This window comes from Megalobrama amblycephala, linkage group LG24 (assembly GCF_018812025.1).
Source record: "Megalobrama amblycephala isolate DHTTF-2021 linkage group LG24, ASM1881202v1, whole genome shotgun sequence".
NCBI classification, from domain to species: Eukaryota; Metazoa; Chordata; class Actinopteri; order Cypriniformes; family Xenocyprididae; genus Megalobrama; species Megalobrama amblycephala.
The window spans coordinates 10,396,783-10,539,567 of record NC_063067.1 but is presented as its reverse complement, the minus strand read 5'-3'; the positions used below and the strand labels follow the sequence as shown (position 1 = coordinate 10,539,567).

Here is a 142,785-nt window from a genome sequence, read left to right as displayed (position 1 = left end):
AAATTAAAAATAATTAAATAAATAAATAAATAGGCTTAATTAAATATTTACTGTAAAAGGCCATTTTGAGATTAATGCTTATAATGACTCCATACACAATACAATATAAAACAATATAATGTGTACTCACATCTAGAAGAGATACAACCAGTGCATACTGTTGCCCCTTGTAAAACTGATGAAGTAGGACCTCTAGTGGTGGGATGGACCTAAAAAAACAACACTTAAAAGTACAGAGCAAAAAAGCAATGACGGTCAGAAAATGACATTTTAAGGGACAGCAATGTGGTTACTTAATTTCCGCAGAGATTTCATAAGGACAAAGGATATATGCAGGATAGCATACTAACATCCTATCCTTACTTAGTACTGGTAGATTACTACAAAACTACCACAACTACCACAGTAGTCAGATACTGATTCCAAATTACATTAAAAAAAATTTTAGTAATGTAATCTCATTACTCATTTTAGGTAATGTATTCTGACTGCTTGAATGTTATTTGCCGCTCTTTTCTTCCTTCAGGGTCTACTGTACAGATATACCAAGGAGTTTGTTGGGTCTGTTCACCGCCTCCTACTGTATTTTACCGCTGAGTTTGTTTTTTGTTTGTGCTTCATGTTAAATATTTACTGTCACTGCATGCCAGGATGTGTACAAGTGTCCCACTGCCTTTGCACAAGTTAGACACTCTTGCCCTCATGATTCCTTCTCATTGACCTCTGACCTTTTCCTAAGGTCATGTAATGTGGAGCCAGTGTGTTCAAACCTGCAAGCTCAGATCCTGAAGTGCTGTAGACAGAACCACGAGCAGATGCTTCAGTGTTCAGACATGGCCAAAGAGTACATGCAGCGCATCAGTGCAGCTAAGAAGGTAAGAAACCATAAAGATTTAGCTGAACTCTTTGGTAAAGTTTTTGTTTATAAGCATTTGTGACCTCAATTAAACACTCAAGCGCACAGTTGAAGTTCATTTATTTACTGTAAAAATATCACAGTCCAAGCATATACTTTTCAAGGAGGCATTGAAAAACTAAATTCAATTAATAAATATAAAACAATCTTATAAATATACAGATAAAACTAAATATAAATATATTGCTAACACTATATGCATATACAGGTGCTGGTCATATAATTAGAATATCATCAAAAAGTTGATTTATTTCACTAATTCCATTCAAAAAGTGAAACGTGTATATTATATTCATTCATTACACACAGACTGATATAATTCAAATGTTTATTTCTTTTAATTTTGATGATTATAACTGACAACTAAGGAAAATCCCAAATTCAGTATCTCAGAAAATTAGAATATTGTGAAAAGGTTCAATATTGAAGACACCTGGTGCCACACTCTAATCAGCTAATTAACTCAAAACACCTGCAAAGGCCTTTAAATGGTCTCTCAGTCTAGTTCTGTAGGCTACACCATCATGGGGAAGACTGCTGACTTGACAGTTGTCCAAAAGATGACCATTGACACCTTGCACAAGGAGGGCAAGACACAAAAGGTCATTGCAAAAGAGGCTGGCTGTTCACAGAGCTCTGTGTCCAAGCACATTAATAGAGAGGTGAAGGGAAGGAAAAGATGTGGTAGAAAAAAAGTGTACAAGCAATAGGGATAACCGCATCCTGGAGAGGATTGTGAAACAAAACCCATTCAAAAATGTGGGGGAGATTCACAAAGAGTGGACTGCAGCTGGAGTCAGTGCTTCAAGAACCACTACGCACAGACGTATGCAAGACATGGGTTTCAGCTGTCGCATTCCTTGTGTCAAGCCACTCTTGAACAACAGACAGCGTCAGAAGTGTCTCGTCTGGGCTAAAGATAAAAAGGACTGGACTGCTGCTGAGTGGTCCAAAGTTATGTTCTCTGATGAAAGTAAATTTTGCATTTCCTTTAGAAATTAGGGTCCCAGAGTCTGGAGGAAGAGAGGAGAGGCACACAATCCACGTTGCTTGAGCTCCAGTGTAAAGTTTCCACAGTCAGTGATGGTTTGGGGTGCATGTCATCTTCTGGTGTTGGTCCACTGTGTTTTCTGAGGTCCAAGGTCAACGTAGCCGTATACCAGGAAGTTTTAGAGCACTTCATGCTTCCTGCTGCTGACCAACTTTATGATTTCATTTTCCAACAGGACTTAGCACCTGCACACAGTGCCAAAGCTACCAGTACCTGGTTTAAGGACCATGGTATCCCTGTTCTTAATTGGCCAGCAAACTCGCATGATCTTAACTCCATAAAAAAATCTATGGGGTATTGTGAAGAGGAAGATGCAATATGCCAGACCCAACAATGCAGAAGAGCTGAAGGCCACTATCAGAGCAACCTGGGCTCTCATAACACCTGAGCAGTGCCACAGACTGATCGACTCCATGCCACGCCACATTGCTGCAGTAATTCAGGCAAAAGGAGCCCCAACTAAGTATTGAGTGCTGTACATGCTCATACTTTTCATTTTCATACTTTTCAGTTGGCCTAGATTTCTAAAAATCCTTTCTTTGTATTGGTTTTAAGTAATATTCTAATTTTCTGAGATACTGAATTTGGGATTTTCCTTAGTTGTCAGTTATAATCATCAAAATTAAAAGAAATAAACATTTGAAATATATCAGTCTGTGTGTAATGAATGAATAAAATATACATGTTTCACTTTTTGAATGGAATTAGTGAAATAAATCAACTTTTTGATGATATTCTAATTATATGACCAGCACCTGTAATGCTAGGGATGTGCGCAATGACTAATTTCTAAATTTTGCAACCGACTAGTCGACTAGTCTAACTCCAGCCTGTGTGCGATACATTTGAAAGAACACTTAAACTATAAACAATCAAATCCCATACTGAATGCTGCTAAAATAGGTCCAGTGCTTGTCTTGTATTAAAAAGACTGCAATGGACTGTTAGGACAGCTGAAAGGATAATTAGTGTGCACCTGCCCAACCTTCAGGACTTGTACAACTTTAAAGTGAAGAAACAGGCAGGTAACATAATCGCAGACCCCTCTCACCCCAGACACAACCTGTCTGCACTTCTGCCATCAGATAGATGTTACACTAGAACATCTCTAGACATAAAAACAGTCCCCCCCCCCCATGCTATCTCCAGCTTAAACAGCTAACACAGCAATACCCCTGGTTTTAGCATTCATTCTTATTACTTGAGAGAGAGGAAATAATTAATGAATAAATACATATATATATTTTATTAATCCAGCTATGTTTACAATACATAATGCACAAATCTGTACATAAGTCTTCTGTTCCAGATGTATATCACATTATTATTATTTATTTATTTGGTTTTCTTAGTTTTACTTATTTAATTCAATATATAATACACATACACACAAACACACACCGATCAGGCTTAACATTATGACCACCTTCCTAATATTGTGTTGGTCCCCCCATTTGCTGCCAAAACATCCCTGACCTGTCGTGGCATGGACTCCACTAGACCCCTGAAGGTGTGCTGTGGTTTCTGACACCAAGATGTTAGCAGCAGATCCTTCAAGTCCTGTAAGTTGTGAGGTGGAGCCTCCATGAATCGGATTGTTTGTTCAGCACATCCCGCAGATGCTCGATTGGATTGAGATTTTGGAGGCCAAGTCAACAACTCAAACTCATTGTTGTGCTCCGCAAACCATTCCTGAACCATTTTTTTCTTTGTGGCAGGATGCATTATCCTACTGAAAGAGGCCACAGCCCCCAGGGAATACCGTTTCCATGAAAGGGTGTACCTGGTCTGCAACAATGCTTAGGTAGGTGGTTCGTGTCAAAGTAACATCCACATGGATGGCAGGACCCAAGGTTTCCCAGCAGAGCATTGCCCAAAGCATCACGCTGCCTCCGCTGGCTTGCCTTCTTCCCACAGTGCATCCTGGTGCCACGTGTTCCCCAGGTAAGCGACACACAAGCACCCAGACATCCACGTGATGTAAAAGAAAATGTGATTTATCAGACCAGGCCACCTTCTTCCATTGCTCCGTGGTCCAGTTCTGATGCTCACGTGTCCACTGTTGGCTCTTTTGGCGGTGGACAGGGGTCAGCATGGGCACCCTGACTGGTCTGCGGCTATGCAGCTCCATACACAACAAACTGTGATGCACTGTGTATTCTGACACCTTTCTATCAGAACCAGCATTAACTTCTTGAGCAGTTTGAGCTACAGAAGCTCGTCTGTTGGATCGGACCACATGGGCCAGCCTTTACTCCCCACGTGCATCAATGAGTCTTGGCCGTCCATGACCCTGTCGCCGGTTCACCACTGTTCCTTCCTTGAACCACTTTTGACAGATACTGACCACTGCAGACCGGGAACATCCCAGAAGAGCTGCAGTTTTGGAGATGCTCTGACCCAGTCGTCTAGCCATCACGATTTGGCCCTTGTCAAACTCGCTCAAATCCTTACGCTTGCCCATTTTTCCTGCTTCTAACACATCAACTTTGAGGACAAAATGTTCACTTGCTGCCTAATATATCCACCCACTAACAGGTGCCGTGATGAAGAGATAATCTGTGTTATTCATTTCACCTGTCAGTGCTCATAATGTTATGCCTGATACATGTAACAAGGGGTCCTGGAAAAAACACAACAAATTCCTTGTGATCATTCTTATTCTGATCATTTTATTAAACTTCAGCGTTCACTTAAGCAACGTTAGCCATTGCAGACATATTCAAATCAAGCAGTGCAGAACCAATAAGTTTCTAACAAACAGATTTCCTAAAATAAAAGTTTGTCCACATAAGTCAGCACAGTATTGTTTTTCGTGACCGCGGCAACCACTTGAGTGTCCAGGTTTGAACGCGCTTCTCATGTTTGAAAGTATTCTGTAGCTACACATGCCAACAATACATTCTTTAACCGTATTTTCTTATCGTTGTGTTTCCTTCAATCACATATAGAGTTTCATACTGTAGGCTATTGTCCCATAGTATAACAAGCCTAAACAAGCTTAATTGTTATACACTAGTTTGAGGCATCAAGTTTTGAATAGATAGAGGGTATGCGTAGACGTCACTTTCCCGCCGAAACGCGCTCCCTCAGCTGAGCTGGACTGATGGCGGATTTAACTATGGAAACTATGAAAACGCGAGTAAAACAAACGATTACACTAAAGGTTGGGCTCGAAAGTGTTCCTTATAACATGTCAAAGAAACCTAATGTATGGATATTGACATGCAGGAAGGAATCGTGTTTCCTGACATTTATAGCTATGTCAAAAATTGACATTCAAAATCCTCCCTCAACCTTCTCATCTTCCGAGTGGACGTTTCTCTGAACAAGTCGCGAGCGCCACAGAGAAAACCAACACAATCTGAGGTAAAATTAAATGATTTTGTTTTGCTGCAGATATACAGTTTTTAAAATAATATAATCATTTCAAATTGTATTAACATGTATTAACATATAGCTTTGTAAAATTATAAAGCAAAACATTAAATGTGAAAAACAAAAATTGTAAACGACTAACGTTAGTAGCCTATTTTCCAGTTCGACTCTATCATTTAATCGACTAGTCTGTTAGTTTCGCACATCTATATACAATTCTTAACAGATCAACAGAATGTTCATGACATTTTGGGTGCTCGAGCCCCTGCCCTTTTTCAAAATGAATCAAAAGTGCCCAGACAAATAGCAATTATATAATATTGTGGCCAATAAAACAAAATGCATTTGAATTTTAATTAACATGACAATGTGTATAAAACAGTTAGGCCTACGAATCGCTCAAAAGTCGAAAAATTTCTGTTTACTTTTTCACACCCGTCAGTCTGATGATGCGTTGCCATAACGCGTTGCAATGGGTTTTGATTGACAATCAGCTCCCTATTTCAGTAGTCAAGGCACTTATAAGGGAGTCGATATCGAGTCACGACCTAGAAAGCTTTAGGGAGCTGATGCAGGGTGATTTTCCATGTCGATATGGTTCTTTCAGTGAGTGCCATACACTGTAAAAAAAATCCCGTTGTTTCTACGGAAAAATACCGGCAGCTGTGGTTACCAGAACAATACTGTAAAAATGACATCAAACCGTAAACATACTTACGGAGTTACATGTGAATTTTACATTTTAAATATGTATATTTAACATTGGATTTCAGTACACTGTAAAAAAAATCCCAGTAAAATTTACGGTAAAATAACATATTTCATTAACTGATATAATGTTAATTTACCAACCTAATGAAGTACTAATATCTGTTTTGTATCTTTATAATACACTGACAGTCACCAAACCCAGTGGTGATAAGAGTCACATGATGAATCAAAGTTCATCACAAGCAGCTTTTCCACAAGCTGAGAAGGACAATACTAATATATAGAAGGAGCACACAGTGTCATTCACACACACACTAAACACCATCATGGTAACATGCATGAAATTTTAAAAATGCAATAAACATTAATTTAACAACATTAGATGTAACATAAAACCCTAATGTACACAACTGATTAGAAAAAAAATGAGAAAAACTAAGAAGAAACAGAGTTATTTCAACAAAAATATATCAAATGTGAAGTGTCACGCAGGGAATTGTGGGAATGTCAATTTACGGTTTTTCACTGTAAATTTTACAATGAATTGTTATTTTTCACTTCCAAAAACTGTGAATTTAACAGTATTTTACCGTAAAATTACATTAAATGTACCGTTAGATCTATTACAGTTTTTCACCGTATATAGTACAGAAACTTTCTGTAAACCAATTGACAGTTTTTCACCGCAGCATTTTTACAGTCTTTTACTGTTAAAATCACAGTAATTTTTTACAGTGTACGTCTCGATGGTAGAAAAAAAATAAACCTCTTCTAATCAAAAATCGGTTGAAAATTGCATGGACAGACGAACATTTGTGGAGCGGTTTGGATCTCATTTTATAAATCAAATTGCATCGTTGACAAATTAGTGGGGGAAATGGATAACTGACTACAAAGCACTGCACAAAACCATGCAGCACCAAAAGTCGCATTATAAGGTAAGTAGCTATAGTGTTCAACTTCAATTCACCTTTTTCGTACACCGTTTACTATTTGATGAAACTATCATAGTTAATGAAGCCCAAGTGCAACCTACAAGCTTATTAAGTGTAGTGTAGGCTGGCAAAATGGTGACATGAAAGGACTTTATTATATTACCTACTATTTTCGATAATTATGCAGCATTATGAAAGACGTCTCCTATGCTCATCAAGCGTGCATTTATTTGGTATATCAAGTCACTAATATTCAATAGCTCATGTTGCCTCAAATCACATAGTCAAACCTCACTGAAAGAGTCACTTTCTAGTCAATTTGTTGATATAATTTGCTTGTAAATTACCCTTAAAGATTAGAGAGAGGGGTGGAAATGGTAATGTAAAACACAATTTTGATTGTTATTGGTGCAAGAAACCTGGGGAGCCAGCAAAAGTTCACTGTTATGTGTACTAAATCAAGCCTTAATACGTTTTAGTGTAGAGTAGACTATGTGTGTGTGGTGTATGGGTCTGGATCTGAATCTGAATGGAAGAAAAAGGATAATATTATAGTGGTGGATCCAAAATGGTCAATATTCATATTCATGCATTTTATTCATATTTCATGTTAATAATTTATGGCTTATGATTTATCAATATTACTTTTGATTTCATATATTCACATACTCGTACTCCATATATTAATCCTCATCCTATTTTTAAGTATTTACTCTTTCTTGTACTCTTTTATGGTTATTCTTCTTTTATCTTTAAGAGTATGTATATTCTTAGAGTTTCAATGTGACAGGTCATGTTGACACGTTTGTGGTTAGATATTGGACACCTGCCAAGTTTCACCAAAGCGAAGATATTCTCAGAATTGATGTTCTTGTGCACATGATGTACCTTTTCCTGCAATAATTGGTATTCCAATGAAAGGGGATATTTGAAATGTGTTGATGTTACTATTCTGACAATTTTATATGACCATAAAATTACCCAATGGATGTTTTGATAGCAGGGAACCATAAAATGTCATAATTTCTTTAAATTCTCCAAAACAACACCTTTTGTATCAATTTTCATCTATCTTTGACATTTGACCAGTCACTCTGACCTAGCCGTTACCCCAACCATGACATAATGGATAAGTCCATTTGACCTTTTCTTATTAGACTAAAACAAAAGTTTGAGTGGGATGTAAGTTTTCCTATGCTTATGGTATAAAATGGATTGGGTCTTTGATAGTTTAGCTTTCCTTTGCTTTTTCTCTGCTTTTTCTTTGCTCTTTTTGCTTTTCGCATCTCTTCTGCATCTTCTGCTTCTTCTTCTGCTGTGGAGATGGGTTGAACATCAGGGTTGAAATGGGGGGAGATGATTTTAAAAGATTGCTGGGAATACAAAAATAATGGGGGAAATAGTTTTGGATAAAAGTGTGAACAGTGGCTTAAGGATTGTGGTCTGGAGAATGAAGTGATCTGACATAATATGCCATCACGTGGTGTGTTAGTATGGAACTTTCCTGAACCTATTGTTGAAATTACATTATCAGAGGCCCGGGAAAACGCAGAAGAAGGGTATAGTAATAGTAATGAAATCAATGTTTTTTGAGAGGAAAATTTTACTCTTTTATACAGATACAAATAGATCTAAAAATCCATTTAGTCATAAGATTGGTATAGGAGTGTATATTCTGAGAGTCTAAAATTAACAGATAAATTGTCTGTATACTCCACAGAGTTAATTGCTGTAATAGTAGGGATACAATGGATTGAACAGACTAAGCCAATTTGGACTGTAATTTGTTTGGATTCATCGTCAGCTCTCAAAAGTATAATGTCTAAGAACTGGCAGAGAAGATCTACTGGTGGAAATCTATTGCTATCAATAAGCAAAAAATCATTAAAGAATTGTGGATATTAAATTAGATCAAATCAGTGATTAAAAGGAAGAAACTAATAAATTTATGGCAACAAAGGTGGAAAAATAGCAACACAGGGAGATTATAATATTGTAAAATTAGAAGGAAAAGAACAATTTTATGGAAGATATAGAAAGGAAGAAGTAATGATCTCTCGATTAAGATTGGGACACAGGGCTAAATTCAACACTTGCAATAGTGGAGAAGCATGAAAATGTCAGTTTACTGGTTTGCATGTAAACGGGGAAAACTGGTTGTTTCAATAAGCTGATATTTGTGAGTTACCAGCTTACTGGTTGGCATGTAAACGTGCTCAATGGCATGTGTGATGAATGTCATGTTTTAGAATCAGTACATGTCTTTTTTAAATTTAACAAATATGATGATCAATGTACTAGTCTTCTTTAATAATATAAAGGATATATTATAAATAAGTAATAATAATAATAATACAGATGCATCACCCATGTAAGCTATACAGTACAGTAGGTGGCAGTAATACTCCCTGTGCGGCCATTTACAAAGACAACCTATTTCATTGGCGGGAAACAGACACTCGGCGGTCCGTTGAAGCGAATCCAAGCATAACACTGAAGTGGTTCAATGAAAATTCCTTTGATCAGGGTGTGTGGGTTGTTGGTGTTGATGGCTATACTTGCCGTAGGTAAGACCCGATTTATGTAGTTTTCATTGTTTCGATGTTCAAGTTGAAACTTGTCCGTACTGTACAAACCGGCGCTCTTTCGAAAGCTACGGAGCACACACGTGTCGACACAAAAACCTTTCATAACATCATAAGTGACTGATGTGATATGCTTCCAGCAATTTTGTTAACAGAAGTGCCAAACAAATAGAATCTTGAAGTTAAGAGACTGATTGATTCTGTCATTAACAAACAGCGGTGGCGGTTCTTGCCCACGTGATGACCGCCATGTGTGCTGCTATGCTACAATGTAGATAATATACAACGTTTCAACTAAGATTAAAATTCCATCAAATTTAATTGAATAATCTTTATATATTATTCATATTATGAATTAAAAATACTAAATTAGTAAAAAAAAAAAAACAGAGCTTAATAAAACATTCTGTATAAATATTAATGGAACAAGGGAATGGACTATTTAGTTTATGTGATTTGTATTCAGAAAAAAAGAAAATATATTTAAATTTAAATTTATACAAAATGTTTTATTAAGTTCTAGTTTTGTTTTTACTCATTTAAAATTCTTAATTCATGAATAATATGTAAGGATTATTCAATTCAATTTGATGGAATTTTACTATTAATTGAAATGCGTACATCTTAAAAAAGGCTTACAATTTTTTTTTTTGAGTGTAAATAGAACTTAGCACACATATATTTTGGATGAAATTACATGTTTATTGAATTGATACTTATTCCTTTCAACACATTTCAGTGCTGAATTAAATGTACCCATATAGTATTTTAGAGCTCCTTTATCTCTCTTACTTCCTATTTGTTCTTGAGTTGTTGTTTTTTTTTTTTTGCTTTTTTGATGCTCACTAGATTTTGAGACAGACCCTATATTTCGTCATAATCTGCCACTTATTAATGAGCAAAAAATAATGGCAACTTTTTAGCTTTTTTTTTTTTTTAAAGGAAAAAGACCATCATAAAATTATCTCAGTAACTTATTATATTACTAATATCTGAAAAAGCTGGTGGTTGAATGATGGCTGTTTTTTGGATCGATATTTGTCATTTTGAGGAGATCCAAATCAGCCGATAACTGTGCCTTGCTGGCAAACTAACAGATTTTTGTCTCATTTCTGCTAATAGTCTTGTTCAGAGTACAATTTTATTCAAAATATTTATGTTAGCCAAGTAAATATTTAGTAAAATTAATGTTTTTTGTGAATATTTTATTGAATCCTTGAGCACAGTTCTGAATGCTTTACTGCAAATCTGTGTTATTTACACATTGAGCATTCACAGCGAATGATTGTAAAATCTAAATGTGAATCGAAGTATGAATCTGTGCTGTTAACTAACAGTTCAATTTTTTCTTTCTTTTTTTCAGGTTTTTGTATGGAATTCGAGCAGGTGGTTGTAACTGAGGGTAGAAATGCTACGCTACAGTTCCCAACTTCTGGATTGACTACTTTCTATGAAATAAATTGTACAACAAAGTCTAAGATCACTTGGATCGGTCAATACTGTGGCACTAATGAGAACTGCACCACCAGATCGGTTGAGCTGAATGTTTTAATAGAGTCTGGCGGTCTAATTCTAACTAATGTCACCTCCAACAAATGCTACAGTGCAAAACCCATACCAGGAAAGAGGAAATATTATAATGTTACTACAAAGAGTGAGTATGTTACTATATGACTAAAGTTTTTAAAGACCATTTGATACTTTCCATTTTATGTTTGTTTTGGGGTTCATATGGGCGGTAGAGAATTTTGATTAGCCAAAATGCTTTGTTCTTGTGACCCTTACAGAACCACCACACTCGACTATCAGCCCAAAGAAAAGCAACTCAAACTTCAGTACTGCAACACCCTTCCATACTTCAACTTCAGACACATCCAGTGAATCCAGTGCTGGTGTTATTGTTGGTGGAGTTGTCGGTGGTGTTGTTCCTCGCTTACCTTGGTTACAAATTTAAAGTAAGTATTAACAAAGTGATTCAGCTGTTTTTATTTTACATCTCATCAACAGCTACAATAAGGTAAAGACCATGTGTATTATTGTGCATTCTAGCCAAGACCAGAGAAGATCCTTGAGATTTGACAAAGAATCAATTTTAACAATGTTTAATATGATCATACAGAACATCGACAAACAATAATCTAAAAAATGTGTTTTAAAATAGTCCCCAAAATCATAGTTTTAGTAGCTCTGTTGTTATTAATGGTTAGGACTTTATACTTCACAATTTATTTGACAACAACAAAAACGTTTGACATATTTACACTTATAAATATGAAATGTAACTAATATAATGACAGGATTAATGACATGACTTTTTAAAACTCTAATTTAAAACAAAAAAACAAATTTGTTCACAACGGCGACATTCACACTGTAGTTAAATGTAGCCTTAATCTGATTTTCTACTAAAATCTGTTGCTGAGGCCATTTAATGTGTATGACCTTTTAATTGTGGCCCATACCAGACACTCTTCTAAACAGGTGAGGCTCCTAAACTGACCCTTGTGTTCATCTCTTTACACTTTGCCTTATGTTCTGTAGGCCTAATTGTTGTTAATAAACAAAAGTGCAAAAGTTTTTCCTTTAGGGGTACAACAACTGTCACTTGCAGCCCTTTACAAAAATTAACCATGGTTTTACTACAGTAACCAAAGTTCAACTATAGTATTTGTAGTTAAACTGCAAAAACCACAAATTTACCATGGTTACAGGAACCATAGCCTATTTTACCCAAAATATTTGTAGTAAAACCATGGTAACAATTAAAAAACATGGTTACTGCAATTTTACATATGTAACACCTTTTACTTATATACCATTATCAAACCTTATGGTGCATACTTGGTATTAATATGCACCCTTTTAGGGGTAGAGAAGTTGCACCTTTGAGGTTACCCCAGTGAGAAGATAAAAATACAATTTTAGTACATTTTATTTCTGACAGTGTAAAATTGGAATAATTCACAGTTAAGACCTATTGAATGTTAAAAAACATGACTTTCATATAAAATGTTAAGTGGGTATAATTACATTAACATTTCATAATTTCTCCAAAGCGACTTACAAATGAGAACAACAGAAGCAGTCAATCAACATGAGGGCAACAGTGTCCAAATGCCATGTCAAGTCCCGGTTATTCCAGCAAAGTGCACGTAGCAAGGATTTTTTTTTTTTTTTTTTGATTACCCATTTTAATTAAAAAGATCAGTTTAATTTAAAGATATTATTGGCATCAATATCGGCGATAACTGGTCTTGAAAGTATCGGTATTGGATCGAAAATTAACATAGGTGCTATCGCCCATCCCTAACCTGGAATGTGCACTTCAGAATCTCTTCAGGTGAATTACAGTATTACAACATAGCATAATTTTTTTTTGTGCGCACAGAAATCCCGGCAGAAGTATAGACAAGTGAATATGAATGCTCCAGTGTGATGCTGGCAAGATCAGGGGTGAGTATACTGTAGGTGACTGAGTCTTTGGCCCTCTTTTATACCCTACATTCATATAGTATCTGAATTCTGCATATTATTAGCTGGATTGAATTTACTTTTGCATTTCAATGCATCTGCAGTGGGAAATGTACAATTTCATACCATACATGATAGCTGATAATGGTGTAAAGGTTTGTAAGTAGGTCAGCTACAGTAGACTATGATTGTTATTTTTAATAATTGAGAATGTTAATACAGTGAATATCAAGAAATTTACATAGAATTTACACACTCTTGCTTATATATATATATATATATAAGCGAGAGTGTGTAAATTCTATGTAAATTTCTATGTAAATATGATTCTGAATAGTTTAATAATTAGAAATATACAGTCAGTTCAGATACAAATTGATAACAAATTGTTCTAATTGTTCTAGGTTAAATAAAACTCAAATGCTATGGACAGTACTGCAAAGTTTGAAAAGATTTTGTTGCAAAGAAAATGAAGGAATGAGACTCGAAGAGGATGGCATTCATTGACTTGGTGGTTTCGCAGGAAAACCGGAAGGAGCCAGTTCACTTTTAACATCTGTGAACGAAACTCAACTTTAGGTTGCTGCACTGCCTACAATGAATTCCAACTAAAGCCACTTTATTGACAAATTTCATGTCTACAATGAAGGACTGAGATGTTAGAATGTCACTTTTACACTTTTTACACTATTACACTTTTTTTTCTTCTTTATTTTCATGTATTTTGCTGCACTAAATAAATGCATATATTTATGGGCCTCCTTGTGTAATTATTAAATATGTAGTTTCTTACAGTCAGCCAATCGGATTAGATCTTGACAGATGAAGAACGGACTGTGGGAGTGTGAACTGAGGCTGCGTTTAACTCCACTTTTACACATACACTTGCGAACTTCCGTAAGTACTCCCTTCGAGAGAATCACTGCCATTTTGAAATGCGTTCGTCAAGTCAACGAGGGAAGTTCATTTGTATAGACCCTTGTCTACTCATATGCACACATCAGGCAGATCCATAGACCACAATGCAACATGACTGACATCACAACAGCAAATCGCAGAGCTCACACTTAATTTACCCACAAGTGATCAAGAGCTCAGCCTGTTCCATTTAAACCCATTACAAGGTTTCCAGCAGTAGTGGGCACTTGAGCAACCTAAGCAATGACGTGTCCAAGTGAACGCGACAGAGGGAAGTTAGTGAGGGAAGGGCATAATAAAGTGGACAAATGCAGCCTATTAATTGAGAGACATGGTGTCTCACAACATGTCTACACTAGACGCTCCGCAACAGCTAAAAGCACTGAACGCGACAAGCCGACCGCTGAAAAGCACTTGGACTACGCCAGAAATAGAACGGGGAATCCGTTTACTGTCGGGAAATTGTCGCGTTATGCTGCATCCAGTGTAGACATTATCACTGATTATAATGGGTTGTCTTTTGACGTGTTGCGTTGCTCACATCCGGTGTAGACACAGTGTCAGGCTTAATTTACAATATATTAGGCTATATAGGCTAGACAAAGTGGTTTCATAAAGCTCATACCTCACTGGAGAAAACATGCCACTAGAATCCACTGTTCCACTGAATGTCATATAAACAACATTTCATTTTTACTGAAAACTGAAGATGTGTTCTGGGGCACTAGGTGGAAAGGCTGAACAATAGAATCATATTTTCCTTAAAATATGACCTCTTCTGAACAGGAAACCAAAGCACAACAGAAGTACAAACTTGTTTCTGGGTTTTAGCCAACAAAATACATCATTCCTGCAGCACTCTATAGATTTACAGTATAGTTTGGAGTTTTTGGAAACCATCTTCATTTTTGAAATTTCACTCGGTGCTGCCTGTAAGCTTAGAAACTATCATGGCAGTATCTTTAGCACACAGATGGAGCTCTTCTCTGAGCTGCGCAGAACATCAAATGCTCAACAAGAAAGAAAACAGTGCAAATTCCCACCAAACCAGTCGGATCAGAACCTCAGTGACGCCACAATGCTCCGGACAATCTGATTGAGAAGAGAAAGAAAGAGACTTTTGTATTGTCTATTAAGAGACACACAAACTGTACAGAGGTCATTGTGGCAGGAAGAGACTTCATGACATTTTGCACCTTCATGTTGTGGGCAGATCTCTTTCGTGTGAAGATGGACGGTTTTATTGCTCACTGGATTGGCAGCCGTGCAGCTGTAGATCTCTGGATCATTATAATGGAGCTCTAATGGTAAACTCAAGTTAATGCTGAGATCAGGATTGCTGGTCTGGTTCACCATTTCACCCCCTTTATACCAGGAGATGGACACGTCTCGTTCATTTTTTACAGAACAGATCACAGAACAGAGTTCTTGGTTTGGATCATCCATCACTTGTGTTTGTGTCAATGCACCTGGTATACATCAGATCAAAAGGTTACTCTTGAACATTTTAAAGTTGTCTTTTTGACACACTTTTAAAATCAAACTGTTGCTTCATGAGCCCAGGTATTGTAGCTGTCACTCAGAGGTCTGGGATACTAGAGTCCATACAGGACAAGACATATTTAGGTGTCTTTTGCTACAAATGTAAACATTTTTAGCTTTGGCAAGCTGCACCCAGACAGCAACAAAATGTGGCCCAGATCCGGCCCACATCTGGTACATGTGGACACTAGTCAGGGCAGTGACGCAATGACTTTATCAATCAGTGATTGGCTTTTCACGTTAAAGGTGGGATTCTGCCATAGTGCATGTTGCAGTTTTTCCCATTCATAACTAATAGGAGTGAACAGTCTTTCTATATCTTTAGCCTATGGTAAGAGAAAGAAACTCACCTTGTGGTTGGTTTGCACTCATCAGTGAGCCAATCCTGATGGCAGGTACAGAAACTGGTTCTTTACACACACACACACACACACACACACACAGAGAGAGAGAGAGAGATCATTATAAATAATTATCATCACAAGAATAATTTTGGCTGCAACGAAACCTTACCATAAACATCAACTTTGAACATCTTCCAGGACATTGCGTTATTGATTGTGACTTCATAAAATCCAGATTCACTGGTGCTGATGTTCCAGATAGTCAGTGATCCGGTTTCTCTATCCAGCTGGAGTCTGTTGGTGAGTCTCGGTTCATAATGAGTGAAAACTTTTTCTTGAAACAGCTGTGCTATACGGGTAGTTTGGTTGCCACTTTCAAACAGCCACATTACTTCAGCATCTCTCTGTAGCTGAGTAGCTCCTGTTTGCAGAGTGACTTTTCCCTTCTAAAACACCACTATGTCCAACCGCGTTCAGCACTCGCTTAGTGAGGTCTGATCGCGCTCTGACAATGGCAGTGATGTCTAGCACTAGTTGAAGTATGCGCGAGACATCACTTCCGCTGTCAGAACGCGATCAGACCTTACTAACGAGTGCTGAATGCGATTGGACATAGTGGTGTATTAGAGTTAAAAAATGATATAAATACTGTTCGGTTTCTCACACAAACTGATCGTTTCGTGTCTTAGGACATTAATGTGTCATCACGAGCCGCAGGGTTTAATTTGGACTTGTCTAAGCAAGTTTTATTTATTTACTCTTATAGTAGAAGTTCCAATGGTTGGAGTTAAAAATCATCATTTGTGTTCTACTGAAGAAACAAAGTCACTTACATCTTGGATGCGCTGGGGGTAAGCAGATAAACATCACATTTTCATTTTTGAGTGAACTATCCCTTTAACATCTGTTCTGAACTCAATAAGTCTGGGCAAACTACTGAGTAAGCACCAATCAGAGACCATGTCATCATGTAGACTTCTTACAAAGTATTTTACAGTATTTTAAAACTACAAAAATGCAAAACACTAAAGTATTTTGATACAAAATACAAAGCCATTTTCATCAACCCTATCAAATACAAATTACAAAATACTATTTTGTATTTGAAATACGTGTATCATAAATACTGCCCATCCCTGACGGTAATGAGGGATTATCCACGGTGGGTTGTCATGGATATATTTTATTATATATGTCCATGTCCATCTCTGCAATAACCTGGGGTTATAAATGCCATGTGACTATAATCACCCTATATTAGAACCGAGAAATAAAAAGCATTCAGCATCCTGGACGAGTTGTTCGCTGGACCTGGTGTTAATAAAAGCTTTTATTGGACTAAAAAGGAAGTTTTCAGTTCTGAAACTTACAGGATATTCTTATGACATCTTTATATATCAAAAGCTCAAGGAAAAGTTAATTTCTCAATTCATGACCCCTTTCAGCTGTTAAGCTTTAATAAATCAATTCAGTAACACTTTACAATATTTTTTCATTTAGTACGATTAGTTCACTATTAAGCACGAACGGATTAATAGTACTTCTACAGCATTTGTTAAATTTACAAAATGCACAAACACGCAATGCAAGAGTGGATGTCTCTTTATCATCGCTGACAAGACGCAAAATAATGTTTTGCGAAAAATCAAGAGATGACAAACAAACGAGAAGGAAGAACAAAATATGAACATACAGTACAATGTGTTTGAGCAAGTTTGTTGTGTCGTCAGCAGCACACCAGCTGTCCTGTTACTATATCTAACATTACAACAACAGCATATCTTGATTCTGTGAAACGTATCAAAACATATACATATATATATATATATATATATATTAAATATTTACTGTAGAAAAAGGGCATTTTGTGATTAACATTTATAGTGACTTCAAAAACAATACAATGTGTACTGTTTAATGTGTACTCACATCAATCTAGAATAGATACAACCAAAATCAAACCTTGTCATGATTTTTGTGTATCCTGTTATTCCTTGTAGAAAAGATGGAGGAGGCCCTCTGGTGGTGGGACAGCAAAACAACAATGACAGAAAATGTAATTTTACGTGACAGGAATGTGGTTACTTATCAATTTCTGCAGAGATTTCATAAGGACTTATTAGCAGACAAACAATATGTGCAAAATAGCATACTAACAGTGTAGTATGTACACTGTATACTATATGAACATATCAAGGTCATGTGAAAACAATGTAGCATACGTCTGTCTGAAACATGATTTAATGTGACAGAATGCTGCCAGAGTACTGTAAGTACATACTGTTTCACATACTAATGAAAAAAGCCAGAAGAATAACACGTCCGTGTAAAAGCAGCCATGACGTCAATGCTCAAAATCTGTTTCTGATGTAAATCAAGAAATCAAGGCCGTTTGCACAGCACCGAAACCCAACCGAGAAGAAAAACATGAAGTGCTAGATATTTTATTAGCATATGAAGTGAATTACTGTCCCCATAGAAAAGAAACCACTGGTGTGTATGTGAAAGAAATACAGGGAACAAAAGCAAACAGCAAAAATTACAGCACTGTTCCCAAAACACTACCACAAAATTCCTCTCCGACAGGAATTAATGCCACTAATTATTCTCAGAGCCTCAAAAATGAAAACCGATTTATCAAACACATAAATGTTTCATGGGAATTTGATACAGCGAAGGAACAAACAGACTTTGTGCTTCCCTAAAACAAGTATTACAGTATATACTGTGTAAATACTTCCAAATAATGATACGCAAATATACATAATTAGAAATATATAAATGGAAACCGGGCCAGGCAGATGTTCCCCTGAGAGTCAAAACCATGATCATGCAGAAAATATCAAAACAATATAATAATAATAATAATAATAATGTGAAGTTAAAAATGTGTGAAGAGAAATACAATCACTTACAAGGAAAAAAAACAAAAAACAATACACTGCACAAAAGCCCATCGTGATATTCAATCTCTTAATGTTGCAAAGCCGTAATATGTTCATAATAATACAATGCAAGTGCTGTTTAAGACATGATATTGGCATTGGTTTACGACATCATAAATGTGTAAATATCTTTTATATAATATCTCTTGATATTTAGAACATACGTGACCTTGATAGACTTTCATAAAAGTGCGAGATGCAATATAATCGTACGTGTGCGCGCAAACATCTGACCCAGCAAAATCTATAGTCGTGTGAGTTTGTAGCGTGACCGCCATTGGTCTCGGGAAAGGCCGTGTCCGGGCAGTGAAGGCTGGGACGGATGTGCACTTCCACAACATTTGGTACAGTCTTCAGAGTTTCTCTATCTGTATGAAAGCACATTTATGTTGGAGCGAGACCGGAGCGGCTGGCACTAGTTTCTCAGGATTTTACGCCAAATCTTGAGCTGTGTGTGCGCAGATGTGTTTAACTCTTTGGTTTTCAAGAGCAGAGTCTCTGCACAAAGTTGTGCAATGTTGATGTTTGTGCCTGCAAGTCACTGGGTTTCTTTATAATATGTAAAATCAGTGAATCACTAGAGACAGTAAATATTCTGGCATCATTTATTCACCCTCATGTCGATGATTTTCTTTCTTCCGCCGAACACGCAAGAGATGTTCGCACCGCTATTTTTCATGTGTAAATAGTGAGCAGGAGCTGTCAAGCCCCAAAAATGACAAAAAGCACCATACTGTAGTCTAAATAGGGCTGCACAATGATTAATTGCGATTAATCGTTTGCAAAATAAAAGTCTGTGTTACGTAATATATGTGTGTGTTCTGTGTATAATAATTATGTATATATAAATACATGCACATACATGTATATATTTAAGAAAAAAATTATATTTACATATAAAATATCTATATTTATATGTAATATAAAATATATATAAATATGTATATTTATTTATAGATGTATATATTTCTTAAATTTATACATGTATGTGCATGTATTTATATATACATAATTATTATGCACAGAACACACACATATATTACGTAACACAGACTTTTATTTTGCAAACGATTAATCGCGATTAATCGTTGTGCAGCCCTAAGTCTAAACGAGTAGATCTGTGTGGAAACACTGAAATGAAAGTCTTCCTCTCCACTGTAGTGCTCATATGTGCAATCTGAAGATATTCAATATTTTCATTGTTATATTTCAAATTTTGAGCACTGAAATGCTTATGAGGCACATGAGAAGCATTAACGTTTGGCATCACTGACATTAAACATGATATCTGAAAGCTGAAATTTTCTCTTTAAATATCCAAACTTAAAAAACTGGATTTAAAGGGTTAGTTCACCCCAAAAAATTCAATTCTGTCATCATTTACTCACCCTCATGTCGTTCCAAACCTGTAAGACTTTCGTTCATCTTCAGAACACAAACGAAGATATTTTTAATGAAACTTGAGCGATTTCTGTCCCTCCATTGACAGTCTACGCAACTACCATTTTGACGCTTCAAAAAGATCATAAAACTAATCCATGTGAATTGAGCGGTTTAATCCAACTTTTCTGAAGAGGCTCAATCGCTTTATATGTTGAACAGATTGAATTTAGGCTTTTATTCACATATAAACATTCATCAACACACACATCAGTTGTGGTAAACAGAAGCTCAAGCATGTTTTCTTGATGTGCGAGAAACAATGAAGCTCATTCTCACACGTCACGTTCAGTTAAGCTTCTGTTTATGTTCACTGATCAATGTTTTTTAGCCTAAATTCAATCTGTTCATCATATAATACAATCGTATATATTCAGAAAATTTGGACTAAACCACTTAATTCATACGGATTCGTTTTACAATCTCTTAACTTTTTGAAGCATTAAAGTGTCGGTTGTGTAGACTATCAATGGAGGGACAGAAATCTCTCAGATTTTATCAAAAATATCTTAATTTGTGTTCTGAAGATGAACAAAAGTCTTACTGGTCTGGAATGTCATGAGGGTGAATAATTAATGAAAGAATTTTATTTTTTGGGCGAACTATCCCTTTAAAGACTTGTAACTACTTTTATGATCATTTTATGGTGTTTTGTATTTTTTGGAGCTTGAAAGCCCCTGAGTATGGAAGCTTGTTTCCGCCACATAATAAAAAAAAATTCTTGCAATTGCGAGGTTTAAACTCGCAATTGTGAGTTAGTCAAAATTGCATGATATAAAATCAGAAATGCATTGGGATATGCAATCAGAATTGCAATATATAAACTCACAATTCTGAGAAAAAACGTCAGTGTTTTTTCCCCTCACAACTGGACATTATAACTTTATAACTCACAATTCTGACCTTATAACTTGAAATTCTGACTTTATATCTCGCAATTCTGACTTTATCACACAATTCTGAGAAAAAAAGTCTGAATTTTGAGATAAAAAGTCGCAATTACCTTTTTTATTTTAATTTCTTTAGTGGCAGAAACAAGCTTCCATACCAGATGACCATTTAATTTCATTGTATGGAAAAGAGAGGACAATTTTTCCTTTAGTTTTTTTTTCCACAGAAGGCAGAAAATCCAGCATGAGGATGAGTAAATGGACTGAATGGTGAACTACTCCATTAGGGCGCTGTGGCACGTGTTTTGAGCCGGTAAACGTGTGTATTTGTGGCGTTTTAGTCTCAGAGCAGCTGGGCTGCCTACAGTACTACAGTTCATCATTGACTTCCTTCAACCTCTTCTCCTCCAGGAAGGCCACCAGTGAATCCCTCATGTCCACCACGTCCAGCATCTCCTGCAGGATCCGCTCCTCCTCTTCTCGCTGCTCAGGGGTCTTCTCGGTGTCTACAAGAACAAAGCAACATGTTAATGCAGGTGTGCATACGTTTACATAAAAACAAATTAAAGATAACAATAACTATATTAGCGTCCACACCAGCGGACGATATCGTTCTGTTTATTATAAGTGCGCTGCAGTTTTGACATCTGTCACTTTAAATGTTGGAGCTCGTTAAAGCAGGACGGATTCTGATTGGCTGTCAATGTTTTTATCGTTCATCAGCTGAAAAAAAAAAAAAAAAGTGAAAGTGATTCCAATGATATCGTTTCTCTGTGCTGTTACTGTTAAAGTTGTGATGTGGACTCTGCTATTCTTTTATATTTAGAACAATTTTTAGAACTGTATCTTTATCGTTGTCGTTATAGTTATCGTCTTTGGTGTGAACGGACCTTTAGAATTAAGAATTTAACAACAAATTAATACTTAGAAATGTTAGTATTTAAATAATAATAATAATAATAATAATAATAATAGTTTAATATTAAATTAAATATTAAAATATATATTTTTAAATATTTAGAAATATAATATATTTAAATATAAACATTTTATATTATATATTTAAATATATTTTAAATATGTATATATTATTTTTAAATATTTAATATGATTTAATTATAATACAATACAAAAAAATATTTTTGGCTTTTTTTGCTCATTGTGTTGGAGCATGTGCACTAAGAGCTAGACTATAAAAAGAACAACAACAAAAACAATAATTAATTATAATAATAATAATAATATTAATAATAATACTTTTATGACTTCAAATTAATTGACAGATGGATTATTTGTAATATTAAAGTGACTATTATATAAAGAGAATATAATGACAAAGTAACACTGTATTTCAATATTATCAATAATTTAATTGTAAGTTATTATTAAATTATAGAAATTAATTACAAATATACAATATTATAAAATTTAGTACAATATACAACAATTTTATTTTTGTTTTTTGCTCTGCATTGGAGCATGTGCACTAACAGCTAGATCATAATATAAAAATATAATAATATTTATTATATTTTAATAAAACAATTATTATTATTATTATTATTATTATTATTATACATGAAGCTTTTATGACTTCATATTAACTGACAGATGGACTTTTGTAATTAAATCCAAATTCATTTGTCAGAACACAGGACTATTTAAATGAAAATTATATAAGGAGAATATAATGATTATATAATTACATGTACACATGATATATTAGCAACTACTTACAGTCAAACCCAAAATTATTCAGGCACTAGATATAATTTTTTATATTTTTTTACTAGTGGGTGCAGGACACTATAGTTCATTTATGTTAGTGAGGATAGCAAAATAGAGTAAACTGTGACATATTATACCCAAAAATTCTTCATACAGTGACTACCAGTAAAATTGATAAAAATTTGGAACCAAAAATTATTCAGACACTTTGTCCTGAACAGTGTTATCTGACATAATTAAGATTATTTTTTTCTGACACAGTTTCTGAGATCTTGTCATATTTTATTACCATTTTTTTAAACTATAGTGAATAAACTGTATTAATGAATAAAATGTTCAAGGTGTCTGAATACAATTTGGTTTGACTGTACAAACAAATTTGAACAGAATTAGCTTTCATTTCCCACCATCCATTTCCATGTACCGCCGTAGCTCCATCTCTAACATGCTCTGTTTGTCTTCCAGCTCCAGCTGTCGAGACCTTTGAAACACAAAACCAGAATCACACAAATATATTACTGCTGCTGTTAGCACAGCCTGTAATTTAGTTTCCGAGGATCCAGTTGTGCACAGAGCCAATATATGCTAAATACGGTGGGTTAAATAAATGAGGCCACTCTAAGCATTCATCTTAAGCATTAGTGCTCATCAAAGACAAGCGGAAGAGAGGTTGCCAGGGGCAACAAGACTGTGAGCTGGCTTTCAGTGAGGTTTGAGGTTTGTCTTTACACATGCAAAAATAAATGATGCACTTTGAGCAATAACTGCTATTGAGTTCCTTAAATGTGAATTGTATTAATGCTGACTTGGTTAAGCAATCAAGATGTTCATTAATGTAACTCAACTTCTGCCCATTTTTTAGGGTAACGGTAATCAGACTTACGCCACCATGAGATCAGACTCCTCTGAGAGCAGATTGTTCTTCTCCTGGACCAGATCGATCCACTGGTCAATCGTTTCAGGGTCACCCGTACCTAAAACACACATACATCCACACAAGACGTTAAAACACCTACTAGATCTCCTTATGCTCAGTCGACACCACACTTTGTCACCCTTTGGCTTCTCTTAACCAGCTTGAAGTGCTTTTAAAACACTACTGAAGGAGTTTTATTAATATACACTACCGTTCAAAAGTTATAAATCGGTAAGATTTTTTAATGTTTTTATAAGAACTCTCTTCTGCTCACCAGAGCTGCATTTATTTGATCAAAAATACAGTAAAACAGGAATATTGACATTGTTACAATTTAAAATAACCGTTTTCTATTTTAATATATAGTAAAATGTAATTTATTCCGGTGATCAAAGATGGATTTTCAGCATCATTACTGCAGTCTTCAGTGTCACATGATCCTTCAGAAATCATTCTAATATGCTGATTTGCTGCTTAAGAAACATCTTTTTTTCAGGATTCTATGATGAATAGAAAGTTCTAAAGAACAGAATTTAACTGAAATTGAAAGCTTTTGCAAAATTACATACTACCATTCAATATTTTGGGGTCATTAAGAATTTTTTTAAAGAAATTAAAACTTTTATTCAGCAAGGGTGCATTAAATTGATCAATAAAGACATTTATAATGTTACAAAAGATTTCTATTTAAATAAATGTTCTTTTGAACTTTCTATTCATCAAAGAATCCTGATTTGTCAACATGTGATCGTCAACAAGTGGATCTCTGAGCTGGTGTGAGCGAGTGGGGGCGGGGCTAATTTGCATATTCATAGAACTGTGTATACTAAATGAGGCAAGGGTGTAGAGTTACATTCAAGCTATTTTAATGCATGAAGAAAAAACCTTTAAATATGCTATTTTAGTGAACAAAGATGAGTTTTAAGGGATAAAATTGTTGACTACAGGGGGACTTTAATAAAACATCTGCTGAATGTTATCCTAAAGTTAGACAGTAGGGCTGGGTTGAAAATATCGATTTCTCAATTTTAATCGACTCTGGTTTCGATAAATCCCAAGAATCCCAAATCCCAAGAATCAATATTTTACTCTAAGCTCTTTTTAGATGATGTGTGAACAAAATTTTGTGTAGAGCAAATAAAATCACAAAGATTTTTTTATATGAAACAAAGCCTTAAGCTTTCAAATTCTGTCAATTTTATAACAAACGTCTCGTAACATTTACCTCAGAAAAGCCATTCAAACACCAGTTAGCTAGAAATTTGAACACCAGAGAGGAGCATTTTGTTAAATATATATTTGCTATATTACATATTCATTATATTTTTTACTTAAGATGTTTGAATAAATCCATCATGAAAAGATTTTTATGTCAGCGTTTAAATATATTAAAAAAGTGGAGCAGAAACATAATTATGTCATTAAAAAGTTAATATTATAATGTTATTATTATATCGAATTGAATCGCACACTTGTGAATCGAAATGCATGGCCCTATTAGACAGGAAATGTAACTCTTATTGTAACTCTGAAAACAGAATGATCTAGATGTACACTTTTAATAGACGTCTCGATGACGTACAAGTGCTGTCAGGGTTAACAAGTTCACTGGGCTTCAGTGAGAATATTAGCGCCCGCACAGTCTGACTGCTGTATAATATGATGAAGTGAAATCATTAGCGGCGTATGTAGATGGATGAGATGTCATACCAGCCTCTCCTCTCAAAGCTCTCTCCAGCTCCACTCCTTTCTCCTCCAGTTCTTTAAAGGTCACTTCTATCTCATCCAGCCGTCTCTGAATCGTCTGTGTGGGCGTCAGAACCAGGACAGTATCAGACCAAATAAGAATGGAATTCAGATCACTGTATTTTTCATCTTGATATAAGCTGATTTCTTTTATTTAAGCTGCATGCATTTTTTTTTTTTTTTTTACCATTATGAGAAACAACCTACACAGCACAGACTGATCTTGCTCACCTGAGCTTTGTGGAAGCGCTGGATTTCGCTCATTCTTGCTTTCCGCTCCAGAGTTTTCATCCTCTTTAGGTCACGTTTCTCTGAGTCAGAAATCTCATAATCGCCCCCCTGAACACATACAACACAAACCAGAAACCACAAATCAGACTAACAGAAATGATTCAGATCATGATTCAGTGCTTTTCTGAAAAAATAAAAGCTTCATTGTTTTAAAATAAAGAAATGAAGACAGCCATAAATATTAGTAATTTTACAGCTGTACTGTAAAAATGATATTTGTATTTATTATATTATTTTTTAACAAATACTTCAGAGTGAAATAATATGCAATATGAGCTTATGTAAACAGGTCATGTGCTGCGTTTATCCAATCAATGACGATGGCACCGCAAATATGCAAATAAGAATGTTAACCCAGTGTTTAGGAATAAGCAGTGTGAAACGTCAGCTTATGAATACCCAGGATTAATTATTAACCCCAGGTAAATTATGAGCAGTGTGAAACATGAAGCAAAATAACCCAGGATTCCCTTAACCCGGGTTTTAGAATGACCCAGGGTTAACTATTTCAAGTAGTGGTTCAACGGATCACAAACTCGTGGTTCAGATAATTTTTCGGATCAGCATAAAAAAATCTTTGGGGGTGTGTGGGGCGACTACTAGCCTAACTAATAAAGTTAAAACATTATTACAGGCAAGTGAACAGACTGTAAAAAGAACAAATACTGTACACCAATTACAAGCATAGATAAATACAACTTAAAGTTACAAATACGGTCTAACTGTAGTATTAATTTCGGGTACAGAAATGTAATAATTAATGTAAAATGACACTATGTTCACTGTATAAATTTAATATAGATTAATCTTTGTTAAAGCTGTGTTTTGTTGTTTGAGTAACATGACAGACAACAGCAGTACGGTGTACATTTTAGGACATCCTCACACCTCAGTCATACAACGAAAAGGCTTCATGCCTCAGACTAAAAGGCTTCAGTCATCGAACAAAACAGCCTCAAAGGCATCAGACAAAATGGACTCAGATAAAAAGGCATCAGACGAAATGGACTTTTATTGAGATTATTTTGTAAATTTGTATTATTCACTAGTTTTATTTGCATGTATAAAAAGTTAGCAAAATAACACATTGCAACTAGCTTGCATTAATTGCAATCTATCGTGAACACATACGAAAATTAACCATGGTTAAAAGTGTTAACTATGTTTTTTTGATAGGCTGCTATTTGTATAACAATAATTTTACTACAAACACCATAAACTATAGTGTAGCAAAACCATGGTTAATTTGTGGTTCCCATGGTTAACAACAATAACCATTTTGTTTTATATGTAGTAAAACCATGGTTAATTTCTATAAGAGAGGTAAAAGTGCGTTGTTGTAATTGATATTCTTGTTGAATAACAAGAGTTCAGTACATGGAAAAGACATACAGTGAGTGTCAAACTCCATTGTTTCCTCCTTCTTATATAAATCTCACTTGTTTAAAAGACCTCCGAAGAACAGGCGAATCTCAACATAACACAGACTGTTACGTAACAGTCGGGATCATTAATATGTACGCCCCCAATATTTGCATATGCCAGCTCATGTTCAAGGCATTACACAAGGGCAGCCAGTATTAACGTCTGGATGTGCACAGCTGAATCATCAGACTAGGTAAGCAAGCAAGAACAATAGCGAAAAATGGCAGATGGAGCGATAATAACTGACATGATCCATGATTACATGATATTTTTAGTGATATTTGTAAATTGTCTTTCTAAATGTTTCATTAGCATGTTGCTAATGTACTGTTAAATGTGGTTAAAGTTACCATAGTTTCTTACTGTATTCACGGAGACAAGAGAGCCGTCGCTATTTTCATTTTTAAATACTTGCAGTCTGTATAATTCATAAACACAACTTCATTCTTTATAAATCTCTCTAACAGTGTAGCATTAGCCCGTTAGCCACGCAGCATAGCCTCAAACTCATTCATAAACAAATGTAAACATCCAAATAAATACTATACTCACAGGAATCGATGTATGCATGATGAACACTTTGTAAAGATCCATTTTGAGGGTTATATTAGCTGTGTGAACTTTGTGTTTGCTGTTTAAGGCAGTTGAGAGCTCGCGGGGGCGGGGGAGCGGGAGATTTAAAGGGGCCGCACGCTTAATCGGTGCATATGTAATAATGGCTCAAAATAGGCAGTTAAAAAAAATTTATTAAAAAAATCTATGGGGTATTTTGAGCTGAAACTTCACAGACACGTTCAGGGGACACCATAGACTTATATTACATTGTTTGAAAAGGCACCTCTAGGGCACCTTTAAACTAGCAAAAGTGGATTCGGACACGCCCTAAGGGCACTTGCGCCATGCGCTTTAGACCATGCGCTTCGATCGTTAAAATAGGGCCCTATGCAGTGGCGTGCACAGACCGGGCAATATTTGAACATATTCTCACCCTGCAATCCAAAAAATGGTCTTCTGCTTGAAGATCCTCTTCGTCCTCTTCTTCGTCATCGTCAACACCTTCTTCATTATCATCTTCTGATACATAATGATCTGGTTCAGCTTGTTCTGATGAGGGAATTCACACCAAAATCAGCTACCAAGTTTAACCTAAAAGATGTTTATAAAGAAGTACTAAAAAAAAATGAGCTTTTAACCTTTAGGTGCAACTCTGAGGACGCTGAAGCGCTGCTGTAGCCGTGGTGAAGACAGATTCCACGGGGAAAACTTGGAGCGCATCTTTCCGTGCTGCGACTGGGTGGTGGGCGGAGGTTCGCTCTTCCTTCTCATGCAGCGACGGTGATGCTGGCTTTGCAAGCTCTTCCGTGTAGCGGCGCCTCCGCTCCAGTATCCCTCCTCCTCGCCTCCTTCATGCTGCTTCGAGGAAGAGGAGGTGGAGGCAGCAGAAGACGAGGCGGGTGTCTCCGAGTCAGAATCCTGGCTGAGCAGGTCGGCCTTTTCCTCTTCACTCAGCTGAAGTTTGCGCAGGGACGGTTTGGGTTTGGACTCCGGCGTGAGCTCTTGATGAGTTTCCTCTGGGATATTTGAGGGTTCGGGCACCACATTATGGACAGTGCGAGGTTTGGGGAGCGGAGGGTACAGCGGAGCTCTGGAACCTCGCGGGGCTGGGACCGGAACGGACGGGCTGGCGTTATTTTGTTGGTTCTCGTTGCCTGTGCTCTCTGGATTGAGCTCTGAGGGTTTGTGTGGTTCATGAGACTTCTTAAGGTCAGGTGACGGTTGGTCATCTTGCTCCGTGGGAGAAGGGCACTCATTTGACTCTTCAAAGTCAGGGTCAACAGATATCTTATATGAGCCCTTCCGTCTTACGGAGACATGTGGAGGTGGGGATGCCGTCTCTACACCTTCACCATTTTGTGTCTTCTCCTTATCCTCTTCCTTATGACTATTCTCGACATGATTCTAAAAAACAGAAAAACATTATTGTGATATTTTGGCCTGAGATATATTCTGTTTAAGTTTGTGCCAATTCATGTAGATGATCAGTCTATCAGTCCATCTATCAGTCCATCCATCCATCCATCCATCCATCCATCCATCCATCATGTCCTAACCAGACACGACACTTGATAAAGGAATCTTTTCCATGTTAATCAGAGTTTTTGTACTAACTAGCCTTGACACGCGACAATTTTATTTTGGATACAGCTGGAACAACAACACAAAGTATAAACTCAGGCACTGTTTATGTGCTTTATTTAATGTTAAAAGCATCTAATTGCTTGTCGCTCAAATCTTTTCACACTGCATCTGGTTAAAGGTCCCGTTCTTCGTGATCCCATGTTTCAAACTTTAGTTAGTGTGTAATGTTGTTGTTAGAGTATAAATAAAATCTGTAAAATTTTAAAGCTCAAAGTTCAATGCCAAGCGAGATATTTTATTTAACAGAAGTCGCCTACATCGAACGGCCAGTTTGGACTACATCCCTCTACTTCCTTCTTTAATGACGTCACTAAAACAGTTTTTTGACTAACCTCCGCCCACAGGAATACACAAGAGTTGCGTTTGTAGAGTGTGTTTGTCGCCATGTCGTCGAAACGCTGTTATTTTCATCCCGCAGTCCAATCACCGGGTCTGATTCCGGCTCAAATTGATAGGGTAAAATTAAAGACATGTTTACAATAACACTGAGCGCATGCATCTCCACGTTATGGTAAGAGGCGTGACCTTTCCGGGCAAGGAGCGCTAAGCTGCTGTCGAATCACAACACAGGAACCGCTGGCACAATCAGAACTCGTTACGTATTTCTGAAGGATTGACTTCATAGAACAAGGAAGTCATCAGCCCTTTTTTATGACAGTGGAAACAGCGGTATACAGATAAGTAAATTATGTGAAAAATACTGTGTTTTTTTACACACGAAACATGAACACATGTTATATTGCACACTATAAACACAATCAAAGCTTCAAAACAACCATGAAAAACAGGACCTTTAAGACACAATATAATTATCCATCCATCCATCCATCCATCCACACACTACCATTCAAAAGTTTGCGGTTGGTAAGATTTATAAATGTTTTTGAAAGAAGTGCTCACTAATGCTGCATTTCTATGCTTAAAAATACAGTAAAAACAGTAATATTGTGAGTTATTATTACAATATGAAATAATTGTTTTCTATTTTAATACATTTTTACATTTAAAGTGAATTTTCCTCCAGTCTTCAGTGTCACATGATCCTTCAGAAATCATTCTAATATGATGATTTGATGCTCAAGAAACATTTCTGATTATTATCAATGTTGAAAACAGTTGTGCTGCTTCACATTCTTGTAGTAACCACAATACATTTTTAAGGATACTTTAATGAACAGAAAGTTCAAAAGAACAGCATTTATTTGAAATCAAAAGCTTTTGTAACATTATACATGTCTTTGCTGTAACTTTTGATCAATTCAATGCATCCTCACTGAATAAAAGTATTAATTTCTTTTAAAAAAAAATCTTACCAACCCTAAACTTTTGAAAGGAAGTGTATGTTGCATGGTTAATTTTCTATTTCAGGTCAAGAATGGTCATGGTGGAGCAACACAAAAGTGACTGCAAAAAAATATCAGAAGCTCACAGAAAACTGCGTCAGCTCTGAGGAGTCTTATGACCAGCCACTAGGAATCCAATCCCACAAGCATTGCTTTACACAGAATTTCTCTTCACACACACACACACACACACACACACACACACAAAAGTGTGCTCGACAGGAACGGATTGACAGCACAATCACACAGCGTACATCACTTTTACTCAAGAGTGAGAGAGGAAAGGGAATGTTTTCCCTGACGCAGCAGCTGACCCACATTAGTACTCGTCATATCATGTTGTTCCATAAGAAATGTCTGAATATATCTCAGTGAAGAAAAGACTATCAAACCATTTTAACGTACTGTATATAAAACTCACATAATAAAAAAAAAAGACTTTTCTGAAGAAACATTACTATATTCCCATGGTACACTGTATTACCATGGCATCATGTCCAAATATAAATTATATTTCATATATATTTTTGTGTACATGAACAACAGAACAATGACTTGCTAATGGAAGTTATTACACTCCCCACACCCTCAGTGCAATATCGACACTAAAAATAATTATCATTCCCAGCATCCTCACACCAGAGAACCAACGGTAAATTGGAGGCAATCAAGCGTCTCATTAGCTGTGATGTGATTCATACCTGTGAGCCTCTGTGACCTTCATCACCCTCTTCTTCCTCAGCCACTGAGTGCTGCTCGCAGTAGAATCTCCCTGAAGACAAATCAAATTCAACAACAGCTGCAAATACTGAGGGCTGAAACATGGATGTACATGCATTTGATCAAACGAGCTGTGAATTATTGAACAAGCCCCACTTTACTTGTAGGATCATGCAAGAATAATGGACTACAGGTCTAATTTACATGTGTTGTAATAATCATAATCTAATAAGACAGTGTTTCACACGGTACAGGTTATGAAAAGCTTATGTAATTTTTATATAACATCAAGATGTTTCAGTCCTTATGACAGCAGATGAGAGACAAGTGCATGATAAATAATAAAATAAAATGTATTACATAATGTAATAAAAAAAAAATAATAATAATGCTGACATTTATTATTTTCAGAAATTATGAAAAATTAAATACTGTATTTATGTCTACCTTTTACTTACCATTAGACATTGATAAAATAAAATAAAATAAAATAAAATAAAATAAAATAAAATAAAATAAAATAAAATAAAATAATATAATAAAACAAAACAGAGCTCCGCATATGACATGTGGGAAAAAAATATGTATAACGTGGTCACAAATTAACTTGCTAATATGTCAGCATGTTTTACTAATTTGTTGTAATGTAAACAAAACAAAAAAACAATGCTGAAATAATTATTATTTTCTACCTTTTTTTCTACCTAATTATTATTTTCTACCTTTTTACTACCATTAGACCTTTAAAATAAAATACAATAAAATAATAAAATAAAATGAAATAAAATAAAGCCCCGCATATGACATGAGGGGAAAAAATATGTTTATCATGACCAAGAATTAACATTCCCTCCATTAAGAATTAATTAATTCCCTCTGTTTACTAAATTCATGGCCACATTGTAATAATTAGTTCCCTTGTTTTAGTTAAGGACCAAAAATTTGTACAAATAAAATAAAATAAAATAAAATAAAATAAAATAAAATAAACAGAGCCCCACATATAACATGTGAGAAGAAATATGTATATCGTGGTCACAAATTAACAAATCATTCCCATGACTTGCTAATACATCAGCATATTTTACTAATTTGTTGTAACAAAAAAACAATGCAGACATATTTATTATTTTCAGAAATTATAAAAAATAATATACTGTATTTAGGTCTACCTTTTACCTACCATTAGACCTTTAAAATAAAATAAAATAATAAAATGAAATAAAAACATGACATAAGGGGAAAAAATATGTTTATCATGACCAAGAATTAACATTCCCTCCATTAAGAATTAATTAATTCCCTCTGTTTACTAAATCATGGCCACGTTGTAATAATTAGTTCCCTTGTTTTAGTTAAGGACCAAAAATTTGTACAAAAAATAAAATAAAATAAAATAATATAAAATAAAATAAACCCCACATATAACATGTGGGAAGAAATATGTATATCGTGGTCACAAATTAACAAATCATTCCCACGACTTGCTAATACATCAGCATATTTTACTAATTTGTTGTAACAAAAAAACAATGCAGACATATTTGTTATTTTCAGAAATTATAAAAAAATAATATACTGTATTTAGGTCTACCTTTTACCTACAATTAGACCTTTAAAATAAAACAAAATACGTCATATCAAGGGTCTTTGGGCTTACCCGTGTTGGAGTGGAAAGTGTATCCGCCCTGCCTCAGAGTGGAGCCGCAGTGATAACAGCTGAAACAACTGCGATGGAAGAACTTGCCCTCGGCGCTTCCTCTCTCCAGAACGTACAGATGCTTCTTGCAGAAATAACAGAGCTCACTGCCACACGTCTCTGATGAGGACACGGGTGCCACAGGCGCCGCAGACTGGAGATAACAAAAGGTTTAAAATACTGCACATATAATGAATATGGAGCAATGCATTACAAGACTTGACAAAATGGAGCCAAAGTTTTATGTGTGTGTGTTTAAGTTAATTAATTGAAAGTCACTAAGTGAACAATTATAGCTGTTGCCCATAAAATCAAATCAAATACTGAATTATCTATAAATAATGCACAAAAGGTACAATAAACACTCCACATTTTTTACATAACTGGTCTATTTCTAAGTTGTAAGATATGTAATCAAGCCACCCATACTGTATCTACAGGTCTATCTATCATTTGTTGCGTTTACCGCCATAAACCACAGATATAACAACATAATATCTGTTATCCTCTATTTAATGCATCACAATAACACTGTTGTGCCATTTAACTGAAGAACAACATTTCAACACTCACTTTTTCCTCTTTCACATCCTTCTCCTCCTCTTTCTCCTTCATCTTTTGCTTTTTTGGTCCTTTCTCCGATGCCAGTCGGTCCTGAGAGACACGGGTCACATGATCTCATTTACAGCTCAGGTTACGTAATGTGGCGACAGCAGATCGACAGAAATAAACAATGATTTCACCGTTATCATGCACTGCAAAGGGACAGCAAGCAAACACTAGCATCTCTTTTATTATGGCTTTCTCTCTTTTTACTTCCTCATTGTGGCCGCACCATGGGAGTATTTGGTTTTGGCAACAGCTGTGTGTAATGAGGGCGTTTTGTGTTTTCCTCAATGTTGTGGTCCGTTACGACAGAGATTGCGCCTGACTTCATGCTCTATTTAACCCAATACACCATAGATGACCTTTGACAGGCACCACTGCTACACTGCAAACAGAAAGCAGGTTTGTTTTCCTTGATAACATGCAGGTGTTTGCATACCCTGCGTCTTTGGAGGGAGTTGCGCTTGAGCGTGTTGAGGAAAGAGGCCGCCACGCGGGCTCTGGATAGAGAGAGGTTCTTGTTGGTGGGTGAGAGGCTGTTGCAACGATCTGAGGAAGACGAGAAGAATGGAAACAGTGAGATGCAAGTAAAATAGACTTCCAGAAATGCTTTTACATTTATATTTGAAGACTGATTTACATGTTAGCTCACGCAGTGCTAAAAGTAAAGTACAATTCCCTGAAAGCAACTTAGTGTCGGCCCAGATCCAGCCCACATCTGGTCTGCGTGTAATCCACATGTACCAGATGTGGGCTGGATCTGGGCCACACTTTGCATAAATTAAAATGTTAATGAGGCAATGAAAAAAAAAATTCTATGTAAAGTAAAAATGCTTAAATATTTTCAAAAAATTATGATCAAGTCTAAAAAAACATAAAAATTATTAATAAACAAAAATAAACAATAAACAAAAACATTTTAATCTGTCCTATAACATAATCTAGTATTCAAGCTTTTCATATTGAAGCAAAACCATAAAATCATTGTACTTTAAATGTAGTTCATCAACCAATAAAATATATAATATAAAAAATATATAAATAAAAATACATTTAAAATAAACATAACAAATTAAAAAATAAAATGAAATACATGTACAATAAATATTTTAGAAACATAATGATCATCATAAAACAGATAATAAAAACAAAAACAATAAACAAAGACATTTTAATCTTTTCTATAACATGATCTGTTATTTTAATCTTTTCATATTGCAGCAAAACCTTAAAAGCATTGTACTTTAAATGTAGTTCAATGACTCATAATTTATATTTTATATAATATTTTATATATATATATATATATATATATATATATATATATATATATATATATATATATATATATACACACACACATTTAAATTAAACTTAAAATAAAAAAATAATAAAAACAAATCAAAAATGAAATGAAATACATGTACAATAAATATTTTCAAAACAATGATCTCGTCATAAAACAGATAATAAAAACAAAAACTTAATAAACAAAGACATTTTAATCTTTTCTATAACATGATCTGTTATTTAAGCTTTTCATATTGCAGCAAAACCTTAAAAGCATTGTAATTTAAATGTAGTTCAATGACTCTTAAAATATAAAAATAAATAAATAAAAACAAATTAAAAATAAAATAAAATTACATGTACAATAAGAAAATAATTTAAAAAAAAACAACACTGAAAACACTAAGAAAAATGTACATTAAAAATATTTAAAATTCTCGATATCAAACATGAAACAAGAAAATCATCATTTATAATCTCTTAAATGCAATTTATTATTTCATTATCAAGAACAACCTTACATAAACCGTGCATTTTAAGTGCAATTCATTTCAGCAAATCATTAAAACGAAAGCAAACTAAAATAATAACTATTAATAAAAAAACAAAATAGAATAAAATAACTTCCTACCCTTTAAAATGGAACAAATACGAGTCGTCACATTCAATATGCGCTTTGCAGTGGCGTGTTAGAGATGAGCTGTATCGGATCCCACCCCCTTCCCCAGAATACACACATCCAGAGCCTGCGTGAGTGACAGCTCAACCTGGAGCACATCTGTGTGAGATCCCCTCCCAAACACAGCATCCAGCAACTAAACACTGAATCCAGCTCCCCAAAGCCCCTCCAACACGCTGCGGTTGCTCTTCTGCAGATGGCGTTTTATAATCCGTCTCATAGAGCGCAGCGTGTCAAGGCTGGAATCAGACCCACTCCCACCGAATCGCCCGTCAGCAGCTGATTTCTCCCCAGCTGAGTGCATTTGCTGCTGCAGCCGCTGCTGTCAGACTACAGACTACAGCAGAATACTGCCCATTCACAGCAGTGCATGCTGGGAAGGGGTCTTAAAGAGACAGTAGCACTGATTTTCTGATGCTATTATAAAAGAGTTTGCCTCTCTAGTCCATACAGATCATATATTGAAACCAAGCTGGAAATGCACATGTATAAGCATCGTACATGAAGGCAACAAATTGTTTTATTTAATTGTTTGTCTTTCATAGTTATGAATGCCTGCTCATTACCTGCTGGTGTGTCTTTCTCTGTGAGAGCGTTGCGTATCTGTGTGAGGTAAACCACCATCGAGAGCTGGTCGATTTTACCGCAAGTGGTCATTTCACTGGCACGCATGATGGGATCGATGCCAAACTCTTTCTCCATGACGTCAAAGGCCAGCTTATTGTTCGCAGTGATATTATATTCATCTAGACGAGTCACATCACTGAAAGAGAGGATATTATTTGCATGCATTTATTGTTGCATAATATTGTATGTGTATTTTTTGTGGATATCTAGCGTTCAAAAGTTTTGAGTCGGTAAGATTATTTAATGTTTTTGAAAGAAGTTTTTAATGCACACATTTATTTATTTGATAAAAAAAAGCAGAAAAACTATAGTATTGTGAAATATATATTATTTATACATAATTTATGTTAGATGCAATTAATCAAGATTAATTGGTTTTACAGCCCAAATATATATTACAGATTGTTTTACTTTTGCATTATATATTTCTGGTTCTCAAATCTTTGTTTGTATCACTCCGCTTGAAGCGAATGTCATGGCAGCCGATCAAATCCACCGTTTTACTACAAATACTACACTTTTTGTACCACAAACTGTAGTTTTAAGAGTTTTTAGGCAAGAATGTAGTTGTTAGGCCTGAAATATGTGGCTCATATTTAATCATAGTGCCTATTTTATAATTTGTTTAGATGTTTTCGATGCAAGCTCCAAGCCATCAGCGTTCAGTGCTCGTGTACCCACTGAGAACAGCTTCATCTCGGCTACTGCTTCGGGGATTTGCTGCTGGCTCTTATATTGGTTAAACATGAGATATAATTCATTTTGGGTACATAAAACGGGTAATCTCTGGTCTTATCAAGAGACTTTTAAATTGAAAGGGATTTTGTAAACAAAAGTCATTGTTTTAGCGCTGTATGTTATGGAAAATTCCCTTCATTGTAAAAAGGACAAATACAAAGATGGATTTCTTCAGCGGACATTCAAACAGATTTTTATAATGGATATAATATAATGGACATTGACCTGAAGAATGAATGTTATATCAGACACAGGTAATGCTCGCTCAGGCAATCTCTCTCTCTCTCTCTCTCTAATACTGTATAAATACTGTTTTACTTTTGACTATTATTTTAATGCATCCTATAATATAATATAATACAATATAATATAATATGATATAATTTATATACTTCAAAAAATCTTACTGCACCCAAACTTTTGAACGGAAGTATACCTAGCAACAGTTTATCACAACAAAACTGAGCTCTTTAATCAATTATGCTAATATTCTTGTTTCCTGATGGTCAGGTGGTCTTACATGAGTTCAGGTCTGAAGTTGTTAATGAGAGCGCAGAGAGCCAGACCGGACCTCCAGGACTCGCTCAGATCTTTCACCTTCACGTGCTCGTACCCCGCTGTGTTCTTCTGACACCAGGACAGCAGTTCCTCCAGACGTCTGATAGAGTCTAAACACACACAGTTACTTCATCACTTCATTGTTAGGTCTGTGCTTCTGAGCATGTTCATCCTGACAGACCAGTAGAAACATTTACATCTAACAATAACAGTCTATTTAAAGAGTTATGAAACCTAAAAACACATTTTGACATGTTAACAGATGCATAATGTTAATATGTTAACGTATCTTAACAGATATTATTGAAAACAATGATATCCCAACTTTAATTTAAATTGTTGAAAGAGGTTTTTAAAAGTTAATGTTATATATCTAAGTTACTGTCGTGTGGCATTTACCTTTTTTAGGTTTAGTTTTTAAGGTGGGTTTCTTCTGTTTGTTGGGTTTACTCTCATCAGCCTCTACTTCATACAGACGCTTGACCTTTAAATTGAACACAAACAGAATCAAATAAAACTGATGATAAAAACCCTTTTTTCATTAATTACTAATCATTGCTAGGTACTTCAAGCAGCTTTTGCATGTGTGTAAGTTTGCGTATGGGAGTGCGTGTGTGACCTGTCTGGGTAGGATAGAGGACAGGTTGGCGTTCGGGTAGCGTGTGGACGGATCGATGCTGTAGGCACTGTAGTTCTTGCTGGTGTTCTCTGGAGTCGTTTGAGAGAGTAACTGATACACACTCTCCCTGTACAAGACATACACAGAATAATGCACTAATGAATCACTGTTTGAGTCATTTATGCATTTTATATTGATACATACACTACCGTTTAAAGTTGGGGATGGTAAGAAATTTGTGGTTTTAATATGTTTTTAAACATAACTGCTCACCAAATTAGCATTTATTTGATAAAAAATACAGCAGATTTATAAAATAGTTTTACAATTTAAAACAACTTTTCTATTTTATTGCATTAATTCCTGTGATCAAAGCTGAATTTTCAGCATCATTACTCCAGTCTTCAGTGTCACATGATCCTTCAGAAATCATTCTAATATGCTGATTTGATGATGAAGAAACATTTCTGATTATTTTCAATGTTGAAAACAGTTGTGCTGCTTCATATTTTTTGTGGATATCATGATACATTTCCTTTTCAGGATTTTTTGATGAATACAAAGTTCAAAAAACAGCATTTATTTGAAATAAAAAGTAACAATATAAATGGTGTAAAAACTCTGTACCTTTCCGCCAGCACCTCCAGGGGTGGCACACCTTTTCCCCAATTCCTGACCATCCACGCCGTGTCAAACGCAGCCAGGAAACCACGAGCAATGCCAGTGCCAAGAGGCCAAAATGGCTGCAATAAAATAAAATAAAATAAAATAAAATAAAATAAAATAAAATAAAATAAAATAAAATAAAATAAAATAAAATAAAATAAAATAAAATAAAATAAAATAAAATAAAATAAAATAAAATAAAATAAAATAAAATAAAATAAAATAAAATAAAATAAAATATTTAGTACATCTCTTATGATATCTATAATTAGTTTTGATGGCCAATGCCAATATGATGGCCAATATGAAATCCATACTGTTTAACTTGTATTGTTTAAACAGTGTTTATATTAAAATGTCAACTGTAAATATAACAACACAACATTATAAATGTATAAAAAGACTCTTTAGTACTTTTGAAATCCCTAGTTTAAAAAATAAGTCCTGATACAGTTCATTGCTTTCCTTATCAGTCTAAATGTTGAAAATAATATAATATAATATAATATAATATAATATAATATAATATAATATAATATAATATAATATAATATAATTATTATTATTATCATTATTATATTAAATATTCTAATATTCTATTATTACAATTAATTACATTTAATAATTAATTTATTAATTAAAACAACAAAAAACTTTTCAATAAAAATATAATAAAATGCATTAAAAAATAAATATTTACATTTATTTAATATAATAATACAATAAAATAATCCAACAAAACAAAAATTTAATAGATTTTTGTATTAAAATAAACAATCAAATATTCCAAGTATTTTGAACAAAATGTCTTGGATAATGAGGTGTTTATTAAAAATAATTAAAATAAACTAAAATAAATATTTAATTAAATTTAATCAGTATTATTAATTAATAATAATAAATTAATTATTACATTTAAGAATAATAATAACAATACATTAATTATTATATTAATAAATATAATTTATTTAATAATAATAATAATAATAGTAGTAATAATAATAGTAATAATAATAATAATAATAAGTATCAATTATTATTATTATTATTATTATTATTATTATTATTAATTACTATAAAATGACTATTAATTATTATTATTGCCTTCCTGTAGCTCAAACAGTAGAGCATGGTAGCAATACTAGCAATTGCTAAGGTCATGGGTTCGATTCCCAGGAAAAGCAAGAACTGTCAAAAAATTTGTAGCTTGAATACAATGTCACTTTGGATAAAAGTGCCTGCCAAATGCATGAATGTAAATGTAAAATTAAAATACCATTGTGGTGGTCACCTATTCATTGTAAAATTCAAATGTAACAATCAATAAATGCCATAAATAATAAATGTCAGCTGATCATGTTTACTCATACACTACACTAATAACACACCTCTACCAGAGAGTCTCCCACCAATCCGATGAGCAGTCTCTTCCCTTTCCTCTCCTTCACCAGAGAGGCGTTCTCTGCCCTGTGCATGCTGGTGAAGTCAAACATGGCCACATCAGGTTGGCCCGCGTGGTTCTTTGCAAACTCCATGTCCGGCAACATGTGATCTGTGGAGAAGTCAGCGGCATCGTACGCGTACTCCTGCAGGGCCTCCTGGTTGACGTTTTCAGGTGCGAGCAGCTGCTCAGCATCAGAGAAGTCCTGAGAACGAGAATGTTTTTGATCAAGACAAGGAGGGTTTAATGTTAGTCTTCATTATTTCAGCTGTCCTCCATTCGCACTACAATATACAGGTTGCATTTCTGACAGAACACAAATAGCAACTGTCTGCAGATATTCCTGTGAGAATGCAGTGACAGGAGAGGACCAGAATAGCTGGACAACAGTGTGAGGATTGATAAATGTGTTTGTAAGTGTAGATGTAAGCTGGAAACGAGTCGAAACACGCCTGAAGTGTCACTAAACACCTCTGATGATAAAATCATGGCCTCGTGTCAACCGTTTCTAGGCTCTGTTTAGCTTTTGAGATATTCTCAGAGTCTTTGAATGTGTCTCACTGTGTATCATACCTGCTTTATAACTCCTTTTTTAATCAAGCTCGCCTTTTTTGCAGTCATCACAAAATAGTGAGTATCATCTTTGTAGTAGACAATGTTCTCTAGATCAACGCCTGAAAAACACGACAAACAACAGGACAGATAAAGGGGCGTGTGGGTTTACTTAACTATATTTTGGAAACAAAAGTGTCCTCAAAAGATATGACAAAGGGTAAAAAATGGTTTAGAAGGCAAAAAGTTTGTTTCTTTTTAAATGAAAACAGTATGAGATGAGGTAAGTGTGTGTGTGTGTACCAATCTCAGACTGAAGTGCTTGAAAGAACTTCTGGTTGTATATTCGGGCCACGCCGCTGATCTCCTGCACCTGAGCCTCTTGTTTAGTATGGCGGTTTACAAAGTTTGCAGTGATGCCGATGGCCAACTTTCCCCTGAGCTCCTTTATTTTAAAACCTGAATATATGGGGAAACAACAGCGGGAAAGTTTCAATAAAAATACAAGTTTAAAAAAATAAATATTTACATTTATTTAATATAATAATAATAATAATAATAATAATAATAATAAAACAATAAAATATTCCAACAAAACAAAAATTAAATACATTTTGTATTAAAATATATTAAATCAAGTAAATCAATATTAAATATGTATTTTGTAAAAAGTGTCTTGGATAATGAGGGCTTAAAAAAAAAAAATAAATAAAAAAAATAAAATAAAATAAAATAAAATAAAATAAAATAAAATAAAATAAAATAAAATAAAATAATAAAATTTAATTTAATTTTCCAAGTATTTAGTACGAAGTGACTTGGATAATGAGGATTTTTTTTTTTTTTTTTAAGTTTTTTTTATTTTTAAGATTATATTTTGGCCTTTATTATGATAGGACAGTTACTAGACAGGAAGTGAAGTGGGAGAGAGAGAGGGGGACGGGATCGGGTAAGGACCACGAGCCAGGACTCGAACTCGAGTCACCCGAAGCGCATTGGCGCCACGTTACGCGCTACCCATGAGGCCATCGGCGCCGACAATAATGAGGATTTTTACAAAAAAAATAAATAAATAAATAAATAAATAATAGTAATAATAATTTTTTTTTAAATTTAAAATAATAATAATATTCCAACAAAACAAAAATCGTAGACATATTTATTTGATATACAATTAAATCAAATATTCCAAGTATTTTGAACAAAATGTCTTGGATACTGAGGGTTTTTACAAAATAAAATAAAATTAAATTTTTCCAGTATTTAGTACAAAGTGACTTGGATAATGAGGGTTTAACAAAAATAACAAATTTTTTTTAAATTAAATTAAATAAAATACATAATTAAATTAAATTAAATTAAATATTATTATTTAATACAAAGTGATTTGGATAAGTACAGCTTTTACAACAATATGCAAATTAAATATATTTAAATTAAATTCAAAGCGAAAGTGGATTTTATGGAATCCACTCATCCGTGTAAACGTTTTATTTACCATCAGGCACATATCTTCCCCCTCCAGCTGAAATAAAAACATCAAACTGAAAAGCTGCAGCCGTGTGGTTCTTAGGAGACACCTGTGCCCTCCATCCTGAGAGAAAGAGAGATATAAGGCTAAAAGTTAACGGACAAACATTATTTTCCAACTACATGACTGCAGACCTTCCGCAAAACTTCCTGTGACAACAACTAGAGCTGTTTTGTACCTGTGGATCCTGAAGGTTCAAGCAGACCTTCAAAGCTCACGCCTGTGTGCACCTCCACCCCCAAAATCAGGGCCAGCTTCAGCAGAATCAACTGCAGCTGACGAATACCTATAGAGAAACACAGACCTCATTACTACACCTGAACTAAAGTGTGCACTTTCAGCAATAAGACAAGAACTTCTTTAAGTTTACACAGATTCTCACTTATGTGATGAATGGTGCCGCTGCAGAATCTTCCATAGAACTTCTTTGCACCGAGGTTTTGGAGGTCTTTAATGGTGTAGTGCCACAGATGCAGGACGTTATTTCTGGTGAAAGAGGTTCTTTTTTCCAGTAAAACCACCTGAGCGCCAAGTAGGGCCAATTCGATCGCTGTCCTGAGACCACAGGGACCTGCACCCAACACTAAACACTGACACACAAAAAAAGAGAGCGATTGGGTTTCTTTTCCCAACATTAAACCACTTCATAGACGGAAATATCTGACATTATTCAGGTTATTTATGGTACCTTGTTTTGGTGACATGCCTTGCCCTGTTCATAGTCCGGATGGGCGGCTCTCTTGTCGATCTTCTGCCAGAGCTCTTTGGCCTTCCAGTAGTTGAGTTTGTCCTTCAGTTTGCTGTAGAAGTGCTTGTCTCTGGGGTCGAGCTCCAGGTGGCGACAGAGCTCAGTGAAGTTCTGCTGTGTCTCTTTACATGTTTGCGCCTGGACAAAACAGTCAAACAGATTGTGGCTGGGATTGGCCAAGTCTGCCTGGATGGGCATTGTGATGGGAGAGGCCTGGAGCCTGCTAGATGACCTGCAGAGACAAGAGAGAGAGAGAGAGTTTACAGAGGGGTTTCAAACAGAGGAAGTGTGACAAATGTCAACTATTCATAGACTGACTGAAAAGGTATTTAAACAAACTCTGAACATTAATTCTGGTGCGTAACTCGTCAAGCACCATTTGTGCTACAAGCATGGAATTTATCTAATCTATGGAAGCTTGTTTCTGCCATGAAATAAAAAATAAAAAAGGTAATTGTGACTTTTTAATCTAACAAATCTAACTTTTTTTCTCAGAACTGCGATAGTCAGAATTGTGAGTTATAAAGTCAGAATTGTGAGATATAAAGTCAGAATTGCGAGATATAGTCAGAATTGTGAGATATAAAGTCAGAATTGTGAGATATAAAGTCAGAATTGTGAGATACAAAGTCAGAATTGCGTGATATAAAGTCAGAATTGTGTGTTATAAAGTCAGAACTGCAAGATATAAAGTCAGAATTGTGTGATATAAAGTCAGAATTGCGTGATATAAAGTCAGAATTGCGTGTTATTAAGTCAGAATTGCGAGATATAAAGTCAGAATTGTGAGATATAAAGTCAGAATTACGAGATATAAAGTCAGAATTGCGTGTTATTAAGTCAGAATTGCGTGTTATTAAGTCAGAATTGTGAGATACAAAGTCAGAATTGCGTGATATAAAGTCAGAATTGTGTGTTATAAAGTCAGAACTGCAAGATATAAAGTCAGAATTGTGAGTTATAAAGTCAGAATTGCGTGATATAAAGTCAGAATTGCGTGTTATTAAGTCAGAATTGCGAGTTATAAAGTCAGAATTGCGAGTTATAAAGTCAGAATTGTGAGATATAAAGTCAGAATTGCGAGTTATAAAGTCAGAATTGCAAGATGATAAAATCAGAATTGTGAGAGAGGAAAAAAAAAAAAAATATATATATATATATATATATATATATATATATATATATATTTTTTTTTTTTTTTTTTTTTTAAAGTGCCTCTTTTTTGCTATTTTAAAGCATCTGAAGCGGTTTAATAAAGGATTCAGTCTCTCTAAACTCCTCCTTTCTGAGACTCTCTACTCTGCTCTGATTGATCAGATGGCCCAGTCTGTTGGGATTTGTTGACCGCTTACAGCACGTGTCGGGAACAAAATACCCATTACCATATCTGAATTTCAGCTCCAGATCTTCCTCAGCACTTTATACACAGTGATACAAACAGTAACGATGGCGTCGGTTATACTGTATCAATTCCAGCGCGAGTCCTCATGCTTTGGAAGTGCAGCAAAGTGGATTTGCATTGGCAGCAGAAAACAGCGTCTTCTCAACATGTCGATACATGAATCAAACTCTTCAGTCTCAGCTACAACTACAGTGTTTGATGGGCCAAGTAGACATTGTTCACGAGCAGCCAATGAAGACCATAGGCTGGCATTATGAAAATTTGTTACAAACCTAGTACCTACGTAGATTTGGGCAGGAAGTAAGACTGGAATTACTGATGACTCGTTTCAGCTCAGTTGGTTCTTTTGGGAGACAATAACTCAACTGTGCACATGGGTCTTTAAACCAGTGCAAACCTTTTACATTCACAAACAGCTTTATTACATACTACTTGAAAGGTAATATCCAAATAGGGGCACTTTAAGTATAATCAGAATTGAAAAAACTATAAGCTAAGCTTACACTGAAGGAGGGCTCTATCATATCTAGAAAACAAAATATCATAGGGCCTATTTACATTTTTACTGATCAGATAGCTATCCGATTTACCAAAATGATTGCATTTACACTTGGCCACATAAATGTGTCTCCGCAAAACAGATATAAATCCGATCTTAAATTCCCACGAAATATGCAGATTTAATGGAGTCCACGTCACCAAAAGCAACAAATATGAGCAGCATTTTATTGATCATCATCTAATTTCAAAATCAAAGACCGCAATAGGAGAGAGCGCAGCAACAGCACTGGAAAGATCACTTAGTCACATTACTTTTAATGAAGATGATTGTATTTTGAGTGTCTGCGACTTATTTTCAGTTTCATTTGCGGCAGCTGCTCATCTACCGTGATGCATGATGCAGTAGCACTGTCATATTTGGCTATAACATGCTCTCACATGTTCTTTTTTTAGCATTTTTGGGAGGAGTAAAAATTTACATATGTGGCTTCAACAACCAGATGCATTTAGACCTGTTCAGTTTTGACCTGTGTCCCAGACCACCTCCCAAAGTGCTTTGAGCGATCGGATTTATATCTGTCTCGAATGCGTTTCGGAGGGCATTTAGACCTGATAGCTAGCCGATCAGAGAAGATGCATGAAGTGAGTGATCAGGGGTAAACAGGCCAGAATGGGCTCATTTTATCTAGCAGCAATCCAAAACACCTCCTAACAACTCCTAAAAATAGGCTACCTAAGCATGTTGGCTACCTAAAAATAGGATACCTACCAAAATATGTTGATCCTGGAACATGTCTTACTTGGTAAAGTCACGGTGACCACAACCACACACACACACACAATACCCTGGCAACAACCCAAAACCCAACAGCAGCTCTGCATGGGCAAGCAGCACCTCCTTTTTTCTTTAGAAATAAGATAAAAGTCTTGTTCTGGTTGATATATTGCAGTATAAGAGGAACTAGTACTGATAAGTTCATGGGAAACAAATGAATTTTAATGTCAAACTTTGTAAACAAATTCAAAAATAAATTCATAAAGAAAGGCAATCTTTCTGAAGCAGGATATTTATACTTCTGGATATTTATGAAACTGATTTTATTTAATTTTATTTATAATGTAATAATAATAATATTTATAATGTGTTGTATACACACATATTACATTATAAATATTATTATTACAAGCTATTATTACGATTATAAATAAACTGTTATATATATTCAAGTGTGAAGCCCAAGCCAACAAAATACACTTCAAATTTAGGGACGAGAGTCTGAACAATAACATACTCTGAATGCGTCTTATGGAATCAAGTTCCACAACTTTCAACAGGAAACAATGTATTGTTAATCCTCTGTTAACCCAGAGTTCACATAAAGAGAAAGCAGTTATGACTGTTAATATGTAAAAGCACAGCACTTACACCTGTTTCACATATACCGTGTTTGCAGTGCGCAAATGATCCGTGGCGATACTTTACATCACAAACACAACATTTACTTATTTTTATTTCAACTCCAAAAGTCGTTACTGATCATGGCTGTTCAGCATTGTGATTCTCTTTGTACATAGGCTACACTCTTTCATAGATGTCACGTTTAATTAAATACACTACATTTAAATAAAGTTTTATTTAATTCATTACTTTATATTTATATAAAGTAATACTTTAGATTTATATACACGTTGATCACACAAGTGGTAAAACATTTAAACGTAGGCTATGTTAAAATCACAAACACTGTAAATTAAAACTCAATACACAAACAGCCGACTCTCGTCTTTTCTTTTGCTTTTAAATTTTCATTTATGAAATCCTGTGAGTCATAAATAACTTTGTTTTTCCCTGTTGAAAAAAACAGCATATGCTGGTTAGGTATGCTTTGAAGCATGGAAGCTGGTTTGAGCTGGTCCTAAGCTTAAACCAGCACTTGACCAACTTAAACAACCCAAACGATGTGGCTGTTCATTCAAAACATTGCAAAAATAGAGAAGCTCAAAGCAGAGAAGATCCACAAATTGCACTGACATTGCTGCCTATGTGTGGTTCAATAAACCTCGGATTTCATCTGAAATATCTTAATTTGTTTTCTGAAGTTGAACGAAGGTCTTACAGGTTTGGGACGCCATGAGGGTGAGTAATTAATGACAGAAATTTCATTTTTGGGTGAACTAACCCCTTAAAACCAAGCCATTCACACAGAACATTTTCTGCGCTACTTTTTCATTGTTTTCTATGTAAACAAGCACTAGATGGACATCTTTGACCGCTGCACTCGCGTCTCGCGCAAGAGAGCCACGTTTAGAAATCCATGTAAAGTTAAAAATGTTTTACTTTTAAAACGAGACTTAGTGGGTTTTTTCCATTCCACTGCATCTCATGTTTTTAAATGCAAAAAGTATATGTGATTGGCGCTTCGGCTATTTGTATTAAACTATGCATAAATAAACTATTTATAATGTTTTGTTTATGCAATTTACGAAATTATATTTTATTTATTTTTTCCAGACAGTCATGTTATTTCATTGCTTTGAATAAAGAATTTAATGCGGTGTATTACTATTTTGCTATAGACAAGGCAAAAGCTTTCTTCCCCTAACTGAAATTATGCAATTTAATTTAGTAATATTCAAGTAATATTTTGTTTTTCATTTTGTTAGCTCTATTATTGCATGACATAACAGGGGTTTACACCGAGTGAGTCGCTGGCTGCTGCCTGTTTTTGAACACAAAAACAGGGTGGAATACATTGCTAAGGTTTCAAGTGACTATGTGTTCAAAATTAGATTTAGCAACCCACATTTTATTCACAGACTATTTTAAGATAAGACTCAGTGTCACCTGCATCTCTCGACTTGTGGGTTTCATAAACGCAAAGCATCTGTGTTATTAAAAGCTCTCTGTATCACATGGAGAGTCTTACAAAGCACAAAAGGAGGCCTTTATGACATTCTTTTACTTTCATTCAATTGCATACAATAAATACTTCACTTGTGGAAGTATGAATGCAAAACACCAGGCAAGTTAAACAAGCAAGGTCACTTTCAATTCAACACATCTGAAAAGTGAAAGCATTTTATAGTATTTAAATTGACCATCTTAAATAACTGATCTAGAACCATATTTCGATAAACTCTCAGATGTGCTTAGCTTTAAATGTTTAAACTTGAATTAAAAGGATAAAGCAAAACAATACAATCTTCACAGCATCTCAGGTCTCTTTCTCAGGGTGCTGAGCTACTGTATAAGTACTTCCTTATAAGAGCTTCCTGTGTAAGTACTTCCTTGTAACAAAGCACATATGGTGATAATGAGGACAGACTCACTCAATACTGAGGGAACAAGCATGATGTTATGCTCATGTGACATCCCTGTTTGAATGATTGGTTTCCCTGTTTTACCTCATCTCTAATGATGCCACATACTGTAACATGACATTTAGATCGCTTTGGCATTTAGATTGAAGGTGATGTCTTGTACTTTTGCTGTGTGTGTGAAAAAAACAGCACGTGACTTCAAGTAGTGTTCAAACCCATAATCTGCCCCCTGTGTGCCAATAAATTGCTTCAAACCAGCTTCAAACAAATGTTGCAGCACTTCCTGGATGTTTTATGATCACACAGCATGAAACGCAGAGAATAACCTCTTACACATCACTTCCTGGAAACAAGCAGTCATGTCTTGTACACATTAATGCTTAACAAATGCTAGGGCTACAGCCTGAAGGGGTTTTAATTAAAGAAACCATCTGACATCATGTCGGGCTTTCTGTTGTTTGCACATCAAGGCCTGTGATATGAGGAACAGATGTGAGACGCTTGACACACATAGATCTTGTCAGGTACATCATGCCATCATGACACATATCAATTCAACACCTCTTATCTAGTGTGTGAATCTCACAAAACCTGTGAAGAGCCTGTACATACAATATACAGGTACACAATATAATAATAATGAATTGAATTCACAATATTATATATTGTCCTGACAAGCCTATGGCGTTTTCCATTATGGGAAGCACTTCCAGACAAAAGAACAAATAATTCAAAATTATAAGGTTGCGCTATGAATAGTTTGATTGAATGGGCTGTCAATTTTCCTGCATGTTTTATTTTCAGGTGTCAGGATAACGTAACGCTTGGTATTTTAAAAATGTGCAAAAAGTACAAATGTGCGGACACACCAGCTGCTCGTCTGTATGGGCAGGTGGGGCAGAGACCCACCAAAATATTAATCCAAACACAGATCTCTATATACACTAAATTAATAATAAATTATAAATGTGTTCAGAATTACGCAACAAATCGGATTTTCTAGACTATTTTAAGTTGTAAAGTGAGCAGGATATATTAAAGGTGCCATCGAACGTTTTTTTTTACAAGATGTAATATAAGTCTAAGGTGTCCCCTGAATGTGTCTGTGAAGTTGCAGCTCAAAATACCCCATAGATTTTTTTTAATTGCCTATTTTGAGGCATAATTAGAAATGCGCCGATTCAGGCTGTGGCCCCTTTAATTGCTCACGCTCTCCGCCCCCTCTCGACTCTATCATTGCATAAACAAAGTTCACACAGCTAATATAACCCTCAAAATGGATCTTTACAAAGTCATGCAGCACGTCTAATCGCGTAAGTATAGTATTTATTTGGATGTTTACATTTAATTCTGAATGAGTTTGATAGTTCTCCGTGGCTAAAGCTAACATTACACACTGTTGGAGAGATTTATAAAGAATGAATTTGTGTTTATGAATTATACAGACTGCAAGTGTTTAATAATGAAAATAGCGACGGCTCTTGTCTCCGTGACTACAGTAAGAAACGATGGTAACTTTAACCACATTTAACAGTACATTAGCAACATGCTAATGAAACATTTAGAAAGACAATTTACAAATATCACTAAAAATATCACGATATCATGGATCATGTCAGTTATTATTGCTCCATCTGCCATTTTTCGCTATTGTCCTTGCTTGCTTACCTAGTCTGAAGATTCAGCTGTGCACAGATCCAGACGTTAATACTGGCTGCCCTTGTCTAATGCCTTGATCATGAGCTGGCATATGCAAATATTGGGGGCGTACATATTAATGATCCCGACTGTTACGTAACAGTCGGTGTTGTGTTGAGATTCGCCTGTTTTTCGGAGGTCTTTTAAACAAATGAGATTTATATAAGGAGGAGGAAACAATGGAGTTTGAGACTCACTATATGTACTGAACTCTTGTTATTCAACTATGCCGAGGTAAATTCAATTTTCAATTCGATGGCACCTTTAAAATGTAGCACATGGATTTGGCAGGCATGTCTCTGAGCCCTCCCTAGCTCTACAGCGCCCCCCAAATTTCCAATGTAAGTGCGATTGGCCATTACCTTACTTAAACCTTGCTCCAGACCAAGCCGATATCAGTCCACTTCAGATATGTGTCTGCATCAGGTCAGTAACTAGTTGGCATGTCTGTTCTTCCTATGTGGAGTTTCTTAATTTGTGTTCTGAAGATGAATGAAGGTCTTACGGGTTTGGTACGACATGAGGGTGAGTAATTAATGACCGAAATTTCATTTTTGGGTGAACTAAGCCCTTAAAACCAAGCCATTCACACAGAACACATTTTCTGCACTGCTTTTCCATTGTTTTCTATGTAAACAAGCACTAGACGGACATCTTTGACCGCTGCACTCGCGTCTCGCACAAGAGCCGCATGTTTAGAAAGCCATGTAAAATTTAACTTTTAAAAGACATGTTTTGAGGCTTTGTAAGGTTTTTTTTCCATTCCTTTACCTCTTTTTATTGAACTAGTTGGCATGCCTGTTCTTCCTACGTGGAGTAGCATATCAAATTAATGAGAGTATAAACCCTTTAATTTAAACATACTCATGTGAATAGCTTTTATATACAGTAGTTCTGTTGTGTTTGTTTTATGTTTGTTCTGAGAACAGACATTACTTTTTTTCCCTCACAGGAATTCCTACATAACTTGCAATATTCTAAAACAGCATTCGGAAGCAATAAATAAAAGCAATAAGCCATGGTTTACAGTGAATTTATAACAGCTAAGAGGTGTTGTTAGGCATGATGCAGAGCGGAGTGCCCAAAACCCCCTTAGCTGTTTTAAATTCACTGTAAACCATGGCTTCACGGGGCTTATTGCTTTTATAAAATGGTTACCACGCAATACAAATATTAAAGCCAAAAAATACACATAATGCAGTACGCTTCAATGAACAAAATCAATTGGGAAAAAAACATAATGTTTACATTGCTAAGAGTGGTTGCTAAGACAGATGCAGCAACATACACACTCAGTGGCGCAGCAATACTTATGTAATGCGGTCAGCTGTATGTTTTCGGGAATTTACAACAGCTTCGAACACGGCTCAGAATCAAGGACTGGAACTATCCGTTTTATAAACTATATTAAGGCAATTCTAAGATGGCATTCTATGCATTTGTCATGAGTACTAAAGTCTGTCAATCATCATTAGAGTGCCACCCTGCAAGGACATTTCTGCCAAAAGTGTGTCTGTGTGTTCAGCGATTACAATATAAAGTGATTACAATATAAAACAAACTAGCACTAAGACCCAGAATCTGCCCTACCTAAATTTATTACTAGGAGCCGCTACTGATAAACACAGTCATTATGTTAAGACTGAGGTATCAGTCTTACTTTATGGATTCAGAGTAGCCCAGTCTACTTGTTTAAGCAACTTGCTTTCAAAACAACTGTAACCAGTGTCAAAGAGAGAGAGAAAAAAACTGACTAACTTGTAAGACTAGTCTAAGCAGTTTATGCAACTGGCCAGGACATATTTTCGTGTCAGTTAAATTCAGTCCCGTGTGGGCTCATTAACAGCTTGATCAGATTTATTGATTCGGCATGGAAGGTGCAAACCTATTTCCTTGTTACGCACATGCCTAGTAAATTGCTGATCATATTACGTAGCTTCATATGCTGTAAAATAAAACTAATCTGCAGTGCTTACTGCTGATGTAATACAAAAGCCACGAATTAAGAATTAGTTCCCACTACTTAGGCTATTAATTTGTTTTCCTCGCTGTTGTAAATTAGTACAAAATGGTGTACTAATTCGTTCCCTTGTTTTAATTAAATTATTAAAATTGCACATGATTTAGTAAAACGAGGGAACGTATTATTACAGTGTGTGAACATTTTACCTGTAAGACCTTCGTTCATCTTCAGAACACAAATTAAGATATTTCTGATTAAATCCGACGGCTCAGTGAGGCCTCCATTGCCAGCAAGACAATTAACACTTTCAATGCCCAGAAAGATACTAAAGACATATTTAAAACAGTTCATGTGACTACCGTCATGTTATACCTTAATGTTATGAAGTGACGATACTTTTTGTGCACCAAAAAAACAAAATAGCGACTTTATTCAACAATATCTAGTGATGGGCGATTTCAAAACACTGCTTCATGAAGCTTCAAAGCTTTACGAATCTTTTGTTTGAATCAGTGGTTCAGAGCATGAATCAAAATTGCCAAAGTCACGTGAACCATTGAAATTTTGCAACGTTTCGAAACACTTATGACGTAACGAAGCCTCGTAGTGAAATTACATGACTTTGGCAGTTTAATACATGCTTCGAACCATTGAATCAAAACTAAAGATTCGTAAAAATTTGAAGCTTCATGAAGCAGTGTTTTGAAATCGCTCATCACTAGATATTGTTGAATAAAGTCGCTATTTTGTTTTTTTTTGGTGCACAAAAAGTATCGTCGCTTCATAACATTAAGGTTGAACCACTGTAGTCACATGAACTGTTTTAAATTAAGTTTTAAACTGCAGAAAGAGAGATGGGACATAAGCTCCTAAGAACTGGAATGAAGGTTTATGACTGGGCAAGCGCTTTAGGACTCGCGTTAATATTAGAAAAGCTTTCCAGCGCTGGAGAGAGCTAAGTGGGAAGGCCTGAAATCAAATGCTGAGGCTTCTTTGATCCCTGGAGCAGGGTGGTTAGGATTGGAGTGTGAGTTTTGGAGGCGGAGCAATGAAGAGAAGGGTGTGTTTGTTTAGGTTGATTTCAAATATCAACAATGTCCAACAGAGTTTTTCAAAATCTATTGATCCTACCTTTAATGACAGAATTTTGTACATGTAATACGCATGCACGGCGTCACCGTTTTCACATTTACATTCACATTTTTGTAGTTTAGATGAGATGATGATGGTATTGTTTTCAATAATTTGCACTTTGAAACCTGTTTTGCATTTTAAAGCTCACAAAACGCTGTTGTTGTGTAAATGAATGGCCAAAATGCATAAAAAGTTTTCAGTTTTTAGATGAAAATGGCCCCTCAGTAAGTCGCATATACAGTATGTATGATTTACTATATTAATAGTTTCGCTTAATTTTTTACACATTACAATAATACTTAAATAAGATATTTTGCATTTTAGTCATGATGATTGTGATTAAATGTATTTAATATATAATTTTAGCGTCATACAAAATTGCACAATGTCATATATACACCTTAAGAAACTTTATAACACATTTCAGTCATTGACCTTCGTTAACTTTGTTTAGACTTTGCGAGAATGTTTTTGACAGGTTTTGTGACATTCATCCGTTCATGTCTACTAGAGGTGCTGTTTCAGTTTAAATTCACATGGGACGAGCACGTACCACACGGATATGTGCTGTTAATTCATAATCACAACACAAAGAACACACTTAGAGCAAGTCTCTAATGCAATCTTGATAACAGTCACTGTTAACAGACAGCAATATACATGAGCAAAGATTAAAGTCTCTCTCAGATTTTGCACACCAAGTTGGGTAATGAAGGGGGGGGGGTGGATGGGCAGAATTTCCCCCTGCAATCACAACAAGGTGATCAGTCATCGGTTTCAGCTACATAAAAAGTTGTTACCCAACATTACACTCACGGTGCAACAAGCTGCTGCAACATCCCGAAAGGCTTTATCTCAGGAAACAGGCTCAGTGTGGCTTTCACGCATTTGCAAAGGAGATGAACTAACTTTAAGTAAAGCACAGACCACAAAAAGAAACAGAACAACAGTCTGTAATACTATAGCTTTGCAGTGAGAAAAAGTGAAACTCAATGAGGAAAAAGCTATCACTTATTAAATTGCTGTAGTAGTGCTACTGAATCTCATGTATTTCATATGGTTCTCCAAAATATATCCAAGAATGGCACTATCATGGTTCATGCCAAAAAACTACATACAAAATACCGTGGTGGTACCATGGTACAGTGATTTTGCCAGATGAAACGTTAATATATATCACGGTACTGTACATGATGATTACCATCTTCACATACCATGGTATTTACAAGGTATTCTGATACATGGTATTCTGATGACAGCAAAATGTGGCAAAAATGTTGAACTTAGGCACTACATTATGTTGTACCAGACATTAGACATTAGCTCATTAATCTACAACCTGAGAAAAATATTTTAGAAAACGTACTCTTATTTGATGGCAACATACATAACTACACGTACTGTAGGCTATATTTAAATGGACTGTATATACACATATATTCATTATATATCTTTTTTATCTAGATTTAATCAAGATTCCAGTTTGTAAAAACAGTTTAAAGTGGAAAAAAACGTGATCCATCACTCCAGAAATCATGTCATCACCATAACAACTTTTTAAACGTCAAAACACAACCGTCTGAAGTTTAACATTTGCTGAAAGTTATTTAAATTACAAAGTTATTTTAGTAGTTATCGACTGACAAGACATCTTTATGGTTCAAGTGAAACCAAATGAATAAGCACATTACCTTCTAGGGCAGTTTTGGATCCTTTAAACGCAGTTGAATCTCCTTGTTTATCTCTATGAATCACCTGCGGCGGCTCGCCCGGGCATTTACGAATGCTACTAGGAAGAAGCGACTACTCATGAATATTAACTACATATACGTGACGTTCGACCATTTGATTGGCTGAAAGACCGAGTTTGTTAGAGTGTAAAATATGAGTGTCAACGCAGTGTTTACATGTTAATATCTTTGCGTCAACAAATGTTTTTTTTTTTTTTAAATACAATTTTGTTATTTGCTTTTACATTCATAAATCAAAGCTCCCTAACTGTGTTCATAGTGTTTTATATTTGTTAAGGAAGGTGTAATGTACATTGATTTCATATTATCTAATAAAAAACCGATAAAAACTGTTTACCTAAGCTTTGAATAAAATATTTTATGAATATTAATTAGTAGGGAAGTGATTGGACGCTCCAATCTGGACCCGAAGGGTTTTAAGCTACGGCAACATTACGTAATTAATATTCATGAGTTAAACCAGAGATAACCCTTCAACGAAGTAACTCTAGTGCATATAGTAGCAAAAATAGTACCAGAGGGCAGGGCAAACCTATCTTTTCCTCATTTTATGACCCAAAACACTTTCGAAATTAGTCTCGGGCACTGTTAAAGAGAAATAGGAGGCGTTTTTGCAAGGTTATTTTGGCAACACATTTTGGTTTCTAGCACCTGCCCACTCACTTTCATAATTAAGCTTTATTCAGCCTGAAAAAACAAGTTATTCTTTCAAAAAAAGAAATTTCTCCAATCTCGTAAGATATCAAAAGTTGACTATATCAAAATAATTTAATTGTGAATAAAAATTTGGCATTACTTTATCCTGTTAGAAGTGATATCTAACTCAAGTCCAACAAATAAGCAAGATAACTCAAGACAATTTTCACCTACAATTTAGTTAAACTGAATGTAAATAGTGCAGTTTACGTTAACATAACAGTAGGTGTCGCTCAAGGACAATAAACCAGCTTTTAGTAGACAATACAGGGTATTTGAGTTTAAAATGTGATGAAGAATCAACTAAAACTATGTTTTATAATCATATTAAAGCAGTTAAAGCTGTTGGATTAAATCATGCTATTAGTTCTGAATATTACAATTGCTATTCTTGCAGTATTAGAGATTATATTCTTATATGAATGTAGTATGTGTGCATGTATTGAGCTCATAGGACAGACACAAGAGTGCTCCTTTGTTTAGAGATGCATAACAGGCCCCAAAGGACACTGAATGATGTCTGATCACCTGGGATTGATGGACCTCCTGCTGGGGAACACCTTTGTTTTTCCTTTGTTCTAATATTGGTATCTTTCTATTTTTTTATATTATGAATAGTAACATTATTATATATAGCGCCTATAAGCAATTCAAAAACAGGGACAACAATTAAAGAAAGCATGCATCACAAAAGTAAAAGCAAAACATTAAGTAAACGCTATCTTAAAAAATGTTTTATGAGAATATTTAATTAGATTAAGAGACTGAGCTTCTCTGATTTAATCATGCTATTAGCTTTAAATATTACAGTTGCAGTATAAGAGTTTATAGCCTATGTATTTGCCACACTTGAAATTTATATTAATTCTACTTTTTTGTAAAGCACTTCTGGCATTAAATGTGCTATATAAATTAAGTTTATTATCATAATAATAATTAATATCAGCATCCATAATTCAAGGATGATAATAATAAAGCATAAATATCACAGCAGCATGCATGCACTCGCCCTGCAGATAAAGATCTGTGCTGCTTACACAAATGTTGCAGGTTCATTTCTTTGTACAGATGATCCATTATTTTGAGTTATCAAGATCACTCCATATTGTAGCTTATCAATTTCCCTTCAACCCTCTGCTTAGTAACATCATAGCAATAGCTTGAGGGCTGATTTTACTGCATTTCCTTTTAGCTGTAAATATAAACAAGAAATGATCATTAGGGATGCACCTATACCACTTTTTTTTCTTTCTTCTTCTCTCAGAATGAGGCCGATACCTATAGGCTACTCCTATACACCATCCTATACAGACGAACACAATTGGAGATGTATTTAAAAATATCCTTAGTACTCTAAGGCAGTGTTTCTCAACCAGGGGTCCATGGACCCCTAGTGGTCCTTGACAGAATGCCAGGGGGTCCTTATAAAATATCTGAATAAGTATTTTTGTATATTTTGACATTTGACGTTTCCATAAAAGAAGATAATATATGTATAATATAACTGACTATATGACTAAATATAGGACAAGTCAACTGACGTAGTAGTAAATTATACTTGATTGCATTTGGTCGTCACAAAGACATTAATGATACCAATGAGCCAATTTTATTGGGGTCCTTGAGGATGGTTCCAAATATAACGGGGGTCCATTGCTCAAAAAAGGTTGAGATTCACTGCTCTAAGGGTTATAAAGGATGTGAGAATGGGGGGCTGCGTTTTGAAGCCACAAATAATGCATCCATCTATTAAAAAAGTAATTCATGCGACTCCAGGGGGTTAATAAAGGCCTTCTGAAGCATTTTTTAAGAAAAATATCTATATTTACAACTTTATAAATTCAAATAACTAGCTTCCGACGGACGACGTACGCAGAATGCGCAAGTCGACTTGCGCCAAATGAGTAATCCTGTGACATGTATGACATAGATGTAGGTTTAGCGTAAGCTTAGATGCCTCTCACGGTTCAAACAAATACTACCAAAAGAGAAACCAAAAGAGAATATGAATCATATTCGTTGATTTAATTTGTTTAGCAATTATATATTTTGTAGGCCTATCGGTATCGGTACATCCTTAATAACAAAGACTATAGAATAACACAAGACGTGTCACTCGTATTGTTTTGAATGGGAGAAAGTGTAACGCGCAATATGGCGGAATAAGTCCCGCCTTCAAAATAAGAGCCAATCGCTGACTGGTAAAGTCATCGCGTCACTGCAGCGGTCGTTAGAAGCACTGGTTTCTATAGAAACAGTCAGACGCGCGCCTCCGAAATGAGGCACAGGAGACGCGCATTTAGGTCTGCGCATGCGCATTAGCTTGATTCAGCCGAAAAAAATAGTTTTTTGTCATGATTCGAGCGTTTGGAAAAAAATATGAGACAGTTGTTGTCAGAATTCATTGGTGATTTCAAAAATGAAATTTAATCGAAAAGCTTGGCAAACAGCTTTGGAGAATTTGATGTTTCCCCATTCAAAGAGATAGGAGCTGCATGGATGCCCAGGATGCCCAAGAGGCGTTTCAAAGATGGCCGCCGAGTGAAATGACTTGTCTTAAAGGGACTTTGTTAATAATCAGCTATTTTTGTCAAGGGAAAAAATCAGGGCACTCAAACTCAACACAAGTTGCTTAAAGGCCCACTGAAGAGTGTTGGAAGAGTGTTGACTTAATTTCAACTGAAACAGGAAGACAGGGCGATATATCGAACAGCCCCGCCCCTTTTTTAAAATAGCCAATAGCGTTTTGTTTATGTTACAGCTTGGCCAGAGCCGTTTGACTCTGTAAAACCTCAGTTTCCTTCTAATCTCTGACCGTTTCTCCTCTTAATCTCTTTTATATCACTTATATACAGCATTCTGTACAGAATTCAAATGGGTCCGATACCTTTTGTGGTCTGTGCCAACTCGCGGATATGAGCCACTCTGTGCTCTCCTGTCTCTGGACTGTTGCAGTGGTTCATGTGAAACTAACGCGAAAACGGACTTCATTCGTGTCAAAGGAAAGCATATTTACACTGCCTGAATTGTTCCCTATTTTCTATATAATGCACTATGTGCCATTCACCATGTATACTAGTAAATGTCTGAACAAATGACCGATTTCAGTCGCAGCTTGTCTGTTGATAGTGTAGGAGGGGGCAGGACTTCGGATTCTAGAGAGCATTTGATTGGACCAAAGATTTGACGAGAAACTGAAGTGCGATGTGATGTCATGAAAATCCGTGATCCATTTTAGCAGAGAGACTAAGTTTTGAATGCTTATATCTCCTAAATGTGAATTTTGTCATTGTTTTGGAACACACCAGCTTATTCATAACCTTAAGGCTAACATATTCATACTAAAAGCTAAAAAAAAAGTTACATTTTGATTTCAGGGGGACTTTAAGAAGAAAAAAAACCCTCGTGCTTAAATCCAAGCTTTAGAAACACAGTTTATTGCACTTAAAAAAAAGAAAAAGAAAAAAGATAACACCAAGTCATAATTTTTTAAAGTACAAATCTCATTTCAGTGTTATTTCTTACTTTGAAACTGATCATTGCAGAATTGTACACTGGGAGAAAGTCCCTGGAATTTGATTGTGAGAAACTGCAGTTAAAATACAGACACGCAACTCATAGAAAACAACTGCATAGTTTGAATGCATTACATGGGGTTGCACTAATATTCGGGTTACTTGTAGATTTGACTAATTTTCATTTGTGATCATCTTATTTTCCAGTTCAACACATAAGCCGTCATTTCACCCAGATCAAGAACACTATCAGATATCCTCAGTAAGTCACATTTCGCTCATATCGATGCATACAGTGCAGTTTAACTTTGCAGTAACTACCTGTCAAAATCAACAGCAGATTTATTGCAAGAATAAAAAAGAAATAATAAAACACAGTACTTAAGTGTGCTGCGAGTCACACAAAAAGAAATGATTCTTACAGGTATTTTACTTTAAAAGTAAACACAAAAGGCTAAAACAAAAAGATATTTTAAATAAATACACGGCAACTAAAACATGATGGCTTGCCGTTTTGTGATTGGCCGAATCGCATTACATTTCAGTTGCATATCTTAGAAAAAAAAAAAAAAAAAACAGATTTGAATGTTCTTTGCGGAAACACCATCTTTGTATGTGTAACATTAGCGTTTATCTTGCGGGGAGAAACAAGCAAAGATCTGCTGATCATAAATTGAGGCAATAAATATGCAAAGAATATTTACAGTAACCATACAAAAGTATTTACAGTATATCGACAGGCGTCACACATCTACCAGCTATAAGTACCGCGATTACAGCTGCATGCCATTCTAAACAACGTACCCACTATTCACAGTTCCAAACCCTTACGTCACACCGTGTCCTAAACAGACGTGACGCGACGCCGCGACACGCGATAAAACGCATCTTTTCCATGTTAATTGTCCTAACTAGCCGCGACGGCGATGAGCAACGATTCGGTTTCTATTTTTCTGCGACGTTGCAGCTGGAACAACACATAACGATACAAAGCATAACGATAATCTCATGTACTTTACTTAATGTTAAAGCATCTAATGTGAGTTTAAATATCATTTTGTGTGTCTTTTATAGTCGAACTGAAATTAACAATGGACAATTCACCTCAGATTTTCAAAATAAGTAAAAGGAAACAAGAATGTTTAAACTGTCAACTCATTATGAACAGACACGTGTATTTTATGACAAAGATTGTTTCAGTAAGTACGTATTTTTAATAATGCTAAAATAGTGTAATATTCATGAATTTGATTATAAATTTTGTTGTGAGCTTGCCGCGAGAGCCCATCCACACGCTTTTCTGATTGGCTGTGAAGTCCAGCCTAATAAGAGCCAATAGCAGACTGGTAAAGTCATCGCATCACTGCAGCGGCCGTTAGAAGCAGTGTTGCCAAGTCCGCGGTTTTCCCGCGGAATTGGGCTACTTTTATGGTGCGTTCACACCAGACGCGAATGAAGCGTTAAGCGCGAGTGATTTACATGTTAAGTCAATGCAAAGACGCGAATAGACATCCTGCGGCGCGAATGACGCAATTCGCGGGAATTTAGCATCTCGGGCATTTGACATGCGTAGCGCGTGATTCGCGTGAATCGCACAAGTTGAAAAATCTTAAGTTTGGCGTAAATTTGCGCCGCGTTAACCAATCAGGAGCTTGCTCTAGTAGTGACGTGAAGTAGCGAGCTGAGGCAGAAATCCAAAACAACAATGGAGGACAAAATCATCGTCACTGTAAGATACATCTTCATACTTTTATGGAAACAGGAATAAAAAGGATCTTGCTTGAAAGAAAGTGAGTGAGGAGGTCAGACAATCTAGTAAGTAAGTAAAAAAAACGGTCTTTACTCAATTTGAGCTATATATATATATATATATATATATATATATATATATATATATATATATATATATACATACATACATATATACATACATACATACATATTGAGACTACAAGCTAGCTAAAGCCGGCAAATTGATCTTATTCGCTGTAATTTACAACTACTTTCCCACTGATGAGTTGTGTTTATTCAGAAAAAGTGTGCAGAAAGAAGTGGAAGAGTCTGGGACACAAAGGAGCGGGAGAGCCCCTCTCATGACGCGAATTCGCGTCTGTTGCGAAGTGAATGCACGCGCGAATGAAGCGAGTAAACTCAAAATGTTCAAGCGTCTACGCGCGAATAACGCAATTTATTCGCGCAAGTCGCATCTGGTGTGGACACCCCATTACACTGTTGCTGCGGGTTGTTTTTCCATGTCCGTGGGTTGAATCAACCCAAAATAACATAATATTTAGTCCATGGAATGCGAATTTTACCGGGGAGCCCCGCCAAAAAAGCCGTGGGACCCCCTGAAATGCCTTTGGGCTATTTTTGAGGAGCAATTGGGTGGGTTTTGTTGTGAAAAACTGGCACCCCTGGTTAGAAGCTCCGGTTCCTATAGAAACAGTCAGAAGCGCCTCCGAAATGAGACACAAGAGACGTGCATTTAGAACTGCACATGCACATTAACTTGATCCAGCCTGAAAAATAGTTTTTTGTCATTAGTGATTTCGAATATGAAATTTAATTGAAAGGTTGGCAAACAGCTTTGGAGAATTTGATGTTTCCCCATTCAAAGAGATGCACTTGGATGCCCGAGAGGCGTTTCAAAGATGGCCGCCGAGTGAAATGACTTGTCTTAAAGGGATTTTGCTTTATCGCGTCTCATAATCGCGTTGCGTATTGCGTGGACAGACTAATTGCTAGTAGCTGGAATCTTTTCGCGTCGCTTGTGGTTAGGACACGGTGTATGCTCAATGCAACCATCATCATATGAGTACAACATCCCTACAATTCAAATCTAGTTCATTCTACATTGTCTCAGCAGTGATTATAATATTTATTCAGGTATCTCAAACCATCACTAAGCGCTCAGTAACTGACCTAAGATGGGTTTCTAATGCGTAACACCTCACTGTCAGGGTTCATGGCTTTCTGTGGATCTGATGATGGTAAAGTAGTAGAGATAGAATTGAGCTCCCTCTTCTCATCTCAATATATAATAATGGCTATTTTGCATATAACACATTGGCAACTTTGTGTCAGAATTTGTCTCAAAAAAGCTAAAATAACTGAAAAAGATTTTTTTTTTTTTTAAATTCAAGCATTTAACAAGCTTTGAGGAAACATCTCTTGAACAATATTCATGAGTGTTAAAAGGAATAGCTCACATAAAAATTAAAATTATGCCATAATTCACTCATTGCCGTGTCGTTCCAAATCCTTTATGCTGTTATTTTTGCCATAGGATACAAAGAGAGACGTTTAGCGGACATTTTCCCCATGCAATAAATGTAAAAGTATCGTATATGGAAAAAAGCAGCATGAACATTCAGCTAAACGTCTCAGTTTGTGTTTGGAAAGATATATTCAGTGAACTATCCCTTTAAATTCTAGGTACAAAGCCTGCGCATCCTCCTTGATACAAAAAAAAAAAAATGACATTAATAAAAATACATTTTATACATAATAAAACAGTACAAAATTCATTTTTTTTCCTTTGTATTGGCACACAAAGTTGGACTATACAGCCATCTCTGCTTTAAACAAAAACAATGCTATATATATATCAGTAGTTGTTTTGAATACTAGAAGAGTAGAATAACTGTATCAAATGAAAACAACATTCTGTACGATTCTCCAATTGTGTACGAGTTCATATCAAAAGGAAGAATGTTTCGTTTCAATAATTTCAGTCCGAACGCTTTTTTCCCCCTCGCCCAATCAGTCATGTGACTAGTGTTCGACCAATCACATTCTTATTCCAGTTGATCCAGGTTGATACAAAAGAAATAAACAAGCATAGTGGGACAAAAAGCTATTTTTCTACCAGTAAAAGGCATAAAATACCACGTTCAGATACACACCCTGGATATCTATTGGAAGACATTAACCGGAACGTCCGTTCAGTTGCAATCACAGATGTCTCCCAACATGCCGCCTCCTACTGGACAATCACATCTGGTCCATCTGAGCTTGTGAACGGGGTCGCAGGGTTCGTGAAGAACACCAGAGCTGATGGAGCTTGATGCTTTGGGGGGGTTTGAAGGGGGATGGGAGAGGATAGAAATGAGGGATTGTGGGAGGAGGAGGAGGAGGATGAATGACAGATCTGGAGCATCCGCTAAAAGGGTTTAGGAGAAAGACGGTGGTACATCGAGGTCAAGAAAAACAGCTAAAGATCAATCCAGAGAGCTTTGGAAATAAAGGCTTGACATAATTATCAGCACAAACAGCAAATTGCACGGCTGAAGTAGTGAACTTCTTTGCGAATGATGCTTCCTGTTTTTAGTTCATCTGCGATGAAAGCAGTGGAAAACATGCAATGATAATTACAGAGGGCGATGCTGTAACACGGTGACCATTTGAAAACCCAATAAGTTGCTTTTAACGGGCTGAATTAGACAGCTGGATGCTCTGTTGTCATCCCATGTGGATCAATATTGTTTGGGTTATGCCACAAAATTCCCGAGGCAACAACCGCATTCATTTCCTGGTTGGGGAAATTATATCTCTTTCATTGCTTGCATGCTTGGCTGGATCTGGATCTCTAGAGGTTCTCGCCCGGCTGGTACTGTGGTTCAGTGGAGGTGAAGTAGTCTTCCAGGAAGCTCTGGAGGTACTCGAAGGTCGGCCGCTCTTCGGGCTCCTTGCGCCAGCAGGTCAGCATGAGCTCGTGCAGGGAGTCCGGGCACTCGGCAGGGCAGGGCATCCTGTACCCGCGCTCCACTTGGTCCAGCACCTCCCGGTTCACCATACCTGAGCAGAGGAGAGGTGTGAAACAGGTTGGATATGGGTCAGAATGTGCAAAAAGTGGCATTTTCACCAGGCCGAGGATGTGGGTCATCAGCAAGGGGGAACAACCGGATATGCTGTCATGTGCTCTTTGCGGAAATGGGGCTAAAATATGACATTTAATATTTGTGCAAAATAATCCCCCAAAAGTTTTAGAATTTTAAATTGTTTAGATGCCAAATAATAAAGTACTCCAATATTTATTTATTTTTTTGAGAATGACAAAAATTATGTGTTGGACTCGATGAGTACAATTTTGAGTGAAAATAATAATAATATATAATATTTGTAAATAATAATATATGATTATTTAATAATAATCAGAAAATAAGTAATTATTAAAATAATTATTTATATTATGAGTATATCATAATATTTATAAATAATATATTATTTAATAATAATAATTACTAAATAAATTACTACAAAATAATTATTAAAATAAGAATTACTTATTTATATTATATATAAGTATTTTATATAATAATCCTATATAATATATTTATAAATAATATATTTAATAATAATAATAATAATTACAAAATAAATTATTAAAATAATAATTACTTATTTATATTATATAAGTGTTTATATATATATATATATATATATATATATATATATATACTATTATTTGATAATTATTATTTATTTTGTAAATATTATTAAAATAATAACTACTTATTTATATTATGTATAAGTATATTATATAATAATTACACAAAGGAATAGTTTGGAATAATTAAAATTTTGTAATGTTTTTGAGTAATGTTAAAAAAACAGTGAAACGGTAATATTGTGAAATATTACAATTTAAAAGGATTTTTTTAAATAAATAAATAAATAAATAAATAAATATATATATATATATATATATATATATATATATATATATATATTTAATCCTTTTAAATTGTAATATTCCACAATATTACTGCTTCACTGTAGTATATATATATATATATATATATATATATATATATATATATATATATATATATATATAAAATTATTCCTGTGATGCAAAGCTGAAAATACAGTAAAATATTATAACAATGTAAAATTGCTGTTTTTCTAATTTAATATAGCTAAAAAAAAAAAAAAAAAAAAAAATATATATATATATATATATATATATATATATATATATATATATATATATATATATATATATATATATATATATATATATATATATATACTTTTTTAAAATTATTTAATATATATATAAAATTAGCAATTTAAAAATATTCCACTTTTGCATATTCCATGGCATCTTTTTAAAAAAAAAATCTAATAATATATAAAGTAAAAAAAGGTACATTTAAATCTAGTGAAGCAGTGACTCTCTTTGACTAATACTGGAAACAGCGGCAGTACCTGGATAAGGCACCCTGCCTTTGGTCGTCAGCTCTGTCAGTAAGACCCCAAACGACCACACGTCAGATTTGATGGTGAAGCGGCCGTACAGAGCCGCCTCTGGCGCAGTCCACTTGATGGGAAATTTTGCTCCTGTTGTAATAATGATTTAAGAGAGGCCTGTCACCATGATTAAACAGATTCAATTAAGGTCGAACTGTATAAAAGGCAACAGCAGTAACTCTTGAAAATGAGACAATGACGTGATGGCCTCAGGGAAAACTGAAGACGTAAAGAAAATGGAAAACGACCACATGCAGGCAAAAAGAGTCATTGTGTTCCTCCTCACCCTGTCTGGCTGTGTACTCGTTGTCCTCGATGAGTCGAGCGAGGCCAAAGTCAGCGACTTTACACACCAGGTTATCACCCACCAGGATGTTGGCAGCCCGGAGGTCCCTGTGCACATAGTTCATTCTTTCCACGTACGCCATTCCAGAGGCGATCTGAGGACAACACATATATTATAAGGCTGCCGGGCTCAGTGCCGCCCTCCAGAGTATCCACAGAATATAAATAGATTTATATACATTATGAAGACAATGACAGTGGCGCTTGCCCACGCTAAATCTGCCACCACAGTAGTGTTTTCAGTAAGATGCGCTGGCGATATTCAGGTCTCTAAATATGGTTTGTCCTTCATTGCAGGGTTATATAGTTTTTCATTTTAAATTTTAGTTTTTGTTTATCATTTTGTTCTTTCAGTTTAGTTTTTGTTCCACGCCGGTTTATTTATTCACTTTTTAATTAATATATTATTTTTTACAAATCTAGTTAATTTTTCAGGACTGTCTAGTGTTATTGCTAGTCTATTGTAGTGAAATTTTCATGTTTAATTAACGCAGGTTGTAAGATTGGAAACAATTTATCAAAATTAATTTGTGGCAATTAGTTTTATTACGGGCCAATTGTATCCATTGGCTTTCTTATTCTTCTTCTTCTTCTGTTTCCGCTCTGGAAGTCTATGGCAGCCCATCGAACCGCTTCTGGGAAAGTTATGAAATTTGGCACAGTGATAGAGGCTAGTCTGAACTGTCACCAAAGCAAATTTGGAGTCTCTAACTCAATCCCTCTAGCACCACCAGCTGTCCAAATTTGCACTCACATTTACGCTAATAACTTTTAATAACAAAATAAAAAAATTCTGCCATTTTGAATTTTCCGAAAACCTACTTTTTCGAACTTTCGAACTGTTCTGACAGACCATGCTGACAAAAAGTTGTCGAAATTGTTAAACCGTTTTCAAAAAACACGCAAACAAATTCTATGTAGCGCTTGCGAAAATAAAATAAGCACTTGCGAAAATAAATAAAAATATCTCCTCAATGCTTTATCGTATTCATATCAAACGTTGTCCGTGTCATCACAAGCATGACCTTAGGTTACATGCTGCGTTTTGGCACAGCGCCACCTACTGGTCTGGAGATATGAGAAATGGCTATATTTGCTTATAACGGTTTGTCCAAAAGTGGTCTCGTTAGATTCGGGACATCATGCCGAGTCGAATGATATACTATTTTCCCATATTGGCCATTTTTAATTTTGTCGTAAAATGCTATATTTTATGAACACATTAGCGTATTGTTACGAAACTCGGTATGGGTCTTCGGCACCATGCCCTGACAGTATTCTAATAGTATCGGGGCAGCGCCACCTTCTGGTCAAAAGTTATAATGAAATTTACAAAAATACAAAATTATTTTTGACTATATTAAACTATTGTAATCTGCCATAGTCGGCCGAACTTCCTGTCCGCCATTTTGTTTTTCTTTAAAAACCTACTTTTTCGAACTCCTCCTAGACCGTTGCTCCGATTTTCACCAAAATCGAATCAGACCACCTTGACACTGTTCTGACAAAAAGTTATGGATTTCTTGTCGATAGACAAAAGCGTTTTCGTATACCGCAGCAACAAATTTGAGACATTATGCCAAAATGACTCTTGAGTAGGGCTGCACAATGATTAATCGCGATTAATCGTTTGCAAAATAAAAGTCTGTGTTACGTAATATATGTGTGTGTTCTGTGTATAATAATTATGTATATATAAATACATGCACATACATGTATAAATTTAAGAAAAAATTATATTTATATATAAAATATTTATATTTATATGTAATATAAAATATATATATGTATATTTATTTATACATGTATATATTTCTTACATTTATACATGTATGTGCATGTATTTATATATACATAATTATTATACACAGAACACACACATATATTACGTAACACAGACTTTTATTTTACAAACGATTAATCGCGATTAATCGCTGTGCAGCCCTATCTTGAGGTTGTATATCTGCAATTCTTTGGCATACTCACACCAAACTTTGCATGTGTTATTGTCACCTCACTCTGACCATCAATTTGGTCACAGTGCCACCTATTGGTTAAAAGTGATAAACCATTAAATCAAATTATTTTGTGACTGTATTTGGTTTTTCAGTCATTAGTCATGAAAATGTGTGTATGTTTAACTACAGCTCCAATCGATTATATTTTGAATATATATTGTATCATGTTTATAAAAAAAACTAATTCATACTTTCACGCATTGAATTATACTGTTCTTTTGAAGTTTCTGAATAGTGAAAAAGATGTATCCCAGTTCACACAAAAATTTGAAGCAGCACAATTGTTTTAACACTGATAATAATAAGAAATGTTTCTTGAGAATAGAATGCATATTATAACGATTTCTGAAGGATCATGTGACACTGAAGACTGGAGTAATGATGCTGAAAATTCAGCTTTGATCACAGGAATAAATTACATTTTAAAATATATTCAAATAGAACACAGTTATTTTAAATTGTAATAATATTTCACAATAGTACTGTTTTTACTGCATTTTTGGTCAAATTAAAGCAGCCTTGGTGAGCAGAAGAGACTTCTTTCAAAAACATTAAAAAACCTAACCAAGCTTACCCAAAACTGTTGATTGTAGTGTATATTTTCTAACACAGTGTTTTTAGTATCAAAACAGTTTTCAGTTTTTGATTTCATTACTAGATCATGTCATGTCATAATGCCGTTGTAAAAGTACCTGAGAGGCCATATCAACAAGCTGAGGCAACCTTAGCATTTTCCCCATGTCACCCTTCAGGAAATCTAACAGGCTTCCTGTGAAAGCAGAAATCACACCTTGACATATTCATTCACACTTTTACTGGCAGACCTCACACGAAAGCTGCTCATATCCAGATTTTATGCTCTATTTACACGTCCTTCTGCCAGTTCTTATTTCTTAGACTTCTTTATCCCACTGAATCTTCGCACTGACCTTGTCCCATGTACTCAGTGACGATGTAAATGGGCTCCTCTGAGACGACGGCGTAAAGCTGCACCAGCTTCTCGTGGCGGAGTTTCTTCATCACCTGCGCTTCCTGCAGGAAGGCCTCGGGAGACATAGTGCCAGGCTTCAGAGTCTTGATGGCACGCGCGTCGTGCCATTCCAAGTGCCTGATGAGGGGAAAAACAGGACACTGAAATCATGAAACAAGCTTTGTCTGGTGTGTGAACGCTTCATTACACAAGCAATGTGGTATTATACACTGGTGGACTGCTTATTTAGCTCACAAAGCTTCGGTTTTTGATGGAAGGAAGTTGAAAGAAGAAGTCTTACCCATCCAGACCTCTCCGAAACAGCCCTGACCCAGTTTGACATCCAGTCTCAGGGAGTCACGTGGGATCTCCCAGGCGTCCCGTGCCAGACCCTGAGTCTGAGGCTTCAGCACTGGACACACGTCAGTCAGACAGTGACACAGGCCGTCTGCATGCTCTGTGACAGACACAGACAGGAGGAGGTGAGTTAAAATTTCTCAATGTTACTGCAACAGCATCTGTTTTTAGAAAATTGGTAGTTCTTCCTTCTGATTCTATATTAATGCACAAAGTTGCTATGTTGATTGGCAACCATTTTTTAAAAAAATAAATAAAGAAATAATACATAACTTATAAATAACTTAATATTTATTATTATTTATTTACAATAATAATAATAATAATAATAATAATAATAATAATAATACAATAAATTGTATTTTAACTATTTAAATAAAATAAAAAAATATATAAATTATTAATTTATAACTTTTTTTATAATAATAATAAATAAATGTATCAATAATATATTCAGTAATATTAATATTAATATTATTATTATTAATTTAATAAAATATTTTAATAATAAATTAATAAATAAAAAACTAAAAAAAAAAAAATATTATTTTAAATAACTTAAAATAAAAACATACATTATTATTATCATGATTATTGTTGATAATAGCAATAATTATGTATTTGCTTTATTTTTTTAAATAATAATCAAACTAAAATAAATTAGCAACACCTACATATTAACTTATAAATAACTTAAAGGGTTAGTTCACCCAAAAATGAAAATGATGTCATTAATGACTCACCCTCATGTCGTTCCAAACCCGTAAAACCTCCGTTCATCTTCGGAACACAGTTTAAGATATTTTAGATTTAGTCCGAGAGCTTTCTGTCCCTCCATTGAAAATGTATGTACGGTAGACTGTCCATGTCCAGAAAGGTAATAAAAACATCATCAAAGTAGTCCATGTGACATCAGTGGGTCAGTTAGAATTTGTTGAAGCATCGAAAATACATTTTGGTCCAAAAATAACAAAAACTATGAAAAACTCAGCATTGTATTCTCTTCCGGGTCTGTTGTCAATCCGGGTTCACGACTCCACTTCTTCTTCTTTCCTGGTTTACGGTGGTTGGCATCCAGCTTATTGGTTCATTACCACCCCCTTCTGCTCCGGAGTGTGGTTCACGACTCCGCAGTGACGCTGCTGACGTGTTATCCGGTGCGCCCGAGCTTCGTTTACAGTCTGAGGGAGACGCACGCTGTATTCAAGCTATTCTACATTGTTTGTATTTTGGTTTTGCTATATTTTTTAAAATGGTGCGTAAGTGTGCATGTCGCGGATGTCCTAATCGCCAAAAACAACGACGTAAAAGTGCATTACCAACGCCGACAGATGAAAGGATTCAATGGAATCAATTCAATAGAAAGGATTCCGGAAGAGAATACAATGCTGAATAAAGTCGTAGTTTTTGTTATTTTTGGACCAAAATGTATTTTAGATGCTTCAAAAACTTCTAACTAACCCACTGATGTCACATGGACTACTTTGATGATGTTTTTATTACCTTTCTGGACATGGACAGTCTACCGTACAAACACTTTCAATGGAGGGACAGAAAGCTCTCGGACTAAATCTAAAATATCTTAAACTGTGTTCCGAAGATGAACGGAGGTCTTACGGGTTTGGAACGACATGAGGGTGAGTCATTAATGACATAATTTTCATTTTTGGGTGAACTAACCCTTTAATTAAATATGAATTTATTTAGTTAACCTTCATATTTCATTTTACCCCTTAAGAGGGTTTTATGCATTTTTTTCTCTCACGGCTTACTGCTTTAATTACAATCATAAAAAGTGAAGGATAACTCATTATATAACAGCTTTATGCAATTTCTTTATTTAAAAGTTTTTTACTAATCCTTTTTTTGCAACAACCTTATTTATGGAAGTTCCTACTTCCAGAAATAAGAGTCTGTATCACTTCCCTTCACAGACATTCAGAAACAAGCAGGTGTCTATGAGAAAGCGACTTACGGCGGTAGTGGTTGACCAGCTGCTGTAAAGTACTGAACTGTGTGCGTGACGTGATGTAAAATCCCCCGCTGTCCAGCTTCCTGATCTTGTAATGTTTGACATTTAGTCCCTTGACATTGTCATAATCCAGGACGGAAAGACAGTAGGCACCTAAAAAAACACAAAGAACAGAGAGATGAAGTCATGAAATGCTCATAAATGACTGTGACCCATGTTTCAGATTCAAAACTTTCAGATTAGTGTGATTCTACACTTTTGTAGCATTTTATTTTCCCCTGAAATTGAGTTTCTAGCATCAAAAACTTGGCAGATGCTTTTATCCATTTTTTAATTCTGTTAAACAGGCTGTTTTTGCAACTGTACCTTTAAGACTTCTTTTTGGTGCAGGTTACTGGAGTGTGAGTTTCCCTACATGGTAAATTACACCATTTTGTTGCAAAAGATCAAGGGATTTCCCATTTTCCATTACGGAAACCTTTAACATTGTGAAAAATTTCCACCCATTTCAACTTAAATTCAGTTAAATTCACTTCAATCAACTTGTCATTTCAACTTAAATTATAGTAAACAGACTTAAAATTGGGCTGAATCTCGTATAACTTATTTTGATGAGTTAAATGGTTATTTCAGCCAAAAATGAAAATTCTGTCATTAATTACTCGCCCTCATGTCGGTCCACACCCGTAAGACCTTTGTTCATCTTCAGAACACAAATTAAGATATTTTTGATAAAATCCAATGGCTCAGTGAGGCCTGCATTGCCAGCAAGATAATTAACACTTTCAGATGTCCAGAAAGCTACTAAACACATATTTAAAACAGTTCATGTGACTACAGTGGTTCAACCTTAATGTTATGAAGCGACGAGGATACTTTTTGTGCGGCAAAAAACAAATTAACGGCTTTATTCAACAATATCTAGTGATGGGAGATTTCAAAACACTGCTTCATGAAGCTTTGAAGCTTTAAAAATCTTTCGTTTTGAAACAGTAGTATATCAAACTGCGAAAGTCACGCCCCCCCAGTGGTGAACCATTGAAATTTCGAAACACTTATGCCGTAACGAAGCCTCGTTTTCTGAACTCACGTGACTTTGGCAGTTTAATACTAAAAGGCTCATCTTTAACATAAAAGAAGATATTTTGAAGAATATGTGTAATCAAACAGTTGATGGACCCCACTGACTTCCATAGTATGGAAAAAAAAATACTATGGGAGTCAATGGGGTCCATCAACTGTTTGATTACCAACATTTTTCAAAATATCTTCTTTTGTGTTCAGCAGAACAACTGTTTGGAACAACTCGAGGGTGAATAAATGATGACCATTTTTTTGGTAAATGTAGAGCAGATTCTCATTGTGTAAAATGATCTGTGGAGGGCGCTGTCAACATTGCACACATACACATGGCTCATTTTTTCATTCACTCTCTCTGTCACTTGCTCCCTTGTTCCCTCTGCAGTCTCTCTCTCAGTGTTGTCTCTTTGGGGTTTGACTCATCCTTCAGCCTCTCTCATACTTGTTTTCTCTCTCTCTCTGGGCGATCTCGGCCTCTCCGCGTGCCCCTGCTGACGGTATGAGCTGTGAGATATGGCTCACGGTTATAGGCATGGCTATGGGTTGACCTACTTCTTGCTCTTCATCCCTGCAAGCACTTCTCTGACCTTCGTATTCCCCTCTTCATCCGGCTCACATATGCACGCTTTACATATCATCTCAAATGAACACTGTTTATGTAGAACCGAAGGTAAAAGGCCATATATGGAGCGTAGATCTTTACAATGTTTAGAGAGAGAGAAAAGATGGTTGGCAGAGGGAGGAGATGAGGAATATGAGCGTGACTGTGTCTGACAAACTGACAGCAGAAAAGGGGAATTCAAGTGAACAAGCACTTTGTTCTGATTTGCAATACCAAATACTGAAATGCAGCTTATTCACTGTAAATACATGCATGAGCAATTTCCTCCACACTGGTGGTGGTTCTTTGCCGTTATTGTTTCTTTGTTATGCAATACAGGGAGTGCAGAATTATTAGGCAAGTTGATTTTCTGATCATATTTTTTTTCCAAGCACATTTTACCAATTCCAATCCACATCAATCTTAATATCTAATATTAATATTGTTTTTAATCATTTATAAGTGATATATAATTGTTCATGAAGGCTGGAAATGAAAAATGCCTTATATTCAGGTGTGCAGAATTATTAGGCAGGTTTTCTTTTACAGGCAAAATGAGCCAAAAAAGAGATTTAACTCAGACTGAAAAGTCAGAAATTATTAAATACTCATGAGAAGGACGCAATACTAATTCAATACTAGAAATTGCAAAGTTAAAGCATGACTAATGGACAGAAAAATGCTCATTGGGTCAGCGGGGTCAAACAAAAACAGGTGGAAAAGAAAAGACACATGTTAACTGCAAAATAATTCAGAATTAAGGTGAAGAATAAAGTGTGAAACCATCAGGAACCCTTTAGTCTCCAGCAACACCATTTTCCAGAACTGCAACCTACCTGGAGTCTCCAGAAGTGCAAGGTGTCAGGATCTCAGAGACTTACGTTAGCTAAAGAATCCTAAAAAATAACCCACTCTTAATAAGAATCACAAGCTGAACCCTTTAGTCTCCAGCAACACCATTTTCCAGAACTGCAACCTACCTGGAGTCTCCAGAAGTGCAAGGTCTCAGGATCTCAGAGACTTACGTTAGCTAAAGAATCCTAAAAAATAACCCACTCTTAATAAGAATCACAAGCTGAAGTGTTATAAAATACATGAAGACTGGGTTTTTATAGGCCTTATAGACAGACAGCTTGAGAGTGACTCCTGAAGGACCAGCACCACAATCTCTTGTACCACTGTTTGAAGAATTCATCTTCCAGAATCTGGCAGTAAGTTTTGGAAGATCAGTTTTAGTCCATCTCTTATCCTGAAATGTCCGTCTTGCAGAGATGGACTAAAACTGATCTTCCAAAACTTACTGCCAGATTCTGGAAGATAAATTCTTCAAACAGTGGTACAAGAGATTGTGGTGCTGGTCCTTCAGGAGTCACTCTCAAGCTGTCTGTCTATAAGGCCTATAAAAACCCAGTCTTCATGTATTTTATAACACTTCAGCTTGAGATTCTTATTAAGAGTGGATCATTTTTTAGGATTCTTTACCTTCGTAAAGTCTCTGAGGTCCTGACACCTTGCACTTCTGGAGACTCCAGGTAGATTACAGTTCTGGAAAATGGTGGCGCTGGAGACTAAAGGGTTCCTGATTGTTTTACACTTAATTCTTCACCTTAATTCTTAATTATTTTGCAGTTAACATGTGTCTTTTCTTTTCCACCTGTTTTTGTTTGACCCCGCTGACCCAATGAGCATTTTGCTGTCCCTTGGTCATGCTTTAACTTTGCAATTTCTAGTATTGCATTAGTATTGCGTCCTTCTCATGAGTATTTAATAACTTTTGACTTTTCAGTCTGAGTTAAATCTCTTTTTTGGCTCATTTTGCCTGTAAAAGAAAACCTGCCTAATAATTCTGCACACCTGAATATAAGGCATTTTTCATTTCCAGCCTTCATGAACAATTATATATCACTTATAAATGATTAAAAACAATATTAATAGTAGTTATTAAGATTGATGTGGATTGGAATTGGTAAAATGTGCTTGGAAAAAAAATATGATCAGAAAATCAACTTGCCTAATAATTCTGCACTCCCTGTAGTTAGCTCCGGTCTCTGAATGTGAATGAGTGGTGTTCAAACAGCACTGGGTCATTTCACTGTTAGTTGTTCGGGAGATGCTTTTATTAAAAAAGCAACTACTTTTAATCAGTTCCTCCATTCCCAAGGATGTTGAACTCATGACCTTGCAATTTCATTCTGACACATTTATTCATTTACCTTTACAGTTTGACTTATAAATCAATACTGTGTGACCAGACGGATGGGGGGAAAAAAACAACCAAAAAAACAAAAACAAAACGTGTGTATATTCTAGTATATATTCAGCTGTAAACAGAATTAAAATTCAAAATTAAACTTAACTCAACTAAAATGTTTAAATTAAATATATTGTTATTGCTTTATTTTATTTAAAATAAAATTAAACAATTACTTTATTAATAAATAAAATAAGTTATAAATAACTTAATATTAAAAATAATAATAATAACATTTTCCATAATTTTAGTTAATATTAATATTTATATAATACATTAGTAATAAATTAAATAAAACAAATAAAAAAGAAAAATTTAATTAAATAAATAATAAAAAATAAAAAAATAAAAAATTATAATAAAATAAATTGTATTTTTAACAATTTAAATATATATATATGCACACACATGTGTATATATATATATATATATATATAAAATTTTATTTAGTAATAATAATAAAATAATAAATTAATGTATTAATAATTTCAATAATAATAATATATTATTATTATTAATAATAATGTAATATTTTTTTAAAATAAAAAATAAACAACTAAAACAAACAAAAAAGTATTATTTTCATAACTTAAAATAAAAACATACATTATTACATTATAAACAATTATTTTATCAATATATAAAATACATGTTATAAATAATAATAATACTAATATTTTCTACAGTAATATACATTAATATAAGTACAATTTGAGTTAATAATACTAATATTTATTTAATAATACATTAATAATAAATGTAATAAAATAAATTAAGAAGAACTTAATTAAATAAAATAAATACTTAAAATAATAATAAATAAATAAAAATAATAATAAAATAAAATAAAATAATTTGCGTTTGTAGTTGGTAGTGTTCACAATCACCTTTGGTTGTCTCACTCTCTCTGACCAGGAAAGTTCCTCTCCTGTTCTCCAGACTCAAGAGGAGTCGCTCCGAGTCCCTGCGTGTGATCTTTCCAAAGTACCATCTGGAGAGAGAGACGGAGAAAGAGAAAAAGAGGGAGAGGGTATTTAGAGAAAGTAATCACAGGTAGCATTGTATCAGAGAAATGCAGCTGGACAGAAATATATTATGCTAGAAATATACTATATTATTAATGCTAGAAATGCGATTCCATTGTGCATTCGTGTACACTACACCATATGCTGACTTGCTGCTCAAGACACATTTCTTATTAGCATTGCTGAAAACGATATTTTTGAGGAAACCAGGATACAGTTTTTCAGGATACTTTGATGAACAAAGTTTAAAAGAGCAGCATATATTTGAAATAGAATTTTTTTTTGCAACATTATAGATATCTTTACTGTCACTTTTGATCAATTTGATGCATCCTTGCCGAATAAATGTATTCATTTCTTTACAAAATTAATACTGACCCATATACACTGTTATGAAATCATTTGCGTTAACTTTTTATAGAGTATGTTTTGGGCCTAAAATTATAACATTTCTCATCTGAATTGTGCTGCACGAGATACTGAACATTGATTCATGTTATAATATTCCCATTTATGGTTCCATTAACAATAAAACGATGGTGTTTGGGATTCACGACTGACCCCGTGACATTTAGTGTCTATAAATCAGCCTAGTTTGTTGTTCGCCGCTCATACGCAGCGCTCTCTCTGATTCTTACCTCTTCTCCAGAGTCAATCTGAGATGACTGGCAAGGCAAGGGTGGAAAAATGAGTCATTATAGGTTTTCAAAGGAGTGCCTGTGTGTGTCTGTTTGTTTAATGCGGCAGTCGACTGAGCAACGGCGCGCACTCGTGTGTGTGTGTGTGTGTGTCAGGAAAAATTACGAGTTAACATATGAACAGGACAGACAATAGATGAGCTACAAAACATTGACAACTTTTACTCGTTCAAGAGGGAAGGGGTCTTTGGTGCACAAGGTTTTTTCTTTCTAACTGATGAGATGGTGGAGAGACCCATAATGACGGAGGACAAGGGAGCAACCATGAAGGACTCAAAGGTCAGACCGGAAGGAGAGAGATAGAGGGACAAGAGTGAATCATTTTCTTGGTAACTTCAAAAAGGTTGAGCTTCAAGAAAGAAAAAATACTGGAACCGAGCAATTTCTGTATTAATACTCTGATAATGTTTGCTAAGTGATGATTCATTAACAAATCGTTCTGTTGAGTCAGATTGTTCCCAACCAAGAACAAATGACTCTCATGAGCTGGTTCTTTTTAATGAATCAGATCAAGCACTCATAGATGAATCACTGAATCAGTCAGGGCGGTTATTAACATGATTCACTCGCATGTCGAGCTGCTTTATAACTGAATTCTGCAACATCGACACTGTTATTGAACTGAACTGAATCAACATTGAACTGACTTGAGCTAGCTGACTAATAATGACACTACTGTATTTTAAAGCTGCTTTACAGCTAAACTTGAGTTTGCATCATATTTGATGAAGTTTGCACCACTTATTTTCCTATTCTTCACTGTATCCAACTATTGTTTTGTTTAGTAAAATAATCATTAATGGAGTCATGCTCAGCTGAATTGAGAGATCTGATTGGATTGGAGAGCAGATTGCGTCACATCGAGGGGGAAAAAAACAGAGGAGACATGAGGAGGAGGAAGAGGATTTACTCTTCAGCCTGGATGGAATCAGACGGTGCCACGTAATTGCTGGGAATGTATCCACTCTCTCCCGTCGTCAGGGAACGAGCCAGCCACCAGTCACCCTCCCTAAGACAGCAGAAAACACACACATAATACACCTGCAGTTTGACTCACATCAAACATATTTGGTGACACATTCATGATTTTCTTACCCGCCCAAAACATAAACCCTGAGATTACATCTGTGGTATTATTCCTGCTTTATAATCCCTGAAACGAGGCTCTAGAATGCAGACGAAGCTCTTCTAAAGACATTAACTACCTGCGCCAAATTATACATCAATGAAACTTGCATTTAAAGGGATAGTTCACCCAAAAATAAACATTTACTCACCCTCATGTTCTTCCAAACCCATATGACTTACTCAAATGAATATATATTCTTATTTTCTTCTGTCTGAGTCATACGCCATACAGGGTTTTCAACATCTCTAAAAAAAAATATGTAATATTTAGAAATGTTGAAAACCCTGTTTTGAGTTTTCTAATCATTTAAACGTATCGTTCAAAACATTTGGGCCAAAGATTGTTTTCTTATGCTCACCAAGACTGCATTTATTTGATTTAATAATAAATAAAATAGTAAAACCATAATATTGTGAAATGCTATTACAATTTAAACAACTGCCCCATTTTTCAGCGGCGATAATTACTTTTTCCCATTCATTTATCCCATAGGGATTTTAAATAGTCTTTGTTAAAGAGTTATATGCCATGAACCAAACCATCAGCTACGAGGTGAATCTCAATACTATAATCTTAGATTTGAAGCAAAAAAAAGGGACAAAAATGTAGTTGAGGGAAAGAACTACAATCCCATGATGCATTGCGAACAGCATAATTGGATTAAAAATCATGGAGAAATATAAAACTACTCATTTACAAATGTTGATTATATGTATTAAAACAATATATTTTAAGTTTATTCCAAAATATGCATATATGCATTTCAGTATTTTGAGTGTTGACTTTGATTGGTGGAATTTTTTGTACAGCATCATGGGTAATGTAGTTTTTCCATCAGGAATTCCACTGTTAAACTCAATTATTTTAAAAACAAGTTGAAATAATTCGGGCAGAAGCAAATACAATCGATTAACAACCTCGCAGCCCACAGTAGGTCTTTAAAGGTTTATAAGTTATTATTTAAAATCAATTTCCTTACGGATAAAATTGAGTTTTTACTTCTGGAAACTAACTGTTGCACTCTATTGGAATATATGAATACATTTTTGATTCTTTGATGAATAGGAAGTTCAAAAGAACAGCATTTATTTGAAACAGAAATCTTTTGTAACATTATATATGTCTTTACTGTCACTTTTGATGAATTTAAAGCATCCTTGCTGAATAAAAGTATTAATTTCTTGCAAAAAAAAAAAAAAGTGTTGAGACAAGACAGACTGAAATTTACATTATTATTCAATGTTAGGGTATCACATCTACAGAATACTGGGACCATAATGCACAAGTTGTCTGAACTACATTTATGTTTTTGTTTTTTTTTTGTCTTTCTGGGGCATAAATTGGCACAATATGCTTTCATCATGCGTAAAAGAGCAGTGCAAATGTTAACGAAAACATCTTTTGATTCCTATAAAACAAAGAAAATCATATGGGATTGGAATGACTGGATTAGAATGATTTTTTTTTTTTTCATTTTTGGGTGAATTATTTACTACAAAACTGGTAGATTTATCAAAAAATGACTCATATGTCTGGGTTGAGTCTTGATGGCTTTTTAATAATAGATGGTGTTTTAGTGTGAGCAGTGGGGTGTTAGACTGTGACTCACTCCCTAAGCTAAAGTAATAAGACTTTATCCATCGCCAAGACATGCTGACCCGACACAAACCTCCCCAGGTCTCCGAGCTACTGCTTTCTGTCGTTAAACATAATTAAAACATAACCGCACCAGTGAAAACAATGACATATAAACACAGATGGGCACATATTCATATTTATATTCATACAATGCAAATATATTATTCATATGCAGGGTACCATTCAAAATTCAGATGTTAATGAATTATTCATGTACAAAAGGGCATAAAAACAGTGATTCTGATAAGCAGGGTTTATGAGAAGAGTAAAGTGGATGAGGCTACGACTGAGACAATTAATTTGGAAAACGTTGATGGATAATGCTAAGGCTGCATCCCAATTCTTAAGGTAAAATGACTGGATTTCACCTGCAAAAATTTGCTGAACAACAGTAAATGTGACCATACCCTTAAACACTATTTTAGCTACACATCTAACTTAGGAAAAGGTACACTTTTACATTTAATTGTAACATTTAAAACTATTAAGCATATACTACAACATCAAATTGTCTCAAAATAGCATATTTTTAAGTGTATCCTTTGTGTAAGCTAATTTAGCTAAATGCTAATGCTATCTTAACATTTCTTTTAAGTTCATTTAATCATTCAATGACCCCATAAATTCAAAATTTTATTGAATTTTAGTGCACTTTAGTCCAAGTCTGTTAGCTTTGAGGCTCTTTATATGCTAGTGGACTCTTAGCATAGCATATATGCACTAAAGAAACTTTTAGCACACATACGCATTTAGTTATTCAATTCACAGGGCCACATATACAAATTTTGTGTCTAATAAAATCATGTTTCAGTGAGAACTAGCATGAGAATGAGAACTAGCAAGTTAGCTAAACATAGCCAATAGCCTTAGTTTAGATTTTTACTGTTAATTTAACTAAATGCTAAAGCTATCTTAACATTACTGTTTTTAATGATATTAATTTAATGACCACATGAAATCAAAATTTGACAAACCTTTAGTCCAAGTCTGTTACCTTGGAGGTCATCTAAGCTAGTGTACTCCTAGCATAGCATATAGTCATTTAGTCATTGAATTTGTGGGACATATACAGATTTTTGTCCAATAAAATGATCTCTGGAATGAGAACCAGCAAATTAGCTAAACTGAAAACGTAACCAGTAGCCTTTAGTTATTTACTTATTTATTATTTATTTTTTTTACTGTAAATTCAGCTAAATGCTAATGCTATCTTAACATTTCTTTTAAGTTAATTTAATCATTTTATTTACAGCTTTGAGGCCATTTATATGCTAACGTACTCTTTTTCCACATACACATTTAGTCTTTTGATTCACAGGACCACATACAAATTGTCTAATAAAAACTTCTATCAAATGAGAATAAGAACTAGCAAGTTAGCTAAACATAGCCTATAGCCTTTAGTTTAGATTTTTACTATGTTAACTTAACTAAATGCTAATGCTATCTTAACATTATTGTTTTTAATGATATTATTGACCACACGAAATCAAAATTTTAGTCCAAGTCTGTTAGCTTGGAGGTCATCTAAGCTAGTGTAATCCTAGCATAGCATATTGTCATTTAATCTTTGTGCATTTAGTCTTTCAATTTGTGGGGCATATACAGATTTTTGTCCAATAAAATGATTTATGGATTGAGAAGCTAAACTGAAAACATAACCAGCAGCCTTTAGTTTACATTTTTTTACTGTAAATTTAACTAAATGCTAATGCTATCTTAACATTTCTTTTAAGTTCATTTAATCATTTAATGACCCCATGAAATCAACATTTTATTGAATTTTAGTGCATTTTAGTCCAAGATCTTTAGCTTTGAGGCTCTTTATATGTTAGTTCACTCTTAGCGTAGCATAGTATAATTTTATATATATATATATATTTTGATTAAAAAAAAAAAAAAAAAATGTCGCACATATAGCCTATGATTTAGTCTTTTGATTTGTTGGACATGTACAGAATTTTGTAAAAATAAATTGATCTCAGGAATGAGAATGAGAACTAGCAAATTAGCTAAACTGAAAATGCAGCCAGTAGCCTTTAGTTTACATTTTTCACCATTAAATTAGCTAAATGCTAATGCTATCTTAACATTATCGCTTTTAGATTCATTTAATGACCCCATGAAATAAAATCTGACATTAATGGGCTTTAGTTCAAGACTTTAGTTTATATTTTGCTATTCTATAAAAGGGGTCATGGAGATGTTCCTGTGACAACTTCCTGTTTAAACAGGAAATACATCAACACAGGATAGAAAATGTTATATATATATATATATATGACATTTTTTTTCTTAATATTTCAATGATTTGGGATGCACTCACCTAATCTAGAATAGAATACAATGCAGATAGCATGAAAATTGACATGTAGCCTAAACAAATGTAAAGGAACAATCGACAACCACAAAGTCAATGTGAAGGACAAATGTAGTGAGCCAGTTATGAAGAGATGTGGCACTATTTCTGGACCAATAGTCTCTAGAAAGTCAGGACAAATCTCAGGTGGACAAGCAAATGGTGAAATGACACACATACGCAAACACACGCACAGAAAATGGACATTGAAAGCTGAAAGCAAGAGCAACTTTACCAACCTGGGGTTCAACTTTCTCCTACATAAACGAGCGAGAGCGTGTAGAGGAAAAACACAGAGGAGACGTGAAGTGTTTGGACATTAAAAGCAAACAGCAGAAGCTACAAACATCCCACATAGTCTCAAAAACTGATTGAAGGTCAACCGCAGCAATGACGCACTGAAAACACAGCATTTATCTGCGCTTATCACTGTGAAGTACTAAAAATATGGAAAACAATTACTGTAATGTGCATTTGATTATCTCTAAATGTGCACTGACACATGACTCAGAAGGTCCCAGCATAAGCCGGAGCAGCTTGGTGATTTCGTTAAAAAGCTGATTACTCTATTATCAGTGGCTTCTGGGATGTGTAATGGGCAGTGAGGGGGATTGGTTACAGTTCAAAGGGTGAATCTTATAAAAACATGTCCAGGTTTTTAACCCCTAACTACAACAGTATTTTGGATACATTTTTGGATTACAAACCATTGCAAAAATACATGTTGCTACAATGATGCTGCTGCAAGTTTCATAAACCTCAAGTATAAATGTAAAGTATAAAATGTTTCATTTTGAGTCTGATATGATTAAAAGTGATTACCCCAGTTCATTAAGTGAATCATATGCTAATGTGGAGTAAATTAATTCAGTGAATGATTCATCAGACTGATTCAAACTCTTTTTGTGCAATTCATTAAACATTGCTCATAAGAGTCATCCTTTCATGTTTATATATATATATATATATATATATATATATATATATATATATATATATATATATATATATATATATATATATATATATATATATATATATATATATATATATATACACACATATACACACACACACACACACACCATCATTCAAAAGTCTGGGATTGGCAAGTTAAAAATAAATAAATAATAAACCAATATTTTTATTCAGCATGGATGCATTAAAATGATCAATAGTGACAGTAAAGACATTTATAATGTAATTTCTGTTTCAGATTAAAGCTGTGAACTACTCTCTATTCATAAAAAATATATTAAGTTGACTGTTGTCAACATTGATAATAATGATAATAATAATAAATGTTTCTTGATCTTCAAATCATAATATTAGAATGATTTCTGAAGGATCATGTGACACTGAAGACTGGGGTAATGATGCTGAAAATTCAGCTTTGATCACAGAAATAAATTATATTTTAAAATATATTAACATGTAAAACAGTTATGTTATATTGTAATAATATTTCACAATATTGCTATTTTTACTGTATGTTTGATCAAATAAATGCAGCCTTGGTGAGCAGAAGAGAATTCTTTCAAAAATATAAAAAACATACAGATCCCAAACAATTAAACGGTAGTGTATATATATTTTAAATAACAGGCAGTACAAATACAACTTGTTTTCCTTATAAAAGAAGGAAAATTGCTTAATCTTAATGTACCATTTCTTAATTTTCTTTCAGCAAATTATAATTTTTTATTTCTCCTTTTTTGATTCTGGGTTAAAAATATAACCTGGACATGTTGTGTTTCGAAGGATTCACCCATTTACTACACTGTGTTCAGCCTGACATAAAAAGAAAATCCCCAGGTCCGCTTTGTGCTGAAACCAGAGGATGTTACTGAGGGCGTTTTTTTCTCTCTCTCTGTTAACGGTAGCGCTGTGCACTGAAATAAGGAAGTGAACCGCAGGTGTAGAAAGGAAGGAAAATGCTCCCTTTGGTCTGGGAGGGGAAGTGGAGGTAAAGACGTGCAGCTGAGCTTTTTTGTACACAGGAAGACCAAAAAAGGAATCCAGAGAACAAAAAGCCGTCATCTCCCACAAATACAGCGCCTTCAGAGGGAGCCAGTTCCTATGGTTACCAAAGAGGAAGAGGAGGTGGGGCTACGTGTGCTTGTGGGGGTTCAGCAGCCAGAACAGCCAGAGCCCAGACAGATGAGAGACATGAGTGTGTGTGTGTCTGCCTCAGTGGGTGTGTCTATCACCCCCTGGAGCCCTGTTATTTTTGTGCGAGTATGTTTGTGCATTTCCCTCTTACGTGTTATTGACAATCTGGAGTCGTTCTCCTTTCCTGAATGACAAATCGGAGGCGGTTCGTGACTCGTAGTCATACAGAGCCACAAACGTGGTCACACCACCTATGGAAAAGTACAAGAGACAAACATAGACTGTTATCTTGATGCATTTAATTAAAAAAAATACTTCAGCAGGGAAATTTAATTAACATAAGTAAATAATGCAATGTTGGGTTGCCAATGGAAATTGGCATCCAAAAATAGTCTAGACTTACAGACTTTTGACTATCAGCATAAAGACTGTGGTGACTAAGGCCGCATTTAAGTGAACCCAATTCCGATTTTTTTTCCTCCCATGTGACACAGATCGGATATGTATAGAAGCTTGTTTTCACCACTGAATAAAACATAAAAAAGGTATAATTGTGACTTTTTATCTCGCAACTCTGACTTTTTTTTCCCTATAAAGTCAGAATTGCATGATATGAACTCAATTTTGAATTATAGAGTCAGAATTGCGAGATATGAACTCAATTGCGAGTTATAAAGTCAGAATTGCGAGATTTGTAATCAATTGCGAGTTATAGTCAGAATTGCAAGATATGAACTCAATTGCGAGTTATAGAGTCAGAATTGCGAGTTATAGAGTCAGAATTGCGAGTTATAGAGTCAGAATTGCGCGATATAGAGTCAGAATTGCGAGATATGAACTCAATTGCGAGTTATAGTCAGAATTGCGAGATTTGAACTCAATTGCGAGATAGAGTCAGAATTGCGAGATATGAACTCAATTGTGAGTTATAGAGTCAGAATTGCGAGATGAACTCAATTGCAAGTTATAGAGTCAGAATTGCGAGATATGAACTCAATTGCGAGTTATAGAGTCAGAATTGCGAGATATAGAGTCAGAATTGCGAGATATGAACTCAATTGCGAGTTATAGAGTCAGAATTGCGAGATATAGAGTCAGAATTGCGAGATATGAACTCAATTGCGAGTTATAGAGTCAGAATTGCGAGATATGAATTCAATTGCGAGTTATAGAGTCAGAATTGTGAGATATGAACTCAATTGCGAGTTATAGAGTCAGAATTGCGAGATAGGAATTCAATTGCGAGTTATAGAGTCAGAATTGCGAGATATAAACTCAATTGCGAGTTATAGAGTCAGAATTGCGTGATATGAACTCAATTGCGAGTTATAGAGTCAGAATTGCGAGATATGAACTCAATTGCGAGTTAAAGAGTCAGAATTGTAAGATATGAACTCAATTGCGAGTTAGAGTCAGAATTGCAAGATATGAACTCAATTGCGAGTTATAGAGTCAGAATTGCGTGATATGAACTCAATTGCGAGTTATAGAGTCAGAATTGCAAGATATGAACTCAATTGCAAGTTAAAGAGTCAGAATTGTAAGATATGAACTCAACTGCGAGTTATAGAGTCAGAATTGCAAGATATGAACTCAATTGCGAGTTATAGAGTCAGAATTGCGTGATATGAACTCAATTGCGAGTTATAGAGTCAGAATTGCAAGATATGAACTCAATTGCGAGTTATAGAGTCAGAATTGCAAGATATGAACTCAATTGCGAGTTATAGAGTCAGAATTGCGAGATATGAACTCAATTGCGAGTTAGAGTCAGAATTGCGTGATATGAACTCAATTGCGAGTTAAAGAGTCAGAATTGTAAGATATGAACTCAATTGCGAGTTTTAGAGTCCGAATTGAGTTTATATCTCGCAATTCTGAGAAAAGAAGTCACAATTACCTTTTTTATTTTTTATTTAGTGGTGGAAACAAACTTTCAAAGATATGACCCACGAATGTGTAAGCAGGAAAAAAGCACATGGATTCTGATTTTCTCAGATCTGTTTCAGGCCCCATTCATTGGTGGAAATACGTTCATTTGCATCTGCCATGTAAGCGGGCAGATAGGATATTCCCCTGTCAATGTGAATCGTACGTCATTGATAATGTTTTCATGTGGACTGACAAAACCTGTGCATCTTGAATTTCCGAGATCGCCAGCCCATCAGAGCGGAGTTTGGGAGTTAGGAAAATCCCTAGCTATTTTTGTTTGAGTATGCATCATGTTGTCCATTAATGGTCTGTGATGGCATTTCAGGATAACACTAAAAACAGTCCAACTGTGACTCTTATTCATAAGATTTAAACTCAGTAAATTCATTAAAAATTTCTTGCACCACTATTTATAATTGTATATACATGAGGAGCCTAATTTACACAATAGGTGATGAAAAGGCACAATATGTTTTTCCTGCACCAAAGTGGTGCAACTGTTTAGTGAATTCACCCCTCAGACTTCTTTGTCCATATCCTTTAACATTTTAATACTGAAAGTCACCAAAAGCAGAACCGTAATAATGACACAGACACTGCATCCACGATCAGACCGAGGTGCGTTACCTGCTAGCATGCCGCCTCTTTGAGGAGATGTGATGCTGTTGGGTGTGGAGATCACTCCTCCAAACAGCGCCTGCTCCGCGTTGATGAGGGGCTGGGTGCCGCGCCTGGTACCGTCCACCGGCGGACTTCGGTTGGGCGTGAAGGATGACTGGTTAGGACTAGAGTGGTGTCCTCCGGTGCCATCGTCCAGACTCCGGGAGCGCTGGCCGAGCTCTTTGGGTTTACTCTTGGCTCCGCCCATGGCCTAGGCCTGAAAAGAGACAGTTTAATATGTCATTCAGCTCATGCTTTTACCACATACACCTTGCAGTACACTTAATACTACAGTAATGTAAATTAGCTTATAAAAAATTTTTCAAAACAGAAATTACGTCACTTGAAGCAGCCCACGCATAATAGCCTAGATTTTTAACCACTACACACAGGGTTTCATGTTGGACTTTTGACACGCGCTATATATATATTTTATATATATATATTGTTCAGAAAAATAACTTTCACCCAATTTGTAAGAATAAAACACTTCAAACGAATATTTGACCCCCTCTTTTTCCAGCTGTCGCTAGAGACCGGCCTGTTTTCATGATTTATGCATGAACTTCGTGAATTATTAAGCAACTATGCATGCAAGCAATATTCTGTTATTCCTTAAGTAACACAAATAAACAGTGATACCGGTGCGCTGAAATATCTTTATACAGAGAGAGATATTCAGTATTAAACCACAATCTCATTACTGCATATGAAAGTGACACTCTTCAACCAATATATTAAAATTCAGGTCATTTTAATGAACTAGATTTTCTTAAAAAATAAAATGGTGTTGGTGGCTGAGCCTGCAAAACTCACTGCCATGAAGCTAGGCTGGTTGCCAGGTCGTTGCTATATGGTTGCTAGGGTGTTCTGGATAGTTTCAAAATGTGTTTTCAGAAGAAATGTGAATCAATGAGAGAGAAAAAATGGTCAGGCCTTGATTTTATTCATCACAATTTGGTGATTGGACCTTGAAAATTGAGATGTTTCAGATGAAGAGTAGCCTAAATTATAGATTTTGATTAAATATAACGAAGACTATTTTTTAATGCACTGATGAGTCTCAATACCACCAGGAATATTAAAAAGTAGGCTGCAAAACGTACTTCTATGCTTGCCATTAGGGGTTCAGCTTAAGCAAGCAGCTCTAATAAAATGTCAGAGATTCCTAAAAGCAAGTAAAAAAAAAAAGAAAAAAGAAAGAATTCCTGGCATGTGAATGTCATTTTACACAGAAACATTTGATCAAACTGAAACATTACAGAAACCAAGTGGCCGCAGTTTGTGTGACCCACGGGAGCCTGAGGTTGCGTTTAGTGCACTTTAACCTCACTTTAGCCGAGTACAGGAGCGCTCAGCTGTTTCCTCTCACATACCAGTGACAGCCGCTGCAATACGATCCTCCCAGACCCCCAACACACACACACACATTCTTCCACATGTCATATACTGTCTGTCTGCCAGCACAGACGCACACATTCTTTGAGGGACGGACAGAGATGCTTTCCCATCCACCCACACAAACCTCACTACACACACACTGCTTTACAGTCCTCAGCTCTCTGTAAACGCTCCTCGCCCGTCCAGAACAAGCCCCCGCTTGCCCATGGGATGATAAATTCTCCACAAGGAAAGTCTCTTTTCCTAGAAACCCCGGAGGACTGGCAGCTCATGGCGAAGAGTCTCTTAGAGGAGCTGTTACAGGCCCGGTGGAGTGGAACTAATCTCAGCTGAGCAGTGTGAATGCGGGGTCAGGGAGCGGCCGAGGGCCCTGGAGCCCCGCAGGAGCGGTGCCGTCGCAGAGGAGCTTTCACTAGAGACCTGCGCGCTTCAGGTTCACCGGCAGTGCCATGAACCGTACAGTCACAAGACTGGAGTTATGAGGAGAGTGTGCAGATATGTGCTCTATACCATTAATGACCTGCACTGACCGTGAAATTAGAGGAAAATCATGTTATTTTTTAATGACGGAAGGCCTGTCCACATCGATTCTAATGCAACTATATGACAAAATACTGTATACAGTATTTACAAACAAAAAAAATTGCATTTTCTTCACTCCTTGAAAAAATGCATCCGAAAGAATTGTTCAGCATCAAAACGAAACAAAGAGAAAAACAAATTACAGACTGGAATTACAAAAACAAAAGAGAAGCAAACCATAATAACAATAGAAAAGACTGAAACGAAAACAAAACAAAAAACTAAGACACTGAATAAAAACAAAAACCAAAATAAACTAAAAGATGAAAAAAAACCCCCACAAAATATATAAAAAGAAAACTACACAACAAAAAGAACACACAAAACAAAATAAAAAGAAAAGAAACTAAAAAGAAAGAAAAAGGAAAAACAACCTTTAAAAAAAAAAAAACCAGCCAAAATACAACATATAATAAAAAATACAAAAATACAAAAAAGCAACAAAAAACTAAAAGGAAAAACAACTAAATTAAGATAATGAAATAAAAGATAAATATATAAATAGATAAAAAATAAAGATAAATAAAAATAAACAAAGATAAAAAAATATATATATATAAAATAAAGATAAATAAATAAATATAGATAAATAAAGATAGATAAAGATACAAATAAATAAAGATAGATACATTAAAATAAAAATAAAATAAATAAATATATAAATAAATAAAGATAAAAATAAAAAGATCAAATAAATAAATGAAGATAAACATAAATACCCACCTACCTAAGATGTAATAATAACATTTTACATCTGTCAGATTGGGTCAGACAGACTTAATGTGAATGTTCATAAAGATTTCATTCAATTATTTGTTCTTGTCGTCAATAAATCTTTAATATATCTGATAGTTTTGCTTTAAAAACATCCTTTTTTATAAACTACTATTCCTGCAAAAGTTAGAAAAAGCTTGCAGTGTATGATAGTTTTGTGTCCCAGCGAAAAATTGTTTAAGAAAACTGAAAGAGCGGGAAACAACAGCTCATTAGTATGTCCTCAACCATATGGGCTCCAGATTACATAAATGCTTCATTTCTGGGTGCTACTGTCCCCGTGTATACCATTCAGTATCAAGGGAAAAGTAACATCCTGCAACTACAAGAATGTCTAGTTAGTCTAATTAATGGAGCTCTAACTAAATATCAGGGTGAATTTACACGTTTGACAACACTAAACCACAATGAGATGAATCAGGGTGAACTCTGGGTAATCAAAGAGCAACTCATGCCTCACTAATGTCCAGCCACAATAAAAACTGTCATTAAAAGCAAAGGCCCAGTCATTACATTAAAGGGAAATCTAATTTGCCACGCGAGGTGTGATTGTTTGGCTCCGATTGATCCATGACAACAGCCGCAGTCGTGTCCGGGAACGACCTTATTGAGGTTTGGATTCTGATGAAAGATCATCGGAAGAAGGATTCTGACATTACGTAAAGCATCACTGATCTATGGTAAACAACAACTGGAAACAGGACGTTCATTCATTGAATTCATGCTGTGTTGAGTCAGTGGCTTATGAAGTCTGGCTGACAGATAATGTCATTATGCATCATTGAAAGGGTTATTTGAACAATAAAACAGCGCATTAATGAAACTGAAAGGTTATTAAAAGTATATTTTGTATGAATAACGAATAATGCATGCCAAGGCATTGCTTTAAGGTTGCTAGGGAGTTCTAGTGGTTACTTACTGGTCCATGTGGGGAAAAAGCTCAACCATTAGTCTGAATGCTTAGAAAAGTAATAAAGTATAATTATTATTCATAAACCAAGCAATTTTGGTAGTAAAGTTTGACTCCGCAACATCAATTCCAAAAAACAGCATCCAAATTTTTGATAAATATTTGAAAAATGAGCAGACAGGCTTTCTGCTGGAGATTGCTTAAGCCTCAAATATATCTTGAATAATTGTAAATCTGAGATTAGACCAGGGAATCATCCAGTTTAATCCACACACAAATTAGGACCTGATTTCTATCCCACTGCGCCCAGGACAGGACGTTTGATTTCTGTGGCACACCAATTAAAGGACTGGATAAAACAAACTCCCATTTAACTTCGCCTCTGGCAAACTAAACCACATCTCAAATGAACTGGTTAGCTGTATGTGACAGCGTTGGGTTTTGGTGCTTTAATTGGTGACTATGGTGGTCCCACAACTAAAATGAGAAAAATCCCCTGATATAGCATGGGTTTAAAAAAAACAAAAACTAAAAAAAAAAACAAAGTTGCGTGTTCAACCTTGAATAAGCGCCGGATGAAATCTCTCACAATTTGAGATGAAACATAAATTATTAAAGGCACAGTACATTCACCCTCTGGTACTGTTCAAGTGTTGGTCAAAAATGACCAAACTTTTTTTATTATTATTATTATTATTATTATTTCAATGAAATGATTGTACTGTATTTTAGTTTGATAATGTTTTTTTATTTAATATTTTGTATTTTTAGGGGATTTTAATGGTATTAAATTATATTTATGCAGTAGTTATAATGCTTTTTTTTTTTCACTTTTTCAGCACAGACCTGAAAATGAAATGTCCAACTTAAACTGTCAGAAATCTTGAATGCAGATTTAAGTTTAGTCTCTTTTTAAAGACAACACTTGGCAGATTATTGCTGAAGTGAAAAAAAGTTAAAAATGAACTAAAATTTTACATCAATTTTTGTATGAAATATAAAATTAAATATAAATAAATACTCTAAAACTGTGAGAAAATCAAAGCCATAAATCTAAACAAGCCGTGTTCCAAATTTGAGGTTGATCTCTCAAAAAATGAGCTTTCAGTAAGAATTTGTTTGTGTGCAGTACCAAATGTTTCCACTAAATGAAATTTGTCTCCCGTTCATTTCCAATGCAGTCATTTTTGACCACGAACACTATTTTCACTATTTTTTTCAGGACCATTTAAGCTTTTCGAATAATGTCCATGATTTTTTAGTGTGTTCACACAGCAAATATCAAAACCTTTCCCAAGTTTCGTACCATTCCAATGAAGTAAAAAATGCAAAACGTAAAATTCTTTGGTGAAAATGTGACCCAACAGCATCAGAGGGTTAATACATACATTCATACTATATATTAACAATTTCCGTCAGATATTTGTGGGTGTACAAATACAGAACATGCCCTAAAACAGTCCCTAACATGGGAACAAAACTTAAATCACACACTCCATGGCTAGCTCTCAACTGTGAGTGGGGAAAGTCTCATGTCACATGTGGAAACAGGGTGAGAGGCTGTTATCTAACAGCTGAGGAGATTCCGACAGATCGGATGAACCGGAGACGCCCCATCCCCCTCAGCGTTACGGAGACAGGCTCTGATTTCTAAGGGAAGGCAGAGGATTGATTCTTGAGCGGTGTGAGAGACAGATGGCTCAGAGTGGAGTACAGCTAGCAGAGGGGGTCAGTATGTGGGGGTGGAGGGTCGATATTCTCCCTCCGGCCTTGTCTGCACACTGAAGATCAGCTGGGGTGTTTAGCCTAGCCCACTTCAACCGGGGCTGGCTGGTACACGTACATACTGTACAGTTATGCACAACCAAAAACACGTCCAAAGAAGTCTACATGCCTGGACGTGTGCTTCACAAACACACACACACACACACACACACACACACACAACACACACACACACACACACACACACACACACACACACACACACACACACACACACACACACACATCATGGGCTATACCTTTAGAAAGAAAAAACAATGACTTCCTCTTGTTTTCCATACTCAAATATATTGTAAATATCATTTTTTGGACTGTTGATTCTAAAGTGGTGGGTCATGATTAAAGGGGACCTATTATGCCCCTTTTCACAAGATGTAATATAAGTCTCTGGTGTCCCCAGAATGTGTCTGTGAAGTTTCAGTTCAAAATCCCCCACAGATCATTTATTATAGCTTGTCAGATTTGCCCCTAAAGTTTTTGTGTGTGTCCCTTTAAATGCAAATGAGCTGCTGCTCCCGGCCCCCTTTCAAGAAGAGGGCGGAGCTTTAACAGCTCAACAACAACAAAGCTGGAGAATCTCACACAGCCAAAATTAGGATTGTCAGTAATGATGTTCAGCCTTACATTGTTCAAACCGGAGTCGACACTGATGGAGAGACTCAGGAAGAAGTTACAACCCATTATAGCACTTAAACATGATATGTCCCTTTAAATGAATAAATATTCATTACAAGGGAGATATACATACACATACGCTTTCTTGTTCATATGACTGAAAAATAATAATAATAAGATATATATATAAATTGTATCTTCCTGATTATTGTTACCTATTATTTTTCAGTCATATGAACAAGAAAGCTCAAGTGAGCTCAGCTGGGGATCCTACAGTTGGATAAAACAAAAGCGTCCATTGTTCTCAACCCATCAAGCCTTGCAATCTGGAGTGTGTGATACTGCAACTATTCACTCGACTGTTGCTATGCAGCCAGTGATTATTCCTCTTTTTAAGGTCCTATCTGACAAATCAGAACCAAAACCATAACTAAATTACACAAAAGCATGCATATACTGCAAAACACCTGCAGAAACATGAAACGTCACACACATTCCCACACATTCAGACTGGGTTAGCCGTCAGCGAACGTGTGAACATTCTCGCCTGGACCTCCTGAGGATGAGAAAAACACCTGCAGACAGCGAGAGCGGGAGAGTCCAACCCGTGATGAAAGGCTTCGGATTCGCTTAATTATGCAGGAGGAAAGCCAGAGGATCATGAATCCCACATACTTCCCAGGGGATTGAGCAAAACAGGAATTACAACTCAGTTTTTTTCTGTTGACACATCTTTTTCCATCTTATTCTCCTTTCTTTTATCGGATGAAGTGTTTTTGCTTGAACTCTTAATCTGTCTGCGGAGGTTGTGATTTGTGATGTAACAGAGTGAAGCGTGATAAAAACCTGTTCACATAATAATTTGGACAAAAATAACTAAAAGCACTGGATTTCCTATTTATTGTGATTCACTGCATCATAATGCTATTTAGTTTTTATAGTGTAAACTAGTGTAATACTAAAATGTAGTCATAGCAATGGAATATTGAATAACAAATCACGAAATGGAAATGAAGGTCTCAACTTTCTACACCACAATGCTGTTATTTTACCTTCACAACATTTAACGCAAGCGGTATTTTCTCCCCTTTCCCATCAATGTCGAGCCAACAGGTGCCAGACGGCCAAAGATATCCATCTTGTTATTCCTGCATTTGCATGGTCAACATCAAACGTTTCATTAACAGTGGATAAGCTCCTTTGGTACGAGTTACAGCAGCATCTAAGCCAGAGAAAACATGTGGATGAAAGTGTTTAATTCACTTGCCGAGAAAAGTCGAACTGGAAAAGCACCTGAAACCACACTAGGGCAGAGCAGCAGTGCTGTGAGAGGGAAATAAAAACCGCTCCAGTTTAGCTGCTGAGGTTTTGTCACGTTATGCAGCGTTTTCCGAGGTCTCACGGCCACATCATACGATCAGCCTTTTTATACACCGTGATCAATGTATGTGCTATACTAGAACCAAATTAAATAAAATAGTTTCTCTCGTCACACTTACAGTAAATATGATGCTGCAAATTTTGTTCAGCTTCATACCCTAATTGTGACTCATTTAGCTGTTCATTCATTCAACAAAGTCTTAAAGTAAATCTTAGTGCCAGAAGAATATGACTGATTAAAAATGATTGTCTTTTATGCTCACCAAGGCTGCATTTATTTGATTAAAGGTGCCGTAGAACGTCTTTTTAAAAGATGTAATATAAGTCTAAGGTGTCCCCTGAATGTGTCTGTGAAGTTTCAGCTCAAAATACCCCATAGATTTTTTTTATTAATTTTTTTAACTGCCTATTTTGGGGCATCATTAAATATGAGCCAATTTAGGCTGCAGCCCCTTTAAACGCTCACGCTCCCCGCCCCCGGAGCTCGCGCTTGCCTTAAACAGCATAAACAAAGTTCACACAGCTAATATAACCCTCAAAATGGATCTTTACAAAGTGTTCGTCATGCAACGTCTAATCGCGTAAGTATGGTATTTATTTGGATGTTTTCATTTGATTCTGAATGAGTTTGAGGCTGTGCTCAGTGGCTAAAGCTAACATTACACACTGTTGGAGAGATTTACAAAGAATGAAGATGTTTATGAATTGTACAGACTGCAAGTGTTTAAAAATGAAAATAGCGACGGCTCTTGTCTCTGTGAATACAGTAAGAAACGATGGTAACTTTAACCACATTTAACAGTACATTAGCAACATGCTAACGAAACATTTAGATAATTAGACATTAGACAATTTACAAATATCACTAAAAATATCATGTAATCATGGATCATGTCAGTTATTATCGCTCCATCTGCCATTTTTCGCTATTGTCCTTGCTTGCTTACCTAGTCTGATGATTCAGCTGTGCACAGATCCAGACGTCCTGCCACTGTCTAATGCTTGAACATGAGCTGGCATATGCAAATATTGGGGGCGTACATATTAATGATCCCGACTGTTATGTAAAGGTCGGTGTTATGTTGAGATTCGCCTGTTCTTCAGAGGTCTTTTAAACAAATGAGATTTATATAAGAAGGAGGAAACAATGATGTTTGAGACTCACTGTATGTCATTTCCATGTACTGAACTCTTGTTATTTAACTATGCCAAGATAAATTCAATTTTTAATTCTAGGGCACCTTAAATAATACAGAAAAAAAAAACTGTAATGTTGTGAAAAAAAATTACAATTTAATTTCTGTTTTATTGCATTAATATATTTATTTGTTGAACATTTCTGCTTAATATTTTTGTGGAAACTAACTTGTTACAGTATTCTTTAAAGAACAGAATTTTTAAAAGAACAGCATTTATTTGAAATAGAAATCTTTTTTAACATTACAAATGTCTTTTGATCAATTTAATGCATCCTTAGAACTGAACTGAACACACACACACTCACATACACACAAACACACACACACACGTGTGACTGATCTGTACAACACAACACACATAATCGTACTCACTTCACACACTCATGATTCAGTACCACTCAAACTACATCACTTCATTACCATAAACTGTTTATATGCCGTTTTTGCACATCTTCCTGGACTGTTGCTGTTTGCTTTTTTGTACAATATTTTGTTTACATTTTTGCTACTGTTCACTTCATCTCATTATAACAGGTTTACTGGCGGAGCTATTTTGTGTTTTGTGTATTGTCCTGTGTTGCCTTGCACTGTCTTGTGTTGTCTTTGTACTGTTTTGCAACAGGTTGCACACATGCACTTTATGTGGCAAGGACACTTACTTAGTCCTTGGCCCTGTGTTTTTTTTTTTCTGCTTCTGTTGTTTTACGTTGTTTTATGTTGCATCAGGGTTCTGGAGGAACGTTGTTTCATTTCACTGTGTACTGCGTCAGCTATATATGGTTGAAATGACAATAAAAACTTCTTGACTTGACTCTTGACTCCTTACTGAATAAAAGTAAAAAAAAATGTAAAACTAAATGGTAGTGAAACTATGATGTTTGGCTCAGCAATGAAATAATACAGTTTTAAAAATATCAACCACACGTGTGTATGCAGTACAAATATATGACCCTGGACCACAAAACCAGTCATAAGGGTCAATTTTTTGAAATTGAGATTTACACATCATCTGAATAAATAAGCTTTCCATTGATGTATGGTTTGTTAGGACAATATTTGGCCGAAAATCTGGAATCTGAGGGTGCAAAAAAAAAAAAAAAAAAAAATACTGAGAAAATTGCCTTTAAAGTTGTCCAAATTAAGTCCTTAGCAATGCATATACACTCACAAAAATACATTTTTGATATATTTATGGAAGGAAATTTTCAAAATATCTTCATGGAACACTTAATATCCTAATAATTTTTGGCATAAAAGAAAAATCGATAATTTTAACTCATACAATGTATTGTTGGCCATTGCTACAAATATACACGAGGGACTTATGACTGGTTTTGTGGTCCTGGGGCCGTATTCACAAAACATCTTAAGGTTAAAAGTAACTCCTAACTTGCCGATTTAGGAGAAACAAAAAATAATGGGCGTGTCAGTCCTAATTTTAGGAGTCCAATCTACAATGAGATGCCCAAATAAATAAATATTGTCTGATTACTTGTGCCAGTGGTTGGTTATATATATATATATATATATATTTTAACTGTATATACTTGTTAACTGTATATACTAGTTTTATTAGTGACACTTAGCCTACATTTTAAAACCTTTATGGCAACAATTTATTTTGACTATGGCAACATTTTTATTAAAAAATATTTATTTGAATAGGGCAACATTTGTTTTTTAAAACCTTTATTTTAATGTGGAAACATGACACATCATTCTACAATGTTTCTATGATTAAATCGCTGACTCCTCCCCCATCAGCCAATCACTGTGTGTTTACTCCATAGCAACGAGGTCAACCCCGCCCTTACTCTTAGCTTAAGACTTCAGTCGATTCCTTAGTAAAAGTTTGTCTCAGCAGCTTTGTGAATAGGTTTTAAGAGAAAACTCTTAGCTAAGAACTTTTACTACTATTTAGGAGAACTCTTAGTGGTAAGAAAATGTTTTGTGAATACGGCCCCAGGGCCACGTATAAAATGTACTCTGATATGTCAACATATGTGGACAAAGATTTGGAGTTTGGGTGTATTTTATATTAATATGCTTACTATATTTACTTGAATGGAAGTTGGATGCTTTTCCACGTTATACAGCATACCAAATCGAGCTCTAATCCTAACGCTTGTTCTGGAGAGAGATTATCAACATTCACTCTGTAATCACTATGCCATGATTCCATCTGCGACTCGAATCCAACTCAGACACAAATTCCAAGACAGGACTGTAGATATTACAAGACAAGCAGTCTGAATTGTGATGCTTTTCCAGTGTTGCTAATTGAAGTGCCATTATCATGATCTCTCAATAGTCAGTTTTCTCTTTCAGGTAATCGGTCATGGTGGAGTTTGAAGAGTCTTCTGAATAAGTTCATTGAGGTTGACATGTTTACAGCTAGCTGTGAAAATAATAACACATCAAGTAACTCTATGACCCACTTCAGTACAGATGTTTCTGTCCACCACAGTAAAGCAACATTAACCACAATTCAACTCACTGACAAAGACAACACCCATTTTTTTTCCAGACAACCAAGCCTTTAGGTCAGCCAGACAGGCAACAAGAGAATATGAAGATTTCTTTGACTTTTCAGGAGCAAATAAATCTGTCATCCAGCAGTGAAAAGACACATCATGTTTCCTGAGTATTGAGTCCAGAGGAAGCTTATGAAGAGAATAACATAGGGCCAAGTACTGAGCTTTGAGGGACCCCACACATAAGTGGGTCTGAACTTGAGGAAAAACTTCCCCACACACACACACACACACACACACACACAGTATTGCTTGTCCTACTTTCCTCCAAAAATTCAGTGTAGTATCGGTCGCCGTGATTTTCTTAAGTAATTCGTCTTTTGTTGATCCTGGAACGACATTCACGTCCAAAAACATAGCCCTAACCCCATCTCTACCCCTAAACCTAACCCTACCATAACTTATCCATAAAATCATAGAAAAATGATAGGTGAATAAAAAGGTGTAGAAGCACCTAACCCTTGTTGAAAGCCTAAACGTAACATTAAAGGTGCCATCGAATTGAAAATTGAATTTACCTCAGCATAGTTGAATAACAAGAGTTCAGTACATGGAAATGACATACAGTGAGTCTCAAACCCCATTGTTTCCTCTCTCTTATATAAATCTCATTTGTTTAAAAGACCTCTGAAGAACAGGCGAATCTCAACATAACACCGACTGTTACGTAACAGTCGGGATCATTAATATGTACGCCCCCAATATTTGCATATGCCAGCTCATGTTCAAGGCATTAGACAAGGGCAGCCAGTATTAACGTCTGGATCTGTGTACAGCTGAATCAACAGACTAGGTAAGCAAGCAAGGACAACAACAAAAAATGGCAGATGGAGCAATAATAACTGACATGATCCATGATTACACAATATTTTTAGTGATATTTGTAAATTGTCTTTCTAAATGTTTCGTTAGCATGTTGCTAATGTACTGTTAAATGTGGTTAAAGTTACCATCGTTTCTTACTGTATTCATGGAGACAAGAGCCGTCGTTATTTTCATTATTAAACACTTGCAGTCTGTATATTTCATAAACACAACTTCATTCTTTATAAATCTCTCTAACAGTGTAGCATTAGCCGTTAGCCACGGAGCACTATCAAACTCATTCAGAATCAAATGTAAACATCCAAATAAATACCATACTTACGCGATTAGACGTGCTGCATGACGAACACTTTGTAAAGATCCATTTTGAGGGTTATATTAGCTGTGTGAACTTTGTTTATGCAATGATAGAGTCAAGAGCTTGCGAGGGGGCGGAGAGCGTGAGCAATTAAAGGGGCCGCAGCCTGAATCGGTGCATATTTAAGGATGCCTCAAAATAGTCAGGTAAAAAAATTAATTAAAAAAAATCTATGGGGTATTTTGAGCTGAAACTTCACAGACACATTCAGGGGACACCTTAGACTTATATTACATCTTGTAAAAAAAAATGTTCGATGGCACCTTTAACTGTAAACCTATCCCTCAAATCTGATTGGTTGATTGGAATGTTGTTCCAGGACCAACAAGGATGTAAAAAGCATTCACAGAGAAGATACAGCTCAGGCTCCATGTTTACATAACTCCCCTCTTCTTTAAGCATGCTTCCCTGTTACTGACAGTTCAGTAAATCATTACACAGGGTTTACAATGCTGCATGTGCACTACCTGCATAAACCTCATCACGACTCCCTCAAAAACAAAAGAATATTTCACGGATGATCCTGACATATTAAGCAATATTTATCAACAGGAAGTCAAAAAGCTAGTTTCATCTGAAGAGCTCTGAACGTAAACACACCCCACACAAGATCTGACTCCTAGACTCGTCCGGTCAGCGAGAAACACTGAGGCGGGAGGCGCTCGAGTCAATATTTACTCCATCTGAAGGGACCAGGTCAAGGATTGCCATGGAAGTGATTATTCGAATTCCAGGAGTGTCTGAGCAGATGAACGGGAAGACGAGGGTCTTTGTGAGAGGTGGAAGGATCACGGCAAACAGCCAGACGATCAGATAAGAATTCAGACCGTCTGTCTGGTCGGGCTGCTTTTCAACACTGGGTCGGTATTAACGTTCCCTTGAGTAATCATGACACAAATGAATCGGCCTGTCTACAGCTAGTAGGTTAGCATAACCATAATCCATAAAAACTCCACATACACTTAGCCATGGTGCTCATATGGGATCAAATTCAGGTAATAATACACTTCAATTAAGTGCATGGATGCACAATATATCAGAAAAAAAAATGAAAATTCTGTAATCACGTACTCACATGTGCCAAACCTCCATGAGTGCCTTTGTTCTGTGCAACATAAAAGGGTTTTTGAAAAAAAAACTCTATAAAAATAAATGTTGTTTGGACCCCATTGTTCAAGATATTTTCTTTTGTGTTCCTCAGAAGAAAGTCATAGAGATTTTTTTTTTTTTTTTTTTTGGCTGAACTATGCCTTTAAAAACTAATTTTATAACACTGTTAAATGCAATATTTAGCTAATCTTAAAAGAATATCCATTTTTAATGCTGTGACACCCAAATCAGTGTTGTTATAGGTAACTAAAACTGTTAACAATCATTTCTGTCAATTGAATTATAGCTGGAATAAAATAAACTATAAACATATTAGATGAAAAAAATTGAACTTACACAGAAATGATTAGACTGTCCTCCAAAAAACGACCCTATAGGTCGTTTTTCAAGCACCTTATTACGACCTATATTTACGTTTTGAAGTTATGCGCCCTCTAGCGGGCGTAAAAATAATGACGTATGACTGGCATTACCAATCAAAATGCGTGTTCATTTAAATGCAATGTGCAAAACTATTTTTTTTATTAACGACTATACCCACTCCCATCCCTAAACCCAATCTTAGTGATTTATAGTGCATATACTCTACATGAGCACATGCGTTCCCTGGGATCGAACCCACGATCGCATGATCACATATTGCATATTGTTATTGCAATGCTCTGCCAATTGAACTACGCAAAACCCGGAATATAACGCAGATAAAAGGGAACAATGCATTAAAATGAAAGTGTCCTGTTGTTGAAAGGGGCGCAATTTTAGCAAACGCTCCTATGGGTCGTATTTCAGGGAAGTGACAAACGACCTATATGGTCGTATTGGTTGGAGAACATGTTGGAAATTATATATGTAATATAAATGAAATAAAGTAGTACTGAAGTACTAAAACTGAAATAAAAATCAATTAAACCTATATAGAACAAAAAATATCTAAAAAAGGACAAAAGCGCAATAAAATGACCAAAAATGTAACTAAAAATACAAAAATAAAAGCTAATTCAAAATATTAATAAATAGCTACTATGATAGTATAAAAATTTTGGGTGGAGCAATACATCGATTCTCGATTTGCGATACAATGAATCTGGATCGATCCTGATATTTTCTCGCTTGAATCAATTCTGAGCTTAGTTTTTAATAGCAGATGGCGCTCTAGACTAGTTTTTAACCAGAATCGATTCGAGAGAGGATTGCAATACATTCTGAAAATATCAGAATTGTTCCAGATTCGCAAATCGATAATCTATGTATTGTCCCAGCACTAATATAAATAACACTAAAATAACACTGACGAAATCCAGCCATTTATCACTTACTGAAAAAAGAATTAGCTATCGGTTTATCGGTCAGAATTTATTATATACATCTTGTATACCTAATAAAATGCCTTAAAATATCAAAAATAACGAAAATTTTTCCCATTTTCTGAAGAAAACATATGTGGTCCTTGCATTTGCGAACCTTTCTCCTACTCTCCAAATTGCGGAAGTAATGACTGTTTTCATACAGGTTTCCTAAACCTGTCTCATCTTATTAATGTACACTTATTATAGTTCACACTGTCCACATTAGACTGGGACATGGCAAAGTATTTAAACAGAGAAAAAAAATGACATGCTTCAAAAGCATGCCTGTACCTATTTCCAAAAACCTGTTATCACCCCTTAATCGGCTGCCAGCACACATGAAATCATTTAAGGCTGAGCGGAAGATATCTGGGCCACTCACTGTGAGGAGCGGAAGCTTCTCTCTCGAGCGTGTCTGTAATCAGCCACGTGCGTCAGATCAAGCATGCGGCTTATATTTTACATGCTGAAGCCAGCGCCAGCACGAATGTATTAATACATTTGCAAGTAAATGAATCAGAGTTTCTGTCGCTCATGTCCTCACTACATTACATCCGAAAGTGTTCGGTCCCTCCCTAAACCTAAAGCCGTGAAACAACTCTCTGCATAGAGGAATCAATCCATATGGGTATGGCAAGCCGTTTTGACTTTTATTCATTCTCAGGATATGAATTCTTGATATCAACAATTCAATTTTCACTAGTTAAAATGCTCATTTTTGATATCAAGAATTATATTTCCACTAGTAAAAACTAGAATTCTTGATATCTGTAATTGTATTTTCACTAGTGAAATGTCACCATGGGCTGCCATTCAAATTCAATTGTTGATATCAAGAACTGATTTCTTACTAGTTGAAATTCCAATTTCACATATCAGAAATACAATTCTTACTAGTAAAAATAATAATTTTTGATATCAATAATTTAGTTGTCACTAGTTGAAATGTCAGTTCTTGATATCAAAAATTGAATTGGTACTAGTAAAAATGTTAATTTTTGATATCAATAATTTGATTGTCACTAGTGACAATGTTAGTTTCTGATATCATGAATGTGATTGTTGCTAGTAAGAAAGCCATTTTAGATATCTGAAATTATATTGATATCAGAAATACATTTTCAGATATCAAAAATGAACATTTTTACTAGTAGCAATTCAATTGTTGATATCAAGAACTGACATTTCAACTAGTGACAATTGAATTCTTGATATCAAAAATTTGCATTTTACTAGTAGCAATGTAATTATTGATATCAAAAATTACGATTTTTACTAGTAAGATATCAACAATTGAATTTGAATGGCAGTCTATGGTGACATTTCAATAGTGAAAATACAATTACAGATATCAATGGAAATTCAAATGTTGATGTCAAGAATTAACATTGTTACTAGTGGAAATGTAATTCCTGATATCAACAATTGAATTGTTGATATCAAGAATTCATATCCTGAGATGTGAATAAAAGTCAAAACGGCTTGCCATATATGGGATGTAATTTGTCCGGTATTCTAACACAACATCAGCTAAGAGTATTTATTGCATCTGAATCAGCTTCACAAGCAAGTGTCAATCTTAAAAATTACAGATTAGAAAGGGAAACAAATTGCAAAGCTAAACTGATATGTGTGTAATGCTGTGTGACACTTTAATATGACATTCAAAATGATTTTATTTTCTACAACAGATGCAATGAAGCCATAAATCAGTAGGTCATAATAAAAGTAACTCAATTTTACTATATTTTTTATACACATACATAGCTGCAGGCAAACACTGTGACTGTAGCATTTGTTTCTGGTTTACAGTGTGATCATTTGTCACCTGCTACTGGTTTATTTAAATCTCAAAAGCACATGTGGAATAAAGAAAATGGGAGTGCCTCTTATTTTCTTCTGCTGAATTTAGCAACCTATGCATTCACAAACCTTTTTGAGAATGAATGATGTTATTTCACTGATCTGGTTGAATAACATGTATCTCCAGTGCTAAAAGCTATGTTTCCCTGATCAAATCAAGGGTTAAAAAGGAAAACATTGCATGGAGGTAAATCCAATAATCCAGGAAAAACATTTTCATGTTAATTCACAGAATGCCCATGGGCTGTAATCTCTCTTACTAGGGAAAGGATCATTAGATACAAATCATTGCATTACTAACCATACTAGCATTATTATTACTGGGCAGTATGAAAGTATATACTGCGGGACAAAGATACCATTTACATTATATTTGCGAGGCTATCAGTGGGCAGGACTGGGACATGTCCTAAATAAAATAAAGGGGGACCTTTATGCTCCTTTTTATAAGATGTAATATAAATCTCTGGTGTCCCCAGAATGTGTCTGAAGTTTCAGCTCAAAATACCCCACAGATCATTTATTATAGCTTGTCAAATTTGCCCCTATTTGGGTCTGAGCAAAAACACACCGTTTGTGTGTGTGTCCCTTTAAATGCAAATGAGCTGCTGCTCCAGGCCCCCTTTCCAGAAGAGGGCGGAGCTTTAACAGCTCAACAACAACAAAGCTGCAGAATCTCACGCAGCCAAAATGAGGATTGTCAGTAACGGTGTTCAGCCTTACATTGTTCAAACCGGAGTCGACACTGATGTTACAACTCAGGAAGGCATGTCAACAACACCTTTCCTCTTCTCTAAAGCAGCCCAACATGGCCTCACCCCCTTTGTTGTGTGTTCCTGGGGGCGGGGTTTATGTAAATTTTGGTTTCCCAAAAAGGTTTCCCAAACAGACCTGTCCCGAACTCACGCTATTGGTTAAGACAGAAGCTGAATTGTCAAACCACTCAAAAACGATATGAAAATGCTACAGTTTTTATACTCAAATCAAACTATGAACTTTTTCATCTATACACATTAAAAGTAAAGTATATTAACAACAGCAACAGGATTTTAGCAGATCATGGAAACTTAAATAGATGGAATATCTCATATCGCACAATGTTTGTATTAGATAAGACATTGCTCAGGCTGACATTCTGCGGTCTGGAATGTAAATACAGTAGTTACATTTCTAATAGAGGGTGAAAACTGCACATCTGCATGCAAAATCAGAAAACGTCTTCCTGATTGTGCCAACAGCAATCTACATAAGATCACGCACTTTAAACTGCAACATAAAAGACATTCGCTACACTGAATTTAACCTGGTATGCAAATTACAATGTGTCCAGATGAGCCGAGTGTAAAATGTTCTGAAACACCATGTACCTGCCTTTGATTAATGTCCTGCATATCTAGTAAATCTGAGCAGCATTATTGCTGCTTTGCATGAAAGGTGTGGCAGGATTACACATCACATAGGCACATGCATGAATAAACATGGCTTTATCAGCATAGATTCCTCTGCATTGTTACACCGCAATTGGTCATGCATTTTTAAGGTGTCAGTTTAAGACAAGCAGCAATCATGAAAACAACACAACTGCACTAACCATTATTCAGAGGTTCTGAAGTTTGGAAATGGCCCAGATGATTCCTACCAAACTTATCATTCACTTTCCAGCTGTCTTGTTACTAGATGACACGAAAGCGTGGTGGAATTCATGCTGAAAGTAAGAAGCCCGTGTAAAAATAAAACCTGCTTCATAACAAAACCATTTTCTTGGCTACAGAGAGCTCACAAAGAGGTGTTAGTATGTGTGCGCAGTGTAAACATATCACATTCTCTAAACTCTGAGCCAACATATCTTGAGGAGAACTTCATGATAAAGCTCAGTTCTTGGGGGAATCTCACGAAACCTGTAAAGAAATGTCCTGAAGCAAAAACTGAAACTTTAAAAAAATGTTCTTAACTGTTTGAAACATTTTAACTATTCCACCCCCCACGGTATCACGCAATTCTGACTTCATAACTCGCAATTCTGACTTTATATCACGTAATTCTGACTTTATTCCTTGCAATTCTGACTTTATTCCTCGCAATTCTGACTTTATTTCTCGCAATTCTGACTGTATATCTCGCAATTCTGACTTTATATCACGCAATTCCGACTTTATTTCTCAATTCCGACTTTATTTCTCAATTCTGACTGTTTCTCGCAATTCCGACTTTATTTCGCAATTCCGACTTTATTTCGCAATTCCGACTTTATTTCGCAATTCCGACTTTATTTCGCAATTCCGACTTTATTTCGCAATTCCGACTTTATTTCGCAATTCCGACTTTACTTCTCGCAATTCCGACTTTACTTCTCGCAATTCCGACTTTACTTCTCGCAATTCCGACTTTACATCACGCAATTCCGACTTTATTTCTCGCAATTCCGACTTTATTTCTCGCAATTCCGACTTTATATCACGCAATTCTGACTTTATAACTCAATTCTGACTTTATAACTCAATTCTGACTTTATTTCTTGCAATTCTGTCTTTATTTCTCAATTCTGACTTTATTTCTCAATTCTGACTTTATTTCTCGCAATTCTGACTTTATATCACGCAATTCTGACTTTATTTCTCAATTCTGACTATTTCTCGCAATTCCGACTTTATTTCTCAATTCCAACTTTACTTCTCGCAATTCCGACTTTACTTCTCGCAATTCCGACTTTACTTCTCGCAATTCCGACTTTACTTCTCGCAATTCCGACTTTATTTCTCACAAATTCGACTTTATATCACGCAATTCTGACTTTATAACTCAATTCTGACTTTATTTCTTGCAATTCTGTCTTTATTTCTCAATTCTGACTTTATTTCTCAATTCTGACTTTATTTCTCGCAATTCCGACTGTATATCACGCAATTCTGACTTTATATCAAGCAATTCTGACTTTATTTCTCAATTCTGACTTTATTTCTCAATTCTGACTTTATTTCTCAATTCTGACTTTATTACTAGCAATACTAATTTTATAACTCACAATTCTGACTTTATATCTTGCAATTTTGACTTTATTTCTCAATTCTGACTTTATAACTCACATTTCTGACTTTTTAACATGCAATTGTGAGTTTTTATCATTTTATCATATCATTTTATCAAAAAAAGTCAGAATTGCGAGATAAAAAGTCGCAATTATGCATTTTGTATTTTTTATTCAGTGGTGGAAACAAGCTTCCATAGATTCACCTTATAAGGATGTGATGAATTAAAATGACCAGTGAGCCCTGGAAACCAACAAATATGACTCTGCAACGAACAACCATTGTGCCATATGGCTGAAATGCATACCAGTGCCTGTAATTAATAGGCTGGGTTATTGCATTTGCATTCAGCGTTCTTGATCCTACAGCGACGCCAGTGAGTCACGCTCCTACAGTCTCCTGCTGTCATCTGTAAACAATCACACGAGCACGCTTCTTTCCTGCATCTAAATATGGTTATGGTGTGTGTGCAAAGAGCGAGATCTGTGGTCAGGAGTATTAGAGAGAAACAAGGGCGGCTGGGGGATGTGTGTGCGAGAGATACTGTGAGAGAGTGGAGGAGATACATGGATCCTTTGGGGTTTATCTTTCCCCTGAAGATTTCCTTCATGAAAAAAGAAAGAAGCAAAAAAGACGCATCCGTTTCTTTCACAGCCAGACATGTAGCATGTGGACAGAGCTATACTTTCCAAAATTACAGATTACGTTAACACTATCATCCTTTCTCACGTTTTCTCTTTTTCTCCGGTGAAGCCCCCTGGAATGAAGATACCACAGCCGAAGAGAACGAGCTTGCAGATTAAAAATGGAGCATCACATTTATCCGCCGGCACATTACGAGATAAGCGTTACCTCTAAGTCTAAGCCCTTCTAAGGAAGAGGGACTCTTTGATGTGAAACTCGTAGATGACCCTTCTGCATCCTTCTGTTCAGCCAATTTTGTCATGAAGGAAGCATTTCATGAATGTCGGTTTTGACTTAAGGTCAATAGCTTCTGATTTGCTTTAATTCCCAATGATTCAGAGCTCGCATTTTCCTGTGCAAGACGTGAGTGCGAAAGGGTTGAAGAAATGGGTCATTTTGCATACAACTACTTACAAAGCCTATACAAATTATGCACATATTCTGCATTCCTCATTTTCAATATTCAGACTTGCCATCACAATCAGTCACATGACATCCAAGAACCAATGGCGTTTTCTCTCACTGACTGATAGTAAATGTTTCTTGAGCATCAAATCAGCAAATTAAAATGATTTCTGAAGGATCATGTGACACTGAAGACTGCAGTAATGATGCTAAAAATTCTGCTTTGATCACAGGAATAGATTACATTTTAAATTCAAATATAGATATATTAAATTGTAATAATATTTCAAAATAGTACAGTTTTATTTTTGATAAAATAAATGGAGCCTTTGGTAAGAATAAATGCCCATTCTCACCAAGGATGATAAATATAACAATGAAGATAAAATTTTTTCTAAATATTAAAAAATTATCCAAGTTCACACCACAAATCATAACGATAACGGCACAGAGGAATGATATCATTGAAATCATTTTCAGAGCGATTCTTTTCCAGTTGATGAATGAGAAAAACACTTACAGCCAATCGTTCGCTGGTATAGACACTTAGGATGCAAAGCGGTAAATTTCCAGAAAATGTCCGGTAAATTTCAGGAAAACTTTCAGCAAATTTCCGTAAAATTTCCAGAATTTCATAAAAATCTGTAAATTTTCCAGAAATTCCCTGGAAATTCTGGACATTTTCCCGAAATTTACTGGACATTTTCCGGAAATTTATTGGACATTTTCCGGAAATTTACTGGACATTTTCCAGAAATTTACTGGACATTTTCCAGAAATTTACGTCCCTTTGAATCCCATCATTATCTTTGTAGTTATCTTTCTTGGTGTGAACAGGCCTTAAGAGACTTCTTTCAAAATCTGTATGTTCAGCATTTTGGCTGATCACTCATCCCTGCAGCAGGTCAGGAATGCAGGCTGCATGAAGGGACGAGTCCTGACAACTCTCAATCTCTCACACACCCAGGGCAGGTTGAAGTCACAGAGATGAGCCCATAAGGCACACATTCCATGCTTGCTATCAGTCTCTGCTTTCCTTTGAGTCAGGAATGTCTTCTCTATCATTTACCAAGAATGTGTTTTACAATATGAGTGAATATAGCCAAATGTCTCAAGAACCATTTCTCTTTGCAACGCGGAAATAAGCTATTTCTGAGAATGTGCGAGACTTCAGATTCATTCGGACTGTTTTTGTACAGCTACAGTAACTGGAAGTGGCTGACACCGGAAGTCAGATACATTCAAGTAACAAAAAATAAGGTGGATTCATCTGCCAAATTAACAGATATCTATAGTAAATGCCCAACATTGGTTTTTCCACTGCCATTTCAAAAATGACAAAGACTTCTAAATCTTTAACCAAAATACCAGATCCGAGATGAACGACAACATTTGATTTGTTGTAAAAAGTACCTAAAAAGAGACAACCTACTGTAGCCCTCAATAATTCACCACAGCAGAGCTTACCACAGTTCTCACAGCGACTTCTCTAAATGGTGGATCTCACTTTAGGACTGTGGGTAATCTGGCACACCAAATGACGTACTATACACTCTTTACTCACATTATACAATGTACTCAACCATCTACTGTATGAACCTTCAAGGGTGGTTTCATCTCAGATGCAACATAGGAGCATTTGCTGTTGAAATGCCATTTCAAATGCATGATGTGAACACAATCCTCATATAGAATACTCATAACACAATCTCGTAGTATAGTGCAGAAGTACATTTAACATTACATTAATGCATTTGGAAAACGCTTTTATTTAAAACTACTTGCATTGCATTGAAAGTATACATTTCAGTGCTTCCCACAGGTTTGAAATATACTTGTGGTGGTAGCCGGGTGAAAAATCCTCCTATTACCCACAGCACAAAAATGGTCTACTACATGTGACAAACAAATAATGTGTGATTTTTAACATTATTTTTATTCATTTAATTTTAATTACATAGCATACTATTACATTTAATTACATACTAATATTATGCATTATTATGCATTGTAAATTATGCAAAATTACAGCATTTAAATGGTTATCCTTTTCCTATGCTCTCCTTGCTGTCATATAGTGTCTCTCTCAGTGAATGGGACACAGATTTTACTAGTAAAATTTATATAATAAATAATTTGTGTCAAATAATGTTCTTAGTCTTTTCTTCCTGTGGGGGAGACTACAATAATTTAATATGAATTAAATGGAAATCAAATTAAATACAATTTATTGTGTAACCAAAATACCAATAATGCCAAAAAGAAATGTGTCTCCAATATACTTGGGCGGCCGTTATTATACCTGGGCAGCCGACCCAAATGAAGTCTATGTGTGGGAAGCACTGCATTTGATCAATTCATGCATTCCTTGGGAATTAAACCCATGACCTTGGAGTTTTCAACGTCATGTTCTACTGTTGGAGCTTAAAGGGACACTAATTCTGATGCTAAACACAATTTTTATAAATGAAGGTGAAAACACCACAACTTATGGCTTCTATTGAGACATATATCATCGTTTAATTATCGTCTGATAACCTTACTTGCCTAACCCACTGATGGAAGTGTTAGCCAGCTTGATCTTTATATATTGCCATCAAACTCTGAAAAATCCATATTGGCCATGCACTAGTTTATATAATATTACTAAAAATCTGAAAAGTTTGATGGAAAAATGGGGTTCATATTCAGTAATATTATCGATTGCAATATTATTAGTATATTATCGGCTCCAGGGGGTTAATAAAGGCCTTCTAAAGTGAAGCGACGTGTTTTTGTTAGAAAAATATCCACATTTAAAACTTTATGAACTAAAATAACTAGCCTTCGGCAGACGACCGCACACATATTGCGCAAGTCGACTTGTGCCACAAGAGTAACCCCTAAAGCGATGTATGAAATTTTCGTTTTAGACTTCTAATTCGTGACCGGTGTTTTGTTTTGCTCTCTCCTCTGCGCTTCCGCGTTTGTCATTACGTCATGCTTCGGGTCAGAGGATACTCTTCCACTGCAAATCGATGCATACGGCCGTCTGCCGGAAGCTACAGTAATTATTATAGTTAATTTAAATATTTTTACATTTTTAAAGTTTTAAATATGGATATTTTTCGTACAAAAATGTATCGCTTTGCTTCAGAAGGCCTTTATTAACCCACTGGAGCTGTATGGATTATATTTAAGATGGATGGATGCATTTATTTTTGGCTTGAAGACAGCTTCCCCTTCACTACCACTATAAAGCTTGGAAGAGCCAGGATATTTTTTTAGATATATCTCCGATTGTGTTCGTCTGAAAGAAGACAGTCATATCTGAGTAAATCATGGTATAATTTTCATTTTTGGGTGAACTACAACTATACTGTTATTGAGCTGAATCAACATTGAACTAAATAAAGCTGAATAACAACACTATTGTCTTCTGTAGAGCTGCTTATAGCTGAAATTTAATTTGTTTAATAAATTATGAATTTTACACCTCTAACACTGTTATTTTCCTGTTTAATAATGTGAAGCTGCTTTGAAATAGTCTGTATTTTATAAAACACTAAATGACTTTCGGCACTGTACTGCTGTGGTCGGGTCTATATCTGCCTCTTCATGTCTTCAGTGATTTTGCAGCTCTAGTCACATTCTGCAAACAAGTCAGGACACGACGCATCGGTACAGCGAACACTCAGAATCAGCTGATTCCTGATCACTTGGAAAATAGACTAGGTTCCACATTCTGTCCCCTCTAAACTTCCTCCAGAAATGAAGAGAGGAAACAGACATGACTAAAGAAAGAAGACTTCTGAGTCTTCTCGTTCACTGAAGGGGCAGAAGAAGCCACAAGCTTGGTGATGCTTCCTTCATGTGCATCAAAACAACAGCCAAGGATAAATCAGAGCGGCAATCAAATGCCCTGTAGATGACCCATGATTCATCCAGCCATCAAACATAACAGCCTCTGACCCTCCACATTTCCATACCAGCGACCAAACAGCAAAGCGATTTCCATTACAGCTCACAGTACTGTTTAAATATTCAAATGGCACTGCCAGTCACCACCAAGAAAACAACTTCCTTTGAAACGAAGCCGGTGCGCTCACATTTAAAGGGAAATTCCACAGTGGTCACAAACGTCTGCCGCGCATGCATGTGATTCTGAGAAGTTTGGGATTTTTAGGTTTTGGTTTGTCTTTTAAATCAGGATGCCACCAAGCATTTTCCTTAAGGATTGGGAGATAATGAGAAAACCTCATTAATATTTATGCACAAATTAATATTAAGTAGACTGTGAACTGAGTGAACCTAACGCTAGCGTTTTCCCTCGCGTCTTCCGAACTCCCAGATGAAACGAAAACCTACAAAAACTTCATCTCTACATAAAACATCCCTCAAGCGTACCCGGCTGTTCACATGCACAATTGAGACATGCGCTATTTTTCCATGTTGAATGATGTGGGCATATGAACGCAAGATAACAGCCCTCACCAACCACGACACCCAGACAGTGAGGTGAAATGGGATCTTGCACAGGAGGAATCAATGAATAGCCTATTAGTCTTCCTGTCATCATAAATATCATAAAGTCTGCTGTCAAAAAAAATTTATTATCACATACACTGGAGAAAAATATGGTATATAAACTATTTGCAACTTTCATAAAATCATTTTTATAGTGTATACCAGTATCCATAAGGACACTACTATGGAAGCTTGTTTCCACCATGAAATAAAAAATAAAAAAGGTAATTGTGACTTTTTATCTCACAATTCTGACTCATTTTCTCGAAATTGCGTGTTTATATCTCACAATTCTGACTTTTTTCAAAGAATCGCGAATTATAAAGTCCGAATTGCAAGTTATAGTCTGAATTGCGAGATATAAAGTCTGAATTGCGAGTTATAAAGTCTGAATTACGAGTTATAAAGTCTGAATTACGAGTTATAAAGTCTGAATTACGAGTTATAATGTCTGAATTGCAAGATATAAAGTCTGAATTGAGAGTTATAAAGTCTGAATTGCGAGATATAAACTCTGAATTGCGAGATATAAAGTCTGAATTACGAGTTATAAAGTCTGAATTACAAGTTCTAAAGTCTGAATTGCGAGATATGAAGTCTGAATTACGAGTTATAAAGTCTGAATTACGAGTTATAAAGTGTGAATTACGAGTTATAATGTCTGAATTGCAAGATATAAAGTCTGAATTGAGAGTTATAAAGTCTGAATTGCGAGATATAAAGTCTGAATTACGAGTTATAAAGTCTGAATTACGAGTTATAAAGTCTGAATTACGAGTTATAAAGTCTGAATTACGAGTTATAAAGTCTGAATTACGAGTTATAATGTCTGAATTGCAAGATATAAAGTCTGAATTGAGAGTTATAAAGTCTGAATTGCGAGATATAAACCCTGAATTGCGAGATATAAACTCTGAATTGCGAGATATAAAGTCTGAATTACGAGATATGAAGTCTGAATTGCGAGTTCTAAAGTCTGAATTGCGAGATATAAAGTCTGAATTGCGAGATATGAAGTCTGAATTGCGAGTTATGAAGTCTGAATTGCGAGTTCTAAAGTCTGAATTGCGAGATATGAAGTCTGAATTGCGAGATATGAAGTCTGAATTGCAAGTTATGAAGTCTGAATTGCGAGTTCTAAAGTCTGAATTGCAAGTTCTAAAGTCTGAATTGCGAGTTCTAAAGTCTGAATTGCGAGATATGAAGTCTGAATTGCGAGATATGAAGTCTGAATTGCGAGTTATGAAGTCTGAATTGCGAGTTCTAAAGTCTGAATTGCGAGTTCTAAAGTCTGAATTGCGAGTTCTAAAGTCTGAATTACGAGTTCTAAAGTCTGAATTGCGAGTTCTAAAGTCTGAATTGCGAGTTCTAAAGTCTGAATTGCGAGTTATAATGTCTGAATTGCGAGATATGAAGTCTGAATTGCGAGTTATAATGTCTGAATTGCGAGATATGAAGTCTGAATTGCGAGATATGAAGTCTGAATTGCGAGATATGAAGTCTGAATTGCGAGTTCTAAAGTCTGAATTGCGAGTTCTAAAGTCTGAATTGCGAGTTCTAAAGTCTGAATTGCGAGTTCTAAAGTCTGAATTGCGAGTTCTAAAGTCTGAATTACGAGTTCTAAAGTCTGAATTGCAAGTTCTAAAGTCTGAATTGCGAGTTCTAAAGTCTGAATTGCGAGTTATAATGTCTGAATTGCGAGATATGAAGTCTGAATTGCGAGTTATAATGTCTGAATTGCGAGATATGAAGTCTGAATTGCGAGATATGAAGTCTGACTTGCAAGTTATGAAGTCTGAATTGCGAGTTCTAAAGTCTGAATTGTGAGTTCTAAAGTCTGAATTGCGAGTTCTAAAGTCTGAATTACGAGTTCTAAAGTCTGAATTGCGAGTTCTAAAGTCTGAATTACGAGTTCTAAAGTCTGAATTGCGAGTTATAATGTCTGAATTGCGAGATATGAAGTCTGAATTGTGAGATATGAAGTCTGAATTGCGAGTTATAATGTCTGAATTGCGAGATATGAAGTCTGAATTGCTAGTTGCGAGATATAAAGTCTGAATTGAATGAACCACTGTAGTCACATGGACTAATGTCTTTAATACCTTTCTGGACTTTGAATGACGGTAATTACGTTGCTTTCTATGGGGATAAAAAAAAACTTAGATTTCATCAAAAATATCTTTTTGTGTTCTGAAGATGAATGAAGGTCTTACAGGTTTGGAACGACATGATAGTAAGTAATTGATGAAAGAAATTTCATTTTTGGGTGAACATGCTGCAAACAGCTAAAACATCAAGCCATGACTCCATAGAGAAGCTATTTTTGAGATAAAATTTATGGACAGATAAAAATCGATTTAACTGGAGAGAAAAAAAAAAAAAAACCCATAAAAACCCATCTTCAGCTTTCAGTAAACAGCATTCAGATATTATTTGGACGGGTGCACAAAGCCTGTTCAAGCGGCCATATCAATGGCTGAGCTGAGTGGCACTTCATAATCATACAGTCCTATTTAATAATAAAAAAACCCCATCCATCCTTATTTTCCTGTCACAAAACGGAAGGAGAGAACAGAGGGAGGATTGAAACGAGACGTGAAGCATCTGTGGCCTCGCTCGCCGGGTTGACAGGAAGTGGCCCTGAACTCTGTGTGGACACAGTAGCGCTGTGTTCCCCCGAACGGACCACCACCGCCATGTCCTCCATTCAAATGACATCAGATGTGGACAGATGGGTCCACAGTGGTGAGAGTTCGGCGGGGTCATCCACTTCAAACTCTTTCCTGTGACCAAAAACGGCTCTCTGACACACTGAGTGACGATAATTCAAGCTATTGACTCTCATGAATTGATTAAGAGGATGTTTTTGGGCTATGGTATTGGTCATCCCACAATATAGTTTCAAGCTCAATGGCAGTCCAACAGCTAACGTTGAGTGTGTTGTCAGATTGGCAAACCAGTCTCAGGGAAGGTGCATCTCCTTATAATGAGTCATCAAAGCTTTGGAATAAATGCAATACCTTCAGTGATAAATTTCAAAGCACTTACTGTCAAAGCGCAAATAATTCAATTGTTGGTCTATATATATATAAAACATGCAAACGAATGTCTTTAGCTCCATCAATGGTCGCCGTGACTTCATATTCAGTGTGAAAGCAACCAATATTGTGTGGAAAAATGGTATTTACAAATCCTTGAGCATTGGTAGGATCCACTTAGATGCATAACTGGGACAGAGCAACAGAACATGGAGAGGCAGCTACACGCAACGACGTAAGTTAGCCGTCTGCTGCATTAAAAATTAACAAGATCTGTGGGTGGCCACAGCAAATCTCGGCTGTATTGTCCAAACCCAGAGAGGCCGATAGCGTGACCATTAAAAATGCAAATTTCATTGCCAATCACACAAAATGTGGTGCTTGTTAAATCACATGTGAACAGCATCAGGGTCTATTGTACTCTCATGTCAAGAGTGTATACACATATAAAAGAGAAGGTGATAGAGTTTGCTGTGTTTCAACACTACACTCTAAAAAAACAACCCAAGTTGGGTTGAAAATGGACAAACCAAGTGGTTGGGTTAAATATTTGCTGGGCAGTTTTATTTAACTCATCTACTGTTTAGTTATAGGTTGGAAATTAAAAATCAGACACATAATCACTAGAGGCAACAATAATAATCAAAAGGTGAACATTTATTAATAAGCAATTTAAATTTTTTTTATTTTTTAATTATTATTCATTAAGCATATTTAAAAATGTTCATTTCCAACATACTTTGGGTTCATTTTAAGCAAACAATACAGTAATTTTTAAACAATAGTTGAGTAAAATAAAACTACCCAGCATGTTGGGCAAACATTTAACCCAACCGCTGGGTTAAAACAGCCCAATTGCTGGGTTTGTCCATTTTCAGCTCAACCTGGGTTGTTTTTAACCCAGCATATATGATTTCGGGTAGATTAGAAATATTTTGTTTATAAATAATTTGGTCAAGCAGCTTCCCGAAATATCAGGCTAAGAGCATTCTATGTTGTCCTCTTATTTCTTTCCGTCTCTCGAATCATGCCTCTCTCGTTCACATAATAGCATTTCTAAAGATGAAGCCACTTTTTATTGCATGCCAATTCTCAAAGCCAGTCAACAGAAACAAGTGCGTCATTCATAAAGGAGCCCAAAGCCGAGTGTATCACTGTTCACGGACAGAGGGTCCCAGTGAGAGGAGGACAAAGGCCCCACTGCGTCGGCACGTTACCAATTAACAGGAATTTTGCCTTAAAGAGCTGCTTTTCCAATGATCTCATTTGAAACAGACTTAAACTTTCACGGCTTTCACTAAAAGGCATTCACAGAATTCCAAAAAGCATTAAGGCCACTTCACGGGATCCGGGCCCCCTCTTCGAGAGCCCTCAATGCTGCCATGAGCACGTCTAATTAAGAGCATCAGTCCCTTCTCATGAAAGCACCCATAAGGAGCATCAACAGCCACGGGCAATGCAGAGAAACAACAGATGAACACTACTGAAGACAAGGATGCATTAGCTAATTGCTCCAAATCACTATGGGATAAACAGCTCATTGGAATAAACTCTAGTACGACAGATTTAGGGAATACCTTGAAGTTATCAGATGTTCTGAAGTACTGTTTACTGAAAATGCAACTCTTAAGTCTCGTGTTAAAGGGGTCATGAATTGCATTGTTTCATTGTTTTATAATGTTTCCTGTGGTGCACTTATACTGTTAGTATGATTTTTAAAGGTGCCCTAGATTATGTTTTTAAAAGATGTAATATAAGTCTAAGGTGTCCCCTGAATGTGTCTGTGAAGTTTCAGATCAAAATACCCCATAGATTTTTTTTTATTAATTTTTTTAACTGCCTATTTTGGGGCATCATTATAAACGCGCCGATTTTATGCTGCGGCCCCTTTAAATCCCGTGGTCCACGCCCACAGAGCTCACGCTTGCCTTGAACAGTGCCTTAACAAAGTTTACACAGCTATTATAACCCTCAAAATGGATCTTTACAAAGCGTGGGATTATGTGAGTATTGTATACTGTTATATTGTTTACTTCAGATTTTGAATGAGTTTGATAGTGCTCCGTGGCTAACGGCTAATGCTCCTCTGTTGGAGAGATTTATAAAGAATGAAGTTGTGTTTATGCATTATACAGACTGCAAGTGTTTAAAAATGAAAATAGCGACGCCTCTTGTCTCCGTGAATACAGTAATAACCGTTGGTAACTTAACCACATTTAACAGTACATTAGCAACATGCTAACGAAACATTTAGAAAGACAGTTTACAAATATCACTAAAACCATCACGATATCATGGATCATGTCAGTTATTATTGCTCCATCTGCCATTTTTCGCTGTTGTTCTTGCTTGCTTACCTAGTCTGTTGATTCAGCTCTGCACATCCAGACGTTAATACTGGCTGCCCTTGTCTAATGCCTTTTATAATGTTGGGAACATGGGATGGCATATGCAAATATTGGGGGCGTACATATTAATGATCCCGACTGTTACGTAACAGTCGGTGTTATGTTGAGATTCGCCTGTTCTTCGGAGGTCTTTTAAACAAATGAGATTTATATAAGAAGGAGGAAACAATGGAGTTTGAGACTCACTGTATGTCATTTCCATGTACTGAACTCTTGTTATTTAACAATGCCAAGATAAATTCAATTTTTCATTCGAGGGCACCTTTAAATGAAAAATTGTTATAATTTAGATATAAAAGGCATTTTTCCTACCCTGATTTTAGCCGTCTGATTTGAACGCTCTGTTTTAAGGGGCGTGTCTGCTGTGAGACTTCAGTGTAAACACCCACTGCTCACTCTTTGCATATGAAATAACTAAGTATTACTCTCTTGAAAACTTTTAGCATGTTTTTACTATTACAGCTCTCAAGGTTTACTAATCGTGTAAAGTGTTTATTTATGTTTAGATCTATAGCATTATATTTAGATTGTGGCATGAAAGGTTGCAGTGATGAACATGTAGCCGATCACATGTTAGAGCACATGGATGCAGCAAACTCGTTATTGCACCTCGATTTCTGCACACTAACGAATACTTTCATCATATCTAACAGTGCAAACACACTGTAATTAAGAGATTATTTGATAAACTCACGCTGTTTGATTGACAGCTCCAGCGATTGCAAAGGGAATGTTTTTTAATCGCTTTCTATTTATAATTTATATAACAGATTATTTTCATCCTACTAAGAGAAACAATGTGAAGTTGAACGTTTAGTCACTGGTTTGATTTACTGACACAAAGAACATCTGACTGTACATGAATCATTACAAATCAGAAATAACTGGTCACAGCTCAGGCATTAGAATTAACAGTTACTTACATGTTGTTGCATTACTGTCGAGTCCATATCATAAACGTCTGTTTGCAAAGCCTGCGCCGTAATGCAATTGATTTACCAAAGAATCCACAGTGAAATGTACCGAATAAAAAATAAATAAAGCTCAACTGAGACATTCACATTGTTGAAAATAAATAAAATAACCACATTCCTAGCATTAGGACCCTTTGGAAGGTGCTTATTTTTAGTCCAGTGAGTGATCCTGTGCTCTTTTCTCTCTTCCTCATCTCACTAATGCCAGTGGGCAGGGCCAAAGTTGCAATAGTGAAGTAGGCTTTGATTTTCTTCTGCAGAGGCAGTCTTTCACCTATCTAGTGCGTCTTAAATAGGCACATTCCAGGACGAGTTGTTCGGTGGGTCTGGTAACATTAAAAGCTGTTTTTGGACTAACAAGGAAGTTTTGAGTTCTGAAACTTCTAGGATATTCTCATTGTATGATCACCTCATATATATCAAAAACTCAAGGAAAATTTGATTTCTCTGTTCATGACCCCTTTAAGCCAGGTTCACATTGTACGATTTTGGCTGCAGTTTGAACCTGCAACCTTCGGGTTAGCACTCTGACTCTCTAACCATTAGGCCATGACTATTCCCAGAAGAAGTTGAGGCTCCTCCTATGACAACTGTCAAATCAAAAACCAATAGGAGAGCAGAACCTGATGATGCAATTATTGAGACAACTAGAACCACCACTTGCTCCAAACAAGTTTTTTTTTTTTTTTTAAATGTTACACTGTTTGCTAGCCTGTCATAATGATCTCATCGTTAATACTTCTCACCATTTATTCCGAAGGTATGACCGATTGTTTTCCATATATCCAATTTCTTTAAAGTAGCCTTGAAAAGGGGGTTTGACTTGTCAAACAGTGGTGAATTTTCTGGACCTCGGCAATTAACTTCTCCGCAATGACGTCTGCCATTTAAAATGCGCAAGCCCTTCAACTAGAATGGATTCCGATTGGCTGTCAGTGTTTCATTGTTCAACAGCTGGGAAAAATCATTCTGAAAGTGATCCCAACGATATTGTTTCTCTATATCGTTTTCAAGTTAACATGGCGGATGATAAAATGGTCTAAATAAACATACGCACACCTACTTTGATGAAAAAACACAATTGCACGTTGAATCCACTCTGCTAAACCCTTGAATTAACTCTGACATTGAGACTCTTTGGCAAAGACTCAACTGGCAAAGTGCCAGTGATAACCAGGATGTATGACAACAGAACTGGAAGTTATTAAAATTAAACATAAGTCAACAGAGAAGGCAAAACCCAAAGATAAACACAAAATATGGCTGCTTTACCAGGCACTGTGAGCTGCCTCGCTCAGTATTCAGCCATTGTTGTGCTTGATTTCTCCTACTAAAGACCTAAACGGTCAACTGATGGTTGATGATACTCTCCAGCCCTTCACAGATTCAAACCAGGGTTGATTTGTTGAGCACAAACCACACTCTCACTTTCACTTACCTAAGTGCATTTCACCACGAAGAATGAGGAGGCTGGGAAAACGAAACACTCTGAGGACAGCAAGTGTGGGCGAGGTCTTTCTACCAAGAAGTGGTAAACTAACAAATTATAGCTTAGTTCTAGGCTCAAACTCTCCTGATATGATTTCCAAGGCTCTAAATAGAGAACACTTCTGTACAGGGAATATGTCTTTAGAAATGTGTTAATGTAAATCTCCTTAAACATCTACTGTAAAGTATTGCAACAGAAACAACACTGTATGGAAAGGAAAACGTGAGTACGCTAGAGGACATTACAATACGATCTACATATCTAAGAAGACTAAAAATGACCAACCCAATCTTATAAAAACCTGTTTTACAAGGTGGAGATTTGGCATGTGTTGGTTCATATGGAAATGTAAGATTTTTAGAAAAAGACTAGGCATGAAGATCCACTCTCAAGCATAACCAGATCGCACAAAAATGTACAAATGAGAGCATACAAATTAGCTAAAAAGTAAAATATTTTGAAATTGCCATGAGAGTTTGTTGGCATGATTCAATCAGATTATGTTTTTCTTAACTTTAAAGATGTCTAAAATAGGATTCAAACACTCATGCCTTATGGCAAACTCAATATTTAGAGATTTGAGTCATCTTGTGTGGGAGAACCATAATCTTAAGTATTGCCAACAAAGCAGGCGAGAACTTCTCTTTAGTTCACCGAAGCGTTTCACAGCCTTGTGCGATAGATAGATAGATAGATAGATAGATAGATAGATAGATAGATAGATAGATAGATAGATAGATAGATAGATAGATCACAGTTTGAGACATTGTTGAGATCTGCAAGAGGAAATCACTGGTGTATTTTTCCTCAGGAGAAACATCTGAGAAGCTCTAGATTTGATCTCAATAATACTGTGTAGAAGAAATTGACATAGTAGATTAAAAAAAACCCTGATTTGTCATTCCTTTTACTACAGGGAGATCCAGTCCAGGTTTGACGGACAAAATAAATAAATAAATAAATAAAAATAAAATAAAATATTATTTCAGACTAGTCCTTCTAGTCCTTGACAGGACTTCGGGTAGTTAGTCATTTGTAACATCTCACCACATTATTGATTTATTTGTGTGAATATGGCAGACAAACAATCACACGAATTTTAATTGATTTAAATGGAAAATATCGCGATCATTTGTTTTCGTTGAGACACAATCTAACAGTCCATTTAAACCGGTGGATCGGAGAAAAAAATACCCGGATTTATAAACACGACGGGAAAATATTGAGCTCGCACCTTTATTTTAAACAATATAACAGACCTTTTATTTATTCTATGAACTGGAAATCTGACTAAAATCCCCTTGAGCTCTATTTTCAATCTCAACGCTTTACAAAAAACATATATGACATAAAACAAGGCGTTCGTACTCACCTTGTCGAGAACCACAAATGTGGTGTGAATAAAATCCTTTTGTTTTCAGGTTGCTCTGAATGACCTTTGATTGACTGTTTTCGGTCTATGAATGAACGAGGCTCAGCTTTCCATAGTCGATCATGTTTAGCAGCTCTAATAGACGAAATGAAACGGAGTGTTCAGTGCGCGTTCATGACTGAGGTTGCGTGGGAACGCGCACAGCTGCACGAGTCATCTTCACGCCGGTAACAATTAATATATCCAACGTCACGATCAAAAGCGATCGGGAATGATCAGTTGCCTGGATAAGCTGCAGTAGCGTGTTGCGTCCCTGAGAAATAGCACACGGCCGAAGGGGGAGTCAAACCCATGACACCCATATGAGATGGTGGGAAAACAGGGAGGGCAGGGCGCTTTGACGTGACACTGTTTTACTACGTTACACTTGACTAGCAGAGACAAGTCTGCATCGACAGGAGAGAGAGAGAGAGAGAGAGAGAGAGAGAGAGAGAGAGAGAGAGAGAGAGAGAGAGAGAGAGAGAGAGAGAGAGAGAGAGAGAGAGAGAGAGAGAGAGAGAGAGAGAGAGAGAGAGAGAGAGAGAGAGAGAGATGGCCTGGAATGGGGTTCAGCGTGACTCTGTAGAGAATTTAAGGTAACTGGGCCACCTATTGCTGGATCTGGGGCACCCTTAACGTCATTTTGAGATTCCTCGGTGCGAAATAAATAAATAAAGAAGAAAAGAAAAAATACAATTTCATACGGTTTACATAATCTATTCTGTCAAAAATGTAAATAAATAAATGTGGTGTACGCAAGCTTTTCGTTTTTGAAATTGCGAATGAATCATTTAAGTGAATGACTCCCGTTCACTTAAGTATCGGTTTTGAAGCGTGACAGCTTTAAGTAAAAAAAAACCAAAATGTAACACGAACAATTTGTGATGGGAGAAACGAAGCTTTTCGAAGCTTCGAATCAATTGAACCAATTGCTTTGCAAAATGATTCACTGTTTTAAAGCGTTCGAAACGCCACACGCTGGTGACGCCTGCTGGTCAGAATAGTGTAAATGCAACAAAAACTCAGGACAAACATGAAAGGGTTAGTTCACCCACAAATGAAAATATGTCATTTATTACTCACCCTCATGTCGTTCTACACCCGTAAGACCTTCGTTCATCTTCGGAACACAAATTAAGATATTTTTGATGAAATCTGATGGCTCAGTGAGGCCTCTATAGACAGCAAAGCCATTGTAAATCTCAAGATCCACAAAGGTACTAAAAACATATTTAAATCAGTTCATGTGACTTCATGGTTCTACCTTAATATTATAAAGCGACAAGAATATTTTTTGTGTGCCAAAAATAACGACTTTTCAACAATATCTCATGATGGCCGATTTCAGAACACTGCTTCGAATCGAATCAGTGATTCGGAGCGCCAAAGTCACGTGATTTCAGCAGTTTAGCCGTTTGATAGGAGATCCGAATCACTGATTCGATTCGTAAAGCTTTGAAGCAGTGTTTTGAAATCGGCCAGCACAAGATATTGTTGAAAAGCATTATTTGGTTTTTTTTGGCGCACAAAAAGTATTCTCGTCGCTTTATAATATTAAGGTAAAACCACTGAACTCACATGAACTGATTTAAATATGTTTTTAGTACCTTTATGGATCTTGAGATTTACAATGGCATTGCTGCCTATGCAGTCCTCACTGAGCCATAGGATTTAATCAAAAATATCTTAATTTGTGTTCCGAAGATGAACGAAGGTTTTACGGGTGTGGAACGACATGAGGGTGAGTAATTAATGACATTATTTTCATTTTTGTGTGAACTAACCCTTGAATAAAAACACCTTTTACAAACACATTGCAAATATTTTATTGGAAGTAAAATCTATCAAATGCAATTAGCCTAACTTATCATCTAATAACATTAAATATCAAGTGTCTAATATGTGCCCTTTTATAAATATTCAGGTCTTTTTTGTTTGTTCCATGGATGGCTTAGCAAAACAGGCCAATAAAACTACTATTATTCCTTTTAATTAAACTAATGTGTAATTGAAACGTCTACAACTGATCAGAGATCAGGTAAAATCAGGTAAAAGGCCCAGGGGTGAACCATTAAAATATCAGAACAGTTATGACGTAACAAAGCCTTTGTGAAATCACGTGACTTTGGCAGTTTGATATACGCTCCGAACCACTAATTCAAAATTAAGATTCGTAAAGGTTTCGAAGCTCCATGAAGCAGTGTTTTGAAATCGCCCATCACTACGACATTAGAAAACTGGACGAATCAGTGTTTTGATTTAGTGACTGACTGAATGCGAATCTTGAGCGACTGTGTGTTTTTAATCGGTTGAGTGAATGATTCAAAGACTTGTCCCCACCTACTGGCGTATCATGCAACAAGGGTCACTGAACCAATCAAAATGGAACGTTTTGAAACAATTTGGAACAGATTCAAAAGATTCGAGCCACTGCGATGATGAATCAAAAATCCCACCACTGGTGTGAAGACACTCGTAAACCCAGTCTTTCTCTACTATATTTTGAGAGAGAAATTATATTATATTATAATTATATTGTAATATAATATGTATTATATTATTTATTATTGGATAAAAAAAGCCACTCGCTTTTTACAGTGTAGATTGTTGCATGTCCAATCTTAAGTTTTAATAAACAACTAGTTCTAAGCTTTTCAATGAAAAAAACAAAAACAACTACATCTATTAAAGCGTATTAGCCTATATGCTTTTAGAAGTCAACGTAATTCTGGAGTATTTTTTTGTTTTCTCAGACATATGCACATTCCTCATTGGATATTAGGAACTAGATTCGGGACTCGTTGAGTAGATTCACATTTTTTTGAGAGCGCTTCCCTTCAGCTTGCCATTTTCTATAACATAACAAGTCTTATCAGAGATACTGACAGCCGCATACATACCAGAAACTATAGCCTGAGGCCAATTCCTGCGGTCTTCCTTCATTTGCACATTATATGTTTGTTTCACAGAGAATCCAAGTTTATTGCCAAAGATTTGTCACTGCTGCCCCCTGCTGGTGGTGACTGAATTGTGTCGTTTCATGATGTCAACATGTTATTTACTGTAATATTCAGTAAACAACAAACATTTGTAAGAAATAAGACCATAAATCACATTAAAAATGAAATTAGGTTTATTCATGTTATGTGTGATTTATTATTATTAATATTATTATTTAAAAAAAAAAACAGTATGTGACACATTTGTGAGAACCTATGGGGAGAAATAAACATTTCAGATTGTAAATCGTGGTACAGAATTATATGGTGTGAAATCTGAATCATACACATCTCAGCACGTATCAGCAGCACGAAACGTTGAACACAAACCTGGTGTTTACATATCATTCAAGTGATATGTTAGTGTGTGTTGTGATTTCTGTATGTTAGAATTAAATATGCACAAAGGGAAGATATTCATGCAGTACTGAAGTACTGAAAATACATGTGCAGAATCAACAAAGTGGGGTGTTTATGGACAATATGCAAAATAAGCCGTCTTACGAAATGATTTCCTGTTCTTAAGGTACAATTAGACTTTGTTTTTGCATTCACTTGTATTCATACACATGCAATGAGGGAGAATGGGAATGCAAGCATATGTGTAGATGTTTTCCCTTTTGCTGTGTATTGAAATTTGGTGACCTGTGAATTCATATAGTGAAAACATGTTTGACCAATAGAGGATGTAAATGTGCACGTTGATTTATTTTACAGTCCTGCTCCACATGTACATACTATGTAATTAAGGACCAAGCACTGAAGGTGCATAGACACCTATTGTATCTGTTGGAGTTCTTCTTCTTCTGCTCTGGAAGTCTATGGCAGCCCATAGATCCGCTTGTGGGAAAGTTATGAAATTTGGCACACTGATAGAGGCCAGTCTGAACTGTCACCATAGCAAATTTGGAGTCTCTAACTCAATCCCTCTAGCGCCACCAACTGTCCAAATTTGCACTTATGTTTATGCTAATCACTTTTGAACCATAAGAGCTAGAAACAAAAAGTTTTCCTCTGATTCCTTGGCTCAAGTCGATGTGGTAAAGACGTCATTTTTCCGCCATGAAAAACCGTTTTTGAAAAAACGCACGAGCAAATTTTACGAAAATAGATGCAAGGCTCTATCTCCTCAACGCTTTATCGCATTTAGACCAAACTTAGTACATGTCATCACGAGCTACCTGAGGTTACATGCTGCGTTTTGGCGCAGCGCCACCTACTGGTCCGGAGATACAAAAAAAATGGCTATTTTTGCTTATAATTTCTGAGTGGTTTGTCCAAAAATCATAAAGGTGGTCTCGTTTGATTCAGGGTATCATGCCCAAGTTGAATGTTATCCAATTTTTACCATACTGGCCATTTTGAAATTTTTAGTAAAATGCTTTATTTTATGAACGCATGAACGTATCATTAGGAAACTCGGTATGGGTCATCGGCATGATGCCCTGAAGGAGTCTAAGAAGTTTTGGACCAGCACCACCTAGTGGTGAAAAAAAATATTTACATGCTTATGACTTTGGATGTGGTTGACTCATTTTCATTTGACGTCATGTTTCCGCCATGAAAATTTTGCTACCATTTTGAATTTTCAGAAAAACATACTTTTTCTAACTCCTCCTAGGCCGCTGCTCCGATTTTCATGAAAATCGAGCCAGATCATCTTCAGACCATGCCGGGAAAAAAGTTGTGGAATTCAAGTTGATTTGTCGAACCGTTTTCGGAAAAAAACGTGCGAGCGAATTTTACGTAACGTTTGCGAAAATAGATGCAAGGCTCTATCTCCTCAACGCTTCATAGTATTTAGACCAAACTTAGTACATGTAATCACGAGCTACCTGAGGTTACATGCTGCGTTTTGGCGCAGCGCCACCTACTGGTCCGGAGATACAAAAAAATGGCTATTTTTGCTTATAATTTCTGAATGGTTTGTCCAAAAATCATTAAGGTGGTCTTGTTAGATTCGGGGCATCATGCCAAGTTGAATGTTATCCAATTTTTACCATACCGGCCATTTTGAAATTTTTTGTAAAATGCTTTATTTTACGAACGCAGGCATCATTAGGAAACTCGGTATGGGTCATCGGCATGATGCCCTGAAGGAGTCTGAGAAGTTTTAGACCAGCACCACCTAGTGGTGAAAAAAATTGTTTACATGCTTATGACTTTGGATGTGGTTGACTCATTTTCATGGGACTGAAACACTTCCTTGGATTCCTGAATCCTTGCCGAGTCCAACGATACCAAACATTCTAGGTTTCGCCTTATGGTTAGTGCAGCGTTGTGATTTAGCATTTAAACAACATTAGCGAATATCTTAGGAACCATTAGTCAGATTGAGACAAAACCACCGTTGGAAAATTGATAACAGGTCGTTGACTATATGCTAATGGACAAAAAAACAGTCAGGTGTGGGTAATTTTTTATGTGTTAATACATATAAATGTCTATAACTCCAAAACGAAATGAGATATTTTCACCAAATTTGACACGCTTATGTATGGGGGCACTCTGAGGTATAATACTGTAGTACTGTTAGTCTGATTGTCTCAGTTGCTATCATAGTTCATTATGACATTGTTGGTCTGCTGCTAGCTTCCTTGTTTGCTTCTGTTGTGCTTGACCCCTTAACTGCTGCTTGCAGCTATATTTATTAGAGTAATTACAATAACTGGGTAATAACTACGTACTAACCCTGAATCTACCCTTAAACCTAACCTTAACCCATGTAGTTACTCTATTACCCGGTACTTTCTTAGGTAAGTACACTGTAAGTACACACAAGTGCACGTACTGTAAAATAAAGTGCAACCCATTATTTTCTTGTTCATCACTGTAAAGCTGATTTGAATAAAGCGCTATATAAATAAAGGTGACTTGACATAAAATTGTGAAAGGCATGAAAGTTCATCATAATTGAATAGGGCAACTAATGTATTATTAAAAATGATCTTCTCGTGTTCTACAGAAGAAGGTTTGGAATGTCATGAAGGTGAATAAATGATGACAGAATATCATTTTTTGGGTGAACTATTCCATTAAGATTCAAGCCATTCATTTTCAAATAAACCCAAAGACCTTGATTAGTGAGGTCAGAATGGTTCAGATATGTTTAACTTAAACTTGGAAGTCAATTCTGCTGGAACGTTCACGACTGAGCACCCTAAAAGTCTTTGAATGGATAGTTGATGGACAATATGTAAAACAACATTTAAAAAAAAAAGCTTTTTATTCCACGTCCAGCACTTTTACTCCTCTCGGTTTCTGTGGTCAGACGAGACGCTAGGGAAGAGCACGTCGCTCTCCAACGACAGGTTGCTGCCCAGCCCCGCAATGCGGCTGCGCAGCAGGAAGTGAGTCCTCCGCTGCAGCAGCCGCTGCTGCTCCTGTTTGAGCTCCACGTAGGAGCGCGAGAACGTGTGGAAGATGGAGGTGACGGGGAACGCCATGAGCAGGATCCCGCTGAGGATGCTGCTGAGCGCCACCACCTGTCCGGGGATGCTGCGCGGCACCATGTCGCCATAACCCACTGTCGTCATTGTGATCACTGCCCACCAGTAGGTGGCGGGAATGCTACTGAACTCTCGCGTGGCCGCCGCCTCGTTCTCGATCAGGTAGACGAGCGGGGAAAAAAGCGCAATGGCGACGCAGAGGAAGAGGAGGAGCAGACCAAACTCCCGCGTACACCTGCGCGCCGTCAGCCCGAGCGTCTGGAGTCCGAGTGAGTGCCGCGCCAGCCGCATCACATAGAGGATGCGCAACGCCCGCAGCACCCTCAGCACAAGGCCCACTTTGTCCAAGTAACTGCTGCCCGAGCCCAAGCGTTTCTCCCCCGTGGAGGTGCTGTCCACCACCAGCGTGATGTAGTAGGGCAGGATTGCTATGACATCGATCAGGTTGAGCGGTCGCCGGAGGAAGGCCAACTTGCTGCGGTCTTGGATGAAGCGCAGCGTGAACTCCAGCGAGAACCAGGCCACACACACCGTCTCCACTATGAAGATGTTGTAGCACATCTGAGAGCATTTCCCCTGAAATAGATAAATGGAAAGTTTAATAACTTGGGACTATGGCTACATCCAAAATCACATACTTCCCTACTATATAGTAGGCGAAAAACAGTATGTGACAAAAAAAAAAAAGTATGTTCGAATTAGGGCTGGGTATTGACACAATTTTCACGATTCGATTTCTATTCACATGCATGTGATTCGATTATGATTTTGATTCGATTCAATATCGATTATTTGTGGATGTAGTATATCAGATACAGTACATGGCAAACTTTCTAGAGGAAAAAAATCTCTTGACTAATGCTGTAATCTACACATGGTAGTAAACTGGTACTACTATAATAATATTGAAGGTTAAAATTAACTTATTTATATACAAACACAAATTACACTCAATTATGTTTTTTTAATAATAAATAAAGTTTAGAATTACATAATCATATTTCTATTCCAATTAATTTTTTTTTTTTTTAAATAAACATTTAAATCATGGCTGTCATAACTGATTTATTCAAACATGCATTATTGAAGAACATCATAGTGCATAGCTATATTTATCAGAATGCTGCTTTCTAGAGTACAATTTTCTAGCTGACTAATGAGTTTATGGTCACGTTTTTCTGAGGTAAATGTGACGTTACGTGACATTGTTTACAAGCTGTTTTACTGACGTCTTTCCGAGATTAAAGCACTGATTGAGCTATTACACGAGACATGATACGGATTTCGGTAAGTTTGTACTGTTTCTTTTAACATACCTTCTGATGTTTATTCATGTTTATTTCACGCTGTAACTGATATTAAAGCGGAGGAGAGGATGTTCACATGCGCTCGTGCTGCCGCTTCTCTTTAACCGAGACGCTAAAGCAATCTGTCACGTGTCACGTTAAACAGCGCCAAAACTGTATTTATTTTTTGAATCTCATAATAAGATGGACGTCATTTGAAATCTGAGACTTTGCTTCATATCAAAAGTAACAAAGATAATTGCGATTTATTGGATGGGAGGCGCTACATGTTCTGTTCATTCATCAACTGAAAACAGACTAGACTAATCAATTCTTGGGATTTAAGAATCGATATCGGTTCGTAAAAATGAGAATCGATTAATATCGAGAAATCGATATTGTTTACCCAGCAGCCCTAGTTCGAATTCACAGTACTCATAAAAGAGTAGGCAAAAAGTACCTGGATGACTTACTACTTTAGGTGAGATTCGGAATTGTGCATACTATGGACACTTTACTATCCCATGAGGCCACGGGAGAGGATTTGTGAATGGAGGTGAAGCGATGCAACTGACACTGCATGTCACACGATAATGACAACATGGCGAATGTAGTACATCTGGATTACATTCATACTACACACATTCATACTTTATAGACCTTATGTAGCCCTGCTTCTTTTCACTTTTCACTGCGCTTCTGTGCTTCTGGTTTGTATTTCCACAGCGATCTTATTTTTTTAGGGATGCACTACACTGTAAAATAGATTTGTTGGTTTAACTTAAAAAAGTTACCTGGTTACCTTAAAATTTTGAGTTCATTGAAATTAAAAATTTGAGTTAATACAATGAAGGCGATTGATTTAATCAACAGAATCTCTAAATATTATATTATCTGAACCACATTAATTGTTGATTTGACAAAAGAAAAAATGTTGTGATAACAAATCATGAAAATATTTTTTTACAGTGTATAAAACAGTACCTTATCCAACCAATATTAGAGATTTTTTTTTTTATGTTAGTGTTACAAAAGATTTTTTATTTCAAATAAATGCTCTTTTGAACTTTATATTCATCAAAGGATCCTGAAAAAGCAACCCATCATCATATTAGAATGATTTCTGAAGGATCATGTGACATTGAAGACTGGAGTAATGATTAAGATTTGATTAAGATACATGATTGTACAATGATTAATTTACATAAATTGTAATTGTAATAATTTAAATTGTAGTAATATTTCATAATATTACTGTTTTTACTGTATATTAAGCAAATAAATGCAGTGTTGTTGGTAATTTCTTTAAAAACAATCTTAAAAACACTAAAATCTTATTCTAATATAATTTAATTATCTTTTATTCACTTAATTTTTTACTAGTAGTATTTTTTACTGTTGCTTTTTCTGTGGGGTCGCCATGCAAAATCATGTTTTATTGTATTCGGTGACAATAAAAGGTTTGAAGTTTGACATTAAGTGTACTTAAGTTCATCATTGTCTTGATTTGCTTGTATATATATATAATATATAAAATGCAAATTGTATTTGGAACTGGATACAAGCCAAGATAAAAACAACAACATTCACAACAAATAAAGAAATAAAGATAAATGTGTTTCATACTGTAAAGTAAAGTAAGTTTTTGCTGTTTCTGCAACTTCAATTGTTGTGAATATTGCTTAGTGTCCTCTTTTCTGGAGCTTGAAACTTTTGGACCCCAGTGACTTGCACGGTATGGACAAAAATAGCTGAAACATACAACATCTTCTAATCATAAAACATCTTTTTTTTCTGTTCTGCAGTAGAAAAAAAAAAAATCATACTACTTTGGAATGGCATTAAGGCGAGTAAATGATGCAAGGATGTTCATTTTTTTTTGCTGAACTATGCCTCTAATCCCAGCCAATGTCTGGTTCTCAGCTGCAATACTGTTAGTGGAACACTAGAGGTCGCTGGAGATTAATGTAAACACATCCTTCCAAAAGGTGTTTTCAGAACTTTGCTGCATATTTTTATGTCACCTCGCCTCACCTCGATCCTCAGTGTGTCTTTTCTGTTCTCATTAAATCCTAGGATTGCACCTTGAAGACTAACAACAACAAAGTAAGAAAAATGTGTTGATTGTGGTACAGTAAATGAATTCAGCTCAACTGTGAAAATGGTGCCAGTGACTAAGCGCACTGAAAATAACACCTCATTATATAAATATTGATTGTATTTATATTGCTTCAGCACATGTTAGAACTACTTGACTGCATTTTTACTTCCTGGGTTTATATAAACACACCTCAAAAAACAAAAAGATAAACCCTCTTGAGATTATTATTATTATTATCATGCAGATAAAATTAAAACCACTGGTCTAAATGTTACGAAGATGTCACATGAAGCCAATAGGCTACTAAAAATGTAACAGTATTATTTGGATTTGTCAGTAAATACTTGATGAGTCTTAGACAACTGTCTTGTTTCCTCACAGTAGGTTACCATAAATAGCCTGTGACATACACAAAGGACGTCATTTATGAAATGGACAGAGACTCTGTCTGATGCTGATGCTATGTTGGTTTAATGCTTAATTGAATTTTCTATGCTCTGTTTTTCTCTGTACCAGGGGCAGCCATTTTAATTATTCCAGTGACTGATGTTATCCGAGACAATGGGTGTCTTAATTCAATTAGTGACAGAGCTGGTTTAACGCGCGACTCGGTCTAATTGCCACAAATCATTTCTGGAAAAAGATGACCGTCTGCTGGAGCAGATTTCCTCTGGTTGAGCAGAACGATTCTGAACAGGGGTCTTGGAGCTTGATGATCTGAAGTAAGTGTGCTTGATCTTGCTCCTTGAGATCTTCCTTCCTGCAGAGATGAGTTCTGAGACACCTGGCTGTAATTTTCAAGGTATTTAGTGAACGTAAATACCTTGACTAACTGGTTTATGTGTGTTTGAGATCCAACTACAGGAAGCTAGATCGTCTGCAGGGAGCTAACCTGAATTGAAGTATTTTTTAGGGATGCATTACACTGTAACTTGTTGGTTTAACTTAAAAAAGTAAGTTACCTGGTTGCCTTACAATTTTGAGTTCATTGTAATTAAAAATTTGAGTTAATACAATAAAGGCGATTGATTTAATCAACAGAAACTCAAAATATTATGTTATCTGAACTACATTAATTATTGAAGTTTATTTAAAGGTGCTAAAGAGGATCTTTTCGTCGACTCAGAAACCAAAGACTGTTAGTGAGTTTTTGAAATGAGCACATGCGTAAGAACAACCCCCCTCCTTCACAGCTCATTTCGAGTGAACGCCTCCCAAAACTCGTGCACGAGTATTGGAACACGAGTGTTTATGTCGTGTTAGTGGATTCATTATGTCGGACTCACCGCAGGTAACTCATAATCTGCAGTTGTTATTCCTGTCTCCTGACAAAAACATGGAGTGTGGAAAGTTACTGGAGCGCGCAGCCGCGCTCGTCTCTCACAAGGAACGTCATGGCAGTGATTGACAAGCCAGAGGGCCAATCGTGTACACGATGATCGCGTAAACGATTGGCTGATGTTTTTAAGGCCCTACCTCGTGCACAGATGATGTATATTGATATTATTCCTTTCAGTGCACTTAATAGTCTTTTATCAGTTAGTAAAGACAGTTTCAAGTAATATTGCAAAAATGTATAAAACAAAACATCCTCTTTAGCACCTTTAACAAAAGAAAAAAATGATAACAATCATGAAAATAATTTTTTACAGTGTATAAATCATTACTATATCAGTTACTGTCCAATATTAGAATTTTATTTATCAGTATTAGTTATTTTTAATATTAAAATAATGTAATATTCAATTGTGCATGCATGCTAATTTTCCTTATTTTTACATTTACTTTACACGCTAACTAATACTTAAACTTAATCTTTAAAAATTAATAACTGGATAACACATTAAATGTAATCTTTTGCAATTCTCAAAATTAATATACATTTGACATACATGTAATGTTTTGATGCTAAAATTCACTTGTAATATTTATAATTAATTTTTAGTGTTTTATTTTCATTTCATTTAGATGAAATATAGAATTTAAATATCACTCATTAATGATTTATCAGTATAACATAATTATCAGCTTATCTGTAACAGCCAGAATTGTGTTTTTTAATACAAATCCGATTTACAGTACCGTTCAAAAGTTTGGGGTTGGTTTGATTTCATGAATGTTTTTGAAAGATGTCTCTTATGCTCAACAAAGCTGCATTTATAAAATTAAAAAATACAGTAAAAACAGTAATATTATGAAATATTATTTAAATTAAGTATTTTTTTTATTTGAATATATTTTAAAATGTCATTTATTCCTGTGATCAAAGCTGAATTTTCAGCATCAGTCTTCAGTGTCACATGATCCTTCAGAAATCATTCTAATATGCAGATTTGCTGCTTAAGAAACATTTCTAATTATTATCAATGTTGAAAACAGTTCTGCTGCTTCATATTTTTGTAGAAACCATGATTCTAATAGAAAGTTCAAAAGAACATAATTTATTTGAAATATAAATATTTTAATATATACTGTTACTTTTGATACATTTAATTTGTTCTTACTGAATAAAAGTTTAATTTCTCTCAAAATGCAAACTTTTGAAGGTATTAGATGGATACTTACAGTCTCCTCCTCCTCTCTCATAGCAGGCATGGTGCTTATGGACAGGTTGATGGCTGTTATGGTGACAAACAGGACCGACAGGCAGGCGAAGATCTTCCCCGGCAGGCCGGAGTGAGGCTTCTCTACCATGTCTCTTAGTTTTCCCATGCAGCGGGCAAGACGAGACTCCCCGGCCAAACCGCTTTCGCTGTCATCCTCGTCGTCCTCGTCCTCCTCCGCCACCCGCTCTAGCTCATCGCACTCCTCCACGCGCTGCAGGAGGCGTCGCCGGCAGCACCATTCCAAGCTTTCCTCCGGGACGCCCCAGTAGAGCAGCTCCTCTTGGAAGGACAGGGCGCACATCTCACGCAGAGAGCGCAGCTTCCCGGCGCGCAGGAAGGTGAGGATGGTCCGGAAGGCGCAGGGACTGCGGTCGAAGAAGAACTCGTTGTGGACCACGTCGTAGTCGTCGCACACCCGCATGATCTCGTCAAAGCTGCTGCACAGGCGCAGCTGGCCCAGGCGCGAGAGCGGGAAGTCCTCCAGCGTGGTCCACGGAAGCTGGTACCGGAGGCCGCCCACGTTAATGATGACATGCAGCCGCTGGCCGCAGGACGGCAGGTTTCCGTTGTCGTCGGGATGGAGCGCATCGGTGATGTTGGGGTCGGTCGGAGGCAGTCGTTGCGCTCGTTTATAATAAACGCCCTTTAGGGCCTCTTGCTCCTGGATGGGTGGAGCGTTCAGAGAGGTGTCCGAGGTGCAACTTAAAGCGCTGTAGTCATAATCCGAACCATCCCCTGCCAGTAAAGTCATCTTTCACCGGCCACCTCCACCTCAGCGGCTGTCACATGCCTGGAGTCCAGCGCTTCCTCTCAAAGAGTGACCTGCTAAATGAGAGGGGGATGTCAGATTAGTGATTAAAGGATTATGAATTGTGAAATGTTATGGTCACTATAAACACTGACAGACATCTGAGTGACTATTAACTTTCTGGCCATTCATTCTTGATACAAGTTAGGAGGTTAGTTCACCCAAAATTCTGTCATTAATTACTCGCCCTCATGTCATTCCACACCCGTAAGACCTTCGTTCATCTTCAGAACACAAATTAAGATATTTTTGATGAAATCCAATGGCTCAGTGAGGCCTGCATTGACAGCAAGACAATTAACACTTTCAGATGTCCAGAAAGCTACTAAAGACATATTTAAAACAGTTCATGTGACTACAGCGGTTCAACCATTATGTCATGAAGCGACGATACTTTTTGTGTGCCAAAAAACAAAATAACGACTTTATTCAACAATATCTAGAGATGGGCGATTTCAAAACACTGCTTCATGAAGCTTCGAAGCTTTGCGAATCTTTTGTTTCGATTCAGTGGTTCGGAGCATGTATCAAACTGCCAAAGTCACGCCCCCCAGTGGTGAACCATTAAAATTTCGAATTACTTATGACATAGCAAAGCTTCGTTTACTGAAATCACATGACTTTGGCGCTCCGAATCATGATTCGAAAACAAAAGATTTGTATAAAGAGATAAAATGTTGAGAATAAACTCATTAAATTACGAGAAAAAAATGGTTAAATTTCAAGAAAAAAGTCGAGATAAAATGTTGAGAATAAAGTCATTAAATTACAAGAAAAAAGTTGTTAAATTACGAGAACAAATTCGTTAAATTATGAGAAAAATGTTGTTAAATTCTCATAATTTAATGCTTTTTTTCTCGTAATTTAATCACTTTATTTTTAAAAGTTTTATTTCGACTTTTTTCTCGAAATTTAACGAGTTTTTTCTCGTAATTTAATGAGTTTATTCATCTCGAGTTTTTTCTCGAAATTTAACAACTTTAATCTCGAGATGGTTTTATTTTTTTATTATTGCTTGGCCCTAATCCTCTTCCGTAGCCAAGTGCTGCCAATGAAACTTACAGTACTTAACCCAGAATATTTCTTTAAAAACTGGCTGCAATAAGATGTTTGTAGCACATCATACCAAGAAAAAACATTTTAGGACAAACAAAAAACACTTTTTAAGGGATGAATGAACTCAGCCACTAAAATGAAAAACCTATCCGCAAGAGGTAACGAGATAAAGAGAATGCTATTACAATAAGTGGTCGCCTGTGAGATGCTCGGCTAGGCTGATGACATCACTTGTGTCCCTCTTCCGCTGTAATGCACTAAAAAGTACTTCCTAATGGACACAAACCTCCCGGGTTAATGTTAATCAATAATCCTGCTGTTTACTTTTTGGGGAAGACTCAAGAGTGCAGTAGTCAATTCCCCTGATTTGATTGGATGTCTCCAATGCACACACTGATCGAAACGATGGACATTGTTGGTAAGACTGCTATGGAGTTCAAGATTTTTATAAAACCTGATGCTATCTTCATGCAACTACCTTCAGACTTTTGACCAATCATTTGCATTTCTTGATTTTCTTATCTGCAACACTTTCATCTGCTGTTTTAGGAGCATCTGGGTCCTTCAGATAAGATGCTTTATGTTCTGACTTGTTGCGTGGGATCTGCTGATGAATGAACTCTTGCGAAACAAGTTAACATCATGTCTTGGCACGCAACAACCTAGCCTGTGATAGCCGCAACAGGAAGCCTCCCCATCCAACTAAGAGTGTGAAAATGAATAACTCAAGTGCTTCCAACACCTCTCTTTCAAACTCATCTCAAATGTTCACCTACACAAGTGGAGTATTTTCAACCTTAGACGCCTTTCTTCTAACAGTGTGATGTGAACCACAATCCTGATAAAACCAAATGGATTTGAAGTTTCATGCTCAACATCTCACCATCTGTCAGTCTATCTATCCGTCTCTGTGTCTGTCTGTCCATCCCATTCACCCACCCACCTATCTATCTACCTGTACATCCATCATCCATCCATCTGTTCGTATATCTATCTATCTATCTATCTATCTATCTATCTATCTATCTATCTATCTATCTATCTATCTATCTATCTCTCTGTCTGTCAGTCTATCATTCTTCTATCTATCCATCCATCCATCCATCCATCTGTCCGTATATCTATCTCTCTATCCATCCGTCCGTCTATCCATCTATCTATCCATCCATCCATCTGTCCGTATACTGTATCTATCTCTCTATCCATCTATCTGTCAGTCTATCTATCCATCCATCTGTCCGTCCATCCATCCATCCATCCATCTATCTGTCTATTATTCTTCTATCATCCATCCATCCATCCATCCATCCATCCATCTGTCCGTATATCTATCTCTCTATCCATCCGTCCATCTATCCATCCATCTATCTATCTATCTGTCCGTCTATCCATCCATCCATCTGTCCGTATATCTATTTCTCCATCCATCCATCCGTCTGTCTATCAATGTCTCTCATCCATCCGTCTATCTATCTATCTAGTCTCTCATCCATTCGTCCATCCGTTCGTCTGTCTGTCTATCCATCTATCTATTTCTCTCAGTCTCCATCCATCCATCCATCCATCCACCCATCTATCTCTCTATCCATCCATCTATCTGTCTATCTATCTCTCTGTCCGTTTATCCATCCATCCGTCTGTCTATCAATCTATCTATCATCTCTTCAATGCTCTTTTTCAGTGCTTCAATTTTCTTCAAAACTTTTAAACAACTTTAATAGATTGTCTTTAATAATGTTGCATTTCTAGTTAAAAATTACATCGTCAATAATACAATGTCAACATAATCTAATTGTGTACGAACTGTTGAATATGTATATATATATTTAATTTGAAGTTTATTTAATATATCATATATTAAAATGACAAATCTAATTTAATTAATTAATATAATAAAAATACATTTAAAAAGGTAATGTAATATATAAATACATAAAATATAAATTCAGTTACATTAATTTTGTTGAATGTCAATTTATTGTAATTCCACCTCCTGTCTTGTACCCTGTCTGCTACCCAATCCAAATATCAAATTCAGAAATTCAATTAGAATTTAAAAGTCATTCTCTATTCAATACCGAATGGCGCACAACACTGCTCCCAGATGCTTCATACCCTCCATGGCCAGTGTCCAAACTAATTAAATCAATTACCATGATTAAGCTGTAATGGGTTCACAAGTTACAAATTAGTGTCTGCGGCCCTGTGTGTTCAGGCACCAATCAGGGGCCAAGATAGGAGCCTTCGGATTGCTAAAATCAGGAAGCGAGTGCGTCACTGCATGCTTATTAAGCACCTGCACTGTCAGTCGGCGCGAGATAATGATTACGCTTGGCCTTTTGTTTCCGACCTGTCAAATTAAGCGTGTGCCAACCACTGGGCTGCCGAAGAACGTCCGCTGTCTTTACTGCCTTTATCTTCCTCTCGTGCTGGCTTTTATCTTAAGGAGGGCTGAGTGTCAAAGAAGGAGTGACATGAGAATAAGTGGATGAAAGGAAGGAGTCAACAAATTCCACACAGTGACAGGAAGAAGAGGTTGAGAAGAGGAACGAACGTCTTTGGAATGGCAACTGGTGGCTTTTTAAAGGATTAGTTCATTTTCAATTGAAAATTACCCCAAGCTTTTCTCATCCTCAAGCCATCCTAGGTGTATATGACTTTCTTCTTTCTGATGAACACAATTATTATATTAATAAATAATGATATTTATTTTATTAATAAAGTTATATTAATAAATATCCTGACGCATCCGAGCTTTATAATGTGAACGGGACCATCGAGTATGAAGCTTAAGAATGTGCATCCATCCACATCATTTTATTTGAAAGTGAACTAATCCTTTAAGCTGATGGACAGAGATGCCAGTTTCCAAAGACTGGGCAAAGAAAACATCTGAACCAGGGTTTTAAAATACAGTGCCAGAAATTTAAAATTCTCATCATTTGTACTCATGTTGTTCTGAACACATATGGCATTTTGTGTAAAACAAAACAAGAAATTCTGAAAAAAAGAAAAAAGTTTTCCATAAAAGTAAAGCAAATTGTGACTAGCTTGTGCAAATTTCAGAACTGAAGAACCCGTTTAATTCAAGAGTGTGATATATGTGATTTTATATATATATATATATATATATATATATATATATATATATATATATATATATATATATATATATTCTTTGAATTTCTTTCTTTCTTCCTTCCTTCCAGTCTTTAAGGCCTATAAAAGATTGCAACATCTACTTTTTAACTTTCTAACAGGTCTTTTAGCAAACACAAAACTTTGCTTTTGTAGTTTAAAAAGTAGTTTTATGTGAATTTCTGTAAATTTCAGTTCATTTTAATTCTACTTCTTTGCATTTAAATTACATTTTTTGTCTTGTTTTCCAGTACAAATATCTAAACATTCTTAAATCAAGATGCAATTACTTGAGAAGCAAAACAACAAGATACCAAGTCTTGTTTTCTTAAAATTGCATCAAAATTAAAAGAAAAAGAAACTAAAAAATGTACTTTTCTGACCACTTTATATATTGCACAGATATATTCTTCTTGTTTTAAGCATAAAGTCACTTAATTTTGATCAATTTTTCAGAAAACAACACCCAATGATCTTTAGTAATTTTGCTGCTCAAGTAACTATTCCTTGATTTAAGAATGTTTATAAAGGAAGAAAATCTTTTCTTTTTTTTCATGAATTGAAATCAGATTTTAAAGGTTTTCTCAATTCAGTTCTGAATGGCCTACAACCCTGTCCTAACAGTACCATAGAAGTAGTCCGTATGACTTTTGCGTTGTATAGCAAGTGTTCAGAAGCCACACATACAGTAGTTTTGTTGGTTATGACACATGCTGTTTGCCATTATTGACCAAATCTAGTGCAATGCTTCTTAATGTACTACGTTTGAAAATGTGTGATTTTTGATGACTAACGTCTTCAATTTCAGTCCGTTTTTCATTTAAACCATTTTATGGCTTCAGAAGACTTGGAATACAGTGTTTGAGTTAGACAAACTTCTTTTATCGTGTGTTCTGGTCTCAGTATTTCATTGTTCACATCAAGATTTCTCTTCTACGAAGGAAAGAAAGAAAGTCAGCTGGTTTGGAACAACAAGAGGATGAGTAAACGATGACAGTTTTCTTTTTAGTGAACTATTCCTTTTAAGGAACTACAGTACGGACGGACAGAATGAAAGAGTGTGCGAGAAAAGAGCGACCCTTTGAACTGCAGCATTGGTAACGGTGAGTTTCAAGCGTATATTTCTCTCTGACGCAGCGAGATCACAGCTTTGCTCCGGGGCTTTTTCTCCAGATTGCCTCTGAGTCACAGGACTGTGATTCTGCCAGTAACACGCTGAGCACACTTTCCAAACCTAACACCGCTAACCTTCATCATGTACTAGAAAACTGAGCTCTGAAGATCTCAACCCTCTGCTTTCAAAGAACAGCTTTCCCCAAAATGAACATTCTGTCATCATTCACTCACCCTCATGTCTTTCGAAATTATTTATCTTTCATCCGTGGAACACAAAAGGAGACATTTAGAGCAGAATGTCCAGAAATTTTCAAGGCAAGGTGAGATCCTCTTGATACTACAACACAATATATTAAAGTGCTGTTTGAATAATACTGAGCTGCTTGAGTAGAATAAGAGGTCTGGTAATGTGATATTTAGTATGCGGAGCACAGGAAGATTACAAGCATCGCTTATTTACATTTGGTGACTGTTGAAAGGCAAGAATAGTCATACTGTGACAGAAAATTACTCAATGGGAAAATTGCTTGTGTGTTTAATACACTCACTGCAGTCATGCACAATTTAATGGCAACGGCCTCCACGCTGCTTCTGATATATCAAAAACCCACCTAGAGCTAAATATTAGAAGGCAAAATCTTGATCAGCCAGAAAGAAAGTCCTTCTGCCGCCATTACTTACATGATCTGTGAACCATTTATGCCAAATCTATTCTCCAGGTCTAAATGAATGTATAAGCAATTGTTTTTTCCGCTTTGTTTACCATCGAGTACAAACTTTTGTAGAGTATTTGTGCATATGTGTGAGTGCGCACAAGCTTAATGGCAGAACGATATCAGGGCTGTATCTCGTCAAAGTGATGGATAACATGGGAAATATCTCCTGGCTGATGTGTATGAGGCTTATTGAATTATATGGCTGATACGTATTTGCATGTCAAACATAATACAAGCCAAAGCTATTCTTCTGGTGCAACTGTGCGCACAATAAAACGTCCTCTTTGTGCTGTTAAACACGTCAAAACATATCATCCACATAACTGAACATTAGGGCTTGCTAATATATTAAATATTCATGAGGAGATACAGTATTGTGTTGATTTTTGTCAAGCATTGCACTTATTTTAATGCACTTTTTATTTAGGCACTGAGTTTTCTATGGACTGTGTCAATCGACTAGCTGTTTTAAAATATCAGTTTCAATGAATTGATTCACAACTTTTTGATCAAATAAATGCAGCCTTGGTGAGAATAAGTGCATTGAAATAAAAATGATCAAATATTATAAAATTAAATCCGTAAAAAAAAAAAAAAACTTTTTTTTGCTTGAAATAAAATAAATGTCAACTAGAATAAAAATGAAACTTATTTTATATCTCTGTATCTCATTGGTACTAAAATAACACTGTCAAAAATCATGCTTCCTTGTGCTAATTTAGTCAAAAACAATGCCTCTAGATTTTTATTGTCTTCTAGTCCTTACATTAATCATTTTTAATCTACTTGAAAAAATAAAAACCTTTAAGACAAACACACAAATATAGATATTTATATCAAATTCATCAACTGGCTGAAAAACATTACCAGCTGTTCACCATACTGAACAGCTGGTCAATTTAGTGCATAATTTCCATTATGTTCATCGTATACTATTTTTGTACACGTTATATCCACAGTGCTCGCCTGTTATGATTAAGTAGGAAGATTCATTTTTTTGGTGATGATACAACCGTCCTCATGGTTGCCTGGTGAGACACTTGGCAAACGGCGCCCCACCCCCTCCCACGCATCTCATGCTCTCTTCTGGTGCCGCCCACCCATCGTCTATGGGGTCCAGACTGCATCCTGGAGCTCTACGTCTTTATGACTTCTGCTCCCTCTCTTGTTAACACACACCATCCTCACTAACAAAAATATGTTTTGCTAACGTTCCAATTGAGTTATGAAAATGTTATGTTCTCAGAACATTCAAAACACACAGGTTTTTTAAACGTTTTAAAAACGTTCTTGGTTATGTGAACGTTAGAGAAAGGTTTAAGGAAATTTTGATCATTTTGCACCTATTTTAGGAAAATTACTTTTGAATGTTCACTGAATCATCTAAACCAGACGGCTGAAAAAGCTGCATTGCGTCTACAACATAAACAGCGTAGGAGACTGACAGGGAAGAGACACAATTGTTGAATAAAATTGTTATTTTTGCGCACAAAAAGTATTCTTGTCGCTAAGGTTGAACCACTTTAGTCACGTTGACTATTGTCTTTAATACCTTTCTGGGCCTTGAAAGGTGCAATGACGTTGCTGCCTATGTGGTTCAGATAACTCTTGGATTTCATCAAAAATATCTTAATTTGTGTTCTGAAGATGAACGAAGGTCTAAAAGGTTTGGAAAGATTTGAGGGTGAGTAATTAATGACAGAAATTTCATTTTTGCATGAACTAACCATTTAATATCTTATGCAACACTGCTTCTAAGTCAGTCTATTTTGTTGTAAGGATTTTTAGGGGTCAAGCACCTAAGGTACGAAGTATATATGTGTTAGTTTTTTTCTTCTTCTTCTTCCACTCAAGTCTATGGCAGCCCATAGAACAGCTTGTGGGACAATTACAAAGTTTGGCACACAGATAGAGTACAGTCTGAACATTAACCACAGAAATTAGTCCTTAACTCAATCCTTCTAGCGCCACCAACTGCTCAAAGTTGCACTTACATTTATGCTAATAACTTATGCTAAAAAGTACATTCTTTTTTTCCTCTGATTCCTTAGCTCAAGATGATCCGATGACATTTTCCGCCATGAAAATTTTCCAGCCATTTTGAATTTCAGATCCTCTTCAGTCTATGCAGGCAAAAACGTAATAAAAGCTTTTTGATAAACCCAGTTTCGAATAACGTGCAAACAAATTTGAGAAAAAGCACCCCAAATTGGATGTGAGGCTATATTTCTGCAACCCTTTAGCGTATTGAGATGA

The 142,785-nt window shown here is 35.8% G+C and overlaps 4 protein-coding genes and 1 long non-coding RNA gene across 15 annotated transcripts in view; 1 reads left to right on the top strand and 4 right to left on the bottom strand.

Moving 5' to 3' along the window:
- Window positions 1-744: 744 nt before the first annotated feature.
- Window positions 745-13,660, top strand: LOC125260752. 3 transcript variants are annotated; one of them, XR_007183116.1, is made up of 5 exons: window positions 745-875; window positions 10,940-11,230; window positions 11,364-11,531; window positions 12,965-13,029; window positions 13,452-13,660. It is a non-coding gene; the product is annotated as an uncharacterized LOC125260752 (long non-coding RNA). The 3 variants fall into 3 exon arrangements; XR_007183115.1 differs by lacking the exon at window positions 745-875 and adding an exon at window positions 5,054-5,336; XR_007183114.1 differs by lacking the exon at window positions 745-875 and adding an exon at window positions 6,800-6,994.
- Window positions 13,658-16,361, bottom strand: LOC125260751. 3 transcript variants are annotated; one of them, XM_048179250.1, is made up of 4 exons: window positions 16,021-16,361; window positions 15,858-15,917; window positions 15,162-15,434; window positions 13,658-15,057 (listed from the first exon to the last, which is right to left on the bottom strand). In XM_048179250.1, the coding sequence occupies exons 1-4, from the start codon at window positions 16,238-16,240 to the stop codon at window positions 14,969-14,971; spliced, it is 642 nt and encodes a 213-aa protein (XP_048035207.1). In that variant the 5' UTR covers window positions 16,241-16,361; the 3' UTR covers window positions 13,658-14,968. The 3 variants fall into 3 exon arrangements, with proteins under 3 accessions (XP_048035207.1, XP_048035206.1, XP_048035208.1); XM_048179249.1 differs by having other exon boundaries at window positions 13,658-15,434; XM_048179251.1 differs by having other exon boundaries at window positions 13,658-15,266.
- Window positions 16,362-21,415: 5,054 nt separating this feature from the next.
- On the bottom strand, window positions 21,416-55,108 carry mical1 (microtubule associated monooxygenase, calponin and LIM domain containing 1). The gene is made up of 24 exons (XM_048178235.1): window positions 54,959-55,108; window positions 43,189-43,480; window positions 42,883-43,090; window positions 42,679-42,786; window positions 42,468-42,563; window positions 41,273-41,428; window positions 40,991-41,091; window positions 40,365-40,622; window positions 38,938-39,053; window positions 38,311-38,437; window positions 38,091-38,175; window positions 37,654-37,801; window positions 36,335-36,531; window positions 34,239-34,348; window positions 33,767-33,847; window positions 33,155-33,347; window positions 31,476-31,546; window positions 28,426-29,191; window positions 28,221-28,336; window positions 25,748-25,855; window positions 25,481-25,574; window positions 23,738-23,828; window positions 23,262-23,335; window positions 21,416-21,632 (listed from the first exon to the last, which is right to left on the bottom strand). The coding sequence occupies exons 2-24, from the start codon at window positions 43,444-43,446 to the stop codon at window positions 21,496-21,498; spliced, it is 3,699 nt and encodes a 1,232-aa protein (XP_048034192.1). The 5' UTR covers window positions 43,447-43,480; window positions 54,959-55,108; the 3' UTR covers window positions 21,416-21,495.
- A 4,027-nt stretch (window positions 55,109-59,135) lies between these two features.
- Window positions 59,136-121,655, bottom strand: src (v-src avian sarcoma (Schmidt-Ruppin A-2) viral oncogene homolog). The gene is given in 13 exon segments (XM_048179049.1): window positions 59,136-64,026; window positions 65,443-65,574; window positions 65,771-65,924; window positions 68,540-68,616; window positions 68,777-68,932; window positions 68,935-68,955; window positions 69,119-69,274; window positions 71,150-71,299; window positions 75,966-76,069; window positions 77,712-77,810; window positions 84,191-84,290; window positions 86,599-86,848; window positions 121,216-121,655. Coding segments are annotated over 12 exon segments (1,599 nt in total). The 5' UTR covers window positions 86,840-86,848; window positions 121,216-121,655; the 3' UTR covers window positions 59,136-63,817.
- A 5,351-nt stretch (window positions 121,656-127,006) lies between these two features.
- kcng1 (potassium voltage-gated channel, subfamily G, member 1) overlaps window positions 127,007-142,785 on the bottom strand; it is a 76,468-nt gene continuing 60,689 nt past the window's right edge. For 4 of the 7 annotated variants that reach the window (XM_048179051.1, XM_048179052.1, XM_048179050.1 and 1 more), the window contains 2 exons: window positions 133,655-134,520; window positions 127,007-128,278 (listed from right to left, as the gene is read on the bottom strand). In XM_048179051.1, the coding sequence (XP_048035008.1) occupies window positions 127,499-128,278; window positions 133,655-134,446 (1,572 nt within the window). In that variant the 5' untranslated portion in view covers window positions 134,447-134,520 and the 3' untranslated portion in view covers window positions 127,007-127,498. The remainder of the gene's footprint in view (window positions 128,279-133,654; window positions 134,521-142,785) is intronic. The other 3 variants (XM_048179054.1, XM_048179053.1, XM_048179055.1) reach the window with 1 other exon arrangement.

Excerpts from the sequence above, each read along its gene's own strand:
- LOC125260751 (XM_048179249.1), bottom strand. The coding sequence starts at position 16,240 with ATGTGGCTGTTTGAAAGTGGCAACCAAACTACCCGTATAGCACAGCTG. Across the intron at positions 15,918-16,020 it reads GTTCAAAGTTGATGTTTATG|AACCAGTTTCTGTACCTGCC; the intron begins GTAAGGTTTCGT and ends GTGTGTGTAAAG. Across the intron at positions 15,435-15,857 it reads GAGTGCAAACCAACCACAAG|GTGCATTGACACAAACACAA; the intron begins GTGAGTTTCTTT and ends GATGTATACCAG.
- mical1 (XM_048178235.1), bottom strand. The coding sequence starts at position 43,446 with ATGCCCATCCAGGCAGACTTGGCCAATCCCAGCCACAATCTGTTTGAC. Across the intron at positions 36,532-37,653 it reads AACTTCAGACCTGAACTCAT|TGATGTGACTCGTCTAGATG; the intron begins GTAAGACCACCT and ends CCTCTCTTTCAG. Across the intron at positions 29,192-31,475 it reads AAGGTCACAGAGGCTCACAG|AATCATGTCGAGAATAGTCA; the intron begins GTATGAATCACA and ends TCTGTTTTTTAG.